General features: G+C 32.3%; 3 protein-coding genes and 1 long non-coding RNA gene across 4 annotated transcripts in view; 1 reads left to right on the top strand and 3 right to left on the bottom strand.

Annotated features, from left to right (window-relative positions):
• Positions 1-4,653: 4,653 nt before the first annotated feature.
• Positions 4,654-8,788, top strand: LOC134709634 (uncharacterized). The gene is made up of 2 exons (XM_063569784.1): positions 4,654-4,846; positions 8,003-8,788. The coding sequence occupies exons 1-2, from the start codon at positions 4,675-4,677 to the stop codon at positions 8,347-8,349; spliced, it is 519 nt and encodes a 172-aa protein (XP_063425854.1). The 5' UTR covers positions 4,654-4,674; the 3' UTR covers positions 8,350-8,788.
• A 7,982-nt stretch (positions 8,789-16,770) lies between these two features.
• On the bottom strand, positions 16,771-79,133 carry LOC134710945 (uncharacterized). The gene is made up of 4 exons (XM_063571364.1): positions 79,076-79,133; positions 77,457-77,885; positions 47,243-48,280; positions 16,771-20,342 (listed from the first exon to the last, which is right to left on the bottom strand). Exons 1-4 carry the CDS (start codon positions 79,131-79,133, stop codon positions 18,241-18,243), a joined length of 3,627 nt encoding a protein of 1,208 aa, XP_063427434.1. The 3' UTR covers positions 16,771-18,240.
• Positions 79,134-79,510: 377 nt separating this feature from the next.
• LOC134712100 (uncharacterized) lies at positions 79,511-92,893 on the bottom strand. Its single transcript, XR_010106256.1, has 3 exons — positions 92,839-92,893; positions 90,320-90,370; positions 79,511-79,549 (listed from the first exon to the last, which is right to left on the bottom strand). It is a non-coding gene; the product is annotated as an uncharacterized LOC134712100 (long non-coding RNA).
• A 19,073-nt stretch (positions 92,894-111,966) lies between these two features.
• Positions 111,967-115,392, bottom strand: part of LOC134710943 (uncharacterized) — a 25,771-nt gene continuing 22,345 nt past the window's right edge. The window contains exon 4 of the mRNA XM_063571362.1: positions 111,967-112,037. Within this exon, the coding sequence (XP_063427432.1) occupies positions 111,967-112,037 (71 nt within the window). The remainder of the gene's footprint in view (positions 112,038-115,392) is intronic.

Below are 115,392 nucleotides of genomic sequence, written 5' to 3'. Positions count from 1 at the left end.
TTGAAAAAAAAGTGCTTGTTATCACTGTCAACGACTGAATGGTAAAGATTGTTTTAATCTATCAGTTGGTAGTAAAAGTGAATATACATTGTATATTGTATAAAACAATGATTTAAGTTGATTCAACTACTATTCTGGACAAAGAAAGATAACTCCAATTGAAATCCAATTGGAATTTCTTGCTATTGCTATTGCACAATATTGTGCAATTAGATATTTCTTGCTATTGTGAAATACTGTGCAATTGCAAATATTTGCTATTGCACAATACTGTGCAATTGAAGATTTCTTGCTATTGCACAATACTGTGCAATTGAAGATTTCTTGCTATTGCTGAATTTATAACTGTGCAATTGAAAATTTCTTGCTATTGCACAATACTTAATATAATAATTTTGGATCCTGATTTGGACCCACTTGAAAACTGGGCCCATTATCAAAAATCTAAGTACATGTTTAGATTCAGCATATCAAAGAGGCCCAATAATTCTATTTTTGTTGGTTGGCCGGGTCACGCTTCGCATTTTTAGTTTTTGATGAAGTTGAAGTCCAATCAACTTGAAACTTAGTATACATGTGCCCTATGATATGATCTTCCTAATTTAAATGCCAAATTAGAGTTTTGACCCCAATTTTACGGTTCGCTGAGCATAGAAAATGATAGTGCAAATTTCAAGTTAAAGGTTTTGGTCAAGATAGTTTTTGATAAAGTAGAAGTCCAATCAACTTGAAAGTTAGTATACATGTTCCTTTTGATAAGATTATTCTATTTTTATGCCAAATTAGAGAATTTACTCCAATTTCACGGTCCACTAAACACAGAAAATGAGAGTAAAGTGGGGCATCTGTGTACTATGGACACATTCTTTTTATTTATGAAATCTGAAATGAGAAAAATTGACCCCCCCCCCCCAATTTTTTTTTTCACATCCCCCTTCCCCTTATTCCAAAACTGATCTCAATTCAAATTTCTAATGGAGTTTGCAACAATAACTGCTCATTTAAATACATCATAAAATATTTAAATGTAAAAAAAAGTGCTTGTTATCACTGAATGGTAAATATTGTTTTAATTTATCAGTTGGTAGTAAAAGTGAAAATACATTGTATATTGTATAAAATGATGCTTTAAGTTGATTCAACTACTATTCTGGACAAAGAAAGATAACTCCAATTGAAAATTTCTTGCTATTGCACAATATTGTACAATTAGATATGTCTTGCGCAATACTGTGCAATTGAAAATACTTGCTATTGCACAATACTGTGCAATTGAAGATTTGTTGCTATTGAACAATACTGTGCAATTGAAAATTTCTTGCTATTGCACAATACTGTACAATTGAAGATTTTTTGCTAATGCTGAATACTGTGCAATTGAAAATTTCTTGCTATTGCACAATACTTAATATTATAATTTTGAATCCTGATTTAGACCAACCAACTTGAAAACTGGGCCCATAATCAACCAGATGCTCCGCAGGGCGCAGCTTTATACGACCGCAGAGGTTGAACCCTGAACGGTTGGGGCAAGTATGGACACAACATTCAAGCTGGATTCAGCTCTAAATTTGGATTGTGATTAAATAGTTGACACAGCATAGGTTTCTGACACAGAATGTATGTGGTCTAATGAACTTAAAATTTTTTTTGGCCTTTGAGCAATTCACTATGCTGTTGAATATTAATCCTCTCAAAAAAATGTTTGAAGAAATTTTTTTATTTATGATATCTGAAATGAAAAAAAATTGACACCCCCAAATTTTGTTTTCACATCCCCCTTTCCCTTAGTTCAAAACTGATCTCAATTAAAATTTCTAATGAAGTTTGCAACATAACTACTCATTTAAATACATCATAAAATATTAAATTGAAAAAAAGTGCTTGTTATCACTGTCAACGACTGAATGGTAAAGATTGTTTTAATCTATCAGTTGGTAGTAAAAGTGAATATTCATTGTATATTGTATAAAACAATGATTTAAGTTGATTCAACTACTATTCTGGACAAAGAAAGATAACTCAGATTGAAATCCAATTGGAATTTCTTCCTATTGCTATTGCACAATATTGTGCAATTAGATATTTCTTGCTATTGTGAAATACTGTGCAATTGCAAATATTTGCTATTGCACAATACTGTGCAATTGAAGATTTCTTGCTATTGCACAATACTGTGCAATTGAAGATTTCTTGCTATTGCTGAATTTATAACTGTGCAATTGAAAATTTCTTGCTATTGCACAATACTTAATATAATAATTTTGGATCCTGATTTGGACCCACTTGAAAACTGGGCCCATTATCAAAAATCTAAGTACATGTTTAGATTCAGCATATCAAAGAGGCCCAAGAATTCTATTTTTGTTTAAATCAAACTTAAGTTTAATTTTGGACCCTTTGGACTTTAATGTAGACCAATTTTTAAAACGGGACCAAATATTAAGAATCTACATACACAGTTAGATTTGGCATATCAAAGAACCCCAATTATTCATTTTTTTATGAAATCAAACAAGTTTAATTTTGGACCCCGATTTGGGCCAACTTGAAAACTGGGCCAATAATAAAATATCTAAGTACATTTATAGATTCAGCATATCAAAGAACCCCAAGGATTCATTTTTTGTTAAAATCAAACTAAGTTTAATTTTGGACCCTTTGGACCTTAATGTAGACCAATTTGAAAACGGGACCAAAAATTAAGAATCTACATACACAGTTAGATTCGGCATATCAAAGAACCCCAATTATTCAATTTTTGATGAAATCAAACAAAGTTTAATTTTGGCCCTTTTATTCCTAAACTGTTGGGAACAACACTCCTAGAATCAATACCAACCTTCCTTTCATAGATTTCTATTTATAAATACTAAAGTTATGGTGCGAAAACCAAGAAAAATGCTTATTTGGGTCCCTTTTTGGCCTCTAATTCCTAAACTGTTGGGACCTAAACTCCCAAAAGCAATACCAACCTTCCTTTTGTGGTCATAAACCTTGTGTCAACATTTCATAGATTTCTATTAACCTAAACTAAAGTTATAGTGCGAAAACCAAGAAAATGCTTATTTGGGCCCTTTTTGGCCCCTAATACCTAAAATGTTGGGACCAAAAACTCCCAAAATCAATCCCAACCTTCCTTTTGTGGTCATAAACCTTGTGTTAAAATTTCATAGATTTCTATTTTCTTTTACTAAAGTTAGATTGCGAAAACTAAAAGTATTCGGACGACGACGACGACGACGACGACGACGTGATAGCAATATACGACGAATTTTTTTTCAAATTTTGCGGTCGTATAAAAATCTAAATACATGTTTAGATTCAGTACATCAAAGAAGCCCAAGAATTTATTTTTTGTTAAAATCAAACCTAGTTAATAGTAAGAACCAAAACTCAAAAAAAAAACCTGCCTTTTGTGGTCATAAACCTTGTCAAAATTTCATAGATTTCTATTTACTGAAACTAAAGTTATAGTGCGAAAACCCGGAAAAATGCTTATTTGGACCCTTTTTGGCCCCTAATTCCTTAACTGTTAAAACCAAAACTTACAAAATCTATCCCAACCTACCTTTTATGGTCATAAACCTTGTGTTTAAATTTCATAGATTTCTATTTCCTTAAACTAAAGTTATAGTGCGAAAACCAAAAGTATTTGGACAACGACAACGACGATGACGTCAACGTGATACCAACATACGACCATAAAATAAATTTTTGCGGTCGTATAAAAAATAACTCTAAAGGGCAATTACTCCTAAAGGGGTCGACTGACAATTTTAGTCATGTTGATTTATTTGTAGATCTTACTTTGCTGAACATTTTTGCTGTTTACAGTTTATCTCTATCTATAATAATATTCAAGATAATAACCACCGAACACATTTTTTAAACTAGATACCCAATGATGATTGTGACCAAGTTTGGTTAAATTTGGCCCAGTAGTTTCAGAGGAGAAGATTTTTGTAAAAGTTAACGACGACAGACGCCAAGTGATTAGAAAGCTCAGTTTGCCCTCTGGGCCAGGTCAGCTAAAAAGTGTTGAAATATTACCCTCTTGGTCAGACTTTGATTCAGTTTTATTGTTGCCATTTTCTTCATATTCTTCTGTTGCATTAGAATTTGTAATGTTTTTCACTGAAAACGTAGCATTGAGGTGTATTTTCCGAAATTTGCCGAGTATCACCGGAATGCCATGTGATAACGTTATGGAAAGGCATGTGATAACAATCGAATCATGTGATAAACTTTTCATATCAGCCCGCTAAGCACCAATTCGAAAAAATATGGGATATACGTTGATTTAATGCTATTATCATACGTTAAAAATCATATGTTATTTAGTCTAAGTATATGATAATAAAACTTATTACACGTTAACTGTTGGTTACTTTCGAGTTGAGAAATATCGTAATGCACTTGCTGCAGTGTAAGAATCTAAATTTACTTTGCAATGAAATGCATAATTCTGCAGTAGTCAATCTATACATGTGCAAACAAATTTTATGGCATTTAGAGCGTGTGTTTATTCACAAAGGAAAAGAAGCAAGTCATATTAGATTAATCAATTATAGTAATAGAATATTTATAAAAATGTATTGATTTTTGTCTTAAAAATACTTTTAGATATTCAGATCACTTCAAGGAATTGAGTCATCTTGCCTTGTGTCATACATGAGAATGGTAGATTCCTCTGTTTCTATCAACACAGTATCTGGGTTGATAGAGACAGAGAAGAAGAAAGCACAACTGAAGAAGATATTTGTAAATATAACTGAGTCTGAGGATTGGGAGGAGACAGAGTTGTTGTATGAACAGCACACAAGTAAAATAGATGATTTTTTGGGTAAATATAATTAAAAAAAAATATGCAATCCTTTTAGATTTTTATTAGCTCACCTGGCCTATAAGATTTTTTCATTACTATGCGTCCATGGTCATTTACTTTTACAAAAATCTTCTCCTCTGAAACTTTTGGGCCAAATTTAACCAAACTTGGCCACGATCATCATTGCGGTATCTAGTTTAAAAATGTGTTGGTTGACCAGGCCAAACAAACCAAGATGGAAGCCATGGCTAAAAATAGAATGCAGTCTTCACATGAACTGTTAAATCTACAGACCCGGACCTCAATTTTTTTAATTTTTAGTTAGATTCTGTTGGCCTGTAGATATGATTTTTACAGGCCAGAGAGCAATTTTACAAGCCGGGGCTGCCAGGGCTGCCACTCAGCTTGTTGACTGAGAATATAGGGTTAATATGTAGATTTTGTCTTAACAAAGCATTTAGAGCAAATCTGACATTGGGTTAAATTTTTTATCAAGTGAAGATCTATCTGCCCTGAAATTTTCAAACGAATCATACAATTAGTTGTGGGGTTGCTGCCCCTTAATTGGTAATTTTTAAGGAAATTTTGCCATTTTTGGTTATTATATGGAATATTTTTATAGATATAGATAAACTGTAAACAGCAATAATGTTCTGCAAAATAAAATCTGCAAATAAGTCAACAAAGAGTTATTACCCTTTACAGTCAGCATAGACCAAGGTGTGTGACACAGGATCCAAGGTGTGTGACACAGGATCTGAAAAGCATCTAGCCCCCCCCCCCCCCCCCCCCCCTCCATAGAAAAAGAAGGCATGAAGTTTTACACATTTTCAAAATACAGAGAGATGTGCCCCTTAACCAATGGAAAAATTGCTGAGTTTCCGTTCTACAACTTTTGTTTGCCTCAATCAAATGTAATGAAACTGATACACAATGTGTATTACCTTAAAATAAAAGTTTGAATTTTGGTTGCATCACTTTTACTGTTATAGAGATATGTCCCTGTACAAACTGAAAACTTGTTGATTTTTACATTTCTGTTTTCTCTTGAATTTTCATCAATCAAATAATATGAAACTTGTGCACAAAACACATATCAAGTTTGAAATTTGGTGGTGTCACTTTTACTGTTTTAGACTTGTATATAGATTCTACCTAGGCATCGAGTGTAATACAATATTTATCCACTTGAGATAGTTAAATTTTCAAATTTAAAACAAAAGGATTGCCCTAACGTTTTAAATATTTCTATTTCAATGTCGAGAGTGGATAAATATCGTATTACATGAGATTTGGTGGTGGAATCTGTTTCTGTAATGATTTTTTAACATTATGCAGGCAAATTTTTCCTTCTTTTCGAATGATCTGCAAAAAGATGTGTTCTTTTTATGTGACATTATCAGACATGGTGTCCTTTTTAACTCACCTGGCCTAAAAGGCCAATGTGAGCTTTTCTCATCACTTGGCGTCCGTCGTCGTCGTCGTCTGTCGTCGTTAACAATTTTTCAAACATCTTCTCCTCTGAAACTACTGAATGGATTTATATGAAGCTTAGCATGATTGTTCCTTAGTATATCCTGCACAAAATGTGCGCTTCGATTTTTGATCCGTCAAAAAACATGGCCGCCGTTACTTAAAATAGAACATAGGGGTCAAATGCAGTTTTTGGCTTATATCTCAAAAACGAAAGCATTTAGAGCAAATCTGACAAAGGGTAAAATTGTTCATTAGGTCAACATCTATCAGCCCTGAAATTTTCAGATGAATCAAAAAACCTGTTGTTGGGTTGCTGCCACTTAATTGGTAATTTTAAGGAAATTTTCCAGTTTTTGGTCATTATCTTGAATATTATTATAGATAAAGATAAACTGTAAACAGCAAAAATGATAAGCAAAGTAAGATCTACAAATAAGTTAATATGACCAAAATTGTCAATTGACCCCTTAAGGGGTTATTGTCCTTTAATGACAATTTTTCACAATTTGTTTATCATATTTGCTAACTTTAAAAAATCTTCTCCTCTGAAACTACTGAATGGATTTGGTTAAAACTTAACACGATTGTTCCTTAGATTATCCTGCAAAGTGTGTGCTTTGATTTGTGATCCGTCAAAAAACATGGCCGCCGTTACTTAAAATAGAACATTGGGGTCAAATTCAGTTTTTGGCTTATATCTCAAAAACTCAAGCATTTAGACCAAATAAGACAATATGTTAAAGTATTTATTAGCTCAAGGTCTACCTTTCCTGTAATTTTCAGCCGAATTGGGTAACTGGTTTTTCAGGTATAATGCCCCTGAATTGACGATTTAAAAGAAATTTTGCAGTTTTTGGTTATTATCTTGAATACTATTATAGATACAGATCAACTGTTAATAGCAAAAATGTTAAGCAAAGTAAGATCTACAAATAAGTCAATTTGACCAAAATTGTCAATTGACCCCTAGAGGAGTTATTGCCCTTTAAAGACTTTTTACACAATTTGTTCATCATGTTGACTTACTTTAAAAAATCTTCTCCTTTGAAACTGCTGTATCAATTTCAGCCAAACTTAGGCTAAATGAGTTTCAGAGTATCTAGTATAAATTTTATATTTCATTTCCTTGTATGTCAAGAAACATAGCTCCTATGGCCAAAATAGAACATAGGAGAAAATGATTTTTTTTTGCTTTTGAAGAAAATAGGACGATTCAAAGAACATTTAAATAAATTGAAAAGCCAAAATAATCATTGATGAGAGATTTAACCAAAAAAATTAAGGTGAGCGATTCAGGCTCTTGAGAGCCTCTTGTTTCATGCCGTCACAATAGGAATTTCAGAGAAAAGCAAGAAAGTTTGAAGTCATAATCGGATTTTGACCAATGAAGGACTGAGATCAAACTAACCACAATTGATTAAACTTTTTTTTGTACAATAAAAGAAAGAGATAAATTAATGAAGAACTAGAGAAGTCCCTTTACATAGGGAAAATTTGCTGGATTTTTAGTTGCTGTTCTCTAACTTAACTTTGCCTCAACTAAAAGTTATGAACATAAACAAAATGCTAGAAATTAAGCATGGAATTTAGTCGAGTTTATATAAGTTATTAAAATGTTTTAATTTTACAATTTTAAGTTTATTAATACTGAAAATACATCACAAATACACTTTTTATGTCCCTTAATTTTTATTTCAGATATTAATCTGAAGAAAGGCCATGTGCCGACCATGTTTGTAGAGTATTGTATGGAGGCCAAGGACTTAAGAATGAGAAGAGAAGATGATTTTTGTATTTCAATTAATGTAAATGTTAATGGAAAAGCAATTGCTGTGGATAAAAATGTTCAAAATTTGCTTTCAAAATATAAAAGAAAAATTAACACTGATTTAAATAAAATTTCAAAAAAGATTAAAGTTATAGACACCCTAGATTGTTCACAGCTGACCTCTTCTTCCCTACAGTCTACTCAACCTACTTCTTCATCTACAGAACAATCTACACAACAGTCAACACAATCACAATTACTGTTTAATGAACAATAATAATTACACTTTAATTCATATTAGAATTAAACCAGTTTAAAGGGGCACTGGCTACAAGATATAAAAAAATGAAAGTATGATTGTTATTGGTTATATCTTAGATGATCTCACCTGGTTTTTATATAAAATTCTGTGAAATATGCATACATGTACCATCAATTGTTATGTAGTAGTTACATTTATGCTTTTAATGAATCTTACTTATTGGTTTTTGATAAAGTGCTGTTTGGGTGTGTTGTTATGCCATAAATAAACAAACTACAGTAAATTCAGAAATTATTGCCTGCTTTTATTATTGTGATTTTGTCAGTTTAGACTTAATGTGGCTCGGGTGTCTTCCTCCATCTTGGATTTTGAATAAGCAGATATCTTTGGTCTATATATTTGATGAAATGTGCAAATTTTGAGTGTTGTATATAAATGATGTAAAAGACTTTAAATATGATTATTACATTGGTTGCAATGAATTACATTGATTTCCCAGTTGAATAAAAACCGATAATTTCACATGTGAAACAAACGTGGTTATTTCACTCTCTGACGTCATACAACAATAGGCATTGTCAAGACGTCGATAACGTCAGATCAAAACAATTTGTGAATGCGTAGGAAAATAATATAGTTCCTTACATTTTCTGCATTAATTTCATAAAAAAAAAAGCCATTAATAGCCAATGTAATAAACAGTCTAACTAATCGCCGTATTTGAATATAAAAAATAAGACAACTTGTGACCGAACGACGCATGGATTAAACGAGTGCGCACGCGTTGTCTTATTTTTCATATTCAAATACGGCGATTTAAGTTATACTATAAATATAGAAAATTGTGTGTTTTAACATAACCGACCGTGCAAGGGCTGTATAGCCAGTCAAGGTCGTTAAAAACTTCCATTCGTTGTTTTAACATAATTGCAGTGGTAAATACTAAAGTACTGTAAATTAATTTCTCCCCACGTTTTTACTATGTTTTTTTTTAATTCGTATACTATCGTCCACAAGTGAACCTGAATCAATAATAATTCATTTTCATTTACTATGATATAGTACACACTGTAATTGGCATACACGAATTATCCGCTTTAAAATCTGTTAATTGAAAAACTGTTTTCTTCTCAGCGTTCAGTGGACAATATTTCATGCAATATTGAGGACGTCTGAAATTCAATATACAATAAATCTATTGCGCTGTGGGTCCTACAAAGTAAAGGATCTGTCAGGAATGCCAGAAAAAAGAGTTTTTCACTGGGAAAGAATATCTATGATAGGAATAGAAATCATTAAAATTTGTGTCTACTACACATTTATGATCATTTATATTAACATCCCCATTTCGAATGAAAACATGTATTTTTAAGTCAGTGCTTCCATGATAAAACAGGTTTAAAATGTATTGAAATTTCGTATGGCAATACAAGTAGATTCTACATCGGTTAACATGTGTGTGCTTTCATCCAAAAAATACTGAGATTTCAATCGTGGTATTTGAGCCCTAAATAAATTATCCAGTTCTTTTAAATAAAGCGTGTATGGTGTATTGTGAATGAATATTATTATTTCGCTTAATCAAGTATAGCAGTTACCTTTTTGTGGTTATTTTCTAGGAATACGATTATTGATTTATATTCTGGAGATATTCTGATAGATGTTCGAAAAAAACGTAAAACAAATTTCTCGAAAGAATGCAACATTTTACATAAAAATGACAAACTAGTTAATTAGTAAAGTTGGTATTATAGTACTAACAAGCTTATGATCCTTTATCATTTCTTAACATCCGTTTTAAGTATACTTTTAAAGCATTTTATTCAGTTTGCTTCATTCCCGCCAAAATCGTCCTTTTGACGCCGTCTTTTGACGTTGCCAGTGCCCCTGAGTATTGTGACGTTACAATGGACCTTTGACGTTCTACACAATCAACAAGATTTGTGTGTAGAAGCCATAAATGTCCCTTTGGCAGCAAGAGGATTAAGGAGGATCCTGGGTATAAATGATTTTTTTTTCTTATATAGGATTTCGCTATATTTTTTCATAAATGAACTTTATCATATACTTACAGAAAAATGAAATAAAAAAATGGGGTCACTGTTTATTTAAGCTGAAATCTGCCTCTGGAAGAAGCATACATTTTTGTTAATGTCCTTTTTTACTGTTGAACTGATAGGAGAAAAAGAGGAAATATCGAAATAAAAAAATAACCTAATATAAGAAATCTCTTAATTTTTACAATTATTTGGTTTATGTACAGATTATTTGAAAACAATAATAAAAAATATAGGTCACCGATGAGTTAAAAAAGATATTTCAAATTTAAGGCCATAAAATGGCATTTTTGCACCAAAGGGAGATAATTTGGAGCTTCTTCAGTTTTAAAGATATCTGGGGCCAAACCAAATATTTTTTTTTTTTTTTTTTTTGTACCATATCATAAAGTAACTACTAAAAGTGTAATAAATAAAATTTATAATGAAAAAAGAAAGGTTTAACTTTTTGCTAAAATTTTTGTACCCACGAGCCACCTTAAATTCAATTTTTTCAAACTTTGCCAAATAAGGGGAGATAACTCAGATAGTCATTTTTACAATAGAAAGTGTTATGAATTTACCTATTTCGATATGTAGCAAGAAAACAAGTTCGGTGACCCCATTTTTCTTTTGCTTATCTGAAAGCATGTTATAAGAGCAATATTCTCACATTTTATCTTAAAGTTCTTATAGTACGGTTTCGTTTTATCACCCAAAATTTGATTTTCCATGAATAATCTATACAAAATCTGACAATTTTGCGCAACCTGTAGCGTGAAAAAAGTACGGTGACCAATACTTTTTAATACAAAATCAACTTCTTTGGTAGGTTATGGAATTCCTTTTTTAAGATATTCAAGTTAAAATAAATGGCAGGAAAAGATTTGGACTATAACCTTATATTTGCACTGGTATTTATTCTGGGTCTTAAATAGGAGGAAAATAAATCTAGAATCTGCTTTAATTTTGGCAAAAAAACTTTTCAGTTCTATTAAAGTCTTGTATAAAAGGGAAACTGGGTATTATGGGGAAACATATTTTACCCTGTAAAGAAAAAAAATCAAGTTGAGTCTCATGTCTCATATGTTTTTAATTCTGAATCTAAAAAGATATATAAAATGAAAGTTTGTTTAATCTGATAGTGTAATATGAAGGTTAAACCTCAATTCCTTGATTTACACATATGATTGATGTTGACAATACTGCAAACCTTTATATAGCTGTATCTTTATGACATGTCTATGTAAGTCTTAATAAAGTAAATGTATTTTATTATTAGTTTGCATATTTTTGTTTCTGAGCATGTGTAAATAGAAATTGATGAACAGTGTTACCATTCACTTTAAATTTCTTTAGCTAACATAAATTTGCAATTTAATGCCATTAGTTCCTCAGAAATCAATAAAGATATATTTATGGCAAGCTGTTTTTATATTTATTCAATCTCCCAGATATCTTATATTTAACTAGATAAGATCTTTTATATTCAATTTCGAGATATCTTACAAAATTAGAAATATAGATTCCTACACTGCAATAAGTGTATTATGATATTTCTGCACTCCAGACAGTTAAATTTTATTATTTGAAACGCGAGGCTTTACATACTTAACCTTATACTTGCATTACAATTTAAAGATAACGACTAATACAGAAGTTTTATAGACAATAATAGTGCATTGACTTGACATATCAACGATATAAGGATGAGGCTTAGAAACGGGAAATGCGAGGCTGTGCAGAGCTTTTTCCCCATTTCGGGCCATATACTTATATCGTTAAATTGTCAAGTCAAAAAAATGTTTCTCTAATAATTTTTAGCACCAACAACTATGTTGATGATCTAGTCATATATTACTTCTTATTAAGTCGTTCACTAGTGGATAGTTGTTTCATTGGCAATCATACCCTATCATATGTTTGTATGAAGCACCATATTTTTGAAGATTTATGTGTCACATAAAAAATGTAGCATAATTAACTAGTTCATGTTCAAATGGGGTCAAGCTTTTTTCAAAATAGAATTATATAAAATTAAAGGTCACTTGTCTTTCATTCACACATTTTAAATATGCCACCTTATCTGGACCTCCAGGTCCCCTGTACTGAGGTTGCCTGGTTAATGACTAATATGTTAGATTATACAACACCACTCACCTTGAAGCTATGTTACAAGCAGATAAGCATGCTACAGAGGATGATTAATAGTCAAAAGGTGCATAGAGGCTTACAAGTGAATTATACAGTTTGTGTGAGCAAGGTATGCAAAGCAAAATAAGGCAGATATAGAAACATAGGAAACATGCATAAAGATGAAAAACTAGCAATACAAAGTACTAATTAGAAGCACAGATAAAGGTGAATCTACTTGTAAAAATAAGTCACAAATGTGAAACTATGGGTTAGTAGGCAACCATTTATGGCATATGTGACTTTTTTTTAAAGTTTGCTGGGATTTGACTAAAATTCCCTATTTATAATTCAAATTTTGCCGCCCCCAAAAAATGATGAATTTTGGCAAAAAAATAATTTTCTGTCTAAATTTTTTTTTCTATTTTGGGTTTGATCCAATTTTAGTTTTTTTGGTAATTTTGCATTAGAATTTTAAAAAAATAATTTCTTGCTCCAAAATAATGCAACTAAGGGGGTTAGCCATGCGCGCATGTCTAAGCCGGGGTTAGTTCTACAAAAATGTAAAATTTGTAAAGTCCAACTAAGGGGGTTAGCCATGCGCGCATGGCTAAGGGTTAGTTCTACAATAATGTCAAATTTTATTAAGTCCAGCTAAGGGGGTTAGCCATGCGCACATGGCTAAGGGTTAGTTCTACAAAAATGTCAAATTTTGTTCAGTCCAACTAAAGGGGTTAGCCATGCACGCATGGCTAAGGGTAAGTTCTACAATAATATCAAATTTTATCAAGTCCAGCTAAGGGGGTTATCCATGCATGCATGGCTAAGGGTTAGTTGAATTGTTATAATATATTTCCATACATGTGAACCTCCCGACGGGAGTACAAAACTCCCGTTTTCAGGGTCTCCTCCCGTCCTCCCGTTTAGGAGAAAAAACTCCCGTGTATAAAATATTTCATAAATGAAAATTTTCAGACGCCATATTTGATCATTTCTTTATACTACTGTATGGGTGTAATTGACACCTGTGTTAAATTTTACCTGTACATCAAAGAAGATGTATAATTATATGGCTTCACTTGACAGCTTGGGTGACCAAAATTTCCAAATCTCCTGATCTGAGTTTCACAGTCCATCACATGTATGTAATTTCATGGGTGTCGTCCTGGTTTGCCCACTTTTGATTACATGTATGTGTAAACATAGAGGGAATTTTTGTTTTAACAATTATAGTTTATTTCTGAATTATAGTCATATTTTTTACCTTTTATTAAGTCTTTCCACTTTTCTGTGGAAAGACTTATTGTTTTTCTTCTGATTATTATTATTATTATTATTATTATTATTATTATTATTATTTTATTTTTTTTCCGCCAACTTTTGTTCTTGCGATAAATGTTTGTTTCGCAATATGTCGCTTAGATATTTCTCATATAGTATCGTATAGTTTATGCGCTTTTAAAATTTACCCTGCTAAGCCGCACCTTTTTCTTTGTAAGAGTTATCTCCCTATTCACTGTTTATCATCTGTGTGCATCTCCTTCGAAACAAAAAGAGATATCGACAAAATTCTTTTTACAAATTGTTTGTTACATCCTCAGAAATTTTTGGCTCATTTGGATCGAAGCGATTTGATGAAATTTTATAGGAGTTATCTACCTTTACAAAATAAATTTGTCAGTATGCTTTTTTAACTCATAAACCGTTAACCATATAACCCTGGAATGTTTTTATTTGAGTCCCCTATGTCCTAAATTAGAAAATGAGGTCAAGGTCAAAGGTCAAGGTCAAGTTCTCAATTGTGACCTTTGCTTGTTTTTGCATTTTCTCCGACACTTTGAGAGATACATATAAAAGAACAAGTGCAATATTTCAGCTTTATTGTAATGAAGATATGCTACATTTAGTCTTATACAATTAAATGGCATCTTATAGGAGTTGGTGCCCCTGAAATGTCTTGATATGAGGTTATTTGATTATAACTTCAATTAAGTTCATTATAAACACATTTGACCTCATACAAAAGGTTAAGTGACAAATAACCTTGAAAAATGGCTACCGGAAGTGACCTCTGGAAAACCGGAAGTAGCTTTTTTTGCAATTTTTTCACATAAAAGTACTCAGAATCCATATAATTTGTCATATAGATACATGCACAGATTACTGAATACTTAAAATGACTTCCTGCAAACCGGAAGTGGCCAATTATCTCCCATTCTACATACAAAAGTATATAGAAACTATATATTTTTGGAATCAGTGTGAAAGAAGCTATCATATGAGACCAAATGTGACATTCATTTCACCGGAAGTAGCATATTATCTCCCTTATATCACTCAAAAAGATAATTAAACCACCATTTATCGCATCAGTATGAAGAAACTACCTTCTATACAAATTTCTTTGGTGTGGAAAGACTTTCAATTGTTCTCTGAACAATTGGTTTTTAATTTTACCTGTATATGTTCAAAAAGAACATTATATTCTGTTATTAAATCAAGGAAAGTGTGCAAAACTTTCTAAATTTTATATATTTTTGTCAGGAAAATGTATTTTTATTCATTCAAAAAATAGGAAAAGCGTGCACTTGAAATGAACTATTTTCCAATTTATCAACAAATAGTTTTAATTATTGGTACATTCTGAAAAAAGGTAAAAAGTAAAAGAATGAAACTAAAGATTTATTAGAATAAATCTCATTGAATATCTTTAACTTTATTTAACTTATTTTTTTTAAATTTTAATAAAATACACTGTTCTGAAACTTATTATAAAAAATATCCAATTTATTCTAACAACTAGTATATAAATGCAACTTCTCAATAGCCAAGCTATAAATATAACACAATTTGCACAGTAATCTGCATCCAAGCTAGCATTTTCTTAAAAAAAAAACCAAATAACAACAATAACTTAAAAATATTTTTCGATTAATAATCATGATTGCTAACAACACCAGTTAGAACTTCAACCAAAAAGGCTATTTACTTACTATGAAACAGCAACCAACAACGCAGCACGAACAGTGTGGCCAGGGGTTAATGTGAAAGGCTGCTACTTCCACTTCACCCAGTGTATTTGGCAATAGTCACAGAAATATGGACTACAGTCCTATTATAAAGAAAATGAAGACATAACTTAACTGCAACGAGGAGCCGCAGTACAACCTCTTGTTCCACTCCACCTTGTTTGGGAAGTTTGGTTAAACACTAAAGAAGACATTTGAAAAACTGAAAACATACTGGCTACAACTTCATTTACAGAATACATGACAGAGTTCAGGATTGAAAGCTACCGTTTTCTATGGAATCACTATTACACAGAAGGACTCCCACCACAAATCACTTGGGAGGATGGCACAAAAAACTTAAGAAGAGACTCAAACATGGCCATGAGATCATTGAGCTACTGAAAAAGACACAGGCACTAACAGAATGCAACATTATCCAAGATGCAGCAGGAGGAGCCCAACCACCAAAAAGATGAGGATACAGAGTATAAGAACCAGACTCCAACTACTGAAAGAAAGATTCCAACAAGGACTAATAAGCGTGGTAGATTACTCTGACGCAGCCGATGATCGATCCCATCTTCTCCATTTGAACTGGACAATGAAGTGAAGATTTGTAAATATCATGTTTTCTGAATTTTGGTGTAAATATAAAATATTGTATTTATCCTCATTTTACATATTTCCTTATGCAACGCATTTATAAAATTGATTAATTTATTAAATTATGTTTGCAATAAAAGAGATCTTTTATTAATGTATTTTTATCATGAAAATCATTCAGAAACTAATGAATAATATAGACACTTTTGTAACTGAATATCTTTTGTTGTTATTTGTTGTGTACACGTATGTTTGTTGAATGAATTTATATTAAAATAATGAGAAAAAAATATTTGATTTTTTTAATAATTTTTTCTATACAAAAAAAAACCCTGAATATGCAGAAAACACTTACCAACTATATACCTGACCATACCTAAGTTGGAACAGACTATACAATTGTATGCTCATTAAACCTTTTGTCTTTTTTGTTTACTTTACTATTAGATAATTGGTAGAATTAAAAGTGGGCAAACCAGGAGTAAACCATTTCCTGAAGTCCAACTAAAGGTTAGTCATGCTTTATAGGTTAATCATTATAAATTACATACTTAACCTTATAGTTGCATCACAATTTAAAAATAATAATTTTTTGGCAATAACATCATTAGAATCATCACTTTTAGTGAATTTGATTTTAAAACTAAGGCTTAGAACAACATACACAAAATCATAACATATTCCATAATATATAATTATTCCAGATTCAATTAATTCCTTGTTTTCAAGTAAATTACTGACTTATCTTGGCATTGCACAAGGTCATATTTTTCTCTGACTGTTGATGACGTCTTTACACTTAATCCATGGGATGTTGGATATGTACTGATTGATAATTTAGTCTTAGATGCACGATTCTTTTAATTTTCATACTTTGTTCTTAAATTGTACTGTTATACCACTGCCCCAGGTAAGGTTGAGGGTTGGGATCCCACTGACATGTTTAACCCTGCCACATTATGTATGTATGTGCCTGTCCCAAGTCAGGAGCCTGTAATTCAGTGGATGGTGTTTTTTTATGTGTTACATATTTGTTTTTCGTTCCAATTTTTTACATTAATTAGGCTGTTAGTTTTCTCGTTTGAAATGTTTTACATCGTCATTTCTGCGCCTTTTATAGCTGACTGTGCGGTATGGCCATTGCTCATTGTTGAAGGCAATAATGTGACCTATAGCTATTAATTTCTGTTTCATTTGGTCTCTTAAGGAGAGTAATCTCCTCATCTTCTTTTGTATATCATCATGACTATAGACAATATCAGCTGTATCTTTATTTAAAATTCAGGAGTATTAACTACATGTATATACCTTAGATCAATTAATTAGGACAATTACATAAACGACTAGTTCAGGAGCACTTTTTTTTTTAATTGTATGTAAAAGGCATAAATGATTTTTTATAGCAAATACATAAACAAAGGAAGATGTGGTGTGAATGCCAATGAGACATACATGCTTTAGGATTACTACACTCCAGAAAAATGGATACAAAATGTAACAACTGTCATATTCCTGACATGGTATAGACATTTTGTTTTGAAGAAAATGGTTGATTAAACCTGGTTTTAAATCAAGCTAAACCTCTTACATGTATGACAGTCAGGTAAGCCAGACCTCATTTATCAACCAGGTAAAATACAACTATGATAACTAAGGTATAAAGCATGTGTCATTCCACTTGACTTCACTTAGACTATTGCTGACTTGTAAAACATGTCAAATTAAATTTGAAGAATTGGAAAAGTAGTAGTTTTTTTCTACAGATGATATATGTAAGGGATGACATCAAAAGTTCAATGCAGGATAAAAAAACTTAATTCACATAGTGTTTTCACGGACTCCCCCCCTTCTTAACTTAATTTGGGAAAAATTTATATACCAATCATGATTAGGGATATATATGTAAAAATCGATTTTAGATATACAAAACCTGTAGAATTTTAACCCCCCACCCAAACTATTTGATTTAAGTTTTTTTTTTATCCTACATCAATCTTTTGATGTCGTCCCTAAGAGCTTCACACAATTACAAATTCATATCCAAGTTTCATTATTTCAGAGTATATACATGTACATATATAAAGGGAACATATTTGGATTTCTCATATCAAACTGTTTAAAGTTTACCACTTATTTAGTGCTGCAAAAATGTCTTGATAGGCTTTTGTGTCACCAACACATATCGACTTCCCTAAATCAGGGTCAAAATTTAGGTTGGTAAATCTTGAAGTTACAGAAGCTTCTCCCATTCCATTTTGTACCACATCATAAAGTTTCTCCTTTTTCCCCTTTTTCTTTTTTGATTCTGACGAGAAATGGGTGAACACTTCAGCTTTTCCTAGAAAAGCTGCCATTTGCAATGGGCTTTGTTTAAAGTTATTTTTACTTTTTAATATGTTCTTCAATTCAGTTTTCTTTTTCAAGCTACGGGGAATTGTGTCTTTTGTCGCAGGCATTTTCAAACCTTCAATCAATTCTTTCAAAATCAAAGAAGATTCCAAATCATTAAAAAGAGTCAGAAAATGGCAAAACTTATTGTTGAAAGTATCCATTGGAGTACAACACAGCAACCGGAAACTTTTATCCTTTAATTTGTGGGTAAACATTTTAAGAATGATATTAAATGTCTTCTCTTTTTCTGTGATTTCAAAGGTCTTCTTATTTTCAGCAACACCAAGAAAATTGTTTTTACACCCCACAATTAATCCGTACAACACCATGAAATCTGGGACACTAGCTTGTTTCTCCTCATAGATCCAGGAATCTTCTCCTGTTCTTGTTAAATACTCTATCATTGCTATCATTTGTGTAGGTGAAAATAATTTGCTTGCTGGTGCTTCTTCACTTCTTTTCTGTTTTTCTATTTCATAATTATTACTTATTGCTGCTTGGTTAACATTTTCAAATGACTGTCTACTATCTTTATTGTTTGCGGAAGAATCATTCTGCATTTGTCTTATAGATGCTACACATTGAAGTTTTGGTGTTAATACATTTAGAAAACTTGTGTCTTGAAGTTTTATAAAACAATCATAGATGTAATGACCAATCTTTTTTTCTTTCTCAGTCATCATGAAAATCAATCTTTCACAAAGGATATTATACCTATCTTCTTTTAACTTCAATACGATATCATCATCTGTAGCTTCATACAAAAAGCTTCTGACAAATTCTATTATATCTTCTACATCCCCATTCTCAATAAAGTGATTTAGCAAATGTTCAGATGACAAGAAGACTGCTTTTAATACAGATGGATGGATAAATCTGTAAGTATGGTCATCACATTTTATTATATATTTGAATTTGGCAACCAACTTGTCGGCTACATCTTTAAAAGCGCTCATCTCATAGTTTATATGTGTTTTCCCTCCATTAATTAACTGATTGACCTGGCGAATCCTTCCCATGTCAGTGACAGACACATCAAAGCATAGCCTATCATCTGTTGCTAAGTAGACGAGAATAAAATATTCTTTGAATAACTCTGGTTCCTTGTTTTTCAAGACAGACTGATACAAATCACAAATCTCATCAACAAGGAATTTTGGTGGATTTGTAAAATATTTCTCACCTTTTTTTAAGTTTTCTCTCTGTGAACAGAACTTCGATGCCGTAAGCGGAAATCCCCAAAAAGGTTCTATTTTAATGATATCTGTAATTACATCTTCACCAAGTATAGCTGATTTTGATTTGTGAAATATTTCAGTGTCTTTTGATTGAACTATATTGTTAACTTCCATGTGAACTCCAAGAATTTTCCTTTTATCATCAACTGTCAAAATTTTATCCAGTTCTATCAGTGCTTTATTATTATAAAGTTTATATCTCTGCAAAATTTTTCTAGTGAACGGTTCTAAATGTCTACAAGTAAATATCATCTTAGTACGAGTAATACCCGATACTTCTGTTAATTGATCAAGTATTTGACCAAGATCATTTTGATTGTAAACTGAATGATCTATAATGAACATGACTTTAGTTGATTTAAGATCAGCCGTTTGTGTAGAATCAAGACTTTTCTGATCAACTTCATATGGAAGGTAATCGTTTTCTTCAAATAAGGATGCAAGCTGCAAGCAAATTTTTGATTTTCCTGTGCCCTTCCTTCCAACAATTACTACAAAACCATTATTCTCTAAACTTTTCATAGCATTCTCTTCAGGTGCTGTTTTCACGTATGAACTATCCTTTCTGTGCTTCGTCACTTTTTGGTATACACTCCCTAAAAATAATGATTTTGGTATTCTATGGTAAAGTGCATTTTTTTTTAAAATACATTACAACTTGACATTTCACATATAAAATTAGTGTAATACCAATAATAGGTGATGTTACCTGAGATTGTTCATATCCTTGTCTGATTGTCATTCAAACCGCACCCCTTAATTTGTTGTTGACAAAAGCTAACCCCATTTAAAGCATTCGACAATGAAGTGAACAGTAGTTTAGTTTGGCACTGCAAGTATATATATATTCACATGATCCCCCATTCATGATACAGTACACAAGGTATTTTCAATTTAACATTGTAGGCAGTTAATATATTTTAAACAAGATTGCTACTATTCAGCTGTCGTCCAACTACTGTTTCCATGTCTACCACAGACTAGAGTTGTGCAACATGAATATCGATTATCAATAAAATGTATTCCGACATATAATTCATAATGCATTCATAAAGTTTCATCATTCCAGAGGCCAAACAAGGTGTAATTGTGTTACAAAATGAACAAACAATAGTGGAACAATTGTCAAAGTCCCATAATTCTCATAAAAATGAAGATATAATACATTTGTATGATTGACATCAAATATGAGAGTTCAACAGTCAAAGAGGAATTGCTTTTAATACCTGCTATTGACAGCAATAATTAAAATAATGGTCAAAGTCTCATAACTCCCATAAAAATGGTCGAATCAAAATTACAGAAAAATATGGCCGCTGAGCTGTCAACACCTTGAAAAACAGCTCCTCAGTTTTTGCAGATTATTGTTATTTATTGTGATTGCCATAAAAGAAGATTATGTTCAAAAGGTGTGGAATTGAATGAAGATTCTAAAGATATATATTTTTGTGGATAATTCTAAAGGCACAACCAGATATTGACTTTTTAAAGATTTTTATACCTGAAATTCAATGTGGAGATATTCATTTTTGATTTTGAGCAGTTTTGACCATTGACTACAAAATGCTTTTAGGGAGTTCTTCACAAGGTGACAAATCTGGAGTTAAACTGCAAGGTGAAAAATCTACAAATACAGTTCAAACATTGCTTTCAGCTAGAAAAGATTTGAATTCACAAAAGAATCCTAAACTCCCAACCATATGCTCCACAGTGCGCAGCTTAATACGACCGCAGAGGTTGAACCCTGAACAGTTGGGGAAAGTATGGACACAACATTCAAGCTGGATTCAGCTCTAAATTTTGATTGTGATTAAATAGTTGACACAGCATAGGTTTCTGACACAGAAAAAATGTGATCTATAAATGAACTTAAAATAAATAAATTTGCCTTTGAGCAATTCACTATGCTGTTGAATATATTAATCCTCTCAAAAAAATGTTTGAAGAGATTTTCTTTTTATTTATGAAATCTGAAATGAGAAAAATTGATCCCCCCCCCCCCCCCAATTTTGTTTTCACATCCCCTTTTCCCTTATTCCAAAACTGATCCCAATTCAAATTTCTAAAGTAGTTTGCAATAATAACTGCTCATTTAAATACATCATAAATACATCATAAAATATTGAAATGTAAAAAAAAGTGCTTGTTATCACTAAATGGTAAAGATCGTTTTAATTTATCATTTGGTACTGTAAACAATTCTTACTATTGCACAATTGAAGATTTCATGCTATTGCTGAATACTGTGCAATTGAAAATTTCTTGCTATAGCACAATACTTAATATAATAATTTTGAATCCTGATTTGGACCAACTTGAAAGCTGGGCCCATAATCAAAAATCTAAGTACATGTTTAGATACAGCATATCAAAGAAGCCCAAGAATTCTATTTTTGTTTAAATCAAACTTAGTTTAATTTTGGACCCTTTGGACCTTAATGAAGACCAATTTGTAAACAGGACCAAAAATTAAGGTTCTACTAACACAGTTAGATTTGGCATATCAAAGAACCCCATTTATTCAATTTTTGATGAAATCAAACAAAGTTTAATTTTGGACCCCGATCTGGACCAAACCAAACTGGGCAAATTATAAAAAATCTAAGTACATTTTTAGATTCAGCATATCAAAGAACCCCAATTATTCAATTTTTATGAAATCAAACAAAGTTTAGTTTTGGAACCTTTGGGCCCCTTATTCCCCAAACTCCCAAAATCAACCTTCACCTTCCTTTTATGGTCATAAACCTTGTATTTAAATTTCATTGATTTCTATTCACTTATACTAAAGTTATTGTGCAAAAACCAAGAATAATGCTTATTTGGGCCCTTTTTGACAATAACTGCTCATTTAAATACATCATACAATATTAAAATGTAATAAAAAGAACATGTTATCATGGAATGGTAAAGATTGTTTTAATTAATCAGTTGGTACTAAAAATGATAATACATTGTATATTGTATAAAACAATGATTAAAGTTGATTCAACTACCATTCTATACAAAGAAAGATAACTCCAATTGATTTCTATTTACTTAAACTAAAGTCATTGAACCAAGAATAATGCTTATTTAGGCCCTTTTTTAATCCCTAATTCCAAAACTGTTAGAACCGAAACTCCGAAAAATCAATCCCAATCTTCCTATTGTGGTCATAAACCTTGATTCAAAATTTCATAGATTTCTAATTAATTAAAATTGTGCAAAAAAACAAGAAAATGCTTATTTGAGCCCTTTATGGACCCTTTTTCCTAAAACGATGCCAACGTGATAGCAATATACGACGAAAATTAAATTTTTTGCGGTCGTATCAAAAGAACTCATTCAGAACTTTCAAGTGAGTCAGATAACAGTATGGAGTTAAGTGATTTAACAAATTTACAAAAAGACCTTGGTGAGATTAAATTGAACCTTATGGGTGTAACAAAGAAAGACGATTTTGATATGTTTACAAAAGATCTAGTTAGAACACATGATTTGGAGATTGTAGTTACTACAATTGTAAATAAACTCTTCCAAAGGTTTGAGTCTACCATGGACTAGAAGATCAATTGTAGAGTAGCACAGGTAGAAAAGGAATTGCAAGAAAAAATTGAAGCTTTGTGTGTTGAAAATGAAGACCTTAGAAAACAAATTGATCAAGTAAGAGAAACAGTCATAAATGAAAAGAAAATTTTAAAAGACACTGTTAATTATACACAATAAGCAATTGTAAGTGCAAATTACAACTAACAATTCTCAAGGAAAAATAATATACAAGTTATGAATTTTCCAAGACATGAAAAACAAGACTTAAGATCCGATTTCATTCAGAAAGAAAGGAGAGATCTGAATTTGCAGTTACAAGAGAGAGATGTAGTCGCTATCCATCGCTTGCCCTCCAATCAACCTGGGCCCAACCCTGTCATTGTTAGACTTTTCAATAGTGACGTTAAAAGGAGAGTTAGAAAAGACTTGAAGGACAAGGTACGATTCTCTGATGACGTCACAAGGAGAAATATGCAACTGATTACCAAACTTACAGACATGGAATGCTTTGAATCAGTGTGGTATTATAATTGTGGGGTGTTTGGAAGAACTGAAGATGGACTGCAACTAAAATATAGACTTTTTGATGACTTTCGAAGAAGACCGCAGTAAAGAAAATAAACACTTGACTTTATAAATTGATAATTTTTGAATAAGACAAATGTAAGATATAAATGCTAACATAGAAATTTGAAAACAAACTATATATATATAAATATATAATGATCATGGGGAATACTATTAAATTATTGTTCAAACATTAGGTTGGCAAAATTATTTGTAAAATATAAATTCTGTAATACTGTAAATTTTGACATAAAAAGTATAGAACATGTAGAATGATGATACTTTTGTGTTGCCATAAGAATCAAATACATATGTTTTTAATCTTTTTTCATTACAATTTCTTCAAATTTACTGTCTTCAATTTCTGCTAATTATCATGTTTGATATCTTTATATCCTGTTACTGTCAGCAATGTTGTGCTGTTTTTGAAAAATATTTTATGTTGTAACTTGTATATTGATACAAAGTTATTACAAATATGGGTTCTTTAAAAATTCTATCTGTTAATTGTCAGCAGAGATAAAGTTAAAAGAAAAGATGTCTTTAATATGCTGAAGTTAAAAGCATGTAATATTTACTGTATCCAGGATACACATTTTACAAGTGATTTAGAAAATAGTATTAGATCTATGTGGGGATATGAAAGTTATTTTTCTTCTGTCAGTTCCAATTCTAGAGGAGTGACTATATTATTCAACAATAATTTTGAGTTCAAAGTGTTAAAAGAAAAAAAGATATAAATGGTAACTATTTGATTTTAGAAAATTTTGTCGAGAATCAAAAAATTACTTTAGTGTGCTTATATGGACCAAATATGGATAGTCCTGATTTTTTTGATAATATTATGGGCATTGTTGATGATTTTGAAAATGAAAGTTACTAATTTGTGGTGACTTTAATCTTGTACAGAATCCTTATATAGATTATTGTAACTACAAACATACTAATAATCCTAAGGCTAGAGATAGTATTTTAGGAAGTTTAATAGATCCATTCAGGGAGCTTTATCCCAATGTCCAAATGTATACTTGGAGAAAAAGAACTCCATTTAAACAGGCTAGATTGGACTTCTTCCTTCTTACAGATAATATGTTAAATAGTCTCAAAAACTGTGAAGTACATCCAAGTTATCGTTTAGATAATTTTATAGTATTACTTGGACTGGAATTTAATCCTTTTATTAGAGGAAAAGGTTTATGGAAGTTCAACAACTCCTTACTTTATGATATAGAATATAGAAATGCAGTTAAACAAAAGATTACTGAAATCAAAGCACAATATTGTGCACTAGTTTATGATTTTGACAATATTGATGAGATAGATAATGAATATATTCAAATGAGAATTAATCACCAACTTTTTCTTGAAACTTTATTAATGGAAATCAGGGGGAAAGGTATTTCTTATTCCAGTTACAAAAAAAGGGTATCTGAAAAAAGGGAAACAACTTTACGAAATGAAATTATACAGTTAGAGGAGAATGTTGACAAACTTGCAATAACTAAACTAGAAAGCAAAAAAAATGACCTTGAGCAATTACCTATTAAACCAGATGCTCCACAGGGCGCAGCTTTATACGATCGCAGAGGTTGAAACCTGAATGTTTGAGGAAAGTATGGACACAACATTCAAGCTGGATTCAGCTCTAAATTTGGATTGTGATTAAATAGTTGACACAACATAGGTTTCTGACACAGAATGAATGTGGTCTAATGAACTTAAAAAAACAAATAATTTGCCTTTGAGCAATTCACTATGCTGTTGAATAATAATCCTCTCAAAAAAATATTTGAAGAAATTTTATTTTTATTTATGAAATCTGAAATGAGAAAAACTTTCCCTTATTCCAAAACTGATCTCAATTCAAATTTCTAATGGAGTTTGCAACAATAACTGCTCATTTAAATACATCATAAAATATTAAAATGTAAAAAAGTGCTTGTTATCACTGAATGGTAAAGATTGTTTTAATTTATCAGTTGGTAGTAATGGTGAAAATACATTGATTATTGTATAAAACAATGATTTAAGTTGATTCAACTACTATTCTGGACAAAGAAAGATAACTAAGATTTACAAAGAATATTGAAAATATCTTGCTTTTGCACAAATATCTATTCTGGACAAAGAAAGATAACTCCAATTGAAAATTGATTGCTATTGCACAATCTTGTGAAATTAGATATTTCTTGCTATTGAGCAATACTGTCAATTGAAAATATCTTGCTATTGCACAAATATCTATTCTGGACAAAGAAAGATAACTCCAATTGAAAATTGATTGCTATTGCACAATATTGTGAAATTAGATATTTCTTGCTATTGCGCAATACTGACAATTGAAGATTTCTTGCTATTGAACAATACTGTGCAATTGAAAATTTCTTGCTATTGCACAATACTGTACAATTGAAGATTTCTTGCTATTGCTGAATACTGTGTAGTTGAAAATTTCTTGCTATTGCACAATACTCAATATAATAATTTTGAATCCTGATTTGGACCAACTTGAAAACTTTGCCCATAATCAAAAATCTAAGTACATGTTTAGATTCAGCATATCAAAGAAGCCCAAGAATTTTTGTTAAAATCAAACTTAGTTTAATTTTGGACCCTTTGGACCTTAATGAAGACCAATTTGAAAACGGGACCAAAAATTAAGAATCTACTAACACAGTTAGATTTGGCATATCAAAGAACCCCAATTATTCAATTTTTGATGAAATCAAACAAAGTTTAGTTTTGGACCCTTTGGGCCCCTTATTCCCAAACTGTTGGGACCAAAACTCCCAAAATCAATCCCAAACTTCCTTTTGTGTTCATAAACCTTGTGTTTAAATTTCATTGATTTCTATTCACTTATACTAAAGTTATTGTGCAAAAACCAAGAATAATGCTTATTTGGGCCCTTTTTTCCTAAACAGTTAGAACAAAAACTCCCAAAATCAATCCCAACCTTCCTTTTATGGTCATAAACCTTGTGTAAAAATTTTATAGATTTCTATTTACTTAAACTAAAGTTATAATGCGAAAACCAAGAAAATGCTTATTTGGGCCCTTTTTGGCCCCTTATTCCTAAAATATAGGGACCAAAACTCCCAAAATCAATCCCAGCCTTCCTTTTGTGGTCATAATCCTTGTGTTATAATTTCATAGATTTCTATTCACTTTTACTAAAGTTAGAGTGCGAAAAACTAAAAGTATTCGGACGACAACGACGCCAAAGTGATAGCAATATACGACGTAAATTTTTTTAAATTTTGCGGTGTGTAAAAATTAAAGGGTAAAATAGTCAGATCACGTGTTCAATGGATAGAGGAAGGTGAAAAACCAACAAATTATTTTTGTGGACGGGAGTCAAAAAATTTTATGAGTAAATTATACCAAAAATTGAAAGAGATAATGGGGAAATACTTACTGATCAGAACAAAATTTTTAAAAGTAGTAAAACTTTTCTATGAAAATTTATATAAGAAGAGAGATAACTCAAGTTCAGTAGCAGATCTGAAAGAAGATCTTAAAACTGTAAATGTCCCAATACTTTCTAATGATGAGAAGGAGAGCTTGGAGGGTAGAATCACAGTCAAAGAGGCTGGACAGGCATTAAAAAATAATAACTAGAGGCTCTAAAGAGCCTGTGTCGCTCACCTTGGTATATGTGAATTAAACAAAGGAAGCAGACAGTTCATGACAAAATTGTGTTTAGGTGATTGTGATGTGTTTGTACATCTTACTTTACAGAACATTCTTGCTGCTTACAATTATCTCTATCTATAATTAACTTGTCCGTGTAGTTTCAGTGGAAAATGTTAGTAAAAATTTACAAATTTTATGAAAATTGTTAAAAATTGATTATAAAGGACAATAACTTAAAGGGGGTCAATTGACCATTTTGGTCATTTTGACTTATTTTTTAGTCTTAAATTGCTGTAAATTATTGCTGTTTACAGTTTATCTCTATCTATAATAATATTCAAGATAATAACCCAACACAGCAAAATTTCCCTAAAATTACCAATTTAGGGGCAGCAACCTAACAACGGTTTGTAAGATTCATCTAAAAAACAATCATCTCAGAGTAGATAGATGTTGACCAGATAAACAATTTAACCCCTTGTCAGATTTGCTCTAAATGCTTTGGTTTTTGAGTTATAAGCCAAAAACTGCATTTTACCCCTATGTTCTATTTTTAGCCATGGTGGCCATGTTTTTTTATGAAATGGGAATTAAAACACAAAGTTTATTCTAGATACCCTAGGAATCAATCAGATGAAGTTTGGTTGGAATTGGTTCAGTAGTTTCAGAGGAGAAGATTTTTGTAAAAGTTAACCAAGATTTACGAAAAAGGTTAAAAATTGACTATAATGGGCAATAACTCCTAAAGGGGTCAACTGACCATTTTGGTCATGTTGACTTATTTGTAAATCTTACTTTGCTGAACATTATTGCTGTTTACAGTTTATCTCCATCTATAATAATATTCAAGATAATAACCAAAAACAGTAAAATTTCCTTAAAACTACCAATTTAGGGGCAGCAACCCAACAACAGGTTGTCTGATTCATCTGAAAATTTGAGGGCAAATAGATCTTGATTTGATAAACAATTGTACCCCAGTCAGATTTGCTCTAAATGCTTTGGGTTTTGAGTTATAAGCCAAAAACTGCATTTTACCCCTATGTTCTATTTTTAGCCATGGTGGCCATGTTTTTTTTATAAAATGGGAATTAAAACACAAACTTTATTCTAGATACCCTAGGAATCAATCAGATGAAGTTTGGTTGGAATTGGTTCAGTAGTTTCAGAGGAGAAGATTTTTGTAAAAGTTAACCAAGATTTACGAAAAATGGTTAAAAATTGACTATAATGGGCAATAACTCCTAAAGGGGTCAACTGACCATTTTGGTCATGTTGACTTATTTGTAAATCTTACTTTGCTGAACATTATTGCTGTTTACAGTTTATCTCCATCTATAATAGTATTCAAGATAATAACCAAAAACAGTAAAATTTCCGTAAAACTACCAATTTAGGGGCAGCAACCCAACAACAGGTTGTCTGATTCATCTGAAAATTTGAGGGCAAATAGATCTTGATCTGAAAAACAATTTTACCCCAGTCAGATTTGCTTTAAATGCTTTTGTTTTTGAGTTATAAGCCAAAAACTGCATTTTACCCCTATGTTCTATTTTTAGCCATGGCGGCCATGTTTTTTTTATAAAATGGGAATTAAAACACAAACTTTATTCTAGATACCATAGGAATCAATCAGATGAAGTTTGGTTGGAATTGGTTCAGTAGTTTCAGAGGAGAAGATTTTTGTAAAAGTTGACCAAGATTTACGAAAAATGGTTAAAAATTGACTATAATGGCTAATAACTCCTAAAGGGGTCAACTGACCATTTTGGTCATGTTGACTTATTTGTAAATCTTACTTTGCTGAACATTATTGCTCTTTACAGTTTATCTCCATCTATAATAATATTCAAGATAATAACCAAAAACAGCAAAATTTTCTTAAAATTTCCAATTCAGGGGCAGCAACCCATTAATGGGTTGTCTGATTCATCTGAAAATATCAGGGCAGATAGATCTTGACCTGATAAACAATTTTACCCCTTGTCAGATTTGCTCTTAATGCTTTGGTTTTTTGAGTTATAAGCCAAAAACTGCATTTTACCCCTATGTTCTATTTTTAGCAATGGCGGCCATATTTTTTTATGAAATGGGAATTAAAACACAAACATTATTCTAGATATCCTATGAATCAATCAGCTGAAGTTTGGTTGGAATTGGTTTAGTAGTTTCAGAGGAGAAGATTTTTGTAAAAGTTAACCAAGATTTACGAAATATGGTTAAAAATTTACTATAAAGGGCAATAACTCCTAAAGGGGTCAACTGACCATTTTGGTCATGTTGACTTATTTGTAAATCTTACTTTGCTGAACATTATTGCTGTTTACAGTTTATCTCCATCTATAATAATATTCAAGATAATAACCAAAAACAGTAAAATTTCCTTAAAACTACCAATTTAGGGGCAGCATCCCAACAACAGGTTGTCTGATTCATCTGAAAATTTCAGGGCAGATAGATCTTGACCTGATAAACAATTTAACCCCTTGTCAGATTTGCTCTTTATGCTTTGGTTTTTGAGTTATAAGCCAAAAACTGCATTTTACCCCTATGTTCTATTTTTAGCCATGGCCGCCATGTTTTTTTTTGAAATGGGAATTATAACAAAAACTTTATTCTAGATACCCTATGAATCAATCAGATGAAGTTTGGTTGGAATTGGTTCAGTAGTTTCAGAGGAGAAGATTTTTGTAAAAGTTAACGACGACAGACGCAGGACGACGGACGCCAAGTGATGGGAAAAGCTCACTTGGCCCTTCGGGCCTGGTGAGCTAAAAATAATTAAAAAAAACTCCTGGCTCTGATGGCTTTTCTACTGAATTTTTAAATATTTTTGGAAAGAATATATTTTTGTGGTTGAATCTTTAAATTATGGTTCAGAACAGGGAGAATTGTCAGTAACACAAAAGGAATGAATTATTACTTGCCTTCCAAAAGGAAATAAACCACGTCATTTTTTGAAAAATTGGCGTTCTATTTCACTTTTAAACACTGTCTATAAAATTGGGTCAGCAGTAATTGCAAACAGATTTAAGACTGTCCTTGACAAACTTATTAATCTAGATCAGACTGGTTTCATCAGTGGGAGGTACATAGGAGAAAATATAAGGCTTTTATATGATATCATGCAATACACAGAAGATCACGAAATACCAGGACTTTGTTGTTAATTGATTTTGAAAAGGCTTTTGATTCTATTTCTTGGGATTTTTTGCTAAATGCAATGAAATGTTTTAGAGTTCTTTAATTTTGGGGAATCAATTATCAACTGGATAAAAGCTTTTTATAATAATATCAAGTCTGCAGTTATACAAGGGGGTAACCTTTCTGAATTTTTTAACATAGGTCGTGGCAGCCGACAAGGTGATCCCCTTTCACCATATCTTTTCATCCTTTGTGCTGAGATTCTTGCACTAAAGATAAGAGGGAATAAGGAAAATTAGTGGTATTGAAGTTACTCAAGTTGAGCATAAGTTGTCACAGTTTGCTGATGACACTTCATTGATTTTAGATGGTAGTGAAAAATCTTTATATGAATCCTTATCTGAATTGGACTGGTTTGCAAAAATATCTGGTTTAAATATATAATAAATTTTGAGAAATCACAAGTAATTTGGTTTGGAAGTAAAAAGTATAGCAAGGAAATTTTATGTCCCGACGTTAACCTTTCATGGGCGGAGACAACTTTTAAACTACTTGGGATAAATTTTTATGTGGACTTGGACAAATTTGTCAACATCAACTATAATGATTAAACTATACAGATTAAGAACATAATAAAACAATGGTCAAAAAGAAACCTTACAGTAATAGGTAGAATAACTGTGATAAAAACTCTTGTTTTACCTATTTTAAACCACCTTATTATTTCTTTGCCTATAATCCTTCATACAGTGTATTCCAAAAAATTAATGACATTTTTTATTCATTTGTATGGAATTCTCCTATTCATAGAGTGAAGGACGTACTGATTATAGAATATTTGGAGGGAGGATTAAAAATGATAGATCTTTATAGTTTTACCATGGCACTAAAATCATCATGGATATATAAGAAGGGATTTTTCAGAGAGATAATAAGTGGCAAAGTATTTTGATGTCAGATATTGATAAAAATAAACTTTTTAATTGTGGTGTTCAGTATATCAAACAAGCTAGTTTATATATCAAAAACAGTTTTTAAAAGATGTATTCAGAGCATGGGAAATGATTACTGATAAAGAAAGAAATATGGAGTATGAACATTTTTTATCAAGTCCTATTAGGATCAGAATTGGTAATAAACCTGTTTTTTTTTATCAACATTGGTTTAATCATGGTTTACAATATGTTAATGATGTTATAGATGAAAATGGATGTTTTATTTCATTAGAATTGTTACAGCAATGTTATGATGTCAATGGAAATTTTTTGAATTACATGAGTGTTATTTCTGCTATTAAAAAAGCAGCAAATAATTACAAAGAAGGTTCATATAAGTTATCATGGTTATGTTGTCCATTTATTCCAGCTTGCCTACAAGTCTTTTTTAAAAGTAGAAAAGGTACTTGAGATATGTACAAAATACTTATAAGTAATAAGGTGACTCCAACAGGACAACTAAAGTGGAGTGAAATATTAGGAGAAGATCTCATTTGGAAACATATATTCAAACTACCTTTTATAGTCACTGTCAATACCAAACTACAGTGGCTTCAGTACAGAATCAACCGTAGAATTCTTGCCACAAATATTTTTTTTATGTAAAATCAAACTTATCTATAATCATCTATGTACTTTTTGTAAATAAGAAGATGAAACCATTGAACATATTCTGTGGAATTGTGAGATTATCCAAATTTTTTTACAAGATGTAGATAATTGGTCCTTATCTGGTGGGGTAAGCCTGCCATTGAATAAGTTGGAATTTTATTTTTGGAGATATATCAAAAGTTCGAAAAAGGTGACCCATATAATTTGATTTTTCTATACATGAAACAATATATATGTAGGACTCTAAAGTGGGATGGTACTCTAAAGTTCGATGGTCACGCTAAAGTGCAATGGTCTACACTAAAGTACGATGGTGTCTCACGCTAAAGTGCGATTGTTGTTTGTTCGCTATTTTACGTTGGTGTATTACGCTAAAGTGCGATGGTCCAAAGGGTAAGATGCGAGGGGTTAAAACATCAAGATTAAAAAGTTTGGCAAAAGCTAGTATGCTAATGTATAACATAGTATATGTGAAAGGCTTTATAATTTTCCGGTAGGCTTAAGCATGTTAAGTAATTGTTTCTAAATAAACAAGTTCAACCAAGTAATAATTGCTATACATGTATAATTTATGTGTCGCAAAATACTAAATTTCATGTAAAATGAATTTTTAACAATTTGGAGCGTATTTATGGTATTGAATATTTGGATAATTGGTATATATTGTCGTTCACACCAATGTTAAAACCTCCCTCACAGTCGTCATTGAAAAATTATAAATACAAAATTCGTTCATTGTCGGAATATGCAACATTTATTTTTTTATTTATAAGCTTTTAATCATGTCAAATGCGAGAGAAAAGCAATGTTCGCCTAGCTTTCTCCCTTTTCTAAGCGAGAACAAATACATTTTTTATTTTCCTACAATGTACAGTACAAACAACTGTTTAAGCAGAAAATTAATAACTCACACATGAAAACATGTATGTCTATTTTACCGTCAGGCGTATCTTTTATCAAAATCAACAGCATTTTAACGAGGATCATAAAGTAAACTGCAACATAAACAATGCTTCAAATGTATCCGTTTGCCTCTTATAGAAGCAGGATAAGTATGCGTATACTGTTTTGTATGTATTTAGTAAATTTGTTGACTACAGAGTACAAGTCCTTCTAGCATTCGAAAAAAATAAACATTGCGCTACAACCAACAAAGAATGGTTAAGTTTAAATCAATTATACTAGTATTAAAGTCATGGACATTTATTGTAAAAAATTGTTAATAAAATATTCTGAATCTATCTTCCGGCATGTTTATTTTTGGTTTGTATAAACGACTGATAACGTCATGATCAAACTACGTTTCTTACGTCTATACTTTCGCGGACCATCGCACTTTAGCGTGTGGATGCATCGCACTTTAGCGTTTACCATCGCACTTTAGCGTCCCCATCGCACTTTAGAGTCCTACATATATACAACAGTAGATGTTTTTCAAAAGATCTTTCAGTCAGTGCCATTAAAGAAAAGTTAAAATATATGTACAATCTAGAAAAAATAATGGCAGTAAAACATAAGAGACAAAAAAACTTTGATACCATGTGGAATGCATTTAAAGTAATATTTTTATAATTCAATTTGTCATTTGTTTTTACAATCTATATTTATTGTCAAAACTAACATAAAATATTATTGTATCTAATAGCACAATTTATTATGTACTGAAAATCTTACCGGATATTTTTGAACCTCTTCCTTTTTTTTTAATTTATACCAAATTCTTTACAATTCTCAAGTGCCACACAGTGGTACACAAACATTTAACTCTAATTATATTTACTTTTGTATTTTCTTGTTTTTTTCTTCTTCATATAAATAAAAAAAAAAAAAAAAAATTCAACAATGTTTATTGTCATAAATAAATATATATTCAAATCTATCGCTTATATTACTGTATGTATGTTTGATGTGTTGTATTTGTTGTAAATCTTTAAAATAATAAAAAAAAAAAAAAAAAAAAAAAAAATCAGAAATTATAATTAATTATGCAAGATTGTAAACAATCCTACGAAGTATCAACTCCTGTAAACATTGTTAAAACTCAAGTCATAGTACAGTCAATACAAAATATGAAGACTAAAGGTCCCACATGTAAATTTTCTGTCAAAATATCTCATTATTGTTTTGTTTCAGATGGGTGGGGGAGGGATGGGCAGACCATTATATATATGTTCTATTTAAAATTAAACTATAAAATTGGAAAGCAAAACCCATAGTTTATCAAAATGTTATCGTAAGCTATAAAGGATTTCAGCATGAAAAATTGTTAAACAATTTAAAAGAGAATATCTATCGCCTGATACTATGGAACGCCACAGCTGTCTTATGTGGAACCCTGATATTAGTTTATGTTGTTTTATTATTACTTAATGATATTTTGTCTTTACTTAATATGGTTTTGACATTACGTTATAATGTTTTAATATAACTCAATATATATGGAATAGTCATTACTTGATGATAGTTCGATAGATATTACACAATATGGTTTCGTATTGACTTGATAATATAGTTTTGTCATTACTGAATATGGTTTTGTCATTATTTGATGTGGTTTCATCATTATTTAATATGGTTGTGTCATTAGTCAATGTGGTTTTAACATTACTTGATGTGTATATGACATAACGTTATGTAGTTGTTTCATTACATGATGGGGTTTCAGTGATCGGGAAGGACAAGCGCCCTGCGCCTAAAGCGCATATTCACCAGGAATGGCGCATAGAGTGACAAATGTAAGCGCCCACGTGGCGCACGATATTTTTCACATTGTTTCTAAACGTTTAGATATCGTAAAATAGATTTCGGATCGTGTTCCTTGCCGCCATGTGTGTGTACACAACTGTCATTTGACTGTATAATGTTCCTCCAATCATAGGAGCACCTATATATTTTTAGGACGTCTCAAGTGTTTTCCTATGGTAATAGAACCATGCGGTTTAACGTCTCGGGTGTTTTCCTATGGTAATAATAGAACCATGCGGTTTAACTGATAACCCAAAAAACGTAATTAACCATCATTCATGATATATTTTTTTATAAACAACTTTACATTTGTGAAATTTGGCTATTTCAGACGAGATTTAACTCTAATTATAATCTTTTAATTTAGTTTAGCTTGCTATTAATTCGATTGAAAACCCCTGAAGCCTTTTTATAAATATAGTTTTTGTCTCAAAAAATCGCTTGACTGTCCTTTTCATTTTTTGGTCTTTGGCTCGTTTTGACATTTTGTTAACATGACTTCAGCGAATTATTGTTTTGTTCTTTCAATTAATGGTACTCTCTACTGTTATTCTTGTCATCATGATGAAGTAATAATAATAATACAAGAAGTGCAGAGGACGTTCCTGAAATGTCCTCTAATACGGAACGTCTGGAATGAGTATGGTATCGACGAAGACCCAAATTTAATGTTAAAAAAACATGAACAAGCCAAGGCAACAGTAACAGTTTAAACATTTTAAATAAAGGTTATCTTTAATATTGTCCATTTTGGAAGAAGTTATTGTATATTCATTGAAATTACAGAATCACAGGAACAATATCAATGATATTATTTAAAATCATAAAGGTAAGTACCAACACCTCTTTTCGAAAACATGAAAAAATAATGATACTTTTTATTTTTTTACAGAAGTCAATTCAAATGGCCCACTCATTTTACAACATGGCCCATTATTTTTTAAAATGGCCCATTGAATTTATATTTGAGGGGCCCTGGGCCCATAGTGAAAAAAACCTTCCAGATCACTGGGGTTTTGTTATTTCATAATGATGATTTGTCTATTCTTTATATGCTTTTAACATTACGTAATGATGTTTCAAAATTTTACAATTTTTACACTACTTGATGTGTTTGTTTCATTATTTAATGTGGTCTTGTCATTCTTTGATGTGGTCTTGTCATTCTTTGATGTGGTTATCCCATTACTTGATGAGGTAAAACCATGTGACCAATTTGAAACCAGATGCTCTGCAGGGCGCAGCTTTATAAGACAGCAGAGGTTGAACCCTGAACCGTTGGGGCAAGTATGGACACAACATTCAAGCTGGATTCAGCTCTAAATTTGGATTGTGATTAAATAGTTGACACAGCATAGGTTTCTGACATCTGACACAGAATGAATGTGTTCTAATGAACTTTGTCTTTGAGCAATTCACTATGCTGTTGAATATAAATCTTCTCAAAAAAATGTTTGAAGAAATCTTCTTTTATTTATGAAATCTGAAATGAGAAAAATTGACCCCCACCCCCGCCCTCTCAATTTTTTTTCACATTCCCCTTTCCCTTATTCCAAAACTGATCTCAATTCAAATTTCTAATGGAGTTTGCAACAATAACTACTCATTTAAATACATCATAAAATATTAAGATGTAAAAAAAGTGCTTATTATCACTGAATGGTAAAGATTGTTTTAATTTATCAGTTGGTAGTAAAAGTGAATATACATTGTATATTGTATAAAACAATGATTTAAGTTGATTCAACTACTATTCTGGACAAAGAAAGATAACTCCAATTAAAAAATTTCTTGCTACTGCACAGTATTGTGCAATTTCTTGCTATTGCGAAATTCTGTGCAATTGAAAATACTTGCTATTGCACAATACTGTGCAATTGAAGATATCTTGCTATTGCACAATACTGTGCAATGGAAAATTTCTTGCTATTGCACAATACTGTGCAATTGAAGATTTCTTGCTATTGCTGAATACTGTGCGATTGAAAATTTCTTGCTATTGCACAATACTTAATATAATAATTTTGGATCCTGATTTGGACCAACTTGAAAACTGGGCCCATAATAAAAAATCTAGGTACATGTTTAGATTAAGCATATCAAAGAAGCCCAAGAATTCAATTTTTGTTAAAATCAAACTAAGTTTAATTTTGGACTCTTTGGATTTTAATGTAGACCAATTTGAAAACGGGACCAAAAATTAAGGAATTTACATACACATTGAGATTTGGCATATCAATTTTTTGTTGAAATCAAGCAAAGTTTAAAATTGGACCCCTATTTGAACCAACTTGAAAACTGGGCTGATAATAAAAAGATCTAAGTTCATTTTTAGATTCAGCATAACAAAGAACCTCAAGGATTCAGTGTTAACTATTTAGTTTAGAAGTTTAGATATCATAGTTTAGTCTATATAGTCTTTAGTTCTATTTGTATGTATCTTTGTATTTACAGTAACTTGGTGGGTTTAGATTAAAGTTGTACAAAGAACACTTCAGTCATTTATAGCCAATCAACAGTGGTAGCAGAGCTCACAACATCCGGCGAGATGGCGACGGCTCTGAGTTATAAGAACCCACCAAGCTTGACAAAGGAGAAGTCATATCAGCAATGGAAGAATGAAGTGAAGATGTGGCAACTGGTTACAGAGTTGGACATAAAGAAGAGAGGCCTAGCACTTGCGCTGTCTTTACAAGGGAAGCCAAGAGAAGTAGTGTTAGAAATAACACCAGAGGATTTGAATGTTGATGATGGAGTTGACAAATTGATAATAGAATTAGATAAATTGTTTGAAAAGGACAAGACAGATCAAGCTTATGCAGCATATACAGCTTTTGATAAGTATCACAGGGAATCATCGATTAAAATGTGTGACTATATAATTGAGTTTGAACAGAAGTATAACAAATGCAAGAAATATGACATGCCACTTCCTGATGCAATATTAGCATTTAAACTTCTAGATAATGCAGGACTTGGTGAAAGTGATCGACATTTAGCTTTAACTGCATGTTCTGATTTAAAGTTTGAAACTATGAAGGCAGCCCTTAAAAGGATATTTGCATCAAAATCACAGAGTGATAATGATGTAGTTACTGTTAAAGAAGAATCTGCATTTGTAGGAGAACATCGTTTTGATAGAGGGCGTAGTTCAAGGAGATGTGGTGCTCGCAATCGCATGAATAGATCATTTGATCAAAGAAATACTTAATCCAGACTTAATCCAACTATAAATGGAAGCATATCTCGTTGTAGATGTTGTGATTCAAAATATAGGTTCAGGGATAGCCACATAAAACTTATGATGTTAAACTTACAGAGGAACAAACAGACACATCTGAAACTGTAAACATAACTCTAATTACAACTTCTCAACAAAACATTACACCTCAAGAAATTTTTGTAGCCAAGGCATTTAATGCTGCAGTTGTAGATACAGCATGTACCAAAACAGTTTGCGGGACAAAATGGTTACATCAGTTTTTAGACACTTTCAACTCTGCTAATGAAGAAATAAAATGCAAGGAAAGTAATACACCTTTCAAATTTGGTGATGGTAAGACAGTACATTCTTATCAGTCCGTGAAGTTACCTGCCACAATTGGGTCTTTAAAATGTTACATAGAAACAGAAGTAGTTGACTGTGAAATACCTCTATTGTTGAGCAAAGATTCTTTGAAAAGAGCACAAACAGTTCTTGATCTCCATAATGATAAAGTGACAATGTTTGGAAAACAAGTTGATGTTCATTTCACCTCAAATAGTCATTATTGCATAAACATCAAAGACAGAAGAACTGGGCAGACCGATTCTGTAGTGAGTGAGGAGGAAAACCTGAAGGTAGATTCTGGATTCTCTAAGAAAAGAAAGAGGGATATTATATCAAAACTGCATAAACAATTTGGTCATGCCTCATCTGAAAAGTTGTTATCTCTACTGAAAAGTGTAGGCTCAGTTGACTCCTGAAGATACTAAGGCAATAGCATGAATAGTGAATGATTTTTGCTCAAAGTGCATTGTCTGTTTCAAGTACCAACATCCGAAACCAAAGCCAATAGTGGGCTTTTCACATGCAAATGATTTTAACCAAATTGTTGCTATGGATTTCTTCTTCTTCTTCCATATAAGAGTTGGGTTCCTTTAATGAAACGTTTAAACTCTGCGGGACTACGCATGGTGACATCACATATCTAGTCCCCTAAGGCTATATACAGTATTTACAATAAAATCAGGTTGTTACGGTTAAAATTATGTACAATCGTCCAGTCTGGTATTAATGTGTTGTCTGTAGCCCTGAGCGAAAATCTTCAACTGATCCCGCTTCAGCAACCCTGGCAGGTAATGTATTCCATTCCATGATTGTTCTTGGAAAGAAGGAGTTCCTGTAGACATCACTGGTGACCCTCTGTTGGTAAAACTTGTGTCCTCCACGAGTTCTACTGTCGCCACCTTTGAGGTAAGTACTCTTGTTGATGTCTATCAGCTCATTCTGGATACGATAGAGCATGCATAGCCTGTTGTCACGGCGTCTTGTCTGTAATGTGTCCCATTTAAGATCTTCTAACATTGTAGTGACGCACCCTGGTGTGCGTGATATGTAGTCATTATAGACAAATCTAGCAGCTCTCCTCTGTATAAGTTCTAGTGTGTTGATGCTTGCTTGGTTGGTTGGGTCCCATATAGTAGAAGCATACTCTATGACAGGTCGCACGAGTGTTGTATAGCCAGCAGCCTTTACTTTCCTGGTACATTCTTTAAGGTTTCGTTTGACAAACCCAAGTGTTCGGTTACCCTTTGCTGTAACACTCTGGATATGTTTGTTCCATGAGAGGTTGTTTGATATTGAAACTCCCAAGTACTTGGCACTATCTACTGGTTCGAGTATGTGTCCATGTAGAGTGTATGGGTATTGTATAGGTTCTTTGTTCTTTGGTGGTATGCGGATAATATTGCATTTTGTTGGATTGAATCTCATCATCCATGTTTTTTCCCAATTTTCTAATGCTTCAAGGTCTTTCTGAAGTTGTTCTGTATCTTTGGTGTTACTAATTTCCCTGTATAGTAGACTGTCATCAGCAAAGAGGCGGACATCTGATTGAGTATATCCGGGCATGTCATTGATGTATGTTAGGAACAATAAAGGACCTAGTACTGTGCCCTGTGGCACACCTGACAGAACATCGTCTTGTTGAGATCTAGCACCTTCCAATACTACCTGTTGTTTCCTGTTTGATAGGAATGAACTGATCCAGGAGTTTGTCCGGCCCCTTACTCCATAAAATTGGAGTTTGTACAGCAGTCTTGAATGAGGAACCTTGTCAAATGCCTTTTCAAAATCCAGGAGTATGATGTCAATCTGGGTTCCATTTGAAAGGTATTTGGCTATACGATCGATGGTGATGATGAGCTGACTTTCACATGATCTGCGTTTCCTGAAACCATGTTGGTTGTCACAGAGTATATTTTGTTGATCAAAATGTTTCATTATGCTGCTGTGAACTATATGCTCTAACAGCTTACAAGTGATGGAGGTAAGGGAGACTGGACGATAGTTGGCCGCTAGGTGAGTATCCCCTTTCTTGTATAGTGGCACTATGTTGGCATCTCTCCAATCTTGTGGAACTTCTCCTGTATCAAGTGAAAACTGAAAGATTCTTGTCAGAATTGGTGATAATTCTGCAGCAGTTATTTGCAGTATTTTGGTTGGTATTTCATCTGGTCCTGCAGCTTTGTTGGTGTTAAGGTTTTTTAACAGTTTGAATACCCCATTTTCAGTTACTGTGATGTCATTCATTGTATTGATGTTACTAGGACCTTTATCGGGAATAGTGCTGCCATCTTCTTTTGTGAAAACCGAGCAAAACTGTTCATTTAAGATATTGGCTTTACTCTGGCTGTCGCTTTTAAGGAATCCTTCCTTGTTTTTGAGTGGTGCAACTCCAACCGAGTCCTGTCCTTTGCTCTTCAAGAATGACCAAAATCTTTTCGGTTTCTCAGTGTAACTGAGACTAATGATGTCATTCATATATTCTTTGTATGCTTTTCTTATTTCCATTTGTGTTTGTTGTTGGAGGTATTTATATCTATCTCTGTCTCTCTTTTTCTTTGTTTTCCTTGATTTCTTGTGGGCCTTGTTTTTCCTTCTTATTAGGCGCTTGATGGTGGTATTGATCCAAGGATGGGTAAATTTTGTAGTTGTCATCTTTGTTGGTACTTTCTGATCAATAATTTTCATGATGTTTTCTTTGAAATATTTCCACATGTTTTCAATATTAGTGAAGGTCGTCTGGTTAAAGGTTTCAGCAAATAACCTCACCTCATTTTGTATTTCATCTATGTTGGTTCTTTTCCATAGTTGTATTTTACGTTTAACCGGTTTAGGTTTTTGTGCTTTAATTGAGGTATCAAGAAGGACAATGTCGTGGTCGCTGTTACCAATAGCTGGAATTGGTTTACATCTCTGCTTAAAACTTGGATGGCTAGTCAAAATTAAATCTAGAGTTTTTTCTTTTCTTGTAGGGAAGTCCACTATTTGTTCAAGATTAATGTCTGCTACTATGTCCAAGAAGGTTTGGTTCACTTTGGATGGATATTGCTTACCATTTATGGCTAACTGTTCCCAATTGATGTCTGGAATGTTAAAGTCACCACCAATAATAAGGATGTTCTTTTTGGTGCTATTTTTAAGGCGGTTGAATTCATCTTGTGTATATTCTAGGTACTCGTTGTCTGTTCTATTTGGAGGTCTATAGTATGATGCCAATGTGATTTTCTTTGAGTTCGTTGTTATTACTCCACTGATCATTTCAATATTTTTACTTTTATATACATTATGTAATTGTAGATGTTTTTTGGCTGCTATGAGAACACCCCCATGTCGATCAGTTGGTCTATCTCTGCGTTGGATATTATAATCAAGGTCATTTGATAGTATTTCGCTTGATGATATGGTGTCGTCGAGCCAAGTTTCTGTTCCCAGTATGATATCGGGATCTGTATCTATTATGAGAAGCTCTAATAGCTTTCCTTTCTTCCTCAGACTTTGAAAATTAATATTCAAGATTCGTAAGCACTTTGTGTTGTTTGCTCTGTTAAAAGTTTTTGATTTGGGTTTAATAGGTGAAGATGTAGTGATCCCATTAGACTCTGGTAGTATATCAAAAGTTGAGTCGTGTTCTGTGTTAACGCTTGATCTAGTTGTGTTTGTAATGCTGGATGTTGATGGAAAAGATATATCTGATTCGCTGTGAATTAATGATGGATGTTCAGATTGATTTATCATTTGTTCATTGGTGTTGTTTTCATCTAGTTGAGGTGTCGAGTAAATAATCGATGAATTATTAGGTGCGGCACAGTTTGGACATTTCCATGTATCGCTGCTGTTACCAAGTCGACTAAATTCTGTTGTCGACATTCCAATACATATTTTGTGCAACCACTGATCACATTCATCACATGCTATTGACTGGAGTTTACAAGCTTTTTTACATATACCACAAGGGAATTTTGGATGCCTTGGTCCAGGATTTTGTTCAATACCACTCATAAGTAGAAGTATAAATCTGTGACCTGATGTTTCAAGGCCATTGATGGACTTTGAAAGACGTCGGTGTTTTACATGACGAAGCCAATAAAATACGTTCAATCCATTTGACAAGTCTCTGTGAGTCACAAATGATAAATTTTGACAATCTTTATATGGGACATTGTTGCAATTTAAATTTATGCAAAGTTGATCTTGTTGACTGTTTATGATAATGTTTTGCCAGATTATGTATAGTAATAATATCTGCAAAGATTTCACTTTGTTTACGTTTGGATTCATATTTGCCGCCATTACGGTTGGAAGGCTACATTGTTGACCATGGATACCAGAGTATTTAAAACAGTTTTTACGGTAAATATAACGAATCGGTAGGTGAAGTGGGTAAAGTGTATGTTTTGTGTTTGCATCAAACCATAAATTTCAGTTCCTGGTCCTGTAGAATATTAATTAATCAAAGAAATTTTCGGAGCCAAGAAGGAAATCGACTGTATTGTCACGCATGCGCAATCCTCATGAGATTGATCATAATTTTTACTATTTGCACATAATTGACTTATTTAGCCGTTTGAGTGCAGCAGCTATTATCAGGAGAAAAGACTCACAGTTAGTTGTTGACAAGTTCATGCAGATATGGGTTAGTGTATATGGTGCTCTGGAAGTTGGAGTATACACTGACAATGGTGGGGAATTCAATTCTCAAATTTTTCGTGATATGGCTGAAAATCTAAACATGTCAGTTAAGACGACAGCAGGGTACAGTCCCTGGTCAAATGGAATTGTAGAACGACATAATGCAACTCTAACAGAAACAGTTAACAAAATCAGAGAAAGCTCAAATCTATCTTGGGAAACTGCAATTAGCTGGGCTGTAAATGCCAAAAATAGTCTTGTAAATGTGTATGGGTACAGTCCTTATCAATAAAATTAAAGGTACCAATTTTCTTGCACCAGATGGGCATTTCGAAAATACATGTCTCTTCAGTGATGCTCGTGGCCTAAATATTTGAAATCCAAATTGTGTTTGGAAGAAATCCTAACCTGCCGTCAACACTAGTCAATAAACCTCCAGCTCTTGAAGGAGAAACAATGAGTAAAACAATGGGAAAACACTTAGTTGGTCTTCATGAGGCAAGGAAAGCATTTGTAGCATCAGAATCCTCAGAGAAAATTAGGCGTGCTCTTCGAAAACAGGTTCGTCCCTCAGGTGAGAAATTCAGAAATGGAGATAAGGTATACTTTCTTAGAGACAATCAATGGAAAGGACCTGGTACAGTTATTGTACAGGACAATGTTGTTGTGTTTATAAGATATGGAGGAACTTATATAAGAGTGCACGAATGTAGGATTTTAAGAGATATTGATGAACAAAAAGATAAGAAAAACAAACAACAGGAAAAGAGGGTAACATTGAGAGAAGGTCTAAAAACCTCAAACTTAAACAAGAATAAGGCTGAGCATGAAGTCCTTTATTATGATAGTGATGACGAGGAAGACTCTCATGTCAACAATCAGTCAGATAATGAACATGGTGAAAGTGGTGATGAAGTAAAAGGACATGAATCTGAATTAGAAAGTCAGGCAGGTGACTCTGAAATAGACAGCGATAATCCTGTGAATCAAGGGCATGAATCTTATGAGGAAAGTCGATCAGGAGGTGACTCGGAGCTTGATAATGATAATCATGAAGATACTCCAGTGAGAGAACAGAGCAATGAACAAGCAACTTCAGTACACAGAAGTGTTAAGTTTAAGTCTAATAAAGCATTACTTTTAAAAAAGGACCAGAAATTGAACTTTAAAATGCCAGGTGATGATACTCCATGAGAAGGAGTGGTTCTGAGAATAGCTGGTAAAGCATCATCTAGTAAAAAGAATTGGTACAATGTAGAATATAGCAAACCTGAAGAGCTTAAAGGTAACAAGTTATCAATAGACTTAAGTACAGTTGATGAATTGCAAGTTGTAAAATCTGACACAGATCAGGATACAGAGGATGACGAAGAATCAGAAGAAGCATTATTTAATGAGATTGACTTTTGTGATGCTCGTAAAGCTGAACTTGAAAATTGGAAGAGACATAATGTTTATCAAGAAGTTGAAGACTATGGTCAGTCATATGTATCCACTAGATGGGTATATACTATAAAAGAAGCTGAAAATGAAATACAGGAAAGCAAGACTTGTTGCAAAAGGTTTTGAAGAAGATTGTTTGGATGAAATACAGAAGAACTCTCCTACATGTGACAAACAATCTCTTAAGACTCATTCTTACAATCATAATGCAAAAGAAATGGTCCATCAATTCCATAGACATTAAATTAAAACTGCCTTTCTGCAAGGGGAGAAAATGCAAAGAAAAGTTCATCTTCGTCCACTGAAAGAAGCTAATGCTAATGGAAAACTCTGGCTTTTAGAGAAATGTGTGTATGGTCTTGCAGATGCTTCTTTGAAATGGTATGAAAAGGTTAAGAAAACCTTAAATGAATGTGGAGGTACTGAATCTAAAGTTGATCCAGCAGTATTTTACTGGTATAATTCAAATGGTCTGGCTGATGTTCTTGCAGTTCATGTTGATGATTTTTTGTGGGCAGGTACCAATTTGTTTGAAACTGAGATTATATTGAAAATAAGAGAAAAGTTCAGTGTCGGAAAAGAAGCTTCAGAATCCTTCAAATATTTAGGACTGGGTCTAAGTCATGCAGATGATAAGATAATATTGAGTCAGACAGATTATGTTGAAGTGTTAAAGACAGTCTCAATTGATAGAAAAAGGCCAAGTGATTCTCAGCTTTCATCAGTCGAACAAACTGTTCTTAGATCAAAAGTTGGACAACTGTTGTGGCTTGCAAAACCAATTGTCCTGATATTGCTTTTGACATCGCTATGATAGCATCAAAGTTAAAACAAGTACTATCATTGACTATTGAAGACTTCAAAAAGTGTCTCTTTGTTTCAAGGAACTTGGAGAACATGTAGAACTTTTATTATATACTGATGCTTCTTTTGGTAATCTTTCTGATGGGGGAAGTCAAAGAGGGTTTGTAATAATGCTTCTTGGTGAAAATGGAAAAATCAATCCAATTACATGGCAGTCAAAGAAAATAATAAGGGTTATTTGAAGTACACTAGCTAGTGAAGCTTTAGCTTTAGCCGATGGTATAGATTGTGCTACATCACTAGCTACTTTATATAATGAACTGGTTTTCAATAAATGTACTACAGAAGGAGGTTTCAGTAAGATGTGTGATTGACAATAAGGATCTTTATGAAGCTGTTCATTCTAAGAAAAATGTATCTGAAAAAAGACTGCGACTCGAAATTAGTTGCATCAAGGAGATGATTCAAAAAGGAGAGCTTACGTTCATTGGGTTGAAACAAAAGAGCAGATAGCTAATGTGTTGACCAAGCATGGTGCCAGTGCACAGAACCTTCTATATTGTTTTAAAACTGGACTTGTAAATACCGTTTTCATGAAATAGCTTGACATTGATAATGTGACACCTACAATAGTGATATACATATATTCGAGAACAGTAGTTAAAAAAAAAACAGGAAGAGAGAATTAGTTATAATGTGATCAGCAATATCTACAAAACTTTTATTTTCATTTTATAAACTTTACATCTACTTAAGAAAGAGAAAGGATCAGATTGTTTACTATTTAGTTTAGTAAGTTTAGATATCATAGTTTAATTAGTCTATATAGTCTTTAGTTCTATTTGTATGTATCTTTGTATTTACAGTAACTTGGTGGGTTTAGATTAAAGTTGTACAAAGAACACTTCAGTCATTTATAATGTTTATAGCCAATCAACATTCAGTTTTGTTAAAATCACACTAAGTTTAATTTTGGACCCTTTGGACCTTAATGTAACCCTATTTGAAAACGGGAACAAAAAATTAAGAATCTACATACACAGTTTGATTCGGCATATTAAAGAACCCCAATTATTCAATTTTTGATGAAATCAAACAAAGTTTAATGTTGGCCCCTTTTGGCCCCTAATTCCTAAATCCCAAAATCAATCCCAATCTTCCTTTTGTGGTAATAGACCTTGTGTTCAAATTTCATTGATTTCTATTTACTTATACTTAAGTTATTGTGCGAAAGCCAAGAATAATGCTTATTTGAGCTCTTTTTAGGCCCCTAATTCCTAAACTGTTGAAACAAACACTCCCAAAATCAATCCCAATCTTTCTTTAGTAGTCATAAACCTTGTGTCAAAATTTCATAGATTTCTATTTACTTAAACTAAAGTGATAGTGCGAAAACCATGAAAATGCTTATTTGGGCCCTTTTTGCTCCCTAATTCTTAACTGTTGGAACCAAAACTCCCAAAATCATTCCCAACCTTCCTTTTGTGGTCATAAACCTTGTTTTAAAATTTCATAGATTTCTATTCACTTTTACTAAAGTTAGAGTGCGAAAACTGAAAGTATTCGGACGACGACGACAGAGACAACGATGCCAACGTGATACCAATATACGACCATTTTTTTTAAATATTTTTGCGGTTGTATAAAAACCTGTTCTATTTTTAGATAGATTTCCATGTTGTATGTGCCTTGAATGCGTGTTGCCATCCATCTAATTAGTGTTTAAATTAAAGTTCGGGTTACTGTTTGAGTTAAACTTTGAGTAAGTTTTCGAATTCTAGTCATGCTTAGAATTAAAGTTCTAGTTAGCAAAGTTGGACTTTGACATAAAAATAATTCAAACCTTGTAGAACAACTTTCAATTTCCACCCATTACTACTGATGTTTCCATTGGTAGTAACAATAAAGCCAACATATTGCCCATGATGTGAAACAGCAGCATTGAAAACTAATGCATGTTTATCCTGGATTCCTTCATCAGTTAAGTTATGATGTTGATCCGGTTTGTTAGCTCCATCATTTATATCTCCATGTGGACCTTGTTTTACAACTCCATCATTTATATCTCCATGTGGACCTTGTTTCACAACTCCATCATTTATATCTCCATGTGGACCTTGTTTCACAACTCCATCATTTATATCTCCATGTAGACCTTGTTTTACAACTCCATCATTTATATCTCCATGTGGACCTTGTTTTACAACTCCGTCATTTATATCTCCATGTGGACCTTGTTTCACAACTCCATCATTTATATCTCCATGTGGACCTTGTATCACAACTCCATCATTAATATCTCCATGTGGACCTTGTTTCACAACTCCATCATTTATATCTCCATGTAGACCTTGTTTTACAACTCCATCATTTATATCTCCATGTGGACCTTGTTTTACAACTCCGTCATTTATATCTCCATGTGGACCTTGTTTCACAACTCCATCATTTATATCTCCATGTGGACCTTGTATCACAACTCCATCATTTATATCTCCATGTGGACCTTGTTTCACAACTCCATCATTTATATCTCCATGTGGACCTTGTTTCACAACTCCGTCATTTATATCTCCATGTGGACCTTGTTTCACAACTTCATCTTTTATATCTCCAAGTGGGCCTTGTTTTACAACTTCATTATCTATATCTCCATGTGGAACTTGTTTTACAACTTCATCATTTATATCTCCAAAATTTATATCACCATGTTGGTCAGGTTTACCAACTCTTAATATATCAGCTGTTTTATAAAACCACACTACATATTTAATGTTATCTTGTAAGGACTTCATTGTTTCTTTTCCGTTATCTATTTTTGGCCTCATTAATACTTTTTCACCTTTTTTTTTCAATTCATGTTTATACTCTTTGGGTAATTCTGAAAAATATACAATGAAATGAATTAATTAAGTATGAAATATAAATTTGACTGCTAATGCTTTGCCCTTCACTGGGGGTAAAAAAAAACCAATCATATCATTACCACATCTGAGCATATGGTCTCCAATTAACATTGGAAGGTCCCTACTGGATTGCTACTTTGTCTATGTATAGCTAGAATATATATTTCCTACATAAAAAATAAGTCAAGTATGATTTATGTCAACTTCTAGTACTAAGTGTTCTACAACCAAACTTTCTGCTTCTTAAACTAGTTATCTGACTGCAATCAAAGAATTTATAATCAATTTATGTAGATGAGGTAGAAGAAAATAATGGAACTAATAATTCGTTAGATTTAAAAACTCTAGAAATTTTTTTGACACATCGTTTTTAAAAAAAAAATCCATACCTCAGTCAATCTCTTCAAAAGAAAAAATGAAAAGCAAACATAAGGGAATGGGGCAAAGTCAAAATAAATGGTTCCTTGCATATACATGATATATAGCAATATTTATCAACCATGCTGATAATTTGATTGGATAAATTGATTTCAAATGATGTGGCTTGATGTTTAGAATATTCCAGCAAAACATTTTTGGAAAATCTCCAAGTATTAAAACAAGAGTGCACACTGAAAAGTCTCGCCTTCTTTACTAATCATTGATATTATGTTGATAGTCCTAAGTATAAAGCTTTATTCAAACATAAACTTAACATTAACCAAGATAACTAAACAAAGACCAATGAACCATGAAAATGAAGTCAAGATTCAGATGAACCCTGCCAAGCAGACATGTACAGCTAACATTGCTTCCATACAACAAATATAGTTGACCTATTACTTATAGTTTAAGAAAAATAGACCAAAACACAAAAATTTAACACTGAGCAATGAACCGTGAAAATGAGGTCGAGGTCAAATAAAACCTGCGCAACTGACATGAAGATCATAAAATATTTCCATACAACCAAATATAGTTGACCGATAGCATTTAGTATTAGATAAAAAGACAAAAACTCAAAAACTTAACTTTGACTACTCAACCATGAAAATGAGGTCAAGGTCAGATGTCATCTGCACGCTAGACATGTATACCTAACAATCATTCCATACAACAAATATAGAAGATATATTGCATAAAGTATAAGAAAAACAGACCAAAACACAAAATCTTAACCATAACCACTGAACCATGAAAATGAGGTCAAGGTCAGATGACACCTGCCAGTTGGACATGTACACCTTACAGTCCTTCCATACGCCAAATATACTAGCCCTATTGCTTATAGTATCTGAAATATGGACTCACCGGATCACTATCCCTATGTACAGGTTTCTGCAACAAAAGTTGCAGGCTCGACAAAAAACAAGTATGTTATCAAAGTACATGGATGCCCCACTCAATCATTTTCAATGTTCCATGGACCGTGAAATAGGGTAAAAATCTAATTTGGCATTAAAATTTGAAAGATTATACTATATGAAGTACACCACTAATTCATGGTCCCATTGCTTTCTATGTTAAATTCCTCCTTTTCAAGCAGACACACCTCTTTTATTTTAAGTTCAAATAAAGTGACAGTCATTGCATGTCAAAGCAACACCTTCTGGTGTCCTGTACTGAAAAAATCAACATACCTCACATGGCATATAAGAAAGAACTGGTTCCCAGAACTTCGGATGTACCAAAACAGGTACTTCCCATCTGACAAAAGGCAAAATGTACCCTACTTCTTAAATTTAATGCCATTTTTATTATTATTCAAATTTATCAGTCAAAAATTGTTCTACAATGATCACCAGTCATGCAGCTTTCATTTGATACCAAAATTAATAAAATATTCTAAATATTTTGAAAGTTATGTCCATGCGTAGGAACTATTTTGTGTTAAATATGTACTACTTTCTGGTATGTGCTTTCTGGCCGGGCCTGAATTAGTGGTGTTACACCTATAACAGAACCAAACTTGCTATATTGACTTGAGCATTACTTTTTTTCATTTTATGATCTATTTCAAGCGATAAAAAACATATAAAGCTTTAGTCCAAATACTGTTTTATCAATTTAAAGCTCAAATTGGACTGGTAGTAACATATGGGTTATTCAAAGAAAACTGCATATTGTATATATTACTTGTGGCCAATATACTTTTTTTATTCTCAATATCATTGTTTTATTTATTAATTTCTATTAGGAAAGCTATGCGCTTTCTAATAGTCATATTTTTATCAGATGTTCTTCATTAAATAAAAATATATTAGTCCAAACTTAAGACATAAATGAGAAATTATCCCCCCTTTTTTCTTGAAATTTGAAAAGGGCTTTTTTTTTGTATGAACCATAATTCTGTGGTAAAACAGAGATTAATAAGAGCAATTTATATCCCTCAGCTAGATAATTGCTAAACTGGTTCAAAATTGCATGCACAGTGAGGTTTTAGAATTCTTATATGAGTATATACCATTTGCCTAGATTGTAAAAGGCTATCCATAAGAAAAACAAAAAATCTTGAAAAAATCATAAAATTATTTTGACCAAGAGCTATTCTGTTCCTTATACAAGTCATAAAATACATGTTTTATGGATTTCAATCAGAAAAAATGCAAAAATAAGAACTTGGAGTCAAGTCCTAACTGCATGCATGTTGTATATAGATATAGGAAGATGTGGTGTGAGTGCCAATGAGACAACTCTCCATCCAAATAACAATTTAAAAAGTAAACCATTATAGGTTAAAGTACGGCCTTCAACACGGAGCCTTGGCTCACACGGAACAACAAGCTATAAAGGGCCCCAAAATTACTAGTGTAAAACCATTCAAACGGAAAAACCAACGGTCTAATCTATATAAACAAAACGAGAAACGAGAAACACGTATGTATTACATAAACAAACGACAACTACTGTACATCAGATTCCTGACTTAGGACAGGTGCAAACATTTGCAGCGGGATTAAACGTTTTAATGGATCCAAACCTTCTCCCTTTTTCTGAAACAATAGCATAACATCACAACATACAACCAGATGCTCCGCAGGGCGTAGCTTTATACGACCGCAGAGGTTGAACCCTGAACGGTTGGGGCAAGTATGGACACAACATTCAAGCTGGATTCCGCTCTAAATTTGGATTGTGATTAAATAGTTGACACAGCATAGGTTTCTGACACAGAATGAATGTATTCAAATGAACTTAAAATTTTTGTTTTCTCTTAGAACAATTCACTATGCTGTTGAATATTAATCCTCTCAAAAAAATGTTTGAAGAAATTTTCTTTTTATTTATGAAATTTCAAATGAGAAAAATTGAACCCAATTTTTTAATCACATCCCCCTTTCCCTTATTCCAAAACTAATTTCAATTAAAATATTCTAATGGAGTTTGCAACAATAACTACTCATTTAAATACATCATAAAATATTAAGATGTAAAAAAACTGCTTGTTATCACTGAATGGTAAAGATTATTTAAATTTATCAGTTGGTAGTAAAAAGTGAATATACATTGTATATTGTATATAACAAAGATTTAAGTTGATTCTGGACAAAGAAAGATAACTCCAATTAAAAAAAATTCTTGCAGATATTTCTTGCTTACTATACTGGACAAAGAAAGATAACTCTTAATTAAAAAAAAATTTGCTATTTCACAATATTGTGAAATTAGATATTTCTTGCCATTGCACAATACTGTGCAATTGAAAAGACTTGCTATTGCACAATACTTAATATAATAATTTTAGATCCTGATTTGGACCAACTTGAAAACTGGGCCCATAATCAAAAATCTAAGTACATGTTTAGATTCAGCATATCAAAGAGGCCCAAGAATTTAATTTTTGTTAAAATCAAACTAAGTTTAATTTTGGACCCTTTGCACTTTAATTTAGACCAATTTTAAAACTGGACCAAAAATTAAGAATCTACATACACAGTTAGATTTGGCATATCAAAGAACCCCAATTATTCAATTTTTGATGAAATTAAACAATGTTTAATTTTGGACCCCGATTTGGGCCAACTTGAAAACTGGGCCAATAATCAAAAATCTAAGTACATTTTTAGATTCAGCATTTCAAAGAACCCAAAGATTTCAATTTTTTTTTAAATCAAACTAAGTTTAATTTTGGACCCTTTGGACCTTAATGTAGACCAATTTGAAAACGGGACCAAAAATTAAGAATCTACATACACAGTTAGATTCGGCATATTAAAGAACCCCAATTATTCAATTTTGATGAAATCAAACAAAGTTTAATTTTGGACCCTTTGGGCCCCTTTTTCCTTAACTGTTGGGACCAAAACTCCCAAAATCAATACCAACCTTCCTTTTATAGTCATAAACCTTGTGTTTAAATTTCATAGATTTCTATTTACTTATACTAACGCTATGGTGCGAAAACCAAGAAAAATGCTTATTTGGGTCCCTTTTTGGCCCCTTATTCCTAAACTGTTGGGACCGAAACTCCCAAAATCAATACCAACCTTCCTTTTGTGGTCATAAACATTGTGTTTAAATATCATTGATTTCTATTTACTTTAACTAAAGTTATTGTGCGAAAACCAAGAATAATGCTTATTTGGGCCCTTTTTTGGCCCCTAATTCCTTAACTGTTGAAACCAAAACTCCCAAAATCAATCCCAACCTTTCTTTTGTGGTCATAAACCTTGTGTCAAAATTTCATAGATTTCTATTAACTTAAACTAAAGTTATAGTGCGAAAACCAAGAAAATGCTAATTTGGGCCCTTTTTGGCCCCTAATTCCTAAAATGTTGGGACCAAAACTCCTAAAATCAATACCAGCCTTCCTTTTATGGTCATAAACCTTGTGTTAAAATTTCATAGATTTCTATTCACTTTTACTTAAGTTAGAGTGCGAAAACTAAAAGTATTCGGACGACGACGACGACGACGACGACGACGACGACGCCAACGTGATAGCAATATACGACGAAAATTTTTTCAAAATTTGCGGTCGTATAAAAACATACGATAAAATATCAATTGGCAGACTTAACTCAATCAAAAGGCTAACATAATTGAGTATGCCAATTTAAGAGCTTAAGCAATTTGGTTGACCAAAAAAAGATGATTTAACATGATTACTAACATCATATTTGACTTATTTTCATTGAAATAGGTACAACTTCTAAAAATCAGATTTCTGGTGATTCTCTGTAATAGGAAGTACATCACTAATTCATGGTCCCATTGCTTTCTATGTTTAATTCCTCCTTTTCAAGCAGGCACACCTCTTTTATTTTAAGTTCAAATAAAGTGACAGTCATTGCATGTCAAAGCAACACCTTCTGGTGTCCTGTACTGAAAAAATCAACATACCTCACATGGCATATAAGAAAGAACTGGTTCCCAGAACTTCGGATGTACCAAAACAGGTACTTCCCATCTGACAAAAATGCAAAATGTACCCTACTTTTTAAATTTTATGCCATTTTTTTATTATTCAAATTTATCAGTCAAAAATTGTTCTACAATGATCACCAGTCATGCAGCTTTCATTTGATACCAAAATTAATAAAATATTGTAAATATTTTAAAAGTTATGTCCATGCGTAGGAACTATTTTGTGTTAAATATGTACTACTTTCTGGTATGTGCTTTCTGGCGGGGCCTCAATTAGTGGTGTTACACCTATAGGGAAAATGTGTACTCAGTTTCAAGTTGATTTGACTTCAATTTCATTAAAAACTACCTTGACCAAAAACTTTAACCTGAAACTCACACTTTCATTTTCTATGTTAATATAATGAATTTTGCCCAAATGACTCACACTTAAACATAAACAAAAGTCAATACTGTTAAACAAATATGTCCTTTCTAGAATGAATAGTTCATTAACCTCATTATTGATATGAGTAATGTGTGCGAGTCAAGTAAATTAGGCCGTCTATGAGTGTTAGGAGTGCAAATTTGAAGTTTAAAGACTTGCACTTAAAAAATACAAAAGCCAATATATGGTTCTGTTTTTTTATAAAAGATACTAAACAAGATACAAGATTTCACCCAAAGAGTTAAATCTGAAAGACAAGGAAGTTTTCTTTTAGAACCATTTCTTTAATGTCAGGAGTGCAACAGTTTTAAAGTGACATTTTATTGGACTTACATTTTAAGATAATCTCAGCTCCTAGTGACTTATTTGCATCAAAACATGTTTTATAACTATTTAGGTTAAATGTTTGAGTTATAGTAAATTCTTAAAGGTAAATTTCAAATAGGACTTAAATCCAAAAATTATTCTTTGTCACAAGCAAACATATTTTTAAACTAAATTTTCATATAATTTTCCAATCATGGAAGCTAATTGTCTAAAACTTTGAAGTTTAAAGACTCGCACTTAAAAAATACAAAATTGAATAATGGTTCTGTTTTCTTTTTCAAAAGATACTATACAAGATACAAGATTTCACCCAAAGAGTAGTCTGAAAGACAAGGAAGTTTTCTTTTAGAACCATTTCTTTGATGTCAGGAGTGCAACAGTTTTAAAGTGACATTTTCTTGGACTTACATTTTAAAGATTATCTCAGCTCCTAGTGACTTACAGACTGTAACAGAGAAGTGACCAAACTATTGGTACTCTAACGTTAAAAAGATTGACAATTCTGACGGGAAAATTTTGTTGAGAATTTTTTTTAATATGACAAAATAACGAGCATAACTATTTCTTGCAATGGCACACACATTTTTTTTAGTAAAAATCAGGAAAAAAAAATTTCTCCAAAATATACAATGGTGTTTCAGCAGTGTATAAATGAAAATCGTCCAGAAAACTGCGCTTGCTGTCATTTTGAGGGATCATGCAACATTTCACCTATTACTTATAAACAACATAGGTTCTCAATTACTAAACAAGAGGCCCTCAAGAGCCTGAATTGCTCACCTTAATTTTTTTGGTTAAATCTCTTATCAATGATTATTTTGGCTTTTCAATTTATTTAAATGTTCTTTGAATCGTCCTATTTTCCTCAAAAGCAAAAAAAAATCATTTTCTCCTTTGTTCATACAAGGAAATAAAATATAAAATTTATACTAGACACTCTGAAATTCATTTTGCCTAAGTTTGGCTGAAATTGATACAGCAGTTTCAAAGGAGAAGATTTTTTAAAGTTAGCAAATATGATGAACAAATTGTGAAAAAAGTCTATAAAGGACAATAACCCCTTAAGGGGTCAATTGACAATTTTGGTCATATTAACTTATTTGTAGATCTGTCATAGGTGCATTTTCCCTCCCCACATAATTTTTAGTATTTTCCAGTATTTCATATCTATTTTTCTATATGTTAGATAATTTTAGAATTATATGTTTATTGTCAAAAGTTGGCTTTATTGAGGAATAAAGTTTATTTTTCAGTTTTGTAATTAAATTGTAATTTAATTAAATCACATATGGCTAATTAGAAACATTTGTATATGTCACAAATGTCTTTGAGTATCTTTTTCATAGTAATTGTAAATCTTGTTAATTAGGCAGACACATGTCATTTGATAATTAGAGTTTAATCCTTTAATTGCATTTGATCATAATTTCACTATTCATATTTATACATTTGACATTTTGTATACAAAATCATTATTACTCGCATTAATTTTAAATTTATGTCTCAGCTTGAGTTCTTTTCAGTTTTGGTATAAATAGTTGTAGAAATTTTGATACTTCACTATTAGTCACAGTCACAGTAGGGAAACATCATGTAGGGACAGTAACATCATAGTCACTTGGGTGACCATCCAGTAATGACAGTTAGTGAGTTCCAGGAACAGAGTACCTAAAGTCAAGTAGGAGAAAAGAAGTCAGCTTTACAACTGTAACCAAACAGTTTGCTCTTCAGTATCCAACTGGCGCGGCAACTCAGGATATTCATTAGCTATCAAGGATGTGGTTTCAGACCCAACAACTAGAACAGACTCAAACCTAACTATACAACAACTAAGTCACAGTCACCGTTACAACAGTTAGAAGCGCGAAGGAGTTGGAGTGATCCTGCAGAGTACCGTCTTGTTCCAGTCTTGGTTATTCAACGATCAGTAACAACAGATTGCCTAGCGATCATCTGAAACATTGGAATGCCATCAACCCGACAACAAAGGAAAGACCAACAACTCATCGGATCAAGACCTTCAACCCTGGAGCAAGTTCTAACTTAGGAATATAACTATTTGGACAATTTCATCTTACAAGTGCATTTCGAACAATTCCAGCTAGTGATTATACAACAGTGATTAGACAATTCTTACGAACAGTGACATTTAAATTCTTTAGTGCATTTGTTTTAATTATTTGGAATTATCTTTGGCATATATTGTTATTTATTAAATTGTTAAACGTTTTAGAGTATTAACTTTGCCACTTGTCTGTCGTAAGTCTATTTATGGACTGACCCCCTGTCCCTTGGGTCGAGCATGCACAGTTAGTCCCCCCTAGCAAAAAGCATGCCACACTGGCCCTCGGTGACAGATCTTACTTTGCTGATCAGTTTTGCTGTTTACAGTTTATCTTTATCTATAATAATATTCAAGATAATGACCAAAAACTGCAAAATTTCCTTAAAATTGCCAATTAAGTGGCAGCAACCCAACAATGGGTTGTTTGATTCATCTGAAAATTTAAGGCTGATAGATCTTGACCTAATGAACATATTTAACCCATGTCAGATTTGCTCTAAATGCTTTCGTTTTTGAGATACTGCATTTGACCCCTATGTTCTATTTTAAGTAATGGCGGCCATGTTTTTTGAAGAATCAAAAATTGAAGCACAAACTTTGTGCAGGATAATCTAAGGAACAATCATGCTAAGTTTCATCCAAATCCATTCAGTAGTTTCAGAGGAGAAGATGTTTGAAAAATTGTAAACGACGACAGTCTACTATGACGGACGCCAAGTGATGAGAAAAGCTCACATTTCCTTTTAGGAAAGGTAAGTTAAAAAAGTTCTAAAAGATAATTTCAAATCAGAGTAAACATATTAACTCCCTTATACTTTACAGTCGAATTTGTCTATAGGTTACACAAAGCTGGTTCTTAAAACGTTTGTATCAGGGAAAACATTTTTCTTTTGACTTTTAAAACATGTAGGGAAAACAGATTTCCTAACCAATTACATATAATATTCCGTATTTCTGATTTTTTGTTAGATAACCTAAATTATACGACTTTTTTTTATGTTTTATGACTACGTGAACTTGTGCCATTTATTTTTGCTGGTCTTTAGGAAGACAATTTACAATTGTGCAGTGAACGGAGGCACTTATACATAACCTTATAATTCTGTTTGGAAACAAAAATAAATTCCCAATATATAAATATACATGTATAAATATACATGTATTATACACAGAAAAAGTATAATGGATTTCGAGGCTTTCATGTTCAAGCTTTTGAATTCTACTCTTGTTGAAAGCCTGTGGAGACCTCTACAGTTCCTTAAAACATCAATTATTTATTTGTAAATAGAGTGCCGTCTTCCTGAACATGCTAACACTTAAGTCATATCTTTTCATTTTCATATTTTTTCCCTGTTTGTCTCTGTTGTCTTGATTGTTAGAACGATTAGTGGTATCTAACAATATTTACGAAAACTTTCTGAGAATTATGAATATTTCTTCACTGTCAGATATGGATCATTACCAATGATAAAGTGAAATGCAGACATCACATCTTATAGAGGTGTTTAAATTTCAAATATTTGTCAATATAAACTTAAGATGTAGAGCAATTTTGTCTTCAACATTTCAAATGTTAAAGGGTACATTTGTATTTTTTTACTTCGATTTGAAGGAAATTTATTTCAGTTTTTTCTCTGACAAAGTACAAGCATGTCGGTATTGCAACAATGTATGATTGACATAATCCCGGTGTCATATGGTATTTTGAACCTCATGGTAAAATGGCCCCAGGGTCAAAATACCGCTATGATAAATTGAACTCCCCCATGATAAATTGACTCCCCCCTGTACGGAAAATTGAACCCCCCTGGTTTTTTTCATTTTAGATGATTAATAACACATTTAACATTATATAAAAGCTAATCAAATATTTAAAATCATTAATGCAACAATTCAATGATTGGTTAAAAGAAAAATATTTGCTTGGTATAAGTGCTCTGAAGTCTTAACTTACAAAATTTGTTTCAATAAAAAAACTTCCAGAGCTCCAGATAAGAATTCATAAATTGGGGTTTTTACTCACCATTTTCTTATATAATTGGGTGATAAAGTTTTTTAATTGCATTATCAATTCCAATTCACCCCTCAGGTTAATATCTAAATGGGTTTTTCACCACCAAGCTCCTTAATGTATTGGGTTTTTTCTTCGACACAATATTGAATATTTAGGCAATATCAACCCCAATTTTTTTCCATCTTTCTGTCTTTCTTTAGCTTTTTTATTTGGTTTAGGGTTATGGTTAGGGTTATTTGCTAGCTGTTTTATTTGGTTTATTCACTGAGGAGCAATTGTAGGTTGAATTTGTGTCCCGTTTCAAACCTTTTGCCAGTTTTGTATTTTCTCACAAAAAAGGATATGTGTATTCACAGGCACTCGTCTTATACCTTTATATAATAAATCCTGTGATCAGTGGCTGTGTGCATGGTGTGTGTATTCATTAATTAACCGTAATATGAATAAAAAATTGTATATAAACTCTAATTATACTTGAATGATTTTCTTTTATTCAATTTATATAAATCTGGGTTTAGTTGTCTTTTATTAGAACTTTTGATTTCTGATGCTTTATCATTTCATAATTGATTGGGCCTTTCACTTTTTCCAACTGAATTCTTTTTTGATGAAACCCCGTGTTTATTAGCAATGTTTTCATTATGGTACGCACACACGCCCGTGCGTTCGATGGACGCTTCCTAAAGACACTGGCTGAGTATTGTTATCATTATAACTTTCCCTCAGTTTTCCAAAATAAGCCGAAAACATGCTTCTATTCAATATTTTAACCGGACATTCACTTTCGTTTTAATGCGATGTATGTTATGAAAAATCCCGAGCAATGCGAAAAAAAATATGACTACATGACACACGCTAATTGGACAAATACCGAGAAGATCGAAATATTTACAAAAACACGTGTACCTATTGAGCAACGGAAAACTCAAACAGGGACCCATTTCAGCTACTTAATGCAGGGATCTATTTTTAGAACAACAGGAAATTTCCAATTATAAATATTATAAAAATAGTTTACGCGACGACTGTAAACAGATAAGGGTAAATAACACAAACGGTAGCCAATAAAAGGGTTGAGAACTCATGGTTTTGGCATATAATTGGGTTTTCCGTTGAATTAATTGGGTTGTTGAACCCTTCAATGGACAATTGCATTGGGTTTTCTATTATTTGTATTGCGTGATCACGCAAATACGCAGCTTATCTGGAGCTCTGAACTTCTTAAAGCATTATAACTAAACCATGTACCTTGGACACCTTAATTCTTTGAAATTTGAAATATTTATATAGAATGGAAGACTTAAGTTTTAATTCTCCATGGTAAAAAAAGGGGGAGGGGGTCAAATTACCATGGCTCAGTTAATTTTCAAAACATCTTTCAAGCTACTAAAATAAATACAAACTACTTATTGAAGTATAATAAATATGTTAAGGAGTACACAGTAACTAGATGTTTTAGCATTAAAGGTCTTTCGATGTATAGTATGGGGTTCAATATACCATGGTAGGGGGTTCAAAATAACATGGCAAAATACAATTTTTTAAACATCTTTTCCAGCATGGTAAATACATTCACACTACTATTTGGAGTAAAATAACTATGTAAAGGAGACATAACAGCTAAAATTTTGAAATTCCAGGTCTATATAATAGTATAGTAGGGGATTCAATATACCATGGTAGGGGGTCAAAATACAATGGCAAAGTAAAATTTTCAAAATTTCTATTCAAGCAAGTATTATTACTATGTTAAGAAATAAGAATAGCTATATTTTTTTTTATGACAGGTCCATAGTAAGGGGTTTATATACCACAATTAAGGAGGTCAAAATACCATGGCTAAGTAAAATTTTCAAAACATCTTTTCAAGCAAGTAAAATATATACAAACTACTTATTGGAATATAATTACTATAATGTTAAAGAGTTATAACAGCTGCTTTTTTTTTATCAATACAAGGTCTATAGTAGGGGGCTCAACATATAATGGTTACAGGGGGTCAAAATACCATGTCAAGGTAAAATTTTCACAATATCTTTTCAAGCAAGCAAAATACATACAAACTACTTGTTGGAGTATTATAGCTATGTTGAGGAGTTTATTATGAAAGGCCAAAATTTTTGAAATTTAAGGTCCATAGTATGGTGTTCCAATATACCGCAGGGGGTCAAAATACCATGGCTAAGTAAAATTTAAAAAATATCTTTTCCAGCATGTTAAATGCATACAAACTACTTATTGGAGTATCATAACTATGTAAAGGATTAAGATTATTAGCTGGATTTTTTTTTAATTAAAGGTCTATAGTAGGGGGTTCAATTTACTGCTGGGGGTCAAAATACCATGGAAATGTTTTCCCCTATCTTTTGCAGCATGTGAAATTGTTTCTGTTGCTGGAAAGTAGACAGATATCATCTGCAAAATCTAAATTCTCAAGAAAAGAATTCATGGTCCATCTGATGCCTGTGATTTCATTACCCAATGTTGTTCTCATACACCAATCTATTGCTGTAATGAACATGATGAATAAGATAGTAGAAATTACACACTCTTGTTGTACTCCAGATGTTACTTGGAACCATTCTGACTGTTGACAGTTATGTAATACACAGCATTCATAGTTGTTGTAGAAAGCTTGTATTCAGTTGATTATTTTAATAGGTACACCATATGCCCTAAGGATGACCCATAAGCAACTTCTTTTAATACTGTCAAAGGCTCTACAAAAGTCAATGAAATTTAGGACTAGTTTGTTTTGCCACTCTATACTTTGCTCTTTTATATTTCTGATTGTAAATATATGGTCAATTCATCCTCTACCTGATCTAAACCCAGCCTGCTCTTTCCTCAGAATTTCATCTATAGCATCAACTATTCTGTTTAAAAGTACTCTCAGTAGTATCTTGCTTGGTACTGACAGCAAAGTTATACTACGCCAGTTGTTGCAGTCACTTTGATCTCCTTTCTTGAGTAGTTTGATTATAAGTCCCTTTGCCCAATCATTTGGAATAGTGTCATGCCTCCAGATATGATTAAACAGTCCATGAAACATGGTTGTGCTTGTTTCTATGTCTGCTTTAAGCATTTCAGCTGTTATTGCATCTAAGCCAGGTGACTTCCCATTCTTGAGTCTAAGTATTGCCTTCCTGATCTCATGCCTTGATACTTCCCCAACTGTTCTATAACTGGAACATCTGCCTGGTGTTCAGCATTCAATGTTTCTTTAAAGTGTTCAGTCCATCTCTCCAGTTGTTGACTTTCTGAGGCTAGTGTTTTACCATCCTTGGGCTTACATGGTACACTGGAGCTCACCACTTAGTTCTTTCGTGATTTTATAAACAGTGCTAAGTTCTCCTTTAGAAGCTGCTGTCTCTGCTTCTTTAGCAAGTGTCTCTAGGTTTATTGCCTTATCTGCTTTTGTTTTAGGTTTTACTTCTTTGTCCTTGACTGAATATTCTTTCCTTAGAGTAGTTTGGATTCGTTCTGATTTTGTGCTGTTCAAAATACCATGGCTAAGTAAAATTTTCAAAATATCTTTTCCAGCATGTTTAAGACAAACAAACTACTTTCTTGGAGTATTATTACTATGTTAAGGAGTTAGAATAGCAAGAATTTTTGAAATTCAAGGTGTATAGTAAGGGGTTCAATATACAGCAGGGGGGTAAAAATATGGCTAGGTAAAATTTAAAAAAAATCTTTTCCAGTATGTTCAGTGATCTGGAAGGTTTTTTTCACTATGGGCCCAGGGCCCCTCAAAAATAAATTCAATGGGCCATTTTAAAAAATAATGGGCCATGTTGTAAAATGAGTGGGCCATTTGAATTGACTTCTGTAAAAAAATAAAAAGTATCATTATTTTTTCATGTTTTGGAAAAGAGGTGCTGGTACTTACCTTAATGATTCTAAATAATATCATTATTGTTCCTGTGATTCTGTAATTTCAATGAATATACAATAACTTCTTCCAAAACGGACAACATTAAAGATAACCTTAATTTACAATGTTAAAACTGTTACTGTTGCCTTGGCTTGTTCATGTTCATGTTTTTTTAACATTAAATTTGGGTCTTCGTCGATACCATACTCATTCCAGACGTTGCGTATTAGAGGACATTTCAGGAACGTCCTCTGCACTTCTTGTATTATTATTATTACTTCATCACAATGACAAGAATAACAGTAGAGAGTACCATTAATTGTTAGAACAAAACAATAATTCGATGAAGTCATGTTTACAAAATATCAACACAAGCCAAAGACCAAAAAATGACGAGGACAGTTAAGCGCCTTTTATGGAGACAAAAACTTTATTCATAAAAAGGCTTCAGGGGTTTTCAATCGAAATAATAGCAAGCTAAACTAAATCAAAAGATTATTATTAGAGTTAAATCTCGTCTGTAATAGCCAAATTTCAAAGTAAAGTTGTTTATAAAAAAATTATATCATGAATGATGATAAATTACGTTTTTTGGGTTATCAGTTTAACCGCATGGTTCTATTATTACCATAGGAAAACACCCGAGACGTTAAACCCCCTGGTTCTATTACCATAGGAAAACACCCGAGAGGTCCTAAAATATATAGGTGCTCCTATGATTGGAGGAACATCATACAGTTGTGTACACACACATGGCGGCACGGAACACGATCGGAAATCTATTTGACGATATCTAAACGTTTCGAAACGATGTGAAAAAATATCGTGCGCCACGTGGGCGCTTGCATTTGTCACTCTATGCGCCATTTCTGGTGAATATGTGCTATAGGTGCAGGGCGCACATCCTTCCCGACCACTGATGTTAAATACATACAAACTATTTATAAGAGTATTATTACTATGTTAAGGAATAAGAATAGCTTGGATTTTTGAAGTTCAAAGTCTATAGTAGGAGGTTCAACATACCATGGCAGGGGGGTCAATTTATACCATTTTTTTTTTCCAAATATCTTTTCCAGCATGTTAAATACATACAAACTTCTTATTGGAGTATTATTTCTATGTTAAGGAATTAGAATAGCTTGATTTTTTTTAATTCAATGTCTATAGTAGGGGGTTCAATATACTGCAGGGGGGTCAATTTGAATACCATGGCTAAATAATCTTAACCAGATGCTCTGCAGGGCGCAGCTTTATACGACCGCAGAGGTTGAACCCTGAACGGTTGGGGCAAGTATGGACACAACATTCAAGCTGGATTCAACTCTAATACTTAATATAATAATTTTGGATCCTGATTTGGACCAACTTGAAAACTGGGCCCATAATCAAAAATCTAAGTACATGTTTAGATTCAGCATATCAAAGAGGCCCAAGAATTCAATTTTTTAACTCAAACTTAATTTAATTTTTGACCCTTTGGACTTTAATGTATACCAATTTTAAAACGGGACCAAAAATTAAGAATCTACATACACAGTTAAATTTGGCATCAAAGAACCCCAATTATTTAATTTTTGATGAAATCAAACAAATTTTATTTTGGACCCCGATTTGGACCAACTTGAAAACTGGGCCAATAATAAAAAATCTAAGTACATTTTTAGATTCAGCATATCAAAGAACCCCAAGATTCATTTTTTGTTAAAATCAAACTAAGTTTAATTCTGGACCCTTTGGACCTTAATGTAGACCAATTTGAAAACGGGACCAAAAATTAAGAATCTACATACACAGTTAGATTCTGCATAACAAAGAACCCCAATTATTCAATTTTTGATGAAATCAAACAAAGTTTAATTTTGGACCCTTTGGGCCCTTTATTCCTAAACTGTTGGGACCAAAACTCCCAAAATCAATACCAACCTTCCTTTTATGGTCATAAACCTTGTGTTTAAATTTCATAGAATTCTATATACTAAAACTAAATTTATGGTGCAAACCAAGAAAAATGCTTATTTGGGTCCCTTTTTGGCCCCTACTTCCTAAACTGTTGGAACCAAAACTCCCAAAATCAATCCTAACCTTTCTTTTGTGGTCATAAACCTTGTGTCAAAATTTTATAGATTTCTATTTACTTAAACTAAAGTTATAGTGCGAAAACCAAGAAAATGCTTATTTGGGCCCTTTTTGGCCCCTTATTCCTAAAATGTTGGGACCAAAACTCCCAAAATCAATCCAAACCTTCCTTTTGTGGTAATTAACCTTGTATTTAAACTTCATAGATTTCTATTCATTTTTACTTAAGTTAGAGTGCGAAAACTAAAAGTATTTTGACGACGACCACGCATATGACGACGCCAACGTGATAGCAATATACAAGAATTTTTTTTCAAATTTTACCGTCATATAAAAACATCTTTTCAAGCATGTTTAAAAAATACAAACTGATTATTGGAGTATTATTACTATGTTAAGGAGTTAGAATAGCTTGGATTTTTGAAATTCAAGGTCTATAGTAAGGGGTTCAATATACCGCAGGGTGGTCAAAATACCATGGATTTTTTTTTTCCAAATATCTTTTCCAGCATGTTAAATAAATACAAACTACTTATTGGAGTATTTTAACAAGGGAAAGGAGTTTGAAATGCTTGATTTGTTTTAAATTTGAGGTCTATGGACTCTTGGCTGTTTATAGGTTTAATACCACCATTGATTTCCCCCTATTAGTCTTTGTTAAATTTGCACTTTTCAAAAAATTGTGCAGAATTTATCTTTGTTTCAAATAAAGAAATACTTGGCATGAGTAAAGTTTTATCCTGTCCAGTTCTATAGAAAAAGTTTCACATAACATTTCATTGCATATAAGAAAATAACCATCATTGAAAGTTAACCAATCAAATTTCTCCCCTTATTCTATCTGTGTACAAGGTTTAGTCACCATGTAACCTCAAGATTACAAAATTTTCTATAGAAATCACAAATAAAAAATAATGGTGTTTTGAAATACCCAAGACATATATTTATGACACAGAAATAGTTTTACTGCAATAAAATGTAGGATTAATTACCTACAACGGTCAAATTCAAGGGAATATTTTTTTAGACCTACTTTCGTATGCAACCGGATGTGACGTACCATGATTTGGTGGTATTACACCTATTAGGTGTAATACCACCATTGATTTTCCCCTATTAGTCTTTGTTAAATTCGCACTTTTCAAAAAATTGTGCAGAATTTATCTTTGTTTCAAATAAAGAAATACTTGGCATGAGTAAAGATTTATCCTGTCCAGTTCTATAGAAAAAGTTTCACATAACATTTCATTGCATATAAGAAAATAACCATCATTGAAAGTTAACCAATCAAATGTCTCCCCTTATTCTATCTGTGTACAAGGTTTAGTCACCATGTAACCTCAAGATTACAAAATTTTCTATAGAAATCACAAATAAAAAATAATGGTGTTTTGAAATACCCAAGACATATATTTATGACAGAGAAATAGTTTTACTGCAATAAAATGTAGGATTAATTACCTACAACGGTCAAATTCAAGGGAATATTTTTTTAGACCTACTTTCGTATGCAACCGGATGTGACGTACCATGATTTGGTGGTATTACACCTATATATATTGAAACCCCTACTATCTGACTATAGACCTTAAATTTCAAAAAAACAAGAAATTTTAACTTCTTAACATAGTAATAATACTCCAACAAGTAGTTTGTATGTTTTTAACATACTGGAAAAGATATTTTGAAAATTTTACCTAGCCATGGTATTTTGACCCCCCTGTGGTATATTGAACCCCCTACCATAGACCTTGAATTTCAAAAATTTTAGCTTTTCAAACTCCTTTACATAGTTATAATACTCCAATAAGTAGTTTGTATGTATTTAACATGCTGGAAAAGATAAATTAAAAAACATAATTTCCATGGTATTTTGACCCCCTTAGGATCCTAGACCTTAAATAAAACTAGAATGTGTCCTAAGTACACGGATGCCCCACAGGCACTATCATTTTCCATGTTTCATGGACCGTGAAATTGGGTCAAAAGTCTAATTTGGCTTTAAAATAAGAAAGATCCTATCATAAGCAGCAAGTGTACTAAGTTTCAAGTTGATTGGACTTCAGCTTCATCAAAAACTATCTTGACCAAAAACTTTAACCTGAAACTCCCATTTTCATTTTCTATGTTCAGTTGAACGTTAAATTGGGTCAAAAGTCTAATTTGGCTTTAAAATTAGAAAGATCATATCATAAGGGACATGTGTACTAAGTTTCAAGTTGATTGGACTTCAGCTTCATCAAAAACTATCTTGACCAAAAACTTTAACCTGAAACTCCCATTTTCATTTTCTATGTTCAGTTGAACGTTAAATTGGGGTCAAAAGTCTAATTTGGCTTTAAAATTAGAAAGATCATATCATAAGCAACAAGTGTACTAAGTTTTTAGTTGATTGAATTTCAGCTTCATCAAAAACTACCTTGACCAAAAACTTTAACCTGGGGACGAACGAACGGAGCAACAGACCAGAAAACATAATGCCCCTCTTCTATTGTAGGTGGGGCATAAAAAGTTCTAGCTATGCTAATAGTACTGCAACTGACATCCAAAAAGACTCTTAGTTAACGAGTTTAATGGTCCGGAATAACACACGACTGCAAATTATTTTTAAATGATAGAATCATATCTATATTTTAATTTCCGTCAGGTCGTAAAAAGTTTCTATGGTCACATTTTTCTATTTTATCCGTTTAATGGCATACCTGTCAACCTGTGACGATGAAAATGCAGGTCATGACCTGCATTGAAGAATCAAATCTCAGGTCATAACGCCAAACGAAGTTTTTCGAGCTGAATTTCAGTAATTATGGTACATTTTCTTACAATGTATATCAAAGATACCAAAACATCAATGCATGTTCACTTGGTTCAGTCATTTTAAATCTTATTAATTTTTGTTTCATTGCACTCTTAAAGATTTTTATAAATATGTGTAACTCAGTCTTGTATCCTTTACTTTTTGTTATGATCATCCACTACCATTTAATTTCTAATGTAATTTTAGAAAGTGTTAGGTTAATAGCTATTTTTTTTTTATCATTATTTAGGTTATTAGCTATATTGCCTTTTAATTAAATCGAATCCTGTTCAGCAAATGGAAGTTTTTAACGACCTTGACTGGCTATACAGCCCTTATATATGGAAGTGTTTAACGACCTTGACTGGCTTTTCAGCCCTCGCACGGTCGGCTCGGTGCCCGAAGACGATTGGTGAGCATTTAAATATTTTGTGCCGTGGGTCAGGAACGGGTAGCAAAGGACGCCGAATGGAGGCCGCCATCTTGGTTTTGGTGAGTTGTTTTTGGTTTGTTGACTATTTTGGATTTTACTTCTTCACAACGGCTGCTTTCAGGGCCAGTTTGGTCAGCTTGGCAGCCCGCTAGCCTCGATGATGGAGTACTGGTAGATGAATCGTGGACGTAGTTCTAAAGATGACAGGAAGCGTTATCAGGACCCAAGCCGTGAGGCAGGAAAATGAAGGTCGTATCACCCAACAGCCTAGGATACAGCCCTCGGACGTTAATCGGCATGACACTCCCCATAATAGACAATGGTTTTGGAGGCATGTTAACGCGGGTACGCCAACTACTACGTCTCTCTGTACGGCATGGATTGGTTTCTGTCATCTTAGTAGTATGTCGTTGACCATCTAGCAATAAACCCTCATCGAAGATAGCGGGTAAAGGAGAGCTGACCCAGCACGTCCGTTCAGCTGTAATGACTGAGACGTGACTGAATGGATTAATGAATACAGCCCTTTCATAGGGAAATTAGAATATGATAAAATATAGTAATACAGTAAAAGGGAGTATAAATGTAAAAAATAATTTTCAACTTTTTTTTAAATATTGTATAAAGGTATAAAAATATTGAAAAGTTATTTTTCAATATGTATTTGAATTTTATATTTTTTATGATTTAATCTTTTTCACCCATAAAACGTAAATATAAGGAATAACTTTGAATGGTGACAAATAAGGGGAAGTAACTAGTTGAAATATATTTGTTTATGTTTATAGTGCAATTTATTTACGACCTAAAGCTTAGGTAATTGGTGTTAATGAACAGTGTGTTTGACACTAAAGCTGTCAAATGAAGCCATGCACTTAATGGGTCACTTAATTTGACAGTTTACATAGCTAGATGAACTTCCTGTTCATGGAAAAGTTACGAATTTGCCGGTATTTCTAAGGAATATTACTTATGAAATCAATCTCAAGGCTAAGAAATACGGGTGAAATCGGGTCATTTTCGGAATTCCCGGGTTATTTCAATGACCCGGCGGGTGTCCGGGTGATCCCTCAGAATTGTCAAAATCTCGGGTCACACCCGCAGAAAACGGGTCAGTTGACAGGTATGGGGGTACCCTCAATTTATGGTTTTGGGTAGTTACCTTCAAATTCAAAAATATGTTTTTTGGTTAAATTTCCCGCTATTTTCGTAAATATTTTCTATGCACATATAATCAAGGATCATTGGAATGATGAAGGCATAAATATAATAACATCTCCAAGTAAAACTTACAAACTTAAAGTTGGATGTTTTTTAGATAGAAATTTAACGCTTTTTTCTTTGAAAACGACAAAACCTATGATTCAAAAACAGTGATAGACATTTGAGAGGACAAAACATATTATTGCGATACTGCATGCAAATTTTGTTGGGCATATTCCAAACAATTTTGTCAAAAACTCAAAAATAAAAACATCATTTGTACCTTTTTCAAATACGGAAATTTTCTATCTGTCAGTCAGCTCCACCATTTATTTTTTCCTTCACAATCAGTTTGATAGTTTCGGGTGTGATTATGTAGATTTTGTAGGAGAAGTTAAAAAAAATCAATTTTTAAGTGATTTGAATATATAAAGTAGTTCTTTCCTGTATTTTCTGTAAATAAGTTATATTTTTGTCAATAAAATTTTGACTTTTGATTGATTGATTGTTGGTTGCTTAACGTCCAGTGGCAAATATTTCATGCATCTTCAGGACGAGAACAAGTTAACAATAAAAACAATAGGTAGGTTTTTATCATAATAGAGGTCATTCGGGATGATGGTCGGGAAAATTTAGACTGCCACTGGAAAATGATGGTATATTGGATTGGGACAGAATTTGCCATTGCAACAGGCAACCTACGGACCCCTCAAAGAGTTTTTGCAAGGGTTTTTAACGTGCATAGAACTGGCACTCCCTTTACACGAGGCATCGGATTTAACGTCCCCATTCTGACTGTACTTGACTGCGAACTTGATACATCCCGCACAGCCAAACGGACGTTTCACTTGGTTTTACTGCCGGTCGGGAGAAGACCAATTGACCATATTTCGTTTTCCCAGTCACCCTTTGGGAACTTTTAATTAGAAACAACAGAAATCCATATATGGGATCAAACTGCTTGACATGCATCTTCACAACCTGACACTTTTATATGATCTCACGCTCAGTTTCTTCCTTGTAGTTTGGATATGAAAACAGGGTTTTTGTGTAAAAGAAAATCCTTTAAAAAAAACAGAAAACTACTTTAAACTGAGTCCTCTAAACGTGTTGACAGTCTTTTAAGTTGTGCTTATCAATGTGAGAATTCATTTATCCATGTATAACCAAGTACTTATTGAATTCAACACCCGAGCAATTAAGTAAAACAGTTACTGAAAAATTAGAATTTGAACTTGATGTCAGTTCATTAATAACAATTGTTGGTAATGTGATTTGTTTTTCCATAAGAAAAAGCCTTTCTCATGTAGCACGACCCAATACATATACCGATTACTTTTACCCAAGATTGCATCTGATGCTTGCCAAACTGCCAAACTCCAGAACTAACTAGATATTGTGACACCTTACAATTCAGACACAGTGAGGCCAAGGGATATGAAATATAGAGTTTAGCTCTGAACTCAATATAGGGGATGCCATATCTGCTGCAGGAAAATCAAAGTCTATGTTAAGACTTTCAGAATTACACCAAGGTGTGTCTGAAAATATCAAGGATACATTAAAAGAAGAACAACTACTTCACCCTGCCACCAGTGCTCTTATGAGCTATGTCCTCATTTTGGTATTTCTATAGAAATGATGCCCACATAGCTTCTAAATATATAAAGGAAGATGTGGTATGAGTGCCAATGATACAACACACCATCCAAGTCACAATTTATAAAAGTAAACCATTATACATGTAGGTCACGGTCCGGTTTTCAACACAGAGCCTATGCTCAAAAGTTCATTTGTTAGTTAATTAATGAAAAATAACACAAAGGCGCTTCTGAACCGTATATGTCCCTAAAAATAACAAAAATTTGAAAATGTATGGCTGTTACAAAATCAATCGTTTCTGTAGAAACATTCGCCTAATTACATTTGGGATTGGTAGTGCAGATATATCATGCATATGCATATGGGAATATGGGCCACGAACATTGATCGAAACTTTGTACTCACATTGCTTTTGTGTTTCCTATGCAAAAGTTAGACTATATCTGACGAGTTTGACAGAATCATGACGGTATTAACGCTCCAGATAGCATTTGAACTCAAAAACTGTGTTTGCTTTGAACAAAATCTGCATGTCCTGCGCCAAACTTGTTCTTATAAGAAAAGGGAAGTGTCTTGTAATGCTTATACGCATACTGAATCCGCATATGACTAAGAGATTTATTCATGTCCCTATTTAATGAATACTTGAGCTATTGTGTGTTGCTTTTAAAAATAATATAAGGATCATGACTGATTCTGAATTACAACATTAGAAAATTGGCATTGCATTGTATGATTTTTCATCCTTCCCTTAACAAATTAATGAGTTAACTTTTTTTACCAGGATTATATCCCACAAAAAAATGTTCATGCACCAAACTGATTTTGTTTTACACTCATTTTGTTTTATAAACCTCGCATTCGCCTCGGGTGACTATAGTATATTTTGTGTTATAACTGCTCTGTTTTGACTTTGCAAATACACAATTGATTGATATGTATTTATCTATAAGTAGTTACTAATTTTTACAAAATACACAACCTGTAAGATGCAAAATTAAAAACACTGTTTCAGCGCTTGAATTTTGTTTTTTTCAAAGATAGAAAAAATATTGAAACAATTTAATAAACTGGTGTTTTATTGTTTAGAAAATAATTCTGTAATATACTTTAGTAAAACACTATACACAATATGAAAGTTTATGGATGTGAAAAGGACAAGGCCACTTCTTGTTTTGCTATGTCTTAAATGGAAAAAAATCAGAAGGTTCCAAATCAACGCCATTTTGTAATGACAGCTCTTCATCAATATAAGTAGTCAAATTTGTCGTTTTAACAGCGTTTATAGCATATGCTTATGATCGAATTGTTTTTGTAGCATTCTATCGGATAAATATCAGAATATTTCTCCTTTTTGTCCTTGTAGTTGAAATATTGATATTTTTAGCTCTGACCTTTGACCTCATTTCACAAAATTGGGACCACTCTGGATTTTTACGACCCAACTTTTCTTATTGTACCGGGGGTACCTGTTTTCCTCTTTCCATCGATATATAATTTAGGTGTGTGTTCTTCCGGACCATAAAAGTTTTAAAAAAAAGACCTCTGGTTGCAGTACTATAACTCCTCAATAACATAGTTATAATATTCCAACAAGTAGTTTGTATGAATTTAACATGCTGGAAAAGATATCTTGAAAATTTTACTTAGCCATGGTATTTTGACCCCCCTGCGGTATATTGAATCCCCTACCATAGACCTTGAATTTCATTCAAGCTATTCTAACTCCATAACAAATTAATTATACTCCAACAAGTGGTTTGTATGTATTCAACATGCTGGAAAAGATATTTTTAAAATTTTACTTTGCCATGGTATTTTGACCCCCTGCTGCATATTGAACCCCCTACTATAGACCTTGAATTTCAAAAATTCTAGCAATTCTAACTCCTCAACATAGTCATAATACTCTAATTAGTAGTTTGTATGTATTTAACTTGCTGGAAAAGATATCTTGAAAATTTTACTTAGCCGTGGTATTTTGACCCCCCTGCGGTATATTGCACCCCCTACCATAGACCTTGAATTTCAGAAATTCAAGCTATTCTAACTCCTTAACATAGTTATAATACTACAACAAGTAGTTTGTATGTATTCAATATGCTGGAAAAGATATTTTTAAAAGTTTACTACGCCATTGTATTTTGACCCCCTGCTGCATATTGAACCCCCTACTATACTAACTATAGACCTTGAATTTCAAAAATTCTAGCTATTCTAACTCCTTAACATAGTAATAATACTCTAATTAGTAGTTTGTATGTATCAAACATGCTGGAAAGGATAATTTGAAAATTTTACTAAGCCATGGTATTTTGACCCCCTGCAGGATATTGAACCCCCTACCATAGACCTTGAATTTCAGAAATTCAAGCTATTCTAACTCCTTAACATATTAATAATACTCCAACTAGTAGTTTGTATGTATTTAACATGCTGAAAAAGATATTTTGAAAAGTTTACTTAGCCATGGTATTTTGACCCCCCCTGTGGCATATTGAACCCCCTACTATGGACCTTGAATTTCAAAAATTTTAGCTTTTCAAACTGCTTTCCGTAGTTATAACACTCCAATAAGTAGTTCATATGTATTTAACATGCTGGAAAAGATATTAGGGAAACACATAATGGTATTTTGACCCCCCCTGCGGTATATTGAACCCCCTACCTAGACCTTAAATAAAAAAAGTTCTAGCTATGCTTACTCCTTAAAATAGTTATAATACTCCAACAAGTAGTTTGTATGTATTTAACATGCTGGAAAAGATATTTTGAAAAGTTTACTTAGCCATGGTATTTTGACCCCCCTGCGGTTTATTGAACCCCCTACTATGGACCTTGAATTTCAAAAAAATAAGCTTTTCAAACTGCTTTACATAGCTATAACACTCCAATAACTAGTTGCTATTTATTTAACATGCTGGAAAAGATATTAGGAAAAGAAAAAAATTTCCATGGTATTTTGACCCCCCTGCGGTATATTGAACCCCTACCTAGACCTTAAATAAAAAAAGTTCTAGCTATTTTAACTCCTTAACATAATTATAATACTCCAACAAGTAGTTTGTATGTATTTAACATGCTGGAAAAGATATTTTGAAAAGTTTACTTAGCCATGGTATTTTGAACCCCCTCGGTATGTTGAACCCCCTACTATAGAACTTGAATTTCAAAAATTTTAGCTTTTCAAACTGCTTTACATAGTTATAACACTCCAATAAGAAGTTGATTTGTATTTAACATGCTGGAAAAGATATTAGGAAAAGAACAAAAATTCCATGGTATTTTTACCCCCCTGCGGTATATTGAACCCCCTACCATAGACTTTAAATTTAAAAAATTCTAGCGATTCTAACTCCTTAACATAGTTATAATACTCCAACAAGTAGTTTGTATGTATTTAACATGCTTGAAAAGATATCTTGAAAATTTTACTTAGCCATGGTATTTTGACCCCCTGCAGCATATTGAATCCCCTACTATAGAAAAAAAAATTGAGGATTAAACGATATACATGTATTTGCATAAATAATGATAAAATCGTGCACAGGGAACTAAGTTTATGATATATACATGCATTGGTTCAAGAATTAGATAAACCTTATTTTTTACCACTCACTCGTTTCATATGACTTTAATAAATTATTATAAAATTGAGAATGGAAATGGGGAATGTGTCAAAGAGACAACAAAATCGACCATAGAAAAAATCAAAGCACCAAAGGGTGCTAAAGGCAGTTAATCAAAACCCAAAGGCAACCTTGGCCACGTTCAGATGAATAGTGTAAAGAATTAGTCAAAATATTTATCTCAGGCATTGTTCTCAGCTATTTCTAAAGTACCAAATAATGCTTGTACAGTAATGTTTATGTTATGCAATTAATCCTATCACTTTCAAAAGTTATTTCCAATTTATATTTATAAGATTCAATGTCTTGAGATTATACACATGCACTGTCCTATGTAAGGGGAGAGTTTTGTGCCAGTTAAGATGTTTAAGCCGTCACATTCTGTATGTACCTGTCCACAGTGAGGGCCCACTAATGTGGTGGTTGTAGCTGTATATCATAATTATTTTTCATAATTTTTTTGTACTTTTTTTTCATGTCTAAATTTTATTAATTTCTTGTGTATACTTCTGATTTTAGTATGATGATATGATGTCCAAGTTATTGTAAATGCTCTTCTGTTGCGTTTGTGGAAAGTTCCAGACGGAAAGAACTAACTAGCTGACTCTCCGGAACTTATTAACTACATTGTAGTTACTTTGTTCTTCCTCTGGTTTAAAATTTCAACTGGAACAACATGAACAAGTGACTAGCTGAAATAGTTTACATTTTTGGTTTTATGTCAAGGGGTCAGCAAAAGCAATCATTTGGGTGTAGGAGTTTCTCCCTGCATTAAAGATCCATTGGTTTCCTTCATTTGTTGTCTGCTCTAAGATATGGTTATTGTCTCTATGACACATTCCCCATTTTCACTCTCAATTTTATGTATGTCTCAAATTATAACTGAATTAAAATATCTTGATTACGGTTTAACTGTCTTCCATTAATAATATCATAATAAAAAAAAAATTATTTAAACTTTCAATAACTGTTATAGTAGGAACTTGTTAGGTTGAAAACATATTTAACGTTTCTCGAGCCTCATTGGTCGTTACCTTTTTATCGTATCATGCAATTTTTTTTCCATATTATTTTCATGGGGAAATCATTTGCCAGCAGAAAGTTGCTAAAAGAACAGCATAGAATTGAATCAATAACACTTAACGAGTGTTAAATGTGAAAAATCTTAAAAAGAAACATATAAAAAGTCGTATTTTACGGTACCGGAAATGGAAGAGTCCTTGTAAATCAAAAACTATTACGGTGCGATACGCATCATAGATTCAGACTTTTAAATACTTTACAAAATATGCTTTGAAGTTAAATAATGCCGTCCTTGTTAGAGAACAGTTGTTAAAGTTTGAGTCAAAATCTTCATTGAAGCAAATTGAGCTTAATCAAAGCACGTGTTAAACGCAAGACCTCGGGAAAGTTCGGAGATCCGACAACCTTGCTTCGGAAGTTGCTTTGTATCATCAGAATTCTCCCAATTTAAAAGGTACGTAAATATCGTCTTCTGTGTAATTTGAAATTGACCCCAACTTATATCAGCTGATTAAAAGACTACTGACGTATGTAATACGTATCGAAGACCAACAATATTCCAACGACTTTTGCCATATGGGAGATGTAAACGACTCATCTTTATAGATTTTCGGCGATCAAATATTTCATACAATTGATTTTTGACATCTTAGTCAACAGCACAGGGGATAATGAACTATAGAAGGATTTCTATCGAGCACTACTTCCTATGTGCAACTTCAAAACTTTTGGGAAAATCGACGACCATTTAACGTTTTTATGGTAATATTTTTTTTTATTCCGGAATAAAAAGTATGAAAAAAGTGTCCAATAAGTTATAAATAACATGATAGCCAGCCAGATAATAAAAGTGGCACATATTTCAGCATTTATTGGGTAGAACATAAATCTAGGGTGCTCGCATAAAGCAGCTTAACTGCTTAAAAACCAAAAAAACAACAGCAGAAGGTCACCAACAGGTCTTCAATGTAGCGAGAAATACCAGCACCTGGAGGTGTCCTTCAGCTTGTTATAACAAACTATAACTTGTGTTGCACTCCTGACATGGATTTACCATAACAAATCATTTTATAACCAAGGCTCTGTGTTGAAGGCCGTATATTGATCTATAATGGTTTACTTTTATAACTTGTTATTTGGATGGAGACGGAGAGTTGTCTCATTGGCACTCACACCACATCTTCCTATATCCATTTAGCACATATTGAGTTCAATTTTAAGACATAACCATTCAATGAATGAAAGATGGGAAAGATACAAAATTTAGAATAAATCATACAGGCTATAAGTGCATACAAACTTCAACTTTGAGGAGTAGAAATTGAGAAAAACACTGAGAGCATCAAAATCTGAAGGACAATCTAGACAAATATAAACAAAGAAAGAACAAAGAAAACAAAACAATGTAACACTTAATTTAAAAGATTTTGACCGGAATTAAAACACATATATGCAGAAAAGAAAACAAAACAGAGAAAGTGACAACAAAAGAGAAGAAGAAAATTGACACAAGCTAAAAAAGTTGCAAACTTGCAGAAAATTGTCCAGTCATGTAGCAAAAGTACAGATTCACTAACAATACCTAGAGAAATCAGAAAGAAAAGTCAAAGAAAAAGACATTATCTGCCTGAACATCCCAAATTTTGTTCTAAAACAATTGAGCACATCATATCCACAGCTACACCAAGGTGGTTGTCAAGAGTTTATGAGAACTGATGGCAGCTGTGTACAAGAAATTGATGAGTTTTAAACATGTTGAGTATAAACTAAGTTACACCCCTTAAAGATCTGAAACCTGTTGAAAAGAAACTGACATTTTTTAAGAGTTCCTTAGTTCTAAGTCTAAGTTTTTAAGGTAGCCTCTATTCTTTTTGAAAATGCAAGTTTCTTTTCAAATTTTCAGATCTATTAACCCTTTCACGTTTCGTCAAATTGGACGCAAACTTATGAAAGAACTGTATGGATAGTTGGAACATTCACATGTCGAAGGGTGTTTAAATTTTATTTTATTATTTTTTTTGTGTAGATACTTTACTAATTAATAGATAATAATAACAGACTAATTTTGAAATTAAAGCAGAATTAATGTTATTTCTTTTATGAAAAACGTTCATTTTGATAGCACTGATTCCTTTGTTTGAAAACTGAGTTCCATATTTTCATAGTGAAACGATTATGTTCTTTAATACTGGTTTAAATAGACAGAAAGTAGCTACAGCAGAAATAATACCGGCTAGTTTGTAAATTGGTGAAAACATATCTATATCTTTTGTTAAGTGCATTTACACAGAATGTCTGCCTTTGTTGAAGGGGAGACAAATGTACTTACCATGAACAGTTACAGTTATACCATTCTCATCTTCCTTTCTACATGCCTTGAATTCATGTAACATATGTACCCATGTCATCCATCTGTGTAAAGCAGATAAATAATTTGTACATCTGTCAATAGATGTGTTGTTGAGTCCGAACCAGTTGGAAACAATGCATTTGTAAGTTCCTGTATCATCTTTAGAAAGATTTTTGATTGTTAGTGACAACTTAGAATCATTTAGTATGTATTTGTCAATTTCTGTCTGTATGTAACACTCATTTATCTGCCACTGTACACATTTTTTTAAAAATCTATTCTTCATTTCACATTCAATGGTAAAATCATCTCCTTCGACCACATGGTAAGTTTCTGGTGTGTCATTACTTTTAAGAATTATCCAACCTTTCTTTGATTTTCCATTGGTTTTTGTGATATACGGAAAGACTGAAACAGAAAAAAATATTGAAATATTGATAATTTCTGATTAGGGCTGTTCCAGATTTGAACACATGGAGGGCATGGAACGAATTTCTTTGAAACTTTTCTACATGTGAGGGATTCACAAAATTTAATCTTTATAACATAACTCAGCACACACTGAAATGTTTCACCTTCTTTACTGATCATTGATATTATGTTGATGGTCCCAAATATAAAGTTTTATTACAACTGTCACATAAACTTAATTAACTCTAACCAAGAAATCTAAACATTGATCAATGAACCATGAAAATTTGGTCAAGGTCAGATGAACCATGCCAGGCAGACATGTACAGCTAACAACAAATATAGTTGACCTATTACTTTTTCTATTCCCCTCGGAAGGAACGGACTACTATTTATAATTATACTAGTACCAAATAGAAGTCTCAGGCTGATTCACGTATTTACGTCTTTAGTGAATTTTGAATAGTATTACAAGGAGGATATTTCAACAGAACTATTTAAAGTGAGCAGAAATGTGAGGAGAAATATCTTCAAGATTTATAACAGGCAAACGAGTATCCGAGTTGTACTAAAGAACTCTGCCTTCTGAGAGAGTACCAGAGTACACATTGCCATCCCAAGAAAAAACGATGATTAACATATAATATATATGAAATGAAATTAAACAGACCTAGAAAATTCCAATTGCACGATTTTGATATCTTTTCATATCAATGTTTATGTTAAAATCCCTTATGGGTTCATCGCAGGTCAACTCTATAGTTGACTAGATGGCGTCTATACTTAATTAAACATGGAAAGAAGCTACATATAATTAGGCACATGCTCTGTAAATTGTTTACATTAGACTTTTTACAGTCTGGATAAATGTGTTATATTGTCATTTCAGGGCCTTTTATAGCTGACTATGGGGTATGGGCTTTGCTCATTGTTTAAGGCTGTACAGTGACCTATTGTTGTTAATTTATGTGTCATTTTGGTCCCTTGTGGAGAGTTGTCTCATTGGCAATGATGCCAATCATACTAGATCTGTCTTTTGAAATATACATTGTTATAAATCTAATATCAGAATTTGAGTCAAATTAGAGAACATGAATTTTACAGCTAATGCCCCTTTAATATACAATTTTCTTATATTGTCATATTTTGCCATTTAAAAATCAAATGAAACTCACCCTAAATATTACCATTGTAATATAAAATACATAATCTGTCATTTCTTGCTCTTTTTATATAATCTACCATTATTCAATATTTAACAAGATTGAGTCAATGTTATTTGCTAAACATTCAGTGGGGATTATTTCATTCATATCAATCCAATGGAGAGTTTAGCCAGAAATTCAGAATGCATGTTTATGTGGCCTAAACAGTCATAGCTGATTGTGGTCCATCTTTTTCCTATTTATATCTAACATTTTTTTTATAATAACAGAAGGACCAAAAGCACCAGTTACATTGGTAGTAGGTCATAAACACACAGCAATGTACTAATACAAATTGTAGATCATGATGATATAAAAAAAAAAATGTTTGTTAATATTTAACCTCTCTCTGGCTTGAAATTGATTACTGTAGTTTTGTTGTACATACCTTTAATCAAGTTAATATGGCATACTAACCTTTTACGTTAAGTGATACCCATAAAATCAAGATTGAAACTGAAAAAAAACCATGACAGTTTAAATTAAATCAATGCTTTCAAAATATCTCATGTAAAATAACTAGACTGATATAAAATGTAGTAAATAAGAATACGTTAGATATGTAGGGACATATGGGCTGGCTTATGTTTAACCCTGCCGCATTTTGGCGCCTATCCCAAGTCAGGAGCCTCTGGCTTTTTTTAGTCTTGTATTATTTTTAATTTTAGTTTCTTGTGTATAATTTGGAGTTTAGAATGGCATTCACACTCCACACATTTTTTCAACTAGATACCCAAAAGATGATTCTTACTAAGTTTGGATTAATTTAGCCCAGTTTTTCAGAGAGAAGATTTTTGTAAAATCCTAAGATTTAAGAAAAATGGCTAAACATTGACTATAAAGGGCAATAACTCCTAAAGGGGTCAACTGACCATTTTGGTCATTTTGACTTATTTGTGAATCTTCCTTTGCTGAACATTATTGCTGTTTACAGTTTATCTCTATCTATAATAATATTCAAGATAATAACCAAAAACAGCAAAATTTTCTTAAAATTACCAATTCAGGGGCAGCAACCCAACAACGGGTTGTCAGAATCACCTCAAAATTTCAGGGCAGATAGATCTTGACCTGAAAATCAATTTTACCCCATGTCAGATTTGCTCTAAATGCTTTGGTTCTTTTAAGTCATAAGCCAAAAACTGCATTTTTACCCTATGTTCTATTTTTAGCCATGGGGGCCATCTTGGTTGGTTTGGCGCTTCACTCCACACATTTTTTAAACTAGATACCCCAATGATGATTGTAGCCAAGTTTGGTTTAATTTGGCCCAGTAGTTTCAGAGGAGAAGATTTTTGTAAAAGTTAATGACGACGGACAATGAAGTTGATGGACACCGGACGTCAAGTGATGAGAACAGCTCACTTGGCCCTTTGGGGCAGGTGAGCTAAAAAGAGAAACAAACTTATTGTAATGCATTTTTAACACAGGTTTCACTTCGCAAAATTATTTGCTCAAACAACATTTCAAGGTCAGTTATGATCGATTTGTCTATTTCTAGAGAAACAGATTATTTCAGAATTTATTTTTTCACAACACGTGTTATCAATGATGTTAGTGTTTTTCATTTATAATGTTCCAAAAGAAGCGCGCTAATAATACAGAAGTCCCCCTTTAGTCATTTTTTGAACATTTTAAAGAGTTATCATCAAGTAACACTCCAATAGTCCATGACACACAGAGTACACAAGACACTACATAAGAAGAACTTGACTGTGTTATCACGCAGGACGAAATTTAGAAGTGTATTTCCAAATTGAAACCTGGGAGAAGTCATGGAATTGACGGGATTCTGAACGAAATGTTAATTGAATCTAAGGATGTGCTAGTACAGTTCTTAAAGGAAATGTTCAACAGGGTATTGTTTTCTGGTTACTTTCCGACAACATGGACAGTTGCGATACTTGTCCCAGTTTTTAAACAAGAGGCTCTAAAGAGCCTGTGTCGCTCACCTTGGTTTTTGTGAATATTAAACAAAGGACATAGATGGATTCATGACAAAATTGTGTTTTGGTGATGGTGATGTGTTTGTTCATCTTACTTTACTGAACATTCTAGCTGCTTACAATTATCTCTATCTATAATTAACTTGGCCCAGTAGTTTCAGAGAAGATTTTTGTAAAAGATTACTAAGATTTACGAAAAAATGGTTAAAACTTGACTATTAAGGGCAATAACTCTTAAAGGGGTCAACTGACAATTTTGGTCATGTTGACTTATTTATAGATCTTACTTTGCCAACATTTATTGTATTTTAAAGTTTATCTCTATCTATAATAATATTCAAGATAATAACCGAAAACAGCAAAATTTCCTTAAAATTACCAGTTCAGGGACAGCAACCCAACAACAGGTTGTCTGATTCATCTGAAAAGTTCAGGGCAGATATATTTTTACTTAATAAACAATTTTACTTCATGTCAGATTTGCTTTAAATGCTTTGGTTTTTGAGTTATAAGCCAAAAACTGAATTTTACCCATATGTTCTATTTTTAGTTGTGGCGGCCATCTTGGGTGGTTGGCCGGGTCACGCCACACAGTTTTTAAACTAGATACCCCAATGATAGTTGTGGCCAAGTTTGGTTTGATTTGGCCAAGTTGTTTCAGAGGAGAAGATTTTTGTAAAAGATTACTAAGATCTACAAACAAGAGGCTCTCAAGAGCCTGAATCGCTCACCTTAATTCTTTTGGTTAAATCTCTCATCAATGATTATTTTGGCTTTTCAATTTATTTAAATGTTCTTTGGATCGTCCTATTTTCTTCAAAAGCCAAAAAAAATAATCATTTTCTCCTATGTTCTATTTTAGCCATAAAAGCTATGTTTCTTGACATACAAGGAAATAAAATATAAAATTTATACTAGATACTCTGAAACTCATTTAGCCTAAGTTTGGCTGGAATTGATACAGCAGTTTCAAAGGAGAAGATTTTTTAAAGTAAGTCAACATGATGAACAAATTGTGAAAAAAGTCTTTAAAGGGCAATAACTCCTTAAGGGGTCAATTGACAATTTTGGTCATATTGACTTATTTGTAGATCTTACTTTGCTGAACATTATTGCTGTTTACAGTTTATTTCTATCTATAATTATATTCAAGATAATAAACAAAAACAGCAAAATTTCCTTAAAATTATCAATTCAGGGGCAGCAACCCAACAACAGGTAGTCTGATTCATCTGAAAATTTCAGGGCAGATACATTGTAGATCTTGACCTGATAAACAATGTAACCCCAGGTCAGATTTGCTCTAAATGCTTTGGTTTTTGAGTTATAAGCCAAAAACTGCATTTGACACCTATGTTCTATTTTTAGCAATGGTGACCATGTTTGTCGATAGATCAAAACTTCGGATACAATTTATAAACTAGATACCCTAAGGAACATTCAGTTAAAGTATGGAAGTATTTGGCCCAGTAGTTTCAGAGGAGAAGATTTTTGTAAAAGATTACCAAGATTTACGAAAAATGGTTAAAAATTGACTATAAAGGGCCATTACTCCTAAAGGGGTCAACTGACCATTTCGGTCATGTTGACTTATTTGTAAATCTTACTTTGCTGAACATTATTGCTGTTTACAGTTTATCTCTATCTATAATAATATTCAAGATAATAACCAAAAACAGCAAAATTTCCTTAAAATTACCAATTCAGGGGCAGCAATCCAACAACGGGTTGTCTGATTCATCTGAAAATTTCAGGGCAGATAGATCTTGACCTGATAAACAATATTACCCCTTGTCAGATTTGCTCTAAATGCTTTGGTTTTTGAGTTATAAGCCAAAAACTGCATTTGACCCCTATGTTCTATTTTTAGCAATGGCAACCATGTTTGTTGATAGATCAAAACTTCGGGTACAATTTATAAACTAGATACCCTAAGGAACATTCAGTTAAAGTTTGGAAGTATTAGGCCCAGTAGTTTCAGAGGAGAAGATTCTTGAAATAGTTTACGACGACAGACGACGGACGCCAAGTGATGGCATAAGCTCACTTGGCACTTCGGGCCAGGTGAGCTTAAAATGGTTAAAAATTGACTATAAAGGGCAATAACTCCTACAGGGGTCATTTGACCGTTTCGGTCATGTTAACTTATTTGTAGGTCTTACTTTGCTGAACATTATTGCTTTTTATAGTTTATCTCTATCTATAATAATATTCAAGATAATAACCAAAAACAGTAAAATTTCCTTAAAATTACCAATTTAGGGGCAGCAACCCAACAATGGTTTGTCTGATTCATCTGAAAATTTCAGGGCAGATAGATCTTGACCTGATGAATAATTTTACCCCTTGGCAGATTTGCTCTAAATGCTTTGGTTTTTGAGTTGTAAGCCAAAAACTGCATTTTACCCCTATGTTCTATTTTTAGCCGTGGAGGCCATCTTGGTTGGTTGGCTGGGTCACGTCACACAATTTATAAACTAGATACCCCAATAATGATTATGGCCAAGTTAAGATTAATTTGGCCCAGCAGTTTCAGAGGAGAAGATTTTTGTAAAAGTTAACGACGACGGACGCCAAGTGATGAGAAAAGCTCACTTGGCCCTTAGGGCCAGGTGAGATAAAAAGGCAATCCGTCTGATCCTGTAAACTATCGCGGCATAAGTTTGGTTAGTAATTTGGCCAAATTGTTCACGTCCATTATGAATATGAGATTATAACATTGGTCCGATACCTATGACATTATAACTGATGCACAGTTTGAATTTCCACCGGGCAGCAGTACAGTTGATGCAATGTTTAGTTTATTAACTGTCATTCAAACTAGAGGCTCTAAAGAGCCTGTGTCGCTCACCTTGGTATATGTGAATTAAACAAAGGAAGCAGACAGTTCATGACAAAATTGTGTTTAGGTGATTGTGATGTGTTTGTACATCTTACTTTACTGAACATTCTTGCTGCTTACAATTATCTCTATCTATAATGAACTTGTCCGTGTAGTTTCAGTGGAAAATGTTAGTAAAAATTTACAAATTTTATGAAAATTGTTAAAAATTGATTGTAAAGGACAATAACTTCTTAGGGGGTCAATTGACCATTTTGGTCATTTGACTTATTTTTGAGTCTTAAATTGCTGTACATTATTGCTGTTTACAGTTTATCTCCATCTATAATAATTTTCAAGATAATAACCAAAAACAGTAAAATGTCCTTAAATTTTCCCCAAATCAGATTTGCTCTAAATGCTTTGGTTTTTGAGTTATAAGCCGAAAACTGCATTTTACCCCTATGTTCTATTTTTAGCCATGGTGGCCATCTTGCATGGTTGGCCGGGTAATTAAACACAAACTTTAAACTAAATACATCAATGATGATTGTGGCCAAGTTTGGATTAATTTGGCCCGGTAGTTTCAGAGGAGAAGATTTTTGTAAAAGATCATGGATATTTACGAAAAATGGTTAAAAATTGACTATAAAGGGCAATAACTCCTAAAGGGGTCAACTGACCATTTTGGTCATGTTGACTTATTTGTAAATCTTACTTTGCTGAACATTATTGCTGTTTACAGTTTATCTCCATCTATAATAATATTCAAGATAATAACCAAAAACAGTAAAATTTCCTTAAAATTACCAATTTAGGGGCAGCAACCCAACAAGGGTTTGTCTGATTCATCTGAAAATTTCAGGGCAGATAGATCTTGACCTGATAAACAATTTTACCCCTTGTCAGATTTGCTCTATATGCTTTGGTTTTTGAGTTATAAGCCGAAAACTGCATTTTACCCCTATGTTCTATTTTTAGCCATGATGGCCATCTTGGATGGTTGGCCGGGTAATTAAACACAAACTTTAAACTAGATACATCAATGATGATTGTGGCCGACTTTGGTTTAATTTGGCCAAGTAGTTTCAGAGGAGAAGATTTTTGTAAAAGTTAACGACGACGGACGCCGGACGCCAAGTGATGGGAAAAGCTCACTTGGCCTTTCCGGCAGGTGAGCTAAAAACACTCTCCAGTAAGAATTGTTTGATACAATATGTAGACTGAATTTATGGTTGAAATTGTCAAAAATTGGTATAAAGGGAAACTTTTATCGTTACTAAAATCAATGTATTCAAATGTCAAATCATGTGTACAAATTGATGGCTTTTATTCAGAGCAGTTCAGGAGTACAGTTGGCTTAATGCAAGTGGAAGTTCTCTCTCCAATCCTTTATTCATTGTACATGAACGATTTTGAAAAGGAATTTTTAAATAACGGAAATGTACCGTATGAAGTACAGGAATTGTCTCTATTTTTACTTATGTATGCCGATGATATGATACTATTTTCTGATTCTGTAAAAGGTTTACAAGATATGTTGGACACACTTTTATTGTACACTCAAAAATGGGGTTTTACTGTGAACAATGCTAAAACAAAAATTATGGTATTTAGAAATGGTGGTAATGTGAGGATTGAAGAAAAGTGGTATTTTGATCGTAGTGATATTGACATTGTTGATGAATTTTGTTATTTCTAGGTATTCTGTTGAATTATTACGGAATTTTTTAAAAACTCAAAAAACAATTAGCTGAGCAAGGCAGGAAAGTTGTATTTGCCTTGAAATCAAAAGTGTCATCCTTATATTTGAATGTTTTTACGTACCTTAATTTGTTTGAAACATATATAAGTAGTATTTTATGCTATGGCAGTGAGATATGGGGCTTTCATATTGAAAAAGTTCAGTTAGATTTTTGCAAAAATATTTTAGGTGTCAAACAATGTACAACGAATGTAATGGTGTATTATGCGCTTGGTAGATATCCTTTGATATATTCTAGATTGTATAATATTATAAGATACTGGTTTAAACTTTTATCAACGAATAATTGTATTCTTGAAAATTGTTACAAAGAGCAGGTACAGAATCAATGTAATAACAGAAATAGTTGGATTTATCAACTGAAGTATTTATTGTTTAATTTGGGTCTGAATGACTTCTGATATAACCAAGATAATTAAGTTGTAAATGACACACTTCAGTATTTTGTCAAAACTAGAATATTTGATCAAGCTAATCAATATTTGAATCAATTATTGGATGGCTCGCCAAAGTGTTTTTTATATAAATACTGTGTAAATAATGTTCGTTTACAATTTTACCTTACTAAACATGTGAATTTTTAAGTGTATCTTACTAGAATAGATTGTCTTCACATAACTTATTTGTTGAAACAGGACGATATCACGGTGTTAATAGATCAGAAAAAAAATGCACTCTCTGTACTTTAAATACAATAGAAGACGAGTTTCATTTTATTTAAGTGTGATTGTTATAATGCAATTAGTTGTTAGGAGGCAGTATATTATATTATTATAAGCGTCCATCGTCATTTAAGCTTATACAGTTGTTGAGCACAGAAAATGTAAAAGACATATGCAACCTTTGTAAATTTCTTTTCCATGCATTTAAACGTAGCACAGACATGTTATAAGTTACCGATACTTAATATAGATTATTGTTCTTCTCGGATGTATTCATATATCAGTTATGTATGTTTTATGTATTTATTTATGATATATTGTATTTGCATATATATTATATTTGTACTGATGAGCATCATTTGCTCAAAGTAGTAAAGAATTGAATAATGCATTTCATTTCATAAAAAAGAATATTTTTGTTTATATGTCAGCATACCTGCCAACTGTCACTATTTGCTGGGGATTTCCCCCATGAAAGCTCTCAAATGGAATTTTTGAAAGAGCAATTTTGTCCACAATTTTAAACAAAACAGATAATTTCACACTACAGGCTTTCAAAAGTATGAAGCTAAAAATTCAACATTTAGATAAATTTGAAGGCCCCCTAGATGGTGTTTTAGGACTGTAAGAGCTTTCTTGCATGTAAAACCCCCATGGGCATTTTGAAAAGTTGGCAGGTACGTTTCAGGGATAATGTATTTGTTAGGGTTGGCAAGAATAATCAAAACACTGTAAGCGCTGTAGGCAGTTAACCAAAAACCAAGGCAAACGTAACTATGAAAATTATAACAGTGTTGCGTTCGTTCTTTCTTTTTAATTTGAAAGAACAAACAGTAAACATTTGTAAATATACATTGATGTTTATTTAAATTAATGAATTGATTATTAAGGCAAATTAAAATATTTTATTAAGGCAAATTAAAATATTTTATCAAGGTTTTGAAAAGCAATGCATATATCAATTTATATTTTAAATGGTGATCGAGTCTGCAGTGGTACAAGTTAGCAATAATAGACCACTTTCGAGTTCATCCGTCACCGGAAAAAACTCGTCAATTATACGCGCTTTTATCACCGTAATTTGTGCGTTTAGGGGCGTCGTCACTTCCCTTCCAATGTTGAGCGAGTGGTTGGAAAACTATAATTCTATATTGTACGAATTATTCCTCAAATTGATTTCTCAAAATTGACAATCAACACTGCTGTCATTAGGGAATTGTCAGTAAGTACCTACAGAGCAACCATTATTTCTAGTTTATCCTGTACAAAGACGATCACTAAGATGCTTGATGAACGTAAATAGTGCAGGGATACAGGCGACCCCCTCTATCTGGTAAATGACGTCATAAAGACGTGCATAATTGACAAGTTTTTGCCGGTGACGGATGAACTCGAAAGTGGTCTATTGCAGTTGTTCTAGTAGGAAGTTAACATTGGTAACAGTTGACTGTTAGCGGTACAAGTTGAGGTACCGTAGTACAAGTTTGTAGTTTCAGAGGAGAAGATTCTTGAAATAGTTTAGGACGACGGACGCAAACGACGACGGACGACGGACGCAAAGTGATGGCATAAGCTCACTTGGCCCTTCGGGCCAGGTGAGCTAAAAAGGATGTGATATGATTGCAATGAGAAAACTGTCCACAAGAGACCAAAATGTGAGGGTGATTGTTATATTGTCCAGTACATGAATATAAATGGTTTAAAGACGGGAATCTATATTTTATGTTTTCTTTGAAATAACCCATAAATGAAAATTTTATAGGCCCAAAAATAATTCAAAAACAAGAATGTGTCCACAGCACACAGATGCCCCACTCGCACTATCATTTTCTTTGTTTACTAGACGGTGAAATTGGGATAAATTCTCTAATTTGGCATAAAAATTAGAATCTTATCAAAGGGAACATGTATACTAAGTTTCAAGTTGATTTGACTTCAACTTCATCAACCAGATGCTCCGCAGGGCACAGCTTTATACAACCGCAGAGGTTGAACCCTGAAGGGTTGGGGCAAGTATGGACACAACTTTCAAGCTGAATCCAGCTCTAAATTTGGATTGTGATTAAATAGTTGACACAGCATAGGTTTCTGACACAGAATGAATGTGTTCTAATGAACTTAAAATTTTTGTTTTCTCTTAGAGCAATTCACTAGGCTGTTGAATATTAATCCTCTCAAAAAAAGTTTGTAGAAATTTTCTTTTTATTTATGAAATTTAGAATTTTTCAGCATATCAAAGAACCACAAGAATTCATTTTTTGTTAAAATCAAACTTAGTTTAATTTTGGACCCTTTGGACTTTAATGTAGACCAATTTGAAAACAGGACCAAAACTTAAGAATCTACATACACATTTAGATTCAGCATATCAAAGAACCCCAATCATTCAATTCTTGATGAAATCAAACAAAGTTTAATTTTGGACCCTTTGGGTCCCTTATTCCTAAACTGTTAGGACCAAAACTTCCAAAATCAATACCAACCTTCCTTTAATGCTCATAAACCTTGTGTTTAAATTTCATAGATTTCTATTTACTTATACTAAAGTTATGGTGCAAAAAACCAAGAAAATGCTTATTTGGACCCCTTTTTGGCCCCTAATTCCTAAACTATTAGAATCAAAACTCCCAAAATCAATCCCAACCTTCCTTTTGTGGTCATAAACCTTGTGTCAAAATTTCATAGATTTCTATTTACTTTTACTAAAGTTACTGTGCGAAAAACAAGAAAATGCTTATTTGGGCCCTTTTTGGCCCCCAATTTCTAAAATATTGGGATCAAAACTCCCGACTTTTACTTAAGTTAGAGTACGAAAACTAAAAGTATTCGGATGACGACGACGCCAACGTGATAGCAATATACGACGAAAATTTTTCAAATTTTGCGGTCGTATAAAAACTACCTTGACAAAAAAACTTTAACCTGAAGTGTAAAAGACGGACGGACGGACGAACAAACAGACGGACGCACAGACCAGAAAACTTAATGCCCCTCTACTTTCGTAGGTGGGGCATAATAATGAAAGTAAATTCTATTAACCTAGCTAGACGTATTTTTTGCATCAATAAAATTTTATAATAAACAAGAAATAATTGTAACCAGCAAACAAATCTCTAATAATTCATCATTCCCATGGTCGCCTGACATTGGGCAAAGTTCAGTACACATTGGTTTTGTTTTGTTAAAGTGATATGCATATGCATAAGGAGATAGACCCTTATGTCATTCTAATCATTTTGAAATGACAAACAGGAATACAAGTTTACAAGTTCTCAAACAGGAAGTGGTGGGGTGACCCCAGGAACTCCCATTTTATTTCATTTGAGTTGTTACATTGTCCCATACATGAACATAAAATGGTTTAGGGGTGGGGATGTCAACCATTTACAAGTTCTCAAACAGGAGGGGTGGTGTGACCCTGGGGACTCCCCTATATTTCATTGGACTTGTTATATTGTCCAATACATGAATATATATGGTTTAAAGAAGGGGATCTCTACTGTTTCCAAGTTCTCTAACTGAAAGCCAGGCCTACTACTAAAATTTCTGTTCAAGATATTTTGTCATTAGATATCTAAAATTTTGCATCTAATCTTTAATAGTTGAATTTCCATACTTTATTTAGTGGCAGAGAAGGGGAGTGCAGTCTTTGTTTGACTTAAAACATGGAGACTAAGGATTTTTGTAATTTTTATCAGAAAGGGCAAGACTTCAAACAACTAATTTTTCAAAAGTATTATGGTCTCATTGCAAAAATTCCAAAGTATATAAGAGAACATATTAAAGAAAACATTGTTCATGTAAATTTCCAAAAGTTTTACTGTATTGATAAATTTTTGGAAAGATTATTATGTAACAAAAAGGCAAAGTTTGAACTTGACTTGTAACTTGATAAAATAATACTAGTACATCAAATATCAAATCAATATCTTCAAGCATGAAGAAAAAAGTTTGGAAAACTAATAAGCTAAGATGTGTTCATAGGAAATCAATTTTAACAGACCTGTCACACTCTAAAAACTGATTACTTACCAATAAATGTAGTAATTAGTACAACAATTGAAGCATTAGTTAATGATGTACCTGAAATAAAAAATGTATATTGATTAAATTTATAGACTACATGTATTATTTTTTTCACCACTAATATTGATTAAATATATGGAACTAAAAGAGTGCCTACACTGAAATATCTTGTCTGATTTACTTATGATTGCATTTATAATATGAAAGTCTGTACTATGAATGTGTTCCGCACCATATGAGTATTTGGACCATATGCGTATGGCATGACTATATGCATATACTCATATCAGGTCCGACTGTACGCATATAGTCAGACCATATGAGTATAATACCTGTTTGGTTATCAACGGGTATTTGGACCATATACATATGTAGGTATAGCTTTTTCTTAAATACCATTATAAAAGTTTCAATAATACAAAAACTTTATCTAAATAAAACCAATGATGGTTATGTTCCGGACCATATGAGTATTTGGACCATACGCGTATGGTCATGACCATATGGGTATATACTCATATGGTCCGTCCATACACGTATAGTCCTACCGTACGCATATGGTCGGATAATTAACAATCTGTTACAGTTTACTTTTAAAACTTTTAAGCTCTTCATATGGTATGACCGTTCATTAAAAAGTCGCTATCATAAAGGTGATTTTATTATTATATTATAATAAAAAGATTAGCTAAATAAAAATTAAAAGTCTCACATAGTTTATAACTTAACTTACTTGACAAATCTATAATCAAACATTTTATACCGATGGTCATTACCGATGGTCATTACCAATTCGTTATTATGAGTGAATGGCCATATGTCACATAGAAAAATAAATTCCAAAATTTTCTTAATGAACTGTTACACAAGAAGTCACTGGCAAGTAACATAGTTTATTTAAGTTGTTTTGTGAATGCGGTGTATTGCAGTCATGTTACGACATTTGAGATCTATAGCTTCTTAAAAACACCGTAGACATATCGGAATGGCCCAAGACCTCGGTATCACTGTATGCAGCTACAAATAGACTAGCTTTCCACTTGCAAACAAAAAGTGTAAATTTAAAGGATCGTGCACAACCAAGACTTGCAAATGCAAAAAAGCTATGATACCGTGTGGAAGTAAATATCACCTCAAGCCTACATGCAAGAATGTAACTAGCGATGAAAACTAACTATGACAACAACATTTAATTTTTACATAGTATTTGAATTATAAAACTAATACATTGTCATGTACCTGTTCTGGACCATATGAGTATTTGGACCATATGCGTATGGTCATGACCATATGAGTATGTACTCATATGGTCGGGGTAATTAACACTCTGTTACAGTTTACTTTTAATACTTCTAAACTCTTCATATGGTATGACCGTTGTTTAAAAAAGACGCTATCATAATAGTGATTTTATTATTATATTATAATAAAAAGATAAGCTAAATAAAAATTAGAATTTTAACATAGTTAATTTTACTTACTTGGCAAAACTATAATAATAGTAGGGTGCCTAATATCGAAAAAAGACGTCTAGTAAACGAGTTTAAGTTAACGGATAACATATGGCTATATTTATATCTAAATGATTGGAAAATCATTATATTTTTTAATCATGAATGTCGTCGTATGCTGCCGTGGTCACGTTTTTCAAAATTATTTGGTTTCTTAAGGTACCCACAGATACCTCATCATACAGACCATCTTCAACACGAAAAATAAAATTATTGCTTTCTGTATTGTTTGTTCAAATGATACTTATCATTTAGGCCGTAGTTTTTTTATTTTTAGTTTTACGAAACCCTCCTACCCTAATTTTTGCCAAATAGGAAAAAAAAAAAAATTAAAAATGTTGATTTTTATTTATTTTTTCTCCTCCGACCCAGTGTTTTTCATGCAAAAAAAAATAAATTTTAGTTCATAACTGCATGAAAGAATCTAAATTTATGCTCTTGGTGATTTAGTAAGTTGTTGCACATTGATTTTCAATTCAAACCTTGTCAAGAAAAAAAAATAGTTGTTACACTAGTAGAAAATCTCTTGGTGAAATAAAAAAAAAATAATTTGATATTGACGGTTCGTATTAAAAAAAAATCAGCAGCAGCAGCAGTTTTTTTTTTAATTTTTTTTTTTCGTCCTCCTACCCATTGGTTTTGTCAAAAAATTTCGTAAAACTAAAAATATGATAACTATGGCCTTACTTTGTACATAGTTAAAGTTAGATCCACTTCACATTTAATACTATCATTTTTTCTAAATATATATATATATAAACATGACATAAGTACCTGCATATAATTGTATCACCATCAATTTTCATCAATGCTGAGCGTGATTTCATTGTACTTCATGTATTTCTGTTGGTGTAGTTTTCAAGTTCTACACTTTGTCTACAGTTTTTTTTTTACCAAATATCTATGTTACTTCTTTCCTTGAATTCTAAAGAAATCTAATACTACAGGAATATGTCACTTTTATCATGTTTAAACTGATTACTTGTCTTTGAAAATCATAACTTTATTTCTTACTTGAATATTCTTTTCTTTCCACAAAGGTAATATTTTTGGTTGCTGATACATTTGCGGGTGACCTGAAATAATCCATCAGAAATGAAAACAAAACTCAGTTAACTATACACTCCATAGATGTAGTCTCATCTCTTCTGTAAATCATGTTATAGCATTCAGCAGGGTTAAAGAACATCAGTTGTTTGACCTGTTAGTCAAATGCGTTTTGTTTAAATATACTTTTTCACTAAATCCGGATCTGGTGTACTATAATATATTGACACCGTAAGTTTGTGGCATAACATCGCGGCCACAAGTTTAAAAAGTCTTTCTGTTTAGTATTAAATTTATTTTAAGATCCATTTTGTTACATCTTGTGATCAATTTTATTTGGCAATCGCCAATGGCAGTCAGCAGGGTTAAAGAACATCAGTTGTTCGACCTGTTAGTCAAATGCGATTTGTTTAAATATACTTTTTCACTAAATCCGGATCTGGTGTACTATAATATATTGACACGGTAAGTTTGTGGCATAACATCCCGGCCACAAGTTTAAAAAGTCTTTCTGTTTAGTATTAAATTTATTTTAAGATCCATTTTGTTACATCTTGTGATCAATTTTATTTGGCAATCGCCAATGGCAGTCAGCAGGGTTAAAGAACATCAGTTGTTCGACCTGTCAGTCAAATGCGTTTTGTTTAAATATACTTTTTCACTAAATCCGGATCTGGTGTACTATAATATATTGACACCGTAAGTTTGTGGCATAACATCGCGGCCACAAGTTTAAAAAGTCTTTCTGTTTAGTATTAAATTTATTTTAAGATCCATTTTGTTACATCTTGTGATCAATTTTATTTGGCAATCGCCAATGGCAGTCAGCAGGGTTAAAGAACATCAGTTGTTCCACCTGTCAGTCAAATGCGTTTTGTTTAAATATACTTTTTCACTTTTTTGGTCTTTTGGAAAATGTTGTTTGTGCTGTTTTTAGAACCTTCTACAACGAAATTTGTTTAACATGCACACGTAAAAAAATTGCTGTTTTTATCCAACACAATCATAGGTTTGAACGAAGTTTTCAATTTAGACTCGTATATATATATATATATAAATAAGGGAATGTGGTTTGATGTTTTTGGCTAGGAATTATGTCGTGTTCGTTAAACACTAAGGACCAACACTGACATTCGAGATTTGCTAAAACTTCCACTTGCGAACATACGTATTCCAGCCAATGGTCAGAACGTCCTCATAACGTTCCCACATTACAAAAGTCATCTGAGGTCTGAATTACTTATTAAAGTTAGGTATATTTAGTGCTATGTCAATATATCCCGCATAAAAAAAAATATGATCTTGCGTCACTTAGTTTGGGATTGAATAACCGAAACGTTCTTCATTTTCAAACGAAGAAAAGGCTATTCTTTCATAAAATATACCTTTTTAAAGTTGTAAGTTTATCTTAAAATGATTTATTTTCCTATTGATACAAATTTATTTCATAGAAATCTTCATGACATTGTCAAAACTCAGCTATAAGTATGTTATGAAATAATTTGTGCTGTCTGTTTTGCATGAACCGAGTTCAACGTATATGGCAAAAACTTGAGTTTTCACTTTCATTGATGTATACTAGATGGTTATATGAATAAATAAGTATTTCTTCATAATATTCTATAAATTTTGTTAAGTTTTGACAGACATTGTTCTTTTAAATTGAAAAAAAATAAATCATGTAAAACTGAAAACTACCCCCCTTTTTGTACAGTCTCATACGTGTGTTCGGAAATCTCATATAATGATGGATTTCCACTTTTGGGATGAAAAATTGAATAAGGAAGAAAATAGATTCAAGTTTTCAATCATTCTACTGTAAAAAGGGTATTTAAATTGGAGTTGGATATTCAATTTTAATTTTCCTTGAAAACGACATATGACCTTTGATCAAGATTTCTGAAAAACTGCACCATATTTTCATTTGACGACCTGAAGAATCTCAAAGTACATATATTTCCAAATCCAATGATATATGATATAGCCGTGTACCATTTTTGACGACTAAAATTTTATAAATCCGACTTTGGTCACCGGCCTAGAACGCTCGGTTGATTTTTTAATTTGATCTACTTGAATCGTCTTCGAATTCGCATAGCATATGATGTGTGTCAACATTTTTTTTTACTGAGATTGTAATAGGGGTCAGGGGCATCCCAATATTTATCTTAGTTGATGAAAACAGCAACTGCAGTTTTTTTCGAGCGCATAACTTGTCCTAACAAACTAGACCCTAATAAGTTGATACATCACAGGAAAGCAGTATTTTACAGCCCCCCCCCCCCCCCCCCCCCAAAAAAAAACGAACAACAAACAACATCCCCTACACACAAAATTACAATAAAAAAAAACGCTATTGCTAGTGCAAATGTATCTGGACAATGACATGAGATCCCCAATGCTAGTTAATACGGGTCCAGTACTAGTCCATACCTTGTGTGCATTGTTTAGTTGATACAATCGTGAAATGAGTGTGCGTCTCTTGCCAAAAGCAGTTCACTTCAACATTTCTTTTTACATTTGATCCCACTATATTTTTGTAGCATTCTTTACAATGATTATTAATTTATGAACTAACACTTTGAATAGTTATTTGAATATATGGGCATTTGCATTGATAGATTCTGCCTGATTTGCAACTTGCATAATTAACTAATTAAAAATCATAGTAATTAAATTCTACAGGTCACGCTTGGTACCGAAAGGACTAAAACTTCAATAGATAAGCCTACCCGGCCACGTCCACTTGTATTTTTTCTATCTGATGAGTTAAGCCTTTTTCAACTGATTTTTATAGTTCGTTCTTATGTTATACTGTTATACCACTGTCCCAGCCAGGTTAGGAGGAGGGTTGGGATCTCGCTAACATGTTTAACCGCGCCACATTATGTATGTATGTGCCTGTCCCATGTCAGGAGCCTGTAATTCAGTGATTGTCGTTTGTTATGTGTTACATATTTGTTTTTTGCTTATTTTTTTACATAAATAAGGCAGTTAGTTTTCTCTTTTGAATTGTTTTACATTATCTTATCGGGGCCTTTTATAGCTGACTATGCGGTATGGGCTTTGCTCATTGTTGAAGGCCGTACGGTGACCTATAGTTGTTAGTGTTTGTGTCATTTTGGTCTTTTGTGGATAGTTGTCTCATTGGCAATCATACCACATCTTCTTTTTTATATTTAAATTGAATTTCAACCTGAATAGGTATTACAACATGGTTAATGGAGAAGTTGTATGTAAAAAAAAAGATGTTGTATGATAGGCAATGGGACGAGTACTTTTTATCCACCTGCAGCCGGTTGTACGAAAGTGTCATTAACCTAATGCATCATAAGGGTTTAATGAAGACTTAATGACACATTAGGCTAATGAAACATTTGTACAACCGGTTGCAGGTACCAAAGCATGATGCGAGTTAAAGATTGTAAAATCAGAAATGTGCCTTGATAGACACAGAGGCTTGTCACCTTTTTGTTTATCTTTTTATTGGAAAATATTTCAACCTATTTAGAGTTTTAAACATTTATCAATGCGATTTGAATATAACGATAGTTCATGTATTTTGACCCTCTTTCCTTTTCCCGCCTGTATAGAAAGCAAGTATAATGATACATGTTTCCGACTCCACTGTTAAAGTACAAATGATAAATGTAGTTATTTTACAACTTTGAGTAAAATATTTCTAAGACAGAAGTGCAAGATATACCATTGTTCAAACACGAATCATATACATTTCCGCTAAAACTATAAGTCTAGACTTCGTCTTGTTGTCCAGGGTACAATAATTATTGCCTTTTATGTTTTAAATATATGTTTTCCATGGGTTTTTTATAAGATAGGTTTTTGTACCTTCTGTTTGAGTAAGTTACATGTACTTGTATTGTGACTGTCTTTGTTTTTTGTGTTGTGTGTATAGTTTATGTTGTGTAGACCCGTAAGTTTTTGAGATGCTGATCCAAGCCTTAAAATGTTTTTATAACTTTTCTTTTGTTTGCAATGTGCCAGAGAGAGTCAAAAGATTGAAGAGTAATTGTAATATGTATTTGTCGTTAACAAATCTTCTTGAATTATGTTAAAACAAAATGACTTTGTCATATTAATTCTTGTTATTTCAATTAAAAAAGTGTGCAAAGTATATGTTAAATGTAATTATTGCCCAAAAAATTAAAAAATTAAAACTTATTTGATCATGACAGACAAAATACGATTCCTATCAAAGTACATATGAAAGCTGTAAAATTTTAGAATAGAATAGGCGATAAATGAGATATATCGAATGACTGATAGTTCGATAACTTATTTTAGTTTAGCGTATTTAATCAAATGACAACGGGAGCATTGTTTTATGACAATGTATAATGTTATTAATCATACAGATATGATAATTGTTTGTGCCTTATATTGATAGATATTGATACTAGCAGAGGTCTTCTATTGATCTTTTCTGACCAGATCTTTCTGTAAAAGGTGATAATTGTCACATTTCACTGCTGGTAAACCCTGCTGATCGGAGGAAGGGCGACATCTCGTCGATGGAATGATATTATCTATCGACTTTGTTTGATTTCATTGGTAAAGTATGTGTCAATTATGACACGTGACTCACTGGTTCTTTGTTTGTAATGTTTAACTTTCATCCTAACACACAATACAGTTTTTGCATCGTGTAGCACACCGAGTTCAACATCTCTTGACTAGATTTAACGGATAAGGAAAACAAATATTACACAAGTGCAGGGTTTCCGCTGGCGGTCGCCATTTTCGCAATTTGCGAAAAAATTATAATTGTGCCGATTAAAATTCGTCATTGGCGAAAGAATTTGGCGAAAGAAATATATTACGATTTATTTTCAGCCATTTTGTTTATTTACTTTTTTTCGGGTTTTTCTGACTTTACCGATCAGACAATACTCGGAATTCACCTTGAACTCGTTAAGATTTTGACAGAAAATCAATAATCAGCTGATTGCATTCATAGCTATCGACATCAAAGGACTAATTAATAAAGGTGTTGATTGTATGATATGACAAAATGATATTGTTAAATGGCTTCTGTCACATGTCACTAAAAGGGATTTATTATTAACCACTTTGCGACGCACGTGTTTGAAGCAAAATGTTTACACTTCCTCTCCTTCTTTTAATGATAGTGCAAAAAAAATTGTTGTTATGACGAAAAATGTTCATAAGCAAGAAAGGTCTCTGATTTAAAACTTTATCATTTAACTTACATATATATAGGTCATTGATTTGAATGGGAACTTCAAAGTCGTTTCAGTTACACACGTGTTTCAAGCATATTGTTTTACTTAATTACGATGGTCTATAAAAGGAAACTGTCGTTATGAAGAAATCTATTCAAAAGGTTGGCATGAGAGTAACCCTTCAATGTAATGACTACACCTTACACGAGCTTCGTTTTGCTGTAAAAAAACCCACTTCCTATGTAGGGAGGAGGGGGGGGGGGGGGGGGGGGGTGGGGGGCTGGAAAAAAAGGAAAATTTGTAGGAAAACAAATATTTGTGTTACTTGGCGAAAAAAATAATAAGGTGGCGAAAAATATATTGTTTTGGCGAAAGAGGTGGCGAAAAAAATAATTGACCCAGGGGAAACCCTGCACAAGTGAAATATTCGTCAATAGATTTAACTATTTCTATTTCAGAAACTTGGACTTTTTATAACCAGATGCTCCGCAGGGCGTAGATTCAGCTCTAAATTTGGATTGTGATTAAATAGTTGACACAGCATAGGTTTCTGACACAGAATGAATGTGTTCTAATGAACTTAAAATTTTTGTTTTCTCTTAGAGCAATTCACTATGCTGTTGAATATTAATCCTCTCAAAAAAATGTTTGAAGAAATTTTCTTTTTATTTATGAAATTTCAAATTGAACCCAATTTTTTAATTCACATCCCCCTTTCCCTTATTCCAAAACTAATCTGAATTAAAATTTCTAATGGAGTTTGCAACAATAACTACTCATTTAAATACATCATAAAACATTAAGATGTAAAAAAACTGCTTGTTATCACTGAATGGTAAAGATTATTTTAATTTATCAGTTGGTAGTAAAAAATGAATATATATTGTATATTGTATATAACAAAGATTTAAGTTGATTCTGGAGAAAGAAAGATAACTCCAATTAAAAAAATCTTGCTATTGCACAATATTGTGCAATTAGATATTTCTTGCTTACTATTCTGGACAAAGAAAGATAACTCTAATTTAAAAAAAATTTGCTATTTCACAATATTGTGCAATTAGATATTTCTTGCCATTGCGCATTACTGTGCAATTGAAAAGACTTGTTATTGCACAATACTTAAGGTAGATTGATGGTATACCACCATCTTGGATTGTACAATTACAGTACAAAACCGGTCTAGTTATTTGCCTAACTTTTCAAATTTAGACACAGATTTGCAATTCAATAGTTAGACTGGTTTTTTTCTATTTAAAGAAAACTTGTAAATTAATCGTATTATACAAAATATTTTCACAAATATCAATTTTTTGGTTTTAAAATAAAAAAAATTCAAATAAGCCATTTGAGGGGAGATAACTCTTTTAGTAACAAATTTATACTGGGCTAATAGGGATTTTTTTAATTTTTACTTGTAGCAAGAAAATAATTTGGTGACACCATGTTTTCTTTTTATTTTCTTAAAACATATTATAAAACCTTTCTTCTCACAATTCATTTCAAAATTCTATCTCATAGAATTTTTTTAATGCACACTAATGTGTTATTTTATGAACAAACCAACCAAATTTTGGCAATTTTCATCGACTCATAGCTTGAAAAATAGCATGGTGACCCATACTTTTTACTAATTTTTTGAAAAGAGCATAGTAAAATCTTTATTTTGGCAAATTATAAAAAAAATTCTGTCTCAAAAAATATATACTTGTGATCTACCTTAATATAATAATTTTAGATCCTGATTTGGACCATCTTAAAAAATGGGCCCATAATCAAAAATCTAAGTACATGTTTGGATTCAGCATATCAAAGAACCCCAAGATTTCAATTTTTGTTAAAATCAAACTAAGTTTAATTTTGGACCCTTTGGACTTTAATGTAGACCAATTTGAAAACAGGACCAAAAATGAAGAATCTACATACACAGTTAGATTCGGCATATCAAAGAACCCCAATTATTCAATTTTGATGAAATCAAACAAAATTTAATTTTGGACCCTTTGTGCCCCTTATTCTGTTGGGACCAAAACTCCAAAAATTAATACCAACCTTCCTTTTATGGTCATAAACCTTGTGTTTAAATTTCATAGATTTCTATTTACTAATACTAACGTTGTGGTGCTAAAACCAAGAAAAATGCTTATTTGGGTCCCTTTTTGGCCCCTAATTCCTAAACTGTTGGGACCTAAACTCCCAAAATCAATACCAACCTTCCTTTTGTGGTCATAAACATTGTGTTTAAATTTCATTGATTTCTATTTCCTTAAACTAAAGTTATTGTGCAAAAACCAAGAATAATGCTTATTTGGGCCCTTTTTTGGCCCCTAATTCCTAAACTTGTGAAACCAAAACTCCCAAAATCAATCCCAACCTTTCTTTTGTGGTCATAAACCTTGTGTCAAAATTTCATAGATTTCTATTAACTTAAGCTAAAGTTATAGTGCGAAAACAAAGAAAATGCTTATTTGGGCCCTATTTGGGCCCTTTTTGGCCCCTAATTCCTAAAATGTTGAGACCAAAACTCCCAAAATCAATACCAACCTTCCTTTTGTGGTCATAAACCTTGTGTTAAAATTTCATAGATATCTATTTACTTAAACTAAAGTTATTGTACGAAAACCAAGAATAATGCTTATTTGGGCCCTTTTTTGGCCCCTTATTCCTAAACTGTGGAAACCAAAATGCCCAAAATCAATCCCAACCTTTCATTTGTGGTCATAAACCTTGTGTCAAAATTTCATAGATTTCTATTAACTTAAACTAAAGTTATAGTGCGAAAACCAAGAAAATGCTTATTTGGGCCCTTTTTGGCCCCTATTTCCTAAAATGTTGAGACCAAAACTCCCAAAATCAATACCAACCTTCCTTTTGTGGTCATAAACCTTGTGTTAAAATTTCATAGATTTCTATTCACTTTACTAAAGTTAGAGTGCGAAAACTAAAAGTATTCGGACGACGACTACACCAACGTGATAGCAATATACGGCGAAAAAAATTTCAAATTTTGCGGTAGTATAAAAACTTGATAAATCGATCGATAACCCTCCGAATGTTACCAATTTTAATTTGATACTGAGGCCGCATATCTAGTATTGTTAAGGCTTAATTTGTATATATAGTATATACATGTATTATCTGCAGTAACATATATAATACATATTGTAGTATTATATGTCTCTTTAAAAAAATATATGTGTGTTATAAACAGCGTGAATTATGACTTGTGCAATTCCAGAAGTTTCAAAGCGATACTCGAAGGAAACGATCGTTTTAGGCGAATGAACCATTTCATAACTTACCGAGATACAAGATTTTGATGGATAAAGAAATTTACGCAGTACATCAAACAGAGGTCGAGAAGAGATCAAGAACCGATCATGTAGATCCGATTTTTTTATTTTTTTTATTTTATTAAAACGAAATTATTAAAATACATGTATAATGAATGATAATACAAATATGCCAAAACCAATCCCAAATCAGCTATATTTGTCATACCAGTAAAGCTATGGCAATATTTGTCTATATAATCTGCATCTTTCAAATATATCAGTAAATTAAAAGCAAATATATCTACCATACATTTCTAGCTGTCTGAAATATCTTTCTTTATCATTTCTTTGCATATGTATTCAAAGTTACATATGCCCAATATATTTACACATACATTTCTAGCTGTCTGAAATATCTTTCTTTATCATTTATTTGCATATGTATTTAAAGTTTCATATGCCCAATATATTTACACATGTCATTGAAATTATCATTTGACCACATTTCTCAGTTAAACAAATTGTCTGCAAATCTATGTATTTACCATACATTTTGGAATATGTTCAAAGGCTTTTGATATGTTCTGATTTGACATACATTTCAGCCGACAATAAAGACTAACAAAATTATTTCTTTACAATACATTTGACAGGTCTTTGCAGATTATAGGAAATGATGCTTTACACCCCTCTATAAAGTTATCGTTTTGAATTGGTTTGCATACCAGGAAAATGTAGATACACCTTACACTTTATAACCCCTATAAAATCATTTGAATGATGATACTTTACTACCTGGATAAAGATACACATTTGCAGATAAATTTACATCATAGAAAAATACATGACAAAGATTTCCATTTGCAGAGGTATACAAATACATAAGTTTGAAAAAGTTTTGCGACGGTCATAAATATATATAAATTCTAAACTTTAAAATGGTTTGATTAGGTGTTAATATATTTTATAAACCGCGGTCTTTCATAACCGCCCATAGGGGGGTATAGCACAAAAAATATTGATATTGACAGTATGTTAAGACAAGATAAACTAAATGCAGCGGTTTGTAAATATATGTAAATGTTGGTTTCTGAAAACATTTACATAACATTTGCGTACCTCTTCAAATCCAGGATTTCGTGTAGTGCTAAATGCTTTAGTTTCAGAGATATAAACGTAAACTGCATTTTACCCTATATACTATTTTTAGCCATGTCTGCCATCTAGGTAAGGGGGCAGGGTTATCGGACACAATTTTTAAACAAGATACTCTTATGATGATTGTGGACAAGTTTGGTTACATTTTGTCTTTCACCCAAGAGAAAACGAAAACGGGATCCATCGGGATCCCAATACAATCCCGGTGAAATTGTCGGGATTAGCTGGGATAAGCATCTGGAGTCGGGATCCCATTCGGGATAAATAACTGAAACTTGGATCCCATTCGGGATAACTGTCTGAAGCCGGGATTTCAGTATAGACGAAACGGGATAAATATCGGACACTGGGATCCCAAACGTGATAACTGTCTTAAGCTGGGATCCCAATCAGAACTGTTTAAAGCCGGGATCCCAATCGGGATAACTTTCCCAGTCTAGTTAAAACGGGAAATTGCATGAACCATAATTATGTTGTTGAAAATATGTAAGTGTTTTGTTTGTGTATATATATGTACATCAAGTACAGGTTATTGGTGTTAATAAACAATGTGTGTGACACCAAAGCTGTCAGGTGAAGCCAATCACTTTTGAGCGTAACTTAATTTTCAGTTTGACAGATATTTATAAGTAAAAAAATTGCCGAGATTTTCGCGATAAAAATGGCAGAGCGTCCAAGAAATGTCAACACCGGGTGTTTTGCCAGACAAGCTTGGCAGCCAAAATCAGTTAAATGGAACCAATACCACATAATTGAGTCCAGCACATATCATTAATGCTTTTGATCAAATAAAAAGCTAGTTGGTCTAACAACGGCATGTATTCTTATAAAATACAAAAAATACAAAAAAGTCCTAAAATTATGTGAAATTCTGATGACAGACTAAAAAGTTATGATATTTTGAAGTTTGAAGGACAACTCAAAACGCTGTGTCCAAAAGCGGTTGCAAAAAAGGACATTGCATTTAACGTAGCAAAATATGATCGATAATGGTACAATTTGCGCGCTGTTTACCTTTCTACAGTTACAGAATCAGATAAAAATAGCAAGGTACATGTATATGTTAAAATTCCATCAAAAATATTTTTATATCGAATGTCCAGTCATTTTATGTGAATTACGTTACGGACATGTATAATTCATGTCTACCATCTAATATTGCCGAGAACATGTGTCTAAATAGAACAAAATAATAGCCATATACCCTTTTAAAAACAGGTGTATCATTTAATTTGTAATGTAGATATGTGTCTTTATATAAACAATCTTATTTTAACATTTTTTATTTATTTATTTAAGGATGTGAACTACGTTACTCCAATAGTTCATAATAAGGTATTCACAAGGCATAAAACGAACCCAGTATTTTAACAATACCATAAGCCTTATAAAAAATATGTATGGTTGACATTGTTGGAGGTAATAATTCATGAAAAAATTCTTGTTCCATCATAAAATGTGAAATACGTGATGTGAACTTCGTTACCATAGCAAAACCAAATCTTTCTTTTAACCTTGTGTTTGGTGAAAAAATCTTTCCTTTATTCATACCTCAAAACCGGAAACTGTAGCAGACGAATTTTGTGCTTTGGGAAAATGCAAAAACACACAATTAAACAAAAGTTTATGAACTTTCTGTGGTAGGTAAATATCAAAATTGACATAAACAGGTCATAATTTTGACATGAAAGCTTCAAACCGTATTATAAGGGTTAAAAAATATGTCGAACTTACATGCATTAAAAATCAAAGCACTGAAAGTTATATAAGTGATGGTTCATATTCATTTATCGAGAAAACGTAATTCACACTTCTTGTAACGTAATTCACATAAAATAAGTAAGGATATCCAGCGATTTTATTTATGAAAAAATGTTATTGTAATGAAACGGGAGTATCGAAATAAAAGAAACAACGGTTTTGATATCCCCATTCATTGAAAACACAATTGTTTACACACAATGATTAATAAAAAAGGGTGCATATGCAAGTCATATACAATGGCGGATACTTTCAATTTATCAGACCTTGTTCTTTTCATGATAAAGCTGGAATATTGCTCACTTCAAAGTAAATACCATATGTATACATACATACATACATACACATACATATATACAATACAATACCTACGTCATATGAAAATAAGTGCATATTCTTTTTATACATTAAGGATAAGTTTTTCATGAGTAATTAAAAAAATTTACAGAAAAGAACTGTATATAAATGTTTTTCCTTTTAGATTTGCTTGAAATGGGTCCAAACCCGGCTCCAGTAGGCAGAAAACCTGTCAGAATGTACAAATTAATCCCGGATGATGTAAAGAAAATAGAAAGTCTACTATAATAACAAACATTCCATGTGCTTTATTCATGTAGTTGTGGTAATGTAATTTAAAAAAAGTGAATGTTGATGGTTATCTGTTCATTTATGAATGTGAAATTAATTGGAATATCGATCATTTATCAAATTTATCCCTAAATACATTGAGATATTTGGCGTTTATGTTGAAAATTTTACTATTTTGTCTAATTGAAATTGAGTGAATTACGTTACCACTGACTCAGGAATATTGTTTCTGTGCATTTGTCGTATAATATAGATTATATATATGTTAAATGGTTTAAATTTTCAAATTCTATCTTATTACGTTATGAATTTCAGATTTTAATTGTTGATTGATATAAAGGTTGTTTCTTGAATTTTGTTGATTAAATCAAATAAGAATACTATTTGTTTATTCATATATGATACTGTAAAACCAGAACACATTCCAGGCACCCACCATTCATTGTGTATTCATAAAACAAAGAATCAAACTTCATAATATATATATATTGCTACACACATATATATATACTTCATTTATGTCAAACATCGCATTTTAAAAACATCTTAGTATTCGTGTGAATTACGTTACCTGATTGATGCTTTTCCAATGCAGAGTAGTTCAGTTAATGAAATGAAATTATGGACAGATTTTTTTTTAAATGGAATAAAATATGTACTGATATTGATTTGAAAAATATTTCTAGCATTCAATTGCGATTATATATTATGTATTCAAACGTGAAAAATATGCATTTCAATGTCTTAAAAAACATCAGAAGATAATTTATTATGACGTCGGAAAAATTCTGGGGAAAAAAATTGAGATGCAAAATGTCTTTTAAGATCGATGTTTTTCGAAAACTTATATGTGATTGAAGTTTTTAATATCTTGATTTATGATTATCTTGGATTGTCATATTGGTAATTTTTTTACAAAGATTAGAGCAGAGCAAGTAACGTAAATCACAACACGTAATAACGTGGTTCAAATGAGTTGCTGAAAAAAATATAAAATAAGACAATTTGGTGCTCATAATAAAAAAATTAGAAGTTGAAATATACCACTTTGAAAAAAAAAATCAGTTATAACTGTGAAAGTGTTCGGATGATTCTCGCCGTTTTGGTAATTGCTATGGTCCCATTTAACTGATTTTGGCTGTTCAAGGGCGTTTCTGATGTTGCCCAAGTTCCCATAAGTGCGTTTCTATTAGTTATCGTCCGGCATCAATGATAAGATAGAACGACATCGTAAAACGTTGGTTTCTCAACTTATGTAAAAAATCAACACCGCGTGCTTTGTTTTCAATTGTACTGAACAGTTCGACCCTAGAAATTACTGTCCTAAATAATGCGGACTATAACTTATCTAAATTTACCATGTGCCGATTAATAAAGTATTTTTGTCTTATATTTAGTAAAAACTGACCCGTAAATAATACTTTACTGCGATACCCTTAATTTATTTATAATACCGTTACGGAGAAGATCAACTTCTGGCCGATATAATTTGGGGCGAGATTGTCACCTTGACGTTCGTGTACTGGTAAAAACGTCATCAAAATATGATTACGCTGATGATGGAGGACCAAAGATGCAGATATTTTCAGATAAGTGCATTAATAATTTAATTTAACATGTGTATATGTGTTTATTATGATTATAAAAATAATTTATTAGGGAATTATGATTTTTATGGTTTTTATTTGAGCAAATCAACATCAGAAAGTCTGAAAGCGTAAACTGAAAATATCTATTTTTAACATAAACAATGAATAAACTTGTTGTCGCATAACAGGCATAACTAGTAGTAGGTATATAAAAATTAAATTCAGTTGTGTGTATGTTTATTTGGTGAAAATAGTAAGTCGCTAGTTATTTATCTTCAGGGGATAAAAAAAGGGGGAGGGTAATTAATTTGCCAAAAAAATTAAACAGCCTTTCAAGACTTCATAATTATTTGGACTATCTTCCAATCTACTGTTTAAGTTTCTATTTAATTTGTTGCTTTCAAAACGTATTGAACAAATGATTCTTTGTGGATTATTTTGATACTTTTAGGGGATTTAATGATAGTTTCAAATGGAGCTGCCAAAGGAACAGATTGCATGCAGATATTCCAGTTACCATAATTTACTCAGCAATACTAGTTGGAAGTACAGAGACAGCAAATTAATTATCAGAAAGTAGAACATGACATGTATCCTTTTGCATGAATAACCCAGGAATCCCAGTGGCAGTGCAATTTGAATTGGTACTTGTATACCTACTGGGATTTATTTTTGGGATCCCGCTTTTTTTCCCGGGAATCCCAGTATATTTCCATTGGGATTTACATCGGGATCCCACTTCTTTATCGGGAATCCCGAAATTTAATCCCAATACATTTACAGCGGGATTCCGACTTTTCAGCGGGAATCCCGAAATTTTATCCCAGTGGGATCCCAATTGAAATCCCACAATATCCCAGTGGGATGCCAGTATATTTCAACCGGGATATACATCGGAATTCCCGGACTTTGGGCGGGATTCCCGAAATTTTATCCCGGTGGAATAAGGTGGGATCCCACTTGGAATCCCATCAAAATTCCAGCCGGGATTCCAGTGGAATTCCAGATTTATTTTCTCTTGGGCAAGTATCAGAGGAGAAGATTTTGGTAAAAGATTACAAAAATTTGAGAAAAATTGGTAAAATTGACTATAAAGGGCAATTAATCCTGAACATAAACTGATTATTTGGTCATTTGACTTGTTAGTAGATCTTACTTTACTGAACATTATTGCTGTTTACAGTTTATCTCTATCTATAATAATATTCAAGATAATAACCAATCAAAGTGACGGAAATCACTTATGGAAAGATTAGAAGAGTAGTTTGAATTATTTCATATCATGCATATTAAGGTGTGGTGGGGGGAAATGAACATTTATAAAGCACTATTGCTGAAAATTGCATTAAAAGCATGTCTTTAGAAGGAAACATGCTTTTCCAGTAAGAGGATAAAATGAGCTCAAATTAAATAATATGGGTCTCTTAATTTGCACAATTTTATTTAACTGCAGTTTATAGCATATCGAAATTATGTTTCCGGTTCTGAACATGTTTAAAAAAAAATTTGTAAGGGTTCCGCGGAACCCAGTGTCTCGCCTACTTTTGCTGTAAATCGCAGGCTCAACAAAATTTGAGGAAAAAAATCAATAAAAATATTCCTCTTGATACTATCTTTTGATTGTAAGAAGCTTCTGTCCATGTTTGGTAAAAATCTAATAAATGTTTTGGAAACTTTAACTGCAGACTGTATGTAATGTTAACTGGAAGAAAAACTAAGTCCATTTAAAAGTAAAATACGGAAAAAATGGATTAATTTTTTTACAAAATTTACTTCTGGATACTATCTTATGATCATCAATAAGCTTCTGTCCAAGTTTGGTACAAACCCAGGATAGTTAAAGAAAGTTATTAAAATTTTAAAATTTTAACCACAGAGTGAATGTAATGTTTCCCCGCAGAAAAACTAAGTCCATTTAAAAATAAAATACGGAAAAAATGGATTTATTTTTTTACAAAATTTACTTCTGGATACTATCTTATGATCATAAATAAGCTTCTGCCTAAGTTTGGTACAAACCCAGGATAGTTTGAGAAAGTTATTAAAATTTTAAAAACTTAAACCACAGACTGAATATTATGTTTCCCCGCAGAAAAAACTAAGTCCATTTATAAGTAAAATACGGAAAAAATGGAATTTCATTTTCACAAAATTTACTTCTGGATACTATCTTATAATCATAAACAAGCTTCTGTCCAAGTTTGGTAGAAATCCAGTACAGTTTAAGAAAGTTATTAAAATTTCAAAAACTTTAACCACAGAGTGAATATTTGTGGACGCCGCCGCCGACGGAAAGTAGGATTGCTTAGTCTCGCTTTTTCGACTAAAGTCGAAGGCTCGACAAAAACAAAAAAATGCAAATAAAAAATTCTTCTAGTATATGTTACCAACTATCCTTGTAAGACATAAATCTAGACCAACAGCTAAAAACTTTAAATTTTCAACAGAAATAATCTAAAAATGTTGTTTTTGGGGCATTTTGAATATTGAAACAGAGGTTATATGGCATTGAAGATTAAAAAGTTTTAGAGTGCCTTTTGATCAGCTAGGGGATTGAAAATGCACTTTTTCAACGTAAACCAATTAAAAAACTATCTATTGAAATGAGGATTTTTTCTTCATGGCAAAAATATATATTCACTTCTAATAAAAATTCAAATCTGACTAAAATAGACATTTAATGTTTGATGGGAAATAAACTTATAAACCAGCAATTGTTTGTTAAAATTAAAAGTTTTAAAATTTTAAAACTGTTTCAAGCCAATTCCTGATAAAAAAAAAAGTGAACTAATCTAAATTGTTGATTAATTACAGATGATAATTGGAAATTTATCAAGTAAATAATAGGCATTACTTGAATACCTATATTCATATCTATATTCGTATTTATTTTTTTATAAGGTCTTATATAATCCATTAATCATTTATCTTTCAGATGTAATTTACAGAATCACTTTATGTAATGTAGATCAAAAGTAATTGGCAATAAATAAATCTATCATCCTTATAAATATCAAACATCTAACATACACAGTTGTGTATTCAGTTATGAGGTCAAATGCTTGTGTATTAAGAATTATATGTATATTTAGTAGTCTGTATAGTTATGTAAGACTGAGGTTGATAGGTAATGTGGTCAATTTGATTGGCAGTTAAGGAGGTGGGGCATTGTTATTAAAGGTCCACCATGTCTCTGATTGTTTAGTTATAATGACAGTTGTCAATCATACTAGTTGAATCAATACCCACTTACCTAATTAAAATGTTTTTAAAAAGACAGCACATCAACACACCTTAATGACATACATTCTTGAATGAACTGCTCGAATAATATACCAAGTTTTTTTCAGTTTATATGTGTATTAGGCCACGGATTTTTTATTTGTTGGTTTACGGATTTTCCCCATAAAAAAGTCGGGTCGGTCGGTCGGAAAAAAAATTAAAAAAAATATCTTTCAAAACAGAAAAATATGCAAAATAGATATATATTTCACCTCACTAACAAAATGTTTGTCTTATTTGCTGTTTTGTCATCATTTCTTAACATTTAGTTCGATGAAAAATTATTGATCCGTGATCATGAACATTGCAGGACATTGTGTAATAACTTCCTGTAAAAAAGGGGGGTAAACGGACAAAGACGAAATTAAATGGTCATTTCACAAACAAGAAAAAGAGATTCGCGTAGCTCTCAATCAATTCCAGAAAACTTGGTAAATAATGATCTTCAGTCACAAAAACTGATATAGATTAGAAAACAAATGTAAAAACGTCGTACAAAAATAAGTTTCAACACACGTGTCGAAAAACGGAATAGACTCGTCCACTGGAAAAATGACAATATCGGGTTAATCAGTTGTCATGCAATCCGGTTTTTATCCCAATTATTGATATTGATGAAACAAGAAAATTTCAAATGATTTGTTAATATTCAGTACTTTAATTGATGTATTCCACCTGTCAACAATTGGACAAGTCTATTTCTCGGAGATGATGCATCTTACGGACTGATGACAAATTAGGGAAACAAACTTATTTTGTAATAGGTTTTCAACACAGATTTCGTTCCGCAAAATTATATGCGCAAGACATTTCAAGGTCAGTTATAATTGATTTGTCTATTTTTAGAAAGGTAAATTGAAAGTTTTATTTTTCACAACCGAAAGTGTTATCAACTTTGTTCATGATTAATGCATTTCATTTTATCAAAAAAAGAAAATTTTAATTATTTTTCAGGGATAATGCATTGATAAGGATCATGAGGATCGGCAGGAATAAAAAAGCATGAAAAGTCGATTTTATTTTTATTCTGAAAATCGGAAAATCGGGTCGGCAGATCGGTAAACCAACAAATAAAAAAAACGTGGCCTTATGTGCACATACATGAAAACCATAAGGAACTATATTTCAGTGTGAATACATTTAGTAACAGTAGCTAATCTGTCCTGCTGTTAGGGAGGCTGGTGCCCAAGTAAAGATTTAGAACAAGTTCTAATCTTTCCAAAAACAACAAAATTTCATTAAAATTACCAATTAAGGGGTAGCAATCCAACAACTGGTTGTCCTATTCTTCTGAAAATTTCAGGGCAGATATATCTTGACTTGATAATCAATTTTAACCCACATAGTTATAAGCCAAAATCTATATTTTTCCTCTATGTTCTATTTTTAGCCATTGTTGCAATTTTGGTTGGCTGACCGGGTCATTGGACACATACCCTAATGATGATTGTGGAAAAGTTTGGTTAAATTTGCCTTAGCAGTTTCAGAGAAGATTTTTGTAAAAGATTAATAAAATATAAGAAAAAATATTAATAACTGACTATAAAGGGCAATAACTCCACACCAACGTCTCTGCTGGTTAGTAATCCCTATGTCTCACAAAAAAGGTGATATTTGTCGCAGGTAAAACAAAAACCATGAAAATTAGGTCAAGGAAAATGGTCAACTTTTACTTTTTCAAAAAACTAAGGACTTTCTTATCCCAGGCATAGATTATCTTAGCTGTATTTGGCACAACTCTTTGGAATTTGGGATCCTAAATGCTCTTCAACTTTGTTCTTGTTTAGCTTTATAATAAATATTTTGATATGAGGGTCACTGATGAGTCTTTTATGTAGAAGAAACACGAGTCTGGCTTACAAAATTATAATCCTGGTACCTTTGATAACTATATGGCAGACAGAATTCAGTAGCACAAGGAATCTGTCATGATCTGTATAAAGGATACAATTAAACTCATCATATATATAAGGACTGAAATTTCATATTTACGCCAGACGCGTGTTTCGTCTACCAAAGACTCATCAGTGACTCTCGAATCAGAAAATGCTAAAAAAGCCAAATAAAGTACCAGGTTGAGGAGTATTGATGACCAAATATTTTTTAAAGTTTTGCCAAATAATGCTACTTGAGCCGTAGTATTTCAAAAACAAAGTATCCCTATATCTTACTTCCTGCAACAGGCAAGACAAAAATTACAAGGACATATTTTTTTAAAGTAGCAAAACAATGATAGTCTTACCCATTTAGTATCTTTCCACAAACTATAGAACCTGATCTTGAATCTATCTTCAGAACACAATCATAATCTATAAAAAAGCATTAAGATTTACTACAATATTATTGAAAATCAAAAACAATACAAAATAAGAAGTCTACATACATCTGAGATAGATACTGTACCTGCAGATTTCTCTCAGTTTATTAAAAGCTATTCCTGTAAAAATGTAGGCTGGAGGGGCTGTACAATTGTCAACATATTCGTATACCCAAACAACCATACTTTGTAAATGTCCAACCCTCTAACATGTCTAGACTAATATCTTTTTTTTCTGGAACAGGAAAAACCCTTTTATGACTTTTTTTTCTTCTTTTCTTACAGAATTTATATGCGAGGCAGTGATTCAACACTTTTAAAGTCATAAGAAACCTCAAATCAAAAAAAAATAATGCATATGTTTTTTATAACTCAATGGATAGTATTCATTATAAAACTTATGTACATACACTTTTTTCTGAAGATTTTTTTTTTAATTTATTCATATTTAGAAGAAGTTTACTTTATTTGAATTGCTTCCTTCTAGGAAGCAATTAGAAGGAAGCAATTCTCCCGACATATTTTCCGTATGCAAAGTGACCTCAGTGTGACCCATCTCGTAAAAATCCAGTGATTACAATACGCATGGATGTCCTTAAAATTAACTATTGTCTGAATTTACATGTTAACCAAATGCTCAATTTCCATGCTTTTTTGTTTATTTTTCGTCAATTGTTGACAAACAGGTGACAATTGTTAAACTTCGGCTTTAAAACACGAACTTTAATTACCTGCCATAAAAAAAATTTGACGATTATACGAAATTTACACGAAAAAAATGATAAATTCGAGCACAGAAGACTAAGTTTATGATGTTTGTATGCATTGGTTCAAGAATTGGAAGAACATTATTTATCACCGGTCACTCGTTTCTTATGACTTTAAAATCTAAATATTTATAGAATTACCCAGTATCAATGGTATAAGAGAGTTTGAAAGATCAATGATAATCTATTCATCATGATAACTTGAAGATATTTTGGTATTACATGTTATGGTTTCATAGTGATTCCAAATGGTTTTGGCATTACTTTAATATGAATTTTACACAACTCAATGTGGTTGTGGAAATTGTGGTATTAGGCAATGTTGTTTTAAAAATTATATGATGAGATATGATTATCTAATATAATTTTCTTTATAAGATATCTTATAAATTAGATAAGATATCTTATAAACTTTAGGAGATACTTTAGGAGATATGCTATAAAGTAAATAAGATATCTTATGAACTATATAAGACATCTCATATAATATATAAGATATCTTATAAAATGAAATTATATAAGATATCTAATATAAAATGAAATTATATAAGATATCTAATATAGAATGAAATTATATAAGATATCTAATACTAGAGGCTCTAAAGAGCCTGTGTTGCTCACCTTGGTCTATGAAGGACACAGATGGATTCATGACAAAATTGTGTTTGTAGATCTTACTTTACTGGACATTATTGCTTCTTACAATTTTCTCTATCTATAATAAACTTGGCCACTTAGATACAAATGAAAATATTTTGTGAAAATTTATAAAAATTATCAAAGTAATGAAAATTGTTAAAAATTGACTATAAAGGGCTATAACTCCTTCAGGGGTCACCTGACCATTTTGGTCATATTTGACTTATTTTTAGATATTACTTTGCTGAACATTATTGCTGTTTACAGTTTATCTCTATCTATAACAGTATTCAAGAGGGGGGGGGTAGCAACCCAACAACCAGTTGTCCAATTCATCTGATAGATATTGACTTGATTAACAATTAAGCCACTTTTCAGATTTGCTCTAAATGGTTTGGTTTTAGAGTTATAAAAGCTATAAGCCAAAATCTACATTTTACCCCTATGTTCTATTTTTAGCCATGGCCGCCATCTTGATTGGTTGGCTGGGTCACTGCACACATTTTTTTAACTACATACCCTATAATGAGTGTGGCCAATTTTTGTTTAAATTTGACTTAGTAGTTTCAGAGGAGAAGATTTTGTAAAAGATGAAAAAAAATTACGAAAAAAAATCCTTCAGGGGTAAACTGACCATTTTGGACATGTTGACTTATTTGTAGATCTTAATTTGCTGAACATTATTGCTCTTTACAGATTATCTCTATCTATAATAATATTCAAGATAATAACTGAAAAGGCAAAATTTCCTTTAAAATTACCAATTCAGGGGCAGCAACCTAACAACCGGTTGTCTGATTCATCTGAAAATTACAGAGCAAATAGATCTTGACTTGATAATCAAATTCACCCCATGTCAGATTTGCTCTAAAGATTTAATTTCAGATATATAAGCCAAAATCTACATTTTACCCCTATGTTCTATCTTTAGCCATGAAGGCCATCTTGGTTAGTTGGCTGGGTCACCTGACACATTTTATAAACTAGATAACCCAATGATGATTGTGGCAAAGTGTGGTTTAATTTGGCCCTGTAGTTTCAGAGGAGAACATTTTTGTAAAATAAAAGTCAATGATGATGGACGACAACGCTGGATGCAAAGTGATGAGAAAAGCTCATTTGGCCTTTTGGGCCAGGTGAGCTAATAAAATGAAATAATATAAGATATATCTTATATGTAAAAGGAGAAGATATCTAGATATCTAGGAATTTGAAAAAAAGTTAAACTGTAGAGGCGGTACGGCGAAAGTGAGAAAAGCAATAGATTTCAGATGACGAATGATATTAAATCTGTTTAAAGTTTCTAGTAATAAATTTTCATATCATTGAGTAATGTCAAAACCATATTCTGTAAAGATAAAATGACATCAATTAATAATAAATTTTGTAAGGGTTTTCCGGAACCCAGTGTCTAGCCTACTCTTCATGCTCTTTCTGTTAATGGCAGGCTAAAAAAACTGAGGAAATAAATCAATAAAATATTCCTGTTGATACTATCTTTTGATTGTAAGAAGCTTCTGTCCAAGTTTTGTAAAAATACAGGATAGTTTATGAATTTTATAAATGTTTAAAAACTTTAACTGCAGACTGAATGTAATGTTAACTGGAAGAAAACTAAATTTCCTTCTAGATATTAGCTTTTGATCATAAACAAGCTTCTGTCCAAATTTGGTAGAAATCAAGGATAGTTTAAGAACATTATTAGAATTTCAAAAACTTTAACCACAGAGTGAATATTTGTGGACGGAATGTAGGATCGCTTAAGTCTTGCTTTTTCCTCTTACGTTGAAGGCTCAACAAAAACCACATATATCTAACGTCGGATCTGGGTTACTACATAAGACTGCTGTGGCATTTCATAATATATTCTCAATCACTTGTTTTGCCTTAAAAACTTTATCTGAATTACATTACTGATAATTCTTTTTAGTCTTTAATTAC

Source organism: Mytilus trossulus, chromosome 3 (genome assembly GCF_036588685.1).
Source record: "Mytilus trossulus isolate FHL-02 chromosome 3, PNRI_Mtr1.1.1.hap1, whole genome shotgun sequence".
Lineage (NCBI taxonomy): Eukaryota > Metazoa > Mollusca > Bivalvia > Mytilida > Mytilidae > Mytilus > Mytilus trossulus.
Note: the sequence above shows the minus strand (reverse complement) of the source record. Positions and strands in the feature narration are given on the sequence as shown.

Bases quoted from the DNA above. Each gene is read 5' to 3' on its own strand.
- LOC134709634 (XM_063569784.1), top strand. From the start codon at position 4,675: ATGAGAATGGTAGATTCCTCTGTTTCTATCAACACAGTATCTGGGTTG. The intron at 4,847-8,002 runs GTAAATATAATT...TTTTTATTTCAG, and splicing joins TAAAATAGATGATTTTTTGG to ATATTAATCTGAAGAAAGGC.
- LOC134710945 (XM_063571364.1), bottom strand. From the start codon at position 79,133: ATGGTAGATTATATAAAAAGAGCAAGAAATGACAGATTATGTATTTTA. The intron at 48,281-77,456 runs GTAAGTACATTT...TATATTTTTCAG, and splicing joins TATAACTGTAACTGTTCATG to AATTACCCAAAGAGTATAAA. The intron at 20,343-47,242 runs GTTTGAATTATT...CATTATTTTTAG, and splicing joins ATTGAAAGTTGTTCTACAAG to GGAGTGTATACCAAAAAGTG.